Consider the following 108,727-nt stretch of genomic DNA (forward strand, 5'->3'; position numbering starts at 1 on the left):
ATTTTTAAGGTCAAGACAGGATGAAATCAAGGCGTGGACTATTTTTTTTAGTACGTATCACATTTCTGAAATCGTGATGATTCTCCCCTTTCATTTTCACATGGCCATGAGCATGTTGTGGTTCTAAGTCTATATATCTAAACGTGCACCCTTCTGCTAAAACATTCTTCTTCATTGAACGTGAAAATTACATTGCCGCCTTTCCTTTTTTAAATGACATTATTCTTGTTTGAATTTTGATGAATTTCGGCACATTTATAAGGAAGCGATTTTACGAAATAGACAGGAACGTCGTGCAGAGCTTTTTTAATTGATGTCGTGCCGGCTACGATAAGTGTGTACGGTGCCATACGCCATAAAGTTTGCATTACAGCAACTTTAACAATATCGTGCAGGTCGTGGTGTCGTGTTGTTTAGTCGTGTTTGGTGTGAACGTTGTATCTATGGTAGATGTAGACGTTCATTGCGTATTACGGAACATACACTGGGCGCGTATCAGGACAATTATTACCTCCTATACAATCACCCCCGGAAACCTACCCCAAAGAACAATACCCCCCCGAATATTACCCCCCGGTAAATTTTTACCCAAGGACATGTACCCCCTACCCCCTAAAAATTACCCCTTAGGACAATTACCCTCCCCAATAAGTTATCTCCCCTGTTTATTACAAGGGAAATCTACCCTGATATTAAGTTGGTTTTAAGGAAAGCCGAATTTTTTTATCGGGGGTAATTGTCCTTGCAGGGGAGGTGCGGAGGGGATGATTGTCCAAGGGGTATTTTTTATTTTATTTATTTTTTATTTTTTATTTTATTTATTTTATTATTATTATTATTATTATTATTATTATTATTTTTTTTTTTTTGGGGGGGGGGGGGGGGCGGGGGCGGTAATTGTTCCTCTGGTAATTGGCCGGGGGTGATTGCCCAGGGGGGAATCTTCCTAGAACCCTCTGGGCGTCGTTTTATCTGTATTATAATTAGTGTTAAAACAGCGGTATCAAATAGCCTGAATAGCCGATTACATGCTTAAAATTATCATAGTTCTAAATAAAATGAAAGTGAAAATAACAAGACAAGTCAGCAAATAGCTGGAAATTTTAAATTGATTGCGGATTCTCGTGTGTGCTTGCCCGCCCACTCCTCCCAGCGTGCTTTCCGGCTGAAAACAGTTCGCTCGTATGACGAACGCGGTTTAACCTTAGTTGGGGTAAATTTCATGAATGAATGAGCCGCGTATTGACATAGTCTGGCATCGCTCTGCGGGGTGTTTTATGACGATCACTGACCTTATTGTTACGTGCACGCACGCACCCTATCCCCACATCGATCTTTTTAAATACCGTATGTACATGAAGTTCACTGTCTAATTTGAGTTTAATCTCATAGCAGTTATGATTCAGAGAGATAAACTTAACAGCCTTCTTCCCACAAACGAACCTTAAATCAATCAACCAATCAAACAGTGATTCAACCGAGTATCCAACCAATATACCTTGCCAATTAATTAATCAATCAATCAATCAATCTACCAAATACCTAGCTTATCTTTCAATCAATCAATCAGGCGATCGCAATTGTGCACATTTCAAGATGTGATACTAATTAGTCAAGACGAAATCTGTTTATTTATATACTTTTTCGTAATCGGTCGCGCCTGTAACAGGACAACTACCCCTAGTAATTCCCCTCCCCTCCCTTAAGGACAATTACCCCCCCCCAAGGACAACCATCAACGAGAACAATTACCACCCGGAAAATTACCCCCCAGGTTCATTTTTTTCTGGGGGGGGGGAAATTTCCTCGGGGGTTATGTTCACGGTGGGGGTGGGGGGGGGGGGTGGGGAGTCATGCATATGCGTACCCTAAATAACACTGAGTGGGGGGGGGGGGGCAGGCAGTAGACGATTTTCTTCGTTGCCGTACTTTGCTAACATTTATACGTTATTATTTATATATGTGGTCTTCATTGTTTCATTACATATACCTTTAGGTGCTAAGAGTAAACTACGCTCTTTGTTCGGGTACCTACACAAAAAAGAAGGTTGATAATATTGTTCTAATCTGCGTCATAAGGAAAACAGTATTTTAATTTTTTGATGACATATACCTTCATCCCATTGTCCAAAGCACTTTCGTAAGATTAATTTGATACATCAATGGATGTTAACGTCGCAAGTGTTTAGTGTCTTTAACTTTTTAATCATACATGGTACAGGGGCGTATCAATGAATCATCCACCAGGCAGGGAGGGGGGGGGGGAGATTTTATTTGTTTTAATCTCGGAAAAGTGATTTATGTTCGTCGAATATGATTTTCTTTTTAGCTGCATAAAGCATAAAGGGGAAGTCCACCCTGGTCTTAAATGAGAGGAACGGGTCAGTGAAAATTTGAGCAATATTCGATTAAAGATAAAAAAAGTTATTAATTTTTAGAGTTGCGATCATTTAAACACAAATTGGCATCTCTGTGTAGTTTCTTGTGATGTTATCTCCCACTCGCTATGTAGAAACAGAAAATATAAATTGGCACATGTTGTCCGTCATCAATAACATGAAATTACTGTATAACCTATTGCCAGTAAGAAGTAATCTTTTGAAATGGGGAATATCCAATGACGAGGTATGCCCAACATGTAATATAAAAGAGGATATGAATCACGCATTTATAGAATGCAAACTAATTGAGCCCTTCATTAAACATATCAAAGAAATATTAAGAGATATATATACAAAGTAAGGATACTGACGCTCAATATCCAACACCTACTCAAAATAGATTGTGAAAGTCATTGTATATTATTCTTTACAATAGCATTTTGGACCATTTATAAATTGATTGTTAAACGAAATATAACTGGGATAGACAAGAGAAAAGTTGCTTCTAAACAAAATCTCCATAGAGAAATTATAAAAAGAATGGAAAGTAAATCAAACTTAAAGATGAACAGAAAGCTTTTACCAAAAGAACTGTTGGGTGTTATTTAAGAAAAGAAAAGAAAAAAGAAAAACAAAAGAAAGGGAATCAAAACTATCAGTATAATTTGTATGTTAATTAAGATTCAATTGCTTTGCAAAGCAAAACTTAATTTCAATTCTTTGTTATGACAATAATAATGTTTTTGCGATTATGTAAATTTGATTTGTAGTATTGTATCTTTGAATGTAACCATGTATATATAATCAATAAATCCTCTGATGAGGCAAAGGGAAAAAAAAAATCAATAACATGAAATTGAATGTTTATGATATTTCTGTACAGAGCGAATTGGAGGCGACCTCGCATGCAGTGTTGCCAAATTGTGTTTCTCTGATTACAACCTTAAAAATCCAACACGCTTATATTTTCATTTGGATATTGCTCAAACTTTCACAAATTTGTTTATCTCGTGTTTTAGATTAATTGTATTTATTTCTCATTTTTGGAAGTACTTATCCGCAAAGTTTCTAACGAGACATTAAGAGATTTGGCTCACTAACTTTTCAATTTAAACTACCATTAACGAAAAACGGTGAGAAGCTCTACCGGAAAAAATATCAACAACAAATCGGCGGAAGTAATTAGCTCAATCGAAGGTCAAACTTTCAGTCTCGTCGTCGAGACCGAAACACATCCTAACCAGACCAAACTAAAACTTAAATTTCTCCGAACAGCTTAAAAATGAGCCGATATTGAGACGCATTGGCAGTGTAACCGAGTTATGAAGCGTCCAACTTCAGCATGTTCAAACTTGAGCGGAATAGAAAACAATTAGCTTTGACTGTCCTGTATGCATTAATCCAAATACGCTCACGTATAGAAGAGATGGTTACGTATTAATTGCTATGACAGCTTTAGGATTCCCCGAAAACCGGATGGATACAATAAGATAAATGCGTATGAATTTCTAATTACAAATAATGGAATTGTTTTTAAAAAAAGAACTAAACATTAGCATTTACGTATCGGCGAGCCAAAGGCACGAAAAGCGGAACCGGCATATATTCTGAAATAATACGACTCCCCGAAAAAGAAAAAAAAAACTGAAAAAAACATTGTTTTTAGTTTTAGAAAGGATTATAATGAAACCCACCTTTTATTACTGCTGCATGCGTCAGATTGACAGCAAAGAAATATTTCGGAACCCAGATACAATTTCCTCCGCTACTCACTATTTTCCGATTACGTCACTAATAGCAATAGGTAAACCAAGTTCAACACCACACTCCTCATACTACTGTGATATTCTAAATTTCCCATTTTGTTAATTTCAAGCAATGGTAATAAGAAGTTTTGAAAGCCTCTTTTGAGCTAGAAGGGCCTTATTTCAAATAGACATAGAGAAGAAGAAGAAGAAGAAGAAGAAGAAGAAGAAGAAGAAGAAGAAGAAGAAGAAGAAGAAGAAGAAGAAGAAGAATGAGGAGGAGAAGAAGAAGGATGAAAAGCCAAACATAACCAACAATTAATATAATTAAATTGCGAAGCATAAACAAATAGGTTTGCACTTGTGATATAGGCTACTTTGTCACATACGGTGCGTGTAAAAAAAAAGTGTAACCAACTTTGGTAACTCCTAATTAAAAATTCATATCCGATATGACTTTGAAACCTATTTCATAATGAAGAATAACTCATTTTCTACCGAATGATAACCTATTGAAAATATTTCTGCCACGGGAGACCGAGTATCAGGGTCTTTCATATTAAGTGTTGTCAAAATCGCCTTGTACCAAGTTTGGGCTGATGGAACAAATATGGGTCGGGCCATATGCATGTGCTTCTTGGGTCTTAAATCCTTTTAGATGTTAAACTATGCCCCGTGATTCTGTAATTCATTGTTTAAAATTATACAATGTATCTAGACTTTTACATAACCATAGGATAAGCTAAGAAAAGCCTATACGAAGTTCTTGTCTCATGATATCAACGCTCTCTCTGTTCACATGCGGAAGGAGCATAATGTGGTTATTTCGAATAATGAACGAAAACTCAAATGTGACTAAGCCCATAAGTAAACAAACAGGAGACTTTCATAACAAAAAATAACATCCCAAATAAACTTTATTCATTTTGAATCACTCAATGAGAAGGGTGACCTTTAATAAACAAAGGATACGAATGAAGTGAAGATTGTAATCATCATAACGAAGATAATATCATAAATGTTGTTTGTAAAAAGCATTTCCTTGAGTTAGAGTTGATATTAACACCTTTTCTTTTTATCTGCCTAGTAGTCAATGTAAAAAAGTGAGCAATTGCTTTGAAACGAGATGCAAAACACCTAATGGCGTTTGACCCACATGCATTGCTTCAGCCCAAACCTGGTACAAGAGGATTTTGACAATAATTGTTGAAAAGCCCGCTGATCCGGTCATGCTTAGCAGCACAATAATGAACATAACATCATTAAACAGGATATTACTTATCCTTTTCATTATAATTATGATTCAAGGTCACATAGTTTATAACTTTTTGATTAGAAGCTTCCAAAGTTGAGTACTCTTTTTAAAAATCTTATACACACTTTATTTATATTGCGAAGTATTCATGATTTAACCCAACTATCCGGTCCTTGGAAAAATCTGTACCGGAACATGAGGATCCGTTATTTAATGAAATGTCACTTTATTAATTGTCACGCCGCTGCTTTTGTATTCCATTTCCCTTCTGTTAACCGACGTAACAAATATAATTAACACTGGTAAACAAGGGTATACACATGAAAAGGGAAATCCCGAAATAATGTATACGTTGTGGCTGTAAATTGTTTCTTTGAAACACGAAATGTCAGTGTTCAACCTCACTTCACTCAAGTCAATTAGTAATTTCTAGGTAACTATTAGGTATCGCCAATATCATTATACGATGATAAATGCTGTTATTTTAACGAGTTGCATAAACGTAACGATTTATAGCCGATGTCGTTGAACGGATGGGTGAGACGCCATTCAATTGTTTAACTCTTTGCAATGCTTTTATGCTATGCAAAGTATAATATTTGCCAATGTTTTCAGAATAGCCAGACTTTTCAATATGATCGAAGAAGTAGTCAAATTGTCTTTATCCCCCTTTCCATTTCTTACTATCTCTTTTTCCTTCTGTCAGTCTTTCTCCTTCTTTCTCTCTCTTTCTATCTATCTATTTATCTATCTGTCTATCTAGCTATCTAATAACTTAGTCCCCATTTCGCTTTCTCTCTCTTTATATATCTTGCTCTCTTTCTCTCAGCTCTCTATATATGTACGTCTCTCTTCCCAAAAGCAGGGGGGGGGGGGGTGGACATTTACCCTTTTCATCCCCCAGAGTTGATAGCTGGTATTAAAAGGCTTTGCATTGGGGAATAAAAATCAGTAATTTGTTTGGAGTTGATCGGAGTTATTGTCTGTCGATTCTGACCCGAACTACACTGACCGGGCTGAATCAATTATGAATTTAATTCACGTTTCGGATAACGCGTTACATCTCAGTCTGTGGGGACTCGTTAATGCACCTGTGAGCCGGACTTGTTCTCCTTTTGATAAGGAGTGACCAAACTTAATAGACATCAAAATTAAACTACGATATTAATTTCAAGTATTGCAGTAAGAAATAGATTGCTAAATCTAGGTCATCAGAATCCTACAAGACATGATATTTCAACCAATATAATTTTCAAGTATTTTATCCTCACAAGAAGTGGCGGAACGTTTATTTCTAAATCAGAGCATCACTAGAGAGAGAGAGAGAGAGTGAGTTAGAAAGAAGACAGACAGATCAAGAGAGAGAGAGAGAGAGAGAGAGAGAGAAAGATAGAAAGAGAGGGAGAGAGAGAGAGAGAGAGAGAGAGAGAGAGAGAGGGACCCTTTCGGTATAAAAGGGCGCGCACAGAAAATGGAAATATTTGCGGATACAACGATCCGTCATTTTTAAAAGCTCTTTCATATTATTCTCTTTCTACTACCGACAATATTAAATCGATCATGGATGGAGCTTTATCCGTCTGGATACCGTACGTAGATTATGTTTATGTTTTGGTATGAATGTTTGTCTTTGCGAACGAGCGTCGACACTCTGGTAATGTTCGGGCATACAAGGCACACTGTGAAAAGGTTGGGCAATATTTTCCAACACTTTGCCCAACGTTGTACCAATAGTCAACCCAACCATCTATTGAGCAATATTTTGCCCAGAGGTATTGGTAAACGTAAGAACCAAACTTCACACGTGCATAATTGTTTCGTATTTTGCCCAACAGCTGGTCAAGATTTTCCCAACAAGTGGGCTACCGTAGTCGGGCGGTTGAAGGGTAATATCTTTGCCCAAATTTTTGTCAAAATACGAAACAATTATGCACGTGTGAAGTATTGTATTTATGGTGTTTCCTACCTGAAAAATATTATCAAAACTATTATCAGATTGATAACAATGCTTATAAGTAATTTGTGTTTTGACGTTGTACTATATTACGTCCTTGAAATGTGTTAGGTCTCAAGTATATTGATGATCAAATGCCCACTATACTCCCTTCCATCATATCCAATGTGGACATAGCGGTAAAAATACATTTTAGACCAATTGCTTCATGGACTATGCTCAGAATGGTTAATGCGTAGTCGCTTGGCGACCGATTAGAGCGTTTATTTTACAAAAAAAAACAGATTTTGCCTGTGTTTTTGGAATCGGGACTTCTATATCTATTTGAACTGTGTATTATTGCGATTATGACTGTTTCCAAGCATCAAGAACGTATACAGAACTATAGCATGTCTAAAACAAACTTATATTCAAAATACGTCGCCTATTTCGTTTCTTCTAGTTATATGTGAAATATGTAACCTTTTCAAGAGCAGCTTTTATGTCGTCATGATAAAGTGCGGTTCTTCATTGAGACAAATCTGTAAAGCCTATTGATTTTTTTTAAAAACTAGTTTTATATTTGAGTTTTTTGCGGTATATTTTGCCGATATAACAAATGCCATTACCATTGAACAATCACTCTAAGTGAAATGCTGTCAAATAAAGTTAAGTACTACTATTATACCGGCAAACTCACTTTTTTTTTATTATTATTATTTTTTTACTACACACCAATATGAAAGTAGCTTAACATAACTGCTTCTTGATTAAAGGGATCCTGTAACTTTGTCTTAGATCCTTAAAAAAATCCTTGATTTAGCTCATGCTGCAATGATAATTATAAACTTTTAGGTCAGTCAGGAAACCCATGCATTTTACAAACCGATCGCCTGTCTGATTATCAAGATATTTATGATTAAAAATCGAAAACAAATTTTGCGTTTGTCAAACGGTTTTCATAACATTACAGTCTTTTGGAGAAAACGAGTAAGGTAAAACCGGTCACTTAAAGGTTTTTACTTTTTTGAGGCACGTCTTGATCATTTTGAAGCGCATATTTTTAGGGCTTCAATATAACACCATATCTCAGACACCGATAACACGAAGGGCCGTGCAGCTAAGATGTAACATTGTTAAACGATCTCTTTAAAGGGTGTGTTTAGTGCTGGTTTAAAATATAAACAAAACCTCTAAAAACTGTAAAAGTCGATTGAATGGAAAACCTTTCAAAAGGTCATGAAGAACAAAAATAGGTTTTCCCAAAGCTGATTTCAGTTGGCCGGATGAACAATTCCATAATGAGGATTATATCTACGCCAAAGATAGGCAAAGTGATTGCTGTCACGGTGATGGTGATATAAAGCTGGATTTAAGTACTGCTTTTGCTATTCGATAGATGGCTGCAAGAATGTACATGTCATTATCAAATATAATTTGTTTTCACCCAACCTTTAAAAGGCTTTAAAAAGATATACGTGATAGTATTAACTCACTAGGAGCGTGAGGGCTTGACGGAAATGTGACCTATAAACGTAGGCGCCGTTATTATTATTATTTGTATTATTTTCATTCTGAACCTCTCATTTTAAAGAATAACACATCAACGTATCTAACAAGTCATCGTCATTATAACTGTAATCCTTTCCAGTGAGCTTTGCCGCGATTTGATCACAAATATCAGTAATTGCATACATCATAATATTTAACCTCAACATATCATAAACGTAACTTTATGAAAAAAAAATGCAAAAGAAATTTGGATTCAACCTATGAATAATTAGTAACAGCAAGTAGCCTATGATAACACCGTAATATCAGCAAGGGTAACGTTATAAATGAAGGGCTTTTGGAGAGAGAAGTATTGTACTGAAGAGGCTACCTCAGGTAATAAAGTAATATTATTGGTATTACTTTTATTAACATTATTATTATTATTATTATTTTCATTACTATAACCATTTCATTATTGTTATTATAATCATAATAATTATTTGTTTAAGTAGTATTTGTATTAGTATTATGAGTAGAAGGCCTTTTAGAAGTAGTCGTAGTAGTATGACATAACCATTTATCATTTACAAAATTATGATGAAAGTAGAATCGTTAATTAAGGAATTAATGATTTTGCTCACCCACGCATTTTCACTGTTTTGCACCGATGGAACCCCGAAAGGCTAATTTTAGGGTGCTGCCTCAATGCTTGACTTGTTACGCAAACCTAAATCAGCTCTGGAGGGGTTTGTGTAAATTCCGAGTCCCATGGGAATATGGCGTATTTGGCTTCACCCTGTGACCCCATTTTGTTGTATTCCTCTACACAGTGCCTTCCATAATGTCAAGTATGTAGGGAAGGTGGGCGGGATATAGGCTCTGAAGTGGCGGTTTTATTTGTCTAAGCAAGCCATACTCATGAAATTCGTAAAACAAACAAGGCGAAGCCTGATCCTAAATAAATAACATTTTAATGACTTCCAGGAATAAAGCTACGAAGACAGCTAAAAGGACTACTTAAAGAATGAAGAATTAATATATATATATATATATATATATATATATATATATATATATATATACATATCATCTCCGTTTTTATTATAGATCATACAGTCTCATCATTGTTATTATTTTATTTTCATTAAATGGGCTATGAAATCACAGAGAGATGGCTAGTCCAGCTCTGTGATATTATATAGATGAACTATGTAAAAGCGAAACAAATGTTTAAAGCATTTTTTCGTTCTTTCCGCATTATGATGATCACAATCATCAATTATTATATTAGAAAAAGTAATGAAGGAAATATACATAGGCCTATGCAGAGGATGATAGAGATCATGCTACTGCCGTTGCTATTTCTACATCTGTTGATTAAAAAAAAATATCAATAATTACCCTAATTAATAGAGCAAAAGGACTTCGTATGGTAAATGATCGTTTTCGAATGAAGTCTGTTTCATTGTAGTAAAGAAAATCTCTGAAAAGACAGAAGTAAAATTCCAAATACACGCCTCTATTATCTACCAATATTTCTTGAAAGCTCATGGAAATTAAATGTATAGGCCTAAATACCAAACCTATAAAGCACTATAACTTACATACTAGTAGTGATTGTGCAGACGGGTACTTCATTGTAAGTACTTAATCTAAAAAGTGTATCAATTGAATTTGAATAGACAAATATTTATGTTAATTTAGTTGAATCTTTAGCGTTTCTAGAATAAACCCTTTCTTTTAGACGAACTTCCAGAAATGCATTTTTCAGATCAATTTAACCTATGACAAAGATTTTCTAGACAACTGCCCGTTTTAAGTGTTTTTAGCGGGATAGTTGTCCGGACACAATTTGCTATATGTAAAAGGAATCAATATTTTTTTTTTATCTTTTGAGGTAAAGGCTATAAATATACATGTAACAGTGTCAAGACAGGTATGTTACTCTGACTTACCTCCGTAGTACCATCGGCGGGGGAGATGCGCGTGATGAAAAGAGTCTCGAAATAGTAACATTCGCTATAGACTATTAAGAATGATTCGAATTTCTCCTACTATTTCCATGTAATTATGTAAAATATGACTCATATACAATTCAGGATGTGAAAAAGAATAATGAAGGCTCCATAAGTTGAAGAGAACTCTCATAAATCGCAGCGACTATATCCCCTTTTCGCCTTTAATAATTTAATTGTCATTGGTTAACAAATGAATAATAATGAATAAATTAATTATATCCCTCTTGCATTACCTTGAAATCATGTAAAATTTATCTTAGATGAAATTTCAAATTTTAGGGCAGGTAAACGAAGGATAAAATTGAAAAAATCACTCATTTTGAATCATAGGGACTATGCATGCTTTGGACCCCCTAACAATAGGTTAGCTGCCATACTACATGTAATAAGTTTTGTTTTTCTTCTTATTTTTTTTTTTAAAGCTTTTTTGCCTTTATTCAGATCTTCATAATTACATGTATACAAAATGATGAATAGGAACACAATTGTTCTTACAGTATAAACATACATGTAGTACATTGTCTCATACATTTTAAACACAGGCATATTCAAAAAATATTTTCCATGAGTATCCAAACTAATAAAGTACACATTCAAAACAAGTGTACAGAATATGCTCCAATTCCTTTAAAAAGGAAAAGGTGACGATAATACTTGGATACAACAATATACAAAGGAACAATTTTTACAACATAATAAGCAAATTAATTAATTCAATATAAATTAAACAATCTGAACAAAGATTTTCTTATATAAACAAAAAGTATAAGGTGAAGGTGCTGCTTCATAAACCATGATAACAAAATTTGTTATATTTACATATAATGGTATGGTGCATTTTTTATTTTAACTATATAAGGGTCTTGTATCAGTAGAGGTCTTCTATACCGTTATTTAAAAAAATAAAAATATAAAATATAAACACCAAAGCAAACACGATAGCAGGTAAGTGTCCGGATCGATGAGAAAGTGAGGGAGTGAACAGGAAACAGGAATTACAATATAATACAATCAGTTCCCCTGCCTTAAGGGGTAAAATTTTCCCATTTTTGATAATGTATTGGCAGTTTGTCCTTTAATTTTGCTTTTTCATGTTCAACTTTTTTTGAGTTCTCTACAGCCTTACATATTTCTTTAATAGATGGGAACTTTCCTTTTTTACGATTACTGTAAATCATATATTTGACCAAAATCAATACATGATTTAACAATATATTATCTTTCATATTTTTTTCTGAAACCAAGCAACACATCAATCCATTGCATATTAAGAAACTGAAACATCTTTAAACTGTTTCCAAGTATATATTGGGTGCCTTAATGTTGATTGTTTTGGGATTATAATTGCAAAGAAATATTAACTTTCCTCCTACCGTTCTGAATATATATTCGAAAAATTGTTTCCATTTCATGTCATTATTGCCACTAAGCAGTTTCTTAATCCACACTACACGCTGTGCATAGATCATGTACTTAAAATTCAACATTTTCAAACCCCCTTTGTCATAGTTCAAATATAAAATATTCCTTTTTATCTTATCCTGTCCATTCCATATAAAATTAAAACATATCTTTTTAACTTCCTTAAAAACACTTGGTGGTACCGAAATTATAGAAGACACATATAGTAATTTAGAGATTGCAAAAACTTTAACCAATTGAATTTTCCCAAAAAGTGTTAAATCCCGTTGCTTCCACCACCCTAACAATCTTTTTATTTTGCTCAATATTTCCTTATAATTCATTTCTTCTTTAACATTAATATCCAAAGAAAAGTATATTCCAAGAACTTTTACCAGAGAAACCATCTTACCTAATGTTATACCGGTCAAATTTTCATTACTGTGACCAGAAGAATCAGGCTTCATAATTTGTGTTTTGTCCCTATTAATTTTTAATCCAGATACCTGAGAGAAGGAATCTAATATTTTTTCTAAGATTTTCATGTCTTCTGTGTCTTTCAAAAAAATTGAACAGTCGTCCGCATACATTACTATCTTCGTCTGTATATTGCCTTTCAAAATACCTTTTAATTTTTGTTCATTGCGAATAACCATCTAATTGTAATTTGTCTATAAATGTTTTTTTCTGATTGGATGCCAACAGTTGTTTAAAATAATTTTCATTGATATCACTTTCTTCAAACCATTTTGCACGCGATCTAACTTTTAACCCGACTACTTTCTGATCATATAACACTTTGAGTTCCTTTCTCTTTGACTCTAAATTTTGTAAGGTATCATTATCTGGAGAAATAACCAATAAAAGTTCAAGCTTCTGAATATCTCTCTGACGTTATGTAGATCTGTACTAGAGTAAACGTGCTACGATTCGATTCGTGTACCGTAATATAATAATATATTGTTGTATATACAACAACGTTGTTTCACCACATCTAAACTACTGCAACTCAATTTTGGGAAATACTAATAAATCACATTTGAACAAATTCTATATTTTACAAAAAAAGTCTCAAGAAATATAACAGTCACAAATGCAAAGTCCAAGTATACCACTCTTTAAACAGATGCAAATCTTGCCTTCATACGATTTGATTACATTCAATACTCGAAATCGCATGTACTCTGTAAGATATAGTAAAGCTGAACTTAAAGAGAAAGCGTGAAGAGATCATCAAGAACCGGCGGAAGCTAAAAGGAACGAAGGTAATGATAGTGGAGGACCTGACCGCAAAGAAGCATGCAGGCTCTGCTGAATGAAGCGAGAGAAAACGCAAAAGTAAAAACTGCACGGAGCAAAGCCAAAGTTAGTGATCTGTCAAAAGGAAACACAAACTCAACAAAACTCAGTTAAATTCAGTTAAAGTAATTTCAGTTGTTCTTCATATCTATATGTGTCATAAACTCTCATGAATGCATTCACCCAAAATACATTTTATAAATATGCATGAAAATACATACGCACATCCTCAAGTACTTTGATTCGATATTTTTTAAATGAATAATCCCTTAACATATGTTGATCCCGATACATGGATTTTAGATTCGCATGGTGATTGCTCTTGTCTCACTCCCACAAAATTGAATTATAATATACAAAATAATAATATTAACCTTAATGCCCGTAGTCTTTCTAGAAACTTCACATTTTTGGGGATACACTTTCACAAAAATTCTCTGTTATTGCTATATCAGAAACTTGGATTTGTGGTACCCCTTTTGTTCCTCTTCGTTTAGATGATTGTAATTTTAAACATTCAGATAGAGTAATCGGTAGAAGACGTGGTGTTGCATTATTTGTAAAAGAAGATTTTATTTGCACTATTCGCAGTGATTGATTTGATTCTTTTGAAATATTATATTTGTGAATAGAAGACTGAACTCTGTTATTAGTGAGAATTTCTTACAGTTTTATAATGATGCACGTGGTACTTTATTGCATGGAAATGTTGTTATATCCTGTGATTTTAAAATAGATCTCCTCTAATGTAATAATGCTCAAATAATTAATTATGATGCCAGTAAATTTATAAATATAAATGCCTCGTTTGGGCTTTTAATCTAACTACAGTCAAAACTCATATTACAGGTAATCGTGTCACATTAATTTATGGTTTGGTTTGTATTTGATTTTATATATTGTATATATATGTTTTGATTGTTTATATATGAATAAACGAACGAACGAAAGAACAAAATATTTTCCATGTCAAGAATAGTTCAATTTTTTTGTATTAAAAACTCAAATATCCATTCAAAATGACAAAGTGAGACTTACTTTTTACCTTTAATTCAGTAAATGGTTTTGGTGTGAAGAAATGGAACTTATTACCCACCTCTATAAAAGTTAAGTTCAACTTGACCGTTTTAAAAAGCCTTGTCGCAAATACCTATTTGAAAATGTGTATCAATACCTTATTTCGTGTGTGTAAGCAGTAGTTAGGGTGAGTGTGTGTGTAAGCAGTAGTTAGGGTGAGTGTGTGTGTGTGTGTGCGTCCGGGTGTGGGTATGGTGATTGAATTATATTTAATTGAATTGTGTTTTGCGGGGACCCTATTTATAAGCATATATTTGCTTTGTATTTTGTATGATTCGTGTATTCTATTTTCTATGGTATGTTTTGCTTTTACATGCATACGATTTAATAAATCCAATTCAATTCTCCAATTCAAATTTCTCTATTCAATATGGTCGTGTGCTAAGTTTTGGGACTGGCCACTCATCGGCGGAGTCATCGCCAATCAATCTGATCATTTTCTAAGTCATGCAACTTTTAAGATGGCGCTGTACAACTGTAGTTTATACAATACATTCATTTCTCTCCGTCGAGAACTTTGAGTATTTTGTATATTTTGGCGATAGTGTAAACGGATATATATAACTTATATATCAACTTCTATCTCTCTCTGCTAAATCAACCGAAAAGTGAAATCAACCGATGTAGAATCAAGTGTAAAACGAATTACGTGTATTATGATTCATGAACAAGAGAGAGAGAGAGAGAGCAGCAACGGCGGACGATTGTTGCTAGAGTTAAGCACAATCGTTGCTTGCTAAAACTGATTTCCTCTGAAATTATAATGAGACATAAAGCAAGAGGAAACTGATCGACAAAAAAGATAATTTCTGAAACACATTTAGAAAACATTTGAATAGAATGAATAAAACATAAATGTGATCACGATGATCTTCAAGTTCCAAATAACCAAGCAAAACTCGGGAAAGATGCAAATGAGGGTATATTTGAAAACAATGATTTATTGCATATGCCGACGCGATGGCTCGATGATTCGAATTTGCCAAATCCTCGTGTAATAATAGGATTGTTGGGATAACAAGAGGTGTTCTGTGTTCGAATTTTTGGGCTACCGTGTGCAAACAAAACATCATTTCATCTTTATTATCGACACGAATGATTCGAATATCCATTCTCATTTTATCATCAAATTCAATATGGTAAATCAAGAACGCCAGGAAATCATCTAATTGAAAAACTGGGAAACGATAGTTATAATAATGTCCAAACTGTTTCTCTCAAAATGCAATGGTATGAATAATTCACTCATTGGTGTACAGCGCTAAATCATTTCTTTCAAATGAAGACGTGAGCAAAACACCTGAAAAAGTAGAACATTTAGATATCTTTTGATACTACAGCAGTTGCAGCAGAGTGTCTTTCAAAGTGGGAGGGGGGGGGGGGCACCAACAAAAAAGGGCACTTTCTGGAAAAAGGGGGCACTTACAAAAGGAAACCTGAAAGTGAAAATATATACTTTTTAGACAATTGGTAGTCCCTTATTTGTCATTAGATTGACTTACTTGACTTGACTTGACTTTTGCCGTCCACGCAGGCCAGGTGCCTCGTGATAGCTTCTGTATGGTGATGGTATGCCAAGTATTTCTGTCTGCAGCCAGTCTTGATGCATCTGTCAGCCTTGGTATGGATCTTGCTTTGCAGTCCTCTGAGATGCAGTCAGGTCATCTTTTGGGTGGACGGCCTCTGGGTCGATTTCCTGTGACTTTTCCTTCAACGGCAATTTTGGGGTATCTTGTGGGTTTCATTCTTAGGACGTGGCCAAAATATTAGAGTCTTTTAGTGGATACTTTGTCCATAACATCTTGATCGAGGTTCAGGGATTCTTTGATGTGTGTGTTACGGATCTTATCTAGTCTTATCACCCCCATTATGCGACGAAGGCATGCCATTTTAAATACTTGAAGTCTGTTGCTATCTTCTTTTTTTTAACTGTCATTAGATTATCAGGGATGATTTCACTGTTTGCTTCTCTCTTTATATGACCAAAAGAAATTTGCTTAAAGAGAAGGTTGAGTTCTGGGAAGGGGTGAAATATAAATTGTGAGCGTTATTATTGTTATTTGGCAAGTGTGGAAGAACATCAGATAAAAAATGTTCCCTGAAAAGCATGGCTCTTCAAATGCTGTCATTTTCTAAATATGATATGTAACAACGTAAAAATCGGGACGGATTTCTATGCCACATGTTCGTGCAGCCAGGGGCGTCGCCAAGGGGGGGGGGGGGGATGTGGGGGTGCGACACCCCCATCTGTCAGGATATTGTCGGTAAAATTGCGCTGCCGTCGGGAAAAAAAAAGGGGGGGAGGGAAAGAAAAGAAAAAAAGAAAAGAAAAAGAAAAGAAAGAAAGAAAAAGAAAGGAAAGAAAAGAAAAGAAAGGAAAGAAAAGAAAGGAAAGAAAAGAGAAGAAAGAAAGAGAGAAAAAAAAAGAGGGAGGAAAGGAAAGAATGAAAGGAAAAGAAAGAAAAGAAAGAAAAGGAAAAAAAAGAGAAAAAAGAGAAAAGGGAAACAAAAGAAACGGGGGATGAAAGTAAGAGCCTGAGATAAAAGGAGTGAGAATAAAAGAGAGAGAGAGAGAGAGAGAGAGAGAGAGGGGGGGGGGTTGGATGGAGTCGTCTCGTCGAGGGAGCAATAAAGACACGGGTAAACATATTGCTGTGTCGGGTCAGCTGTGTCGGTATTATTGCTCGATCCTCGTTTACCATATCATCAATGCAGAACTTTGAAGTCGGTGTCATGTATATTGTCGGTCGGCCGACAAGTTTTCCTTTCCCTACGAACTGTGACTTTTTTATCAGATGTGACGACTTCGAGAGTGACCACAATACTTGTATTTTCTCAAAGTTTCACTTTCCTATAATATGAGCTAAAGAAATCAGAGGTTTAAAATTTTTGGGGAAACTAAATTCAAACAAGCATTAGGAGTCAACAACGGTACGACGAATCGTCTTCCTTTCTCGTTGATGAAACGCCAAAAATTCCGCGCTTTGCGCGGGAGGGGAAAAATTCATTTAGAAGAGTCGCGAACGGTACAACGAATCGTCTGCTTTCTCTAATAATTTAAGGAAACGTCAAAGCCTATGCGCTTCACGCTAGAGGGGGAAACTGAATTCAGACAAGGATTAAGAGTCGAAAACGGTACAACGGATCGTTTGCTTTCTCTAATAATTTAAGGAAACGTCTAAGCTTTTCGCGCTTCGCGCAGGAAGGGGGAAACTGAATTCAGACAAGGATTAAGAGTCGAGAACAGTACACCCAATTGCTGCTTTCTCTAATAATTTAAGGAAACGTCAAGGTTTTCGCGCTTCGCGCGAGAGGGGGAAACTGAATTCAGATAAATAGGGCTTTAAGAGTCGAAAACGGTGCAATGAAGCGTCTTCTTTATATAATAATTTAATGAAACGTCAAAACTTCTGCGCTTTGCGTGGGGGGGGGGGGGGGAATCGAATTCAGACAAGGATTATGGGTCGAGCACGGTTAAACGAATCGTCTACTTTCTCTTATAATTTTATGAAATGTCAAAGCTTCCGTGCTTCGCGCTAAAGGGGTAAACTGAATTCAGAAATTAAGGTTTATTAAGAGTGGAAAACGGTACAACGAATCGTCTTTTTTCTCTAATAATTTAGTGAAACGTCAAAACTTCCGCGCGTCTGCTTTTTCTCATAATTTAATGAAACGCCAAGGCTTTCGCGCTTTGCGCGGGAAGGGGGGGGGGGGAAAACTTCATTCAGACAAGGATTAACAGTCGAGAACGGTACAGCAATTCGTCTTCTTTTAATAATAATTTAATGAAACGCCAAAGCTTTCGCGTTTTGCGCGGAGTGGGGGGGGGGGGCTTCATTCAGACAAGGATTAACAGTCGAGAACGGTACAATAAATCGTCTTCTTTTCTAATAATTTAAGGAAACGTCGAAGCCTCCGCGCTTCGCGCGGGTGGCCTATCACCCACACCTCCTAATAAGCACGCTTCGCGCGCTCTTTAAGTGATTCGCTTGCTCACTACCGCCCCTCCCTAAAATAAGATCCTAGTTCCGCGCCTGCATTAAAGGCACAGTGTTCTACTTCCTACTCTATATAGAAAACTTCCCCAATCGGTGCCTGTTGGTCTTCCATGATCCTCTTTTTTATGTTAAATGAGAGCCGAATTAATGAGATAGCCACCTGTCACAGTGACCTCGCTGGCTCGCTTGGTGGCCTCTACACCCCCCCCCCACTGAAAAAGGTCTAGCGACGCCCTTGCGTGTAGCCCGATATACATCTTTCTGTATACAGTGCTTGTAACTTTACCCAGACTAGGGCAAATTTCGTATCAATGTGATGATTCTAGAAGCTTGCAGTACACACCAATACTAATATGCTAGATGATCAACCTTTTCTGATCGATTCCACACTGTTTCTTTCACAATGCTATTGCATTACCAAAACTCAACTTTATCTTTAAACATCATACATTGTAGTCGGGTGTGATGGTCTGACATTTTTTTTGCGAGCGAGTGGTGCGAGCTAGACAATGTCTAAGATTTGTGAGGTCGCAGTGCGAAAAAATTACATCTTATAAAGAGGGAAAACAAATCGTAAAAAGACTGAAAAAATCTTAAATAAGAAACATAATTATATTTAATTTAAATGCGAGCGAGCATAGCGAGTATGTTTCAGGTGAAATTGAAGAAAAAATTTGCTGTTAGTTGTTTTACATTAGGGGCACATTTATGGTTAATGAAAAAGGATGCACATGTCCAGAGCTAAAAGGTCGGTTATTATATTAAAAGAAAAATAGCACGTGTCGAAGTAAAAATCGTAATTATCAGAGGTGAAAATGGGGCTATACTCGCACTTGATATGGGGCAGTCACCAGGAAAATCGCACTAATTAGAAAAGATAGGGGCGCGTGTCAAAATAAAAGGGGCACCTATCAAAGGCAAAAGGGGTAGGCTACCTGTTACAAAATTAAAGGGGCCCCTCTCAAATCTCAAATAGGGCAATCACTGGAGATAAAAAGAGGCACTTAAAACTGTCAAAATAAATGGGACCCCTCTCAGATTTGAAAAGACGCAATTATCCAAGGTGAAAAAGCACTTATCAGTGGTAAGGGGCAGTCTTGTACCTGAAAACGGGCACTTATTACAAAGGAAAATAGGCACTTGTCCAATGTAAAGGGGCACCTATGATATTTTAATAGATGTATCTATCAAAAATGTGAGAAAGGGCAGTTATGGGAAAGGGACGTGGCTCTTATTAAAAAAAAAAAAAGAAGTTATATAGCAAGGAAAAACGGCATTTATTAGAAAGACAAGGGGGCACGTGTTAAAAAAGAGTGGGCACTGATGAGAGGTGAGAAGAGGCATTCATCAAAGATAAAAAGGGGCACTTATCACAAGAGGAAGGGGCACTTATTACAAGATAAAATGGTTTTTGTAAGAGTAAAATGGGCATCTATCAGATTTGAACAGGAGCAATTATCACCGGTGAAGGGGGCACTTATCACAGGTGGTAAGAGACACTTAGAGAATATAGAACGGGCACCTATTAGAAAAAAATAATGGGCACTTTAATATCTGAATTGAAAGCGCGCAATTTTCCTATGTAAAAGGGGGCACTTTAGGGGTACTATAAAAAGTGTGGGGGCAATGTGCCCCCCTGCCCCCCCGCTCCACCGCCTCTTTACTACATCATCACATGTTGTCGTGAACTGCACATAATAAATGGATCCAATAGCAAAATTTATTTATATTTGTTTAGAAATATCGTTGGTCACGTACTGCACCCGAACGGTAGAGTGACATAACTGAAAGGCGTTTTCTGTTTTTGTTTTTGTTTATAATAATAATAATAATAATGATAATAAAATGGTTCTTTTGAAGCGATTGCCACCGAAGTCTATAAGCGCGTTAGTCAAAGCCAACTGAAGCCATAGAACTTGAATAAATCTTATTTAGTTATTAATTGGAAGCTAATGTATAAACCTATCTACAAAAACCTATTCTCTAAACATTCGTACATTACGTTTTCCATAGGATTGCCTTAATTCAAAAGACTGACTGAAAAGCCACTGTAATTGTTTCTTATTCCCTACGCAGTGTGTTAAGATGATAAATAAAAAGGGGCACTTATCTGAATTAAAAGGTGGCACCTTTCCTATGTAAAAGAAGCACTTTAGGGGGTACTTGAAAAAAGGTCGGGGGGGGGGGGGCATTGTGACATACGACCTGGCCTCGCCGCCTCTGTACTTCAGCAGCGCATGTTGTCGTAAACTGCATAACATAGAGCGAAATGGAGCAAAAGCTAAATTGTATTTCTTTAGAAATATCGTTGGACACGTACTGCACGCAAACGCTAGAGTGATTTAACTGAATGGCATTTTCTGTTTTTCGTTACTCCAAGCCAATCATTTGAACCTGAAGGGGTCAGTTACATTGTGACCCACGCCCCCGGCCTCGTCGCCTCTGTAGTACAGCAGCGCATGTTGTCGTGAGCTGAATATTAGGGACTTTTAGATTCTGCACGACGAGAACGTGGACTGTCCTTTTAAGGCAACGTGACGTCCTTTTAATAAGGCACTGGCAGTGACGTCACATTGCCTTAAAAGGGCAGTCCGCGTTCTCGTCGTGCAGAATCTAAAAGTCCCTTATATAGAGCGAAATGGAGCAATAGCCGATTTAAATATATTTGTTTAGAAATATCGTTGGTCACGTACTGAACGCGAACGGTAGAGTGACTTAACTGAAAGGCCTTTTCTGGTTTTCGTTAGACCAAGCCAAGCCCTAGAAATTGAAGAAGCCAGTTATCAATTGGAAGCTTAGTACGTACAGTATAAACCTATCGACAGAAAAAAAAAATCATCTAACATACGGACACTATGCGTTTTCCATAGCATCGTCTTAATTTATACAACTTATCTAACGAGCCCAACGATCGAACAGGAACAGTCAAATGATTCGGCTGATGATCGCCTCGCTCATCTGTGTTATTCTGATCAGCCCGAACCATACAGGTGAGTACATTTGTCCTGACATTATTATACAAGTCAGGTATGAGAAAAGTATTTTTAACAATTTATTAAAAGTATCGTGTAAAACGCGACAACATATGAAACCTCTGCCTCGAATTCATGCGATTAAGTGGTTTATTTATCTTTATTGGAAATTTACAGAGCTTGTTGGAAATTTCGCGCTGTAGTTTTGTATCCCGTCTGTATTACGTGAACAAAAAAAGAAGCGGGTAGCCTATTTCCTTTAGACGGCTTTCTTACTGAAACATTTTTTCGATTGAAAATCTTCTTTCCACTAGATAAGGATAATTTGTCTTACTATTAAACAGCAGGACATATCTTCAAACATGCAAAAGGCTATACCCGCGAAGCACCAATAATTAATGGGACAACGATTTCATCAAATAAGAGAGAAGAAATTTAAATAGGCAGTTTTTAAAGCTTTTAACTCCCGTTGTGCTTACAAAATGACATGCTTGTGACAAATATAGTAAGTCCGAGCGCATGTTAAGAACATAATAAAACGGGGCTAATCTATACACAAGAACATAATGATATGTCGCTATTTAAATGAGGTAATCTAAAGTTCTTTGGTGTAATTCATCCATTATAATTGTCGATAAATCCTATATTCCGTCTAAAAGGTCCATTTCGAACTTTTACTAACACATTAACATTCCAATAATACATGTATATTAAATTAAAGAAGATCGAGAACAATAAGGAGAAATAGAACAAAAACAACGACAAATAATAATGATATTAATTAGAAGAATAATTACAATAATACTAAAAATGATGATGAAAATGATAAGTATACTGATAATAATATTAAGCTTCTGACTATGCCCTTTTTAAAGGTTAATATTGTTTCGTATTTGTAATATCTATTTATTTGTTCGTTTATTAATTTGTTTTAATTGTTGTTTTACTTGTTCATCATTGTTTTTGCTTATTGTAGTACATCACTACATTTGTGCTTTTTCCAGTCGGAGTTTTTTGTCAATGCAAAATCCGATAAAGAACATGACTTTGTTTTGGAGGAGAACTTAGGTTCAAGAGACCTTCCTATACCATTTATACTTCATGTTGGGATGCTGTGTGAGCATGTGTATAATTTCAAAGTGAAATTTACTTGCCAAAGCACTGTTCTGAGTCATGTAAGTATTTTTAAAAAGATTGATACGTGAGTAAAGAGACCCTTATTCTACTAAAATTTGCTTGAGGGTCAAACATTGAAAAAAAAGGCATTTGTGTGAGTTCTAGTTTTTCCTTTTGTTATTGGTGATTTCAGACCCAGGCCAAGGTCTAATTCATATAAGTTACGATAGAACTTACCGACAAGGGTCAGCTTCCATTCCCTATTCAGACAACGTTTACTTTTCATACGCAGGAGGTTGATTATAACACATCTTGTATAATTTGGTCCATATACACAAGAAGTTTTTACCATTATTATTATTATTATTACTATTATGATTATTATTTCATCATGGTTATTGATATTATTACGATTGTTATTATCATTATTATTATCAGTGGCGGATCCAAGGGGGGGGGGGGGGGACGGAGGCCCGGCCCCCTAGAAAAAAAACGTGTAAACGTTAATTTTACCTTTTTTTATGGAGTTGCCCCCCCTAGCGCTCAAGGGGGGGGGGGGTGCGTTTTTTAAAAAATTTCGAAGCCCCCCGAACAAAACCCCCCCCCAAAACAGCGAATTATCGGCCGGCGCGATTTTCAAATTTTCGGGAGCAAAAAAAAATAAAAAAATAGTGCTCACTACTTCCCGCCCCCCCCCCCCACTCAGCGAAATATTGGCCGACGCGATTTTCAAATTTCAGCACACTAAATTTCAAATTTATTTTAATTTGGGCCCCCTAACAAATCCTGGATCCACGCCTGATTTTTATTATAATCATTATCTTCTTTATAATTGTTATTGTTATCATTGTTGTTATCATTCTCATTACTACTATGATTATTATCATTTTTATTATCATTATTATAACCATCGAAATGAATCACCATTTTCCCGAAAACGACCTGAAGTGACTATTTATATTATATAAATAATATATCATAAATCACATTCCAAGGAATTATGAAATCCGTAAAAGTGCTACAAATCATTTGAGAAGTTTTATATTTGAGATATTTACTACAGTGACCGCCATTTAGAAATCCTAGATGGCCACTGAGACCTATACATTATACCTCCTTGAGATGCAGTTTTAATGTCTATACCTAGCCAGGAAAACCATTTATACCTTGAAATCTTAGATCGCATATCTTATTATATTCGAATTTAAGTCACTGTTTAGAATTAAAAGTAGTTACGTGTATAAGTATATTTGAGGTTAGATATTCATATATGCACAAACAAGTATCATTTATTTTTACTTTATATACAAGATAATATCGAAACATGGCTGCCATTTTGCCATCCCAGATAGCCGTCAGCACCTGAAATTGGCCGCAAATCATTAAATATCCATCTCATTTATAGGGCTAATTTATTTTTAGGAAATTCATTCAAGTCAGTTAAAAAGTGTTCTGATGGTCAGGAATCCAAGAAAACCAAGATGTGCCCAAAGGGCACACCAGCTTCAAATTACTGTAGGTGAGTTATTTTCAAATTTCTGATGTTTTTTTTTGTCAAGTGAAAGTGTATTTGTAAGTGTTATCCAGACCTTTAATTGCCTGTAATGCTATCAACACAATTTAGCCAAAGTTGTTAAAGCCTTATTCTCAAAACAGGGCATAAATACCTGAAATGAAATATAACTCAAAACTGTTCTGTGAATTCATGTTTTTCTTGCATCAGTAGCCTAGATTCATTAATACAATTTTTTAAATCATTTACAACCTACGCGATAAAGTACTATTTAGGAGAATCGTATGTTCCTTATAAAATGTGCGAGATTTATTCTAATGAATTTCATCCAGTTTTCAACTTTTGTCACATTATCATGAAACCTCTGCAGTGATACGGACTAGAACATAATTTTGATTACTTTTCGTGCAATTTGAATTTTAAGGACCGGTTATGTGCTGCCATTCGGCTATGAGTCTTAGTTGTAGGGCGTGTACGGTTATATTGTGCGTGTGTGTAAGAGGTGTGTATAGGGGTGTGTCACGTGTATTTGTGTATGTGTGTTGATGCGTGACAGCTGGAGAGGTGTTCTGGCGTGGAATATGGACCTAACTAATGCCTAGGTCACATATAAACCGGGCCCCGTACGATTTTCCCTACCCGGCGGCTTGCCGTAGATTTAGAGACCGTACAGGAACCGTCCGATTTTCATTTCTACGGCATGTGTGGTCACATATTATGCGGCGCCCGGGAGGTGCCCGGAGAAAATTGGTTGAGTGAAATGCAAGGCGCCCGTAAGGGTGCCGGCAGGGAGCCGGCAAGGTGCCGGCAGGGTGCCGACCGGTAACCTTACGGGCTCCGTCCGATGAGCAGGTGTACCGATGGCTCCCGGAAGGTGCCCTGCCGGGGCCCGGCCGGGGTCCTCAAGGCGCTAGGCCGGGTGCCGTGCGGTGCACTGAACTACAGAGTGAGTCAGAAGAAATGTCCCACTTTTTAAAAGTTGTATTGTCTGAATCATGAATATTTAATCATGGGTTTCATGATATATATTGATAGAGTTATCCTCCCAGTACATTTAGGTACCATTTTCATTTGAATCCCTGCATGCATCACTCACTATCAGACACTGCCAGATCTCACTTGCGCCAAGTTACTTGGTGAGGAATAAAACAATGCATTGGACAAAGACAGTCAGACACGTGCACACACCCACACACGCACACACACAACACACACAACACACACAACACACACAACACACACGGTGACAATTATTTAATAATTGCCCCTTTTCTGATTGAGCATTGATTTTTTATCAAGATCGCTGAATGTTTAAGTGGCATAACCCTAAAGTAAAAATCTTTCCCTTTAAAACACATTCACTACCACGATCATGTCATCATTGTCATCATCTTAATCTTCATCATCATCTTCATTATCATCATCATCATCTAGCACAACATCCGCCAATACGCACCAAGAGGACAGCGGCCACCCGACTTTTCGTACGATAAGAAGAATTCCCGACAAAAAGTAACAGTTTTGGTGGGCCTTGTCGGGAATGGAATGCTCATTTGTGGGTGTGTGCCTGTGCATGTTCGTATATATATATATATATATATATATATGTGTGTGTGTGTGTGTGTGTGTGTGTGTGTGTGTGTGTGTGGTGTGTGGGTGTATGTGTGTTTGTGTGCGTGTGCGTGTATTTGTGTGTTTTTGTCTGTCTGGCTGATTGGATAATTTGTTCAAAACATTATTTTGTTTCTCACCTAGCAAATTGGCACAAGTGAGATCTGTCAGTCTTGTAAAGATTGTCTGATGTTCAGTCATGCATGCAGAGATTCAAATGAAAATGGTACCTAAATGTACTGGGAGGATAACTCTATCAAGACATATATCATAAAACTCATCATTAAATATTCATACTTCAAACAATACAACTTTTAAAAAGTGGGACATTTTTTCTGACTCTCTCTGTATGTGTCCTGTGGTATCCGCACCTCCTGTATTTAAATCTGCGTTGGACATTTCGAGATGCCGCCGTGAGGGACCCGCACGGGCAATATTCATTTTAAATGGCCCCCGGACGGCAGACGCCTGTTGTTGTGCATATCACCCGGGGCTCTTGAGGGGCCGTGAGGGCGCCGTAGCGTACACGTACGGAACCCTTGAGCACCGCAAGGCGCCCGTAAATATTTTTTATTAAAATTGAAGAAAACATTCGTAAGGGGCCCGTCCGGAGCCCGCACGGGACCCGTAAGGTGCCTCACGGGCCCTTTACGGGGTTCCTACGGGCTAACGGTCAGTCAAAAACGCCAGGAGAATTGGGAGCAGCCAACTCAGCACCACGGGGCCCGTAAGGCTTAGAAAACCGGCCGGACACCGGCCGGAAATTCCCAAAATGTCTGTTTTACTCGCCGTACGGGCCCCGGAGTGTATATGTGAAAGCCCCATAACTTTGTTAGTCCCGGCTCATTTTTCCTGATTGAGGTGTCATATGAAAGGGCAAAAATTGAACTTTCTAAAAATGTGATTTTGTCTTTGAAATTCAGATACCGCCCGCCAAATAACTTTTTTGTTTCCTCTCTTCAAATTGTTTTTAATCACACATGCGTGAAATATGCATCATTTGAGTTGCATCATATGAGAGAGGAGGATCTAAGCTTTACAAATCTTTGTCATTTATCAATTATAATTGTGATTATTAATCACAATTATAAAGTTATGATAAACATCTATAATTCTCGGTTTCGTTTTTTCTGGGACGCACTGTATATCAACAAGTCTAATGAGAATGGGAACTCATGGTCAGATTTTTTATGATTCTGAATTGGCCGCAAATCATTAAATATCCATCTCATTTATAAGGCTACTTTCTTTTTGAGAAAATTCATTCAAGTCAGTTAAAAAGTGTTCAGATGGTCAGGAATCCAAGAAAACCAAGATGTGTCCGAAGTGCACACCAGCTTCAAATGACTGTAAATGAGTTATTTTCAAATTAGAGATATATTTGTTGGTGTCAAGTGAAAGTGTATTGTAAGTGTTATCAAGACCTTTAATTACCTGTAAAGCTATCGACACAATTTAGCCAAACTTGTTAAGCCTTATTCTCAAAACAGAGCATAAATACCTGAAATGAAGTATATTTCAAAACTGGTTCTGTAAATTCACGTTTTCCTTGCATTAGTTGGATATATTTAATAAAGATATTGTAATCATTTACAACCCACGCGATAAAATACTATTTAGGGAATCGCATGCTCCTTAAAATGTTGCGAGATTTCATCAACCCAATTTTATCCACTTTTCACTTATTGTCACATTATCATGAAACCTCTGCAATGATACGGCCTAGAACATAATTTCGATTTCTTTTCGGGCAATTAGAATATTAAAGGACGGGTCTTATATGCTGTCAATCAGCTATTAGTCTAAGTTGTGGTTGGTCCTATACAGTGGCGTACGTATGATTTTTCAAGGGGGGGGGGGGGGGTAAGAGCACACTTTTTTTTTTTGGGTGGGGGGGGGGGGGTCTCGAAATTTGAAAATTTGACATTTTGTTCTGTTGGGGGGGGGGGGAGGTCACCTTTTTGGGGTCAGCCATCAGCCATTGGCATAACTCAAAGGGGGGGGGGGGGTTTAAAAAAACATACATAAAACATACACATGAAAAAATACTCAAGGGGGTTTAACCCCCCCCCCCCCCCCCCCCCCCCCTCTGCGTACGCGCCTGGTCCTACAATGTTCCATGTTGTATCTCGGATTGCTACAATATGACAAAATATACATTTACTTTTGATAAGTACATTTATTTGAAAAAAAACTCTCTTACTTTTAAGGAGATTAGGGGCATTTGGAATTCCAGGATTTCTAAAGGCCATAACACATTTTAGGTAAGGGTGGATATTTCCAGATTTATGGCTATTTTTATGTAAGCCTTCTGATGGCCATCTTAGACGACATTTTAACTATTTATACACTTTCTGGAGGTCTGATTTTCGTATACTTTTAGCATAAAATTTCAAACGTCAAACACTTCAGAAAGGTGTCGCAATTTTTTACGAGTTAGGCCATTTTTCCTTATAACTCGACTCGCATACATTTGTATGTGGGCGGAGTACATTGTTTGGTAGATTTTGTTTTGTATTGCAAGATAGTGCTATAGATACTCATTAAAGCCCGTCTGTACTAGATTGGCAGGGAGGAGGGGTTAGACCTCCCTGCAAGGTCACTGACAGGTGGTTACCTCATTAATTCAGCTCTCAATTAACATACTAAAAAGGGGATTATGGGGGACCAATAGACACCAACTAGGCACTGCTTGCTAAATAGAGGGCGCAAGTCGCTATAAGTAATGCAGTGAGGCTTTAAAGGTGAAGGACAAACGGCCGAAAATGGTACAAATCAATTAGGGCATTAGGGCACCACTGATTTAGTTATTTGTTGACTAACCTGTATAAGCAGTGAACTGTGAGATATGGCTTACAAATGCATTACAATAGTAATGACGTATCCACTGTCAGCCATCGGTAGTGCAGGATTTTTCTGATGGGGGGGGGGGGGGGGGGGGGGGAGGTGGAGTAGAGCTGAAACATATTGTTTTGGGTCCAATTAGAGCGCAGCGTCTTAAGGCGTGGTGTCCAGGGAAGACAGACCCCCGAAACTCCTGTATTTTGCTAGCGAAAACGCCGCTCCTCGCATAATTTTTGTGCACTATTTGAGAAAGCTTTGCCCCCACATTATGTGATATGCGCTGTTAAACTCACGTTCTGTTATGATGTAGAGATTATACTTGCCTGATATTTGATACCTGTAATCAGGGGCGGCGATTTGTTTTCATGCCGGGGGGGGGGGGCAAAAAGCGAGGGACGAGGGAGCATAGTGAGATGGGCGAATGTGACGGAAGTGAATACACCCTCACAGGTTTGTGAAGTTTTGTTGTATTAAAAAAAAAAAATAATAGCAAAACTATGTAGTATAAAAAAGTATAAACCTATCGAGAAAAAAAAAAATCTCTTAAAATTCGTGCACTACGTTCTTCATAGGATCGTTTTAATTGTAATAACTGACTTCAAAGAGCCACTTAATTGACCTTACGAAGTGTGTTAGGATGATAAATAAAAAGGGGCACTTATCTGAAGTAAAAATTGGCACCTTTCCTATGTAAAAAGAACCTCTTTCGGGTACTTGAAAAAGTTCGGGGGGGGGGGGGCATTGTGACATACGCCCCCGGCCTCCCCGCCTCTGTACTACAGCAGCGTATGTGGTCGTGAACTGAATATAATAGAGCGAAATGGAGCAATAGCGAAAGTTAGTCATGTACTGCACTCGAACGGTATAGTGATTTAACTGAAAGGCGTTGTCTGCACTCTAAAAAAAAACTGCTCAATTTGAGTCAAAATGTTACTCTTTTGGGTGGTCAAAAGGAAACCACCCGACTTTTGAGTAAACTTTACTCAGCATGTGTTGAGTAACAAATCTACCCATCAGTTGAGTAAAAATATTACTCAATAAAAGACTAAATCTCTACTCAGTTTGAATGAGTCAACCTTTACTCAATATTTACTCTTTGTTTAGCGGTTTCCTTTTTTACTCAGTACTGGGTAGAAACGTAATCAACTCATGTCGAGTAAGAAACTGCTCATGAGTTGAGCCAAATTTTACTCAATTAACGAGTACATGTTTTGACTCAAATTGTTTGAGCGATTTTTTTGCTCAAATATTGAGTATGTTTTCTGGGTAACGCTTAGTTGCTCAATCAATATTGAGTAAAAACATGTACTAAGTTAAGTACATGTTTTTACTCCATTAGGGGTGCAAACCGATGCAATAGCAGCACCTTTAGGGGTTCAATCCTCACTATGAACATGACTGACAATGAGAGCGGACAAAATATACAGTTCCTCAGGTAGACAAAGGAACATCCCTTCACAGCTATTATGTAAAAAGGTGAATATGCATGTGACACCTGTTCTACACATTTTTACATAATAGCAGTGAAGGGATGTTCCTTTGTCTACCTGAGGAACTGTATATTTTGTCCGCTCTTATTGTCAGTCATGTTCATAGTGCCTGCACCCTTTAAAAGGTGCAATCCTGCACCCATCATCGAGGAATACTGGTAAAATTTGCTCGTACACAAATACATATTAAACATGCATGATGTTTCTTGGTTAGTAATCATATAATCAATATATCTATTGCTAAAACGTGAATGTAATTGTAACATGATCAGACAAAATAATACATTGGTTAATGATTGCCAAAGGAAAATACAAAATCAAAAAATTGATGTGCATTGTCATAATTTGCTTAACAAATCATGATAAATGTATTTTTATGTGAACACGTGGAAAGTAATCATGAATATGCATGCAATATGCAAACTTTTATTTTGCACCCTCTTTTGGTCGATACTCGATAGGGTTCATTTTTGTGGGAAGGGTGCAAAATCTTATATTGCACCCTTTTTTTAACCCCTTTTCCTTCAATAGGGTTCATTTTTATGTAAAGGGTGCAAACTCTTATTTTGCACCCTTTTTTGCACCCTTTTTTCTAAGAGTGTATCTCAGTTCTTTCGCATCTTTCTGCACGCGCACATGCATGCACGAAACATGCACATGACGGACAATGAAAGAGTACAAAATATCCAGTTCCTTAGGTAGACAAAGGAACAAACAGCTGCTATCATGTAAAAATGTGTAGAACAGGTGTCACATGCATATTGACAGCTAGTTGCACTTTCCATCGATCCAACTTTCACTCGCACCCGAGGTAAATTCGGGTAAGAGATCAATGTTGATTTATTTATCACCTGCCGCAGCGTAATACCCAACCGTAGTTTACTCAAAATTGATACAAACGAAATTCGTACTCAATGTTGAGTCATTGATTTACTCTTTATCGAAGGTAACAAATTACTCGGGTGACGAGTACCACTAAAATCAAGGTCTTACTCCAGCTTGAGTACTGAATTGCTCATTTTGTTACTCAACTTGTTTTACTCGGCACAATTTACTCGCTGACATTAAAAGTGTGGTTTTTGTTAGTCTAAGCCAAAACCTAGAACGTGAAGACGTCAGTTATCATTTGGAAGTTAATCCATCGACAAAAAAATTATCTCAATAATCGTAAACAACGTTCGTCATAGGATCGTCTCAGTTCATACAACTGTCTTCAAAAAGCCACTTCAATTGATTCTTACCCCTTACCAAGTGTGTTAAGAAGATATGCTAAAAAGAAATCTTATCTAAAAAGCCCAACGATCGAACAGGAACAGTCAAAATGATTCGGCTGATGATCGCTACGCTGATGTGTGTTGTTCTCATCATCCCGGACGATGCAGGTGAGATTATTCGTCCTGACATTATTATAAAAGTCAGGTTTGAGAAAAGTTTTTTTTTAAACAATTTATTAAAAGTATCATGCAGAAATGGACAACGTAAGCTCTCCTTCGAATTCGGGCGAGTAAGTGGTTTATTTATCTTTATTGGCAATTGACAGAACTTGTTGGAAATTTCGCGCTGTAGTTTTGAATCCCGTCTGTATTACGTGAACAAAAAAAGAAGCGGGTAGCCTATTTCCTTTAGACGGCTTTCTTGCTGAAACATTTTTTCGATTGAAAATCTTCTTTCCACTAGACAAGAATAATTTATCACACTATCAAACAGCAGGACATATCTTCAAACATGCAAGAGGCTACCCGCGAGGCAACAATAATTAATGGGACAACGATTTCATCAATTAAGAGAGAAGAACTTTAAATAGGAAGTTTTTAAAGCTTTTAACTCCGGTTGTGCTTACAAAATGACATGCTTGTGACAAATAAAGTAGGTCCAAGCACATGCTAATCAGTTTTTCTACAAAAAACATGGATGTAATTGATATTACTATTTAATGGAGCATGGTTCAAAACTTCTTCATATCTGAACATTTTCATTTATTCTAAAGAACGCAAGAAAATAATAACAACGGAGCTAATCCATACACAGGAACATAATGATATGTCGCTATTCAAATGAGGTAATCTAAAGTTCTCTTGTGTAATTCATTCATTATAATTGTCGATAAATCCTATATTCCGTCTAAATGGTACATTTAGAACTTTTACTAACACATTAATATTTCAATAATACATGTACATTAAATTAAAGAAGAACGAGAAAAATAAGGATAAATAGAACAAAAACAAGGACGAATAATAATGGTACTAATTAGAAGAATAATTACAATAATACTGATAATGACGATAAAAATAATAAAGTATACTGATAATAATATTAAGCCTCTGACTATGCCCTCTCTTAAGGTTTATACCGTTTCGTATTTTTAATATCTATTATTTGTTCGTTTATTAATTTGTTTTAATTGTTGTTTTACTTGTTCATCGTTTTTTGGTTATTGTAGTACATCACTACATTTGTGCTTTTTCCAGTCGGAGTTTTTTTGTCAATGCAAAATCCGATAAAGAACTTGACTTTGTTTTTTAGGAGAACTTAGGTTCAAGAGACCTTCCTATACCATTTATACTTCATGTTGGGATGCTGTGTGAGCATGTGTATAATTTCAAAATGAAATTTGTTAACTAAAAAAGCACTGTTCTGAATCCTTGTTTTTTTTTAAAGAATGGAACGTGACTAAAGTGATAAGAGATTCTATTCTACTAAAATTTGCTTGAGGGCAAAAAATTGAAAAAGAAAGGCATTTGTGTGAGTTCTAGTTTTTCCTTTTGTTAATGGTGATTTCAGACCCGGGCCAAGGTCTAATCCGAAGGAATTACAATAGAACTTACAGACAAGGGTCAGCTTCCATTTCTTATTCAGACAACGTTTACTTTTCATACGCAGGAGGTTGATTACAACACATCTTGTATAATTTGGTCCATATACCCAAGTCTATTACCATTATTATTATTATTACTATTACTATTATTGTTATAATTATTTCATCATTGTTATTACTATTATTACAATTGCTATTATCATTATTATTATCAGTGGCGGATGAAGGGGGGAGGGGGGCCGGGGGCTGCCCCCCGGGAAAAAACCCCGTGTAATTTAACTTTAATTAAACCTTTTTTTTGGAGATGGCCCCCCCCTGGCGCTAAAGGGGGAGGGGGGGGGGTGCGATTTTTCAAATTTTCGAGGCCCCCCCCTCCAAAAAAAAGTACTCACTACCCCCTTCCCCACGGCGCGATTTTCAAATTTTCGGGAGCAAAAAAAATTAACAAAATTAGTGCTCACTATCCCCCCTCACCCCTCCCCCCACCCCCCCCCACTGAGCGAAACATTGGCCGGCGGGATTTTCGAATTTCAGCACACTAAATTTCAAATTTATTTTTAATTTGGGCCTCCCTAAGAAATCCTGGACCCGCGCCTGATTATTATTATTATCATCATCATTATTATCTTTATAATTGGTATTGTTATCATTATTGTTATCATTTTCATTACTACTATGATGATCATCATTTTTGTTATCATCATTATAACCATCGAAATAACTCACCATTTTCCCGAAAACGACCGGAAGTGACTATTTACATTATAGAAAATAATATATTTTAAATCACATTCCAAAGAATTATGAAATCAATGATATCCGTAAAAGTGCTACAAATTATTTGAGAAGTTTTATATTCGAGATATTTACTACAGTGGCAGCCATTTAGGAATCCTAGATGGCCACTGAGACCTATACATTATACATCCTTGGAATTTCTCAATTTTGTCTTTATTTTCTGAAAGAGCATCGAAAATAATGTCCCAATGTCGAAAACCAATTGAATAAGTATGGGCTATAACATGATCATCTGAATAAATAGATTTCCTATAGGAAATAGGTTATATTGTTCTGGTTCATAACATTAAAATGAAGAAAAAATTAAGAAATTCCCAAAACGATTTGTATAATGTCACAGCTTCGGTACTCTATACTATTCAAATTTGAGTCACTGTTTAGAATTAAAAATAATTACGTGTATTTGAGGGTAGATATTCATAAATGCACGATCAAGTATCATTTAGTATTACTTTACAAATACAAGATAATATAGAAAAATGGCTGCCATTTTGCCATCCAAGATAGCCGTCAGCACCTGCATTGGCCTGAAATAATTAAATATCCATCTCATTTGTAGGGCTACTTTATTTTGATGAAATTCATTCAAGTCAATTAAAAATTGTTCTGATGGTCAGGAATCCAAGAAAACCAAGATGTGTCCAAAGTGCACACCAGGTTAAAATTACTGTGAGTTATTTTCAAATTTGAGATGTTTTGTTGTTGTCAGGATGAGAGTTTATTTGTTATCAAGACCTTAAATAGCCTGTATAGCTATCAACACAAGAATAACTCAAAACTGTTCTGTGAATTCATGTTTTCCTTCCATCAGTAGCCTAGGCTCATTAATAAAAATATTTAAATCATTTACAACCCACTCGATAAAGTACTATTTACGGGAATCGCATGCTCCTTAAAATGAATTTCATCAACTTTTCACTTTTTTTTTTACATTATCATGAAACCTCTGCAGTGATACGGCCTAGAACATAATTTTGAATATTTTTCGTGCAATTTGCAGCTATAAGTCTTAGTTGTGGTTGGCCCTACAGTGGTCCATATTGTATCCCTTTCATTAAGATAAATGGTTAAATTTAGTCAAGTTGTGGGACCATTTACGTAAGCAGTGTTGACTTACAGCTACTTTAGAATAACAAATGCCATCACGAAAACTATATTAGCGACTATATAAGATACTTTCTCTTGCCATATGGCTGCCAAGTCTTTGTTTACAAATAGGCCTATACGGGGCGTCCCAGAAAAAACGAAACCGAAATTTTATCGATGTTTTATCATATCTTAATCACAATTATAATTAATAAATGACACATAATTTTAAAGCATCGGATCTTTCGTCTCCTTTGTGCATGGCTGATCGTCAACAAAACGGAGTTAAGACTTTTGTCAACTTTGTTTGTTGCTACGGCAGGCAGCCAGTGAAAATTAAATCGTTTAATAAAATTATGGAAATGCAAGCATTGCTTTAAGCAAATAGAACCTTTTAGTCCTGGCTCATTTTTCTTAATTGAGGTGTCATATTAAAGGGCAGAAATTGAACTTTCTAGAAATTTGATTTTCTCTTTGAAATTCAGATACCGCCCGCCAAATATTGTTTTGGTTTCCTCCCTTCAAATTGTTTTCAATCACTCATGCGTGAAGTATTCATCATATGAGTTACATCACATGAAAGAGGAGGATCTAAGCTTTACAAATGTGTGTCATTTATTAATTATAATTGTGACTAAGTTATGATAATACATCCATAATTCTCGGTTTATTTTTTTTCTTTCTGGGACGCACTGTATATCAAAAAGTCTAATGAGAATAGGAACTCATTGTCAGATCGCTATGATTCTTGTCTGCTAAAGGACAATTTATTACTATTCAATTTAGTGGATTTACTTCCACCTCCGCCCCAAACCGCGAACACCAAAGACTTGGTGTGGAGGGATCAAGATTCACTAATAATGTTAGATGGTACAGGCCATATTGGATGGTAAGGTGGCGTTCATCTGACCTGCCGTCTTGCAGATAAAATTATCGACACTTCTTATTTGTATAGATGCCGAAACCTGGTAGCCTATAGGATAGTACATATGGCTACAACGATACGTAGTGATACTTTTTCATGTACGATCGAACATCCTTATACTACTCAAATACACTATCAAATTGACAATAACATGTTCAATAATATAGATTCTAACCCAAATCTGGTCATATTAGAAATTTGGCAGCCATTTTGGACGCCATCTTGGATTGCCAGATTTCCTGACTGCCAAAACACATTTAGAGTCGGCTTAATGGATTTATCGACCCCTAAATCCTGTATATTACATCTTTAGAATGAATATTACCTGATTTAAGTCCCTAAAGTTAATTCATGGCAGCCATCTGGGATAGCAAGAATATAACAAAATATACATTTAGTGTTAATAAGTACATTTAGCCACTTACTTTTAAGGAGATTGGCGGCATTTGGAATTCCGGGATTTCTTAAGGCCATAACACATTTTATTAAAGTTAGGGTGGATATTTCCTGATTTATGGCTATTTTTATGTAAGCCTTCTGGTGGCCAGCTTAGACGACATTTAATAATTTATCCACTTTCTGGAGGTACGATTTTCTTATACTTTTGGCATAATATTTCTGACGTCAAACACTACCGAAATGTGTCGCAATTGTTTAAGGGTTGTGCCATTTTTCCATATAACTCGACTCGCATATGTGGGCGGAGGACATTGTTTGATAGATTTTGTGGTGTATTCCAAGATAGTGCGATAGCCTAGATACTCCGTAAAGTTGAAGGATGAATGGCGGAAAATAGAACCAATCAACCAGAACCAAAAGGGCACACCGGATTCGTTATTTGTTATATGTTGACTATACGCATTGACCTGTGAGATATGGCTTACAGATGCATTACAATAGTAATGAGGTCTCCACTGTCAGTCATGCGCGAGTGCAGGATTTTGTGATGAGGGGGGGGGGGGGGGGGGTAGAGCTGAAACATATGCGAAATGCGAGAGACGAGGGAGCATAGTGAAGAACAGTGGCGAAGGTGACGGAAGTGACTACACCCTCACAGGTTTTTGAAGTGTTGTTGTATTAAAAATTACATTCCTTAGCAAAACTATAAAAAACAAGCAATTTCCTTTTTCACACTTCCCTTTTACTTTGCAGGTATTAGTGTGCAGTCCAAGGGTTGTAAAGATTTAGTAGGGAAACACACAGTGCAGACTGTGCTGGCGTGATACCAACGAAATACAGATTTTATACACTATTTACTTGTACATTTTGAAGGATATTATGCGAAGGAGCGTAGCGACCGAGCGAGAAGATTTTTGAATTTGTATTAGTCTAAAAGCTGCACTCTTGCCCCCCCCCCCCCAGAGCGTGTTGCAGTCTTTGGTCAGTATTTGCTATACATTTTTTATTTGCACTTTTTCAAATTTCCCGGGGAGGGGGGAGGGGGGAGGATCTCCCCTTAACAAATTGAGAGGGGGTAGGGGTGGGGACGTGTCCCCCGTCCCCTGGAAACGCTGCCCCTGCCTGTTATATGGCGGAATCCTCATATACATTCATAGAGAGTTTGTCAACTTAGATACCATTGTTCTCATGTATATCGATGTTCAGTGCGGGTTTTCACAGTATTAAGTTGAACAGATTACATCCCGCCGTTACACGGTTACGGTATTATAAGGAATTATGTTCCAATCATTTGTCAATCAATTAAATAAAAAGGAACATCAATACGTTTGATTTAAAATTCCCTGCTACAGGTATGATATGATGGTATCAATACAATCCGTTTGTTCAGACTCCAAATTACAATGATTTTTTTAAATTAGTACGGATACGGTCAAACCCCTTTAATTTATCACTTTCTGCATCCGATTCCGTTGTGATGTTGACGTTGTCTTGCATACATTTATAAAAAAAAATATAACACGGTAATGATGATGGTGTTTGATATCTTGTTCAGCTACTATGACTAATGGCATTAAATCAAATGAGAACATGGATTTTGTGCAAAGAGAACTAAACATCACTTTTTCCTTCATCTCAAATCACATTAAACATTGGCATTAGGGGGAGTTACGAAGGTAAGAGCGGGTTATTAAATCAGTGATCTTAATAACCGAACCAAAATATGTGCGCTGATATCAGAAATATCAATCCCATTGAATATATTTACGCAGTTCGGACCACTTTGGTCATTTCGATCACAGGCTAGCCGTTTTGCTGCGATGCACTATTTGAAAGACGTCGACCAGGGGGTCGTTAGTCGGAACCGCCACAAGTTCATGGACATCCTTTGTCCATAGAGGGCGTACTTGGAAAGCAGTTTTGGTAAACTGAATGTACCTACCCTCTATTTTAAATAAAACTTGAATAAATAAATGAATAAATAAATAAATAATCCTGTTGAAACTTGTATAATAGAATTAACACGCGTTTCTATGGGATGTCCACGAACTTCGACTTATGACGGTTTCGAGTATTACGGTCTCCAGCAACCTAAACAATCGGCATGTCACAGCTTGCCGGAGGGGGCGCTTTTAACTGTAAATCCACCCCTATTATATTGGTGTTATTATTGTTTATTCGGCAAATACAACATAAAGAAAACGATGAATGAAAACAGCAGAGTTGAAGATTATCACATGTATGCAAGAAGAACAACAACTCATATAAAATCGACTTACGTAACTATAACCCAGTGGTCTTTTCCCACTTCTTCCTGAATGGGTTGAATTACAATTATGCTATGAAAATAAATATTAATTATTTCGTATTTATCTTGGTTTCAGAGGCATTCTTGGGACGGCGACGGCGACGGATAGCTGCTCCTCCACCTCCAGGTATGTTTATAGTGACGGATTCGGTGACAGCTATGCATCAGGTATCATTGTACAGTGGTTCATCAATGCCTATCAATCCAAAGGCGGAGGGTTCGAAGGCCATCCAGGCACTAACATCTTTTGGAAAGACACTAATCCATATTCGCTGCTCCCCACCCAAGTGTACATCTGTACCTAGCGATACCTGGGGTAATAGTAATTGGATCCTGGTTCTCGGAATAAATATCGTTGAGACTGATGGGGCCCTCCTTGGGTATACAAAATAATAATTATATTGTGATATCATGCAGTTTGTCTGCGAAGCCGGACTGCATGCCTGTACTTAAACACATATAAATACACAGAAAGCGCTTAGAAACCTTTGTATGACTCCACAAATATGCAATGTATTGCCATGAATGTGAAAGGGTTTTATTCATTATTCTCCTCCCGACATGCTTTGTTATGGGAGAACCATCCCTTCATTTTTTCCTGCAAAAGTCTCTCTCTCTCTCTTTCTGTCTCCACTGTAGTCTTACTTCTTTAAAACTACATGTATATCTTTTTCTTTCTATACTTCTCTTTTCGTTTATCTCCTCTTTAACCTTTAACCATAATACCCCGCACTTTCCAGCTTATGAACTAGCAGCGATGTTTCTTTGTCCTTCATTTGGAATATCCTCAGGCCTCTCTTTCTCCTTCTTCATATCGACGGTTTCTCATCTGTTTCGTTCACTTTTCCCTTTGGTGATTTTCAGTTCGCGTTTTATCTCATGCCAAAAATCTCATTCGTTTTGCACGAACTGCTTGTGTTTCCTATCCAGGTCCTTTCAAATTTCAATTGCGTATTCTCCGTCATCCAATCTAGGTCATCTGATTCTTCGTTTTTGGAAATCACTCATGTACTTGTGTGACTGTCCAGGGACAATGTTGTCCCTTTCTTGTCCGTTTTAGGAACTTCCTTTCTTCCCGCTTCGTATCTCCACTATCCTTGATGATACAGACTTCTAACAAATCCCTCTAGATAGTCCATAAGCCCGCTCCCCACTCAGTGTTATTTCGGGTACGCATATGCATGTTCCCACCTTTTGAAAACCAGGCGCGGATCCAGGATTTCTTAGGGGAGGGGGCCCAACTTTTTTTTTTTTGCTCCCGAAAATTTGAAAATCGCGCCGGCCGAAAAGTCGCTCAGTGGGGGGGGGGAGGTGGAGGTGGGTACAGAGCACAATTTTTTTTTTTTTTTTTTTTTTTTTTTTTTTGCTCCGAAAATTTGAAAAACGCGCCGGCCAAAAATTCGCTCAGTGGGGGGGGGGGGGGGGGGGGGGGGGGGGGGGGGGGGGGGGGGGGGGTAGTGAGCACATTTTTTTTTTTTGATCCTCAAAAAAATTTCAATTTGCACCCCCCCCTTGAGCGCCAGGGGGGGGGGGCCCAACCCCCAAAAAAGGTAAAAATCACGTGATTTTACATGATTTTTTTCTCAAGGGGGGGGGGGGGGCCCGGGCCCCCCGGGCCCCCCTGGATCCGCCACTGTTGAAAACACCCCTAAGTCCGGTGTGTAAAATCAATTTTGTGTATGTACGAGCCGGACTTTGGTGCGTGAAAAGTACCCCTTTACCGGACATTTTAGGAACGCGCATGCGGTCATTCTGATCCCGGGTGGGGGGGGGGGGGGGGGGGGGGGGGGGGGGGGGGGGGGTGGAGAGGGGGCCGGGCCGGGTCCATAAGACACGTTCTTTCATCTACGACGTATAACCTGCCCATCAAAGATGTCATCTTTATACTTTTATTTTAAATTCGCATCCAATCGACTCCGTCAAAAACCTCAAATATTCTTTAAAAATGACACCTAAAAACCGCTAATTGCCTTAACTTTCTCATACAAATTCTGTTCTGTCTCAAATTCGCAGTAAAGTCAATCGTATCATAGCACACGTCCTCGCCAAATGTCACGCTCCAATAGTCATGCACGATATAAATAGCGCTTCTATAAAGTTCTATTGTTTTTCTTTCTGTGGCCGTAGCTCCATTATGCCTGCGCAAACCCACACTCCTCTTCGGATTTAGATACTTCAAGTAATATCCCTTTCACTGACCAACTATGCGAAAATTGCCCTCCAAATTTGCAGTTTCCAAGAAAAATGCGAAAAACTTCAACTTTTATTTTCATTTATGTGTTCAAACTGTGTCCAGCTACTTGTCAGGTAAACTACAGTCCACCCCTGAGTAATACAAACAATGCGTGCCCTTCAGGAATGAGCATCACTCAGAATACACAATGTGATTTTACCTGCCCTACTGGATACAATCAGGTCGGGAGCTCAACTGTCTATTGCCAGTCCAACGGTCTTCTATCTGATCAAATTGGATGCGAGAGTAAGTAAAATTATAAAAGAAATGTCTTAATGATTACAGTATTTAAACTGACCCCAATTTGGTTACTGCAGTATAAACATATCTCAAGGAGTGCAGCCCTAAAGTAATGAGTATCTTTTGGGGGTAACTAAAAAGCAGAATGTCAAAATGCTTTCAAATGTAAATTTTAGCACCTTATCAATGGTATAAGTTTTTACCGGTTTTTACAGACTGTTTTGACTTTCGTACCTTCTCAGATCTGACCAGTTAGAAAAAATACACAAAGACACACATACAACGTAACCTGTACTTCTTGGTCATCAAAACTGCACAGAGAAAATGACGATATTGTAAAGACGTAGCCTAATGATCGAGGGTTGGTCATGTAAACTTGATTCCTACTTTCCCGTCTGAATATTTAAGAAATGAGGGGGGTTTAAATGTTATTTGATATTCCATTCTCTTTCTGTATATAGAAATGGCATTAGGTCCATTGCAACAGAAATTGTTTTTTTGAATCTCACTTGTCATTCGACTCGATTTCTATTCTCTCCAGTTCTTTGCGAGGTTAACTACACTTTGCCGGTGACTAATACCAACAACGCGTGCCCTGCAGGAACAAACATCACTGAGAATACACAATGTGATTTTACCTGTCCTACTGGATACAATCTGGTAGGGAGCTCAACTGTCTATTGCCAGACCAACGGTGAACTATCTGATCAAATTGGATGCGAGCGTAAGTAAAAGGAATTACTTATTGATAGAAGTGTATTCTGGAGTAAAATACATTTTCTTCATTTTTACTTCACTATTTTAACGCATTTGATACGAGATTGATGTTATCGGACTACAAAACATATTTTTACTCTCTCTCCTTCACTTCAGTCATTACATGTCCTGTTTCGAACTATACCTCGCCTCTCATTGGGTCATGTGAATCGAACTCTACTGTTGATTGGTCAACTGAATGTACGTTTGGATGCGCTGAGGGATATCTCCTTGAAGGAGATGATACTTCAAGTTGTGGCGTAAATGGACAACTAAACGGATCTCTTCCAACTTGTACAAGTAAGTTAGAGTACATTTCACTAGAGGTTTGTGCAATTAGTATGATCGAAATTCAAAGACATATAAAAAGTCTACCTGTATCAACAAGAGTAACCTGATCAAGATTAATACAAACATTGCATTACCAAAATATTCCTTATTCCATTTCGATTTTAAGATGATCATTGACACCTAAATAAAAGAGTGAACGAACAATAGGTTACACACTGTAAACGTTCTCCTCAATCATCCTTACTCGTCGAATGATGTACTGAATAATATTCAAATTTTAGAGTATGTCTCTAGTTACTTGCCAGGTAAACTACACCTCACCGGTGACTAATACCAACAATGCGTGCCCTGCAGGAGTGAACATCACCGAGGATACACAGTGTGATTTTACCTGTCCTACTGGATACAATCTGATCGGGAACTCAACTGTCTACTGCCAGATAGATTACTACAAACATAGAATATAACCAAAATATCCCTCAATCCATTTCAATTTTACGATCATCATTGACAACTAAATGATAAAGTAAACGGACAATACGTTACCCCTCTGTGAAAAGTTTTCTCTTTCATTTTTACTCGTCAAATAATGTACTGAATACAAATTCATGTTTGTAAGTATTTCTTTAGTTACTTGCCAGGTAAACTACACGTCGCTGGTAACGAATATCAACAATGCGTGCCCTGCAGGAATAAACATCACCGAGGATACACAGTGTGATTTTACCTGTCCTACTGGATACAATCTGATCGGGAACTCAACTGTCTACTGCCAGTCCAATGGTCAACTATCTGATCAAATTGGATGTGAGAGTAAGTAAAATAAAATACTTATTGATGAAGGTGTACTCTAATGTACAATGTAGTTACTACAGTAGTAAGGTTTCCCGAGGACAGCACCCCCAGAGGAACGAGTACTTTTTAGTTACCTTAATCGGGAAATGGTAGTACTCTGAATATAAAGATATGGACACCCGCATCTTTTAAGAAGTGTCTCTACGGACCGGTTCGATTCACCTAAGTTGTTTTTATCTGAACAAATGAAACAATTGTTATAAAGGAATACTTCGTTTTCATTGAAAACATATATTGACGATGTTGCAAAGACGTCCATGGTTATTTTCTTCTAGGTTCTCAAAAAATGAGGGGGGGGGGGCAGAAAAAAGGGAGAGAGGGCGAAAAAGGAATTAATATAATTTGGCCTAATCTGTACAGGTTGTTTGAAGAAAGTAATAGATAGTAGAACTAATTCTTAAGACTGATAGCGCTATTTGAGTAAATGTGTGACGTATATATTGCATTCGAACTCAAAATGTGTCATCTCTCTCTTTCTCTTCAGTCATTACATGTCCCGTATGGAACTATACTTGGCCTCTCATCGGGTCATGTGATTCGAACTCTACTGTTGATTGGTCAACTGAATGTACGTTTGGATGCGCTGAGGGATATCTCTTTGCAGGAGATGATACTACAAGTTGTGGCGTAAATGGACAACTAAACGGATCACTTCCAACTTGTACAAGTAAGTTAGAGAACAGTTAACCAAAGGATTGTCCAATAAGTATGATAACAATTTTGAGACAAATACAAATTGATCTGTATCACATGAGATCAACCTAAACTAGATTACTACAAACAGAGTATATGACCAAAATATTCCTTATTCCATTGCGATTTTATGATCATCATTGACAACTAAATGACAGAGTAAACGGACAATACGTTACCCCTCTGTGAAAAGTTTTCCCTTTCATTTGTACTCGTCAAATGATGTACTGAATACAAATTCATGTGTTTAAGTATTTCTTTAGTTACTTGCCAGGTAAACTACACGTCGCTGGTAACGAATACCAACAATGCGTGCCCTGCAGGAATAAACATCACCGAGGATACACAGTGTGATTTTGCCTGCCCTACTGGATACAATCTGATCGGGAGCTCAACTGTCTATTGCCAGTCCAATGGTCAACTATCTGATCGAATTGGATGTGAGAGTAAGTAAAGTCATAACAGAAATTACTTGTTGTTGAAAGCGTACTCTAATGTACAATGTAGCTAATGCAGTAGTAAGGTTTTCCAAAGACTGCATCCTCAAAGGAACGAGTAATTTTGTCACCTTAAATAATCGGAAAAGGATAATACTTTAAGCAGCGCCTCTACGGTCCGATTCGATTAACCTAAGTTGTTTTTATCTCGACAATTAAAACAATGTAGAAGGAGTACTTCGTTTTCACTGAAAACATATATTGACGATGTTGCAAAGACGTCCATGGCCAGTCTCGTCCAGATTCTCAGAAAATGTGGAGGGCAGACAAAAAAGGGGGAAGAGCACGAAGAAAAAAGGAATTAATTTCATGTGGTCTCATCTGTACAGGTTGTTTGAACAAAGTTTTGGATAGAACCACTATTCTTACGACTAATAGCATTATTTTAGTAAATTTGTCACGTTTAAAATGCATTATAACTATTAGCCCTCTCTCTTTTCCTTCAGTCATTACATGTCCCGTATGGAACTATACTTGGCCTCTCATTGGGTCATGTGATTCGAACTCCAATGTTGATTGGTCAACTGAATGTACGTTTGGATGCGCTGAGGGATATCTCTTTGCAGGAGATGATACTACAAGGTGTGGTGTAAATGGACAACTAAACGGATCTCTTCCAACTTGTACAAGTAAGTTAGAGAAAGTTTAACCAAAGGATTGTCCAATTAGTACTATGATAACAATTCTGAGACAAATACAAAATGCTCCTGTATTACATGAGATCAACCTAAACTTGATTACTTAAATCAGAGCATATTCCCCAAATATCCCTTATTCCATTTTGATTTTAAGATCATCATTGACACCCAAATTTAAGAATTAACGGAAAATAAGTAACACCACAGTAAAAGTTCTCCCTTTAAATTATACTTTTCATATGATTTAATGATTTTCATTCACGTATTTCAATATTTCTCCAGTTACTTGCCAGGTGAACTACATTTCGCCGGTGACTAATACCAACAATGCGTGCCCTGCAGGAGTGAACATCACCGAGGATACACAGTGTGATTTTACCTGCCCCACTGGATACAATCTGATCGGGAGCTCAACTGTCTATTGCCAGTCCAATGGTCAATTATCTGATCAAATTGGATGTGAGAGTAAGTAAAAGAAATTACTTATTGATGAAAGTGTACTCTAATGTAAAATATAGTTACTGCTGTAGTAAGGTTTCCCGGAGACTGCACCTCCAAAGGAACGAGTAATTTTTAATCACCCTAATCGGAAAAGGATAGTACTTTGAAGATAAAGATGTGGACACCTCATCTTTTAAGAAGCGCTTTTACAGACCAGTTCAATTTACCCAAGCTTTTTAAAAAATCTTATTAATGAAAGTGTACTCTAATATACGATGTAGTTACTGCAGTAGAAAAGTTTTCCGAAGACTGCATCCCCAAATTTGTCACGTATATATATTGCATTCGAACTCAAAATTTGGCCTCTCTCTCTTTCTCTTCAGTCATTACATGTCCTGTTTGGAACTATATTTGGCCTCTCATCGGGTCATGTGATTCGAACTCCAATGTTGATTGGTCAACTGAATGTACGTTTGAATGCGCTGAGGGATATCTCTTTGCAGGAGATGATACTACAAGTTGTGGCGTAAATGGACAACTAAACGGATCTCTTCCAACTTGTACAAGTAAGTTAGAGAAAGTTTAACTAAAGGATTGTCCAATTAGTATGATAACAATTCTAAGACAAATAAAAAATGCACCTGTATTACATGAGATCAAACTGAACTAGATTACTACAAACATAGAATATAACCAAAATATCCCTCAATCCATTTCAATTTTACGATCATCATTGACAACTAAATGATAAAGTAAACGGACAATACGTTACCCCTCTGTGAAAAGTTTTCTCTTTCATTTTTACTCGTCAAATAATGTACTGAATACAAATTCATGTTTGTAAGTATTTATTTAGTTACTTGCCAGGTAAACTACACGTCGCTGGTAACGAATATCAACAATGCGTGCCCTGCAGGAGTAAACATCACCGAGGATACACAGTGTGATTTTACCTGTCCTACTGGATATAATCTGGTTGGGAGCTCAACTGTCTATTGCCAGTCCAACGGTGAACTATCTGATCAAATTGGATGTGAGAGTAAGTAAAGTCATAACAGAAATTACTTGTTGTTGAAAGCGTACTCTAATGTACAATGTAGCTAATGCAGTAGTAAGGTTTTCCAAAGACTGCATCCTCAAAGGAACGAGTAATTTTGTCACCTTAAATAATCGGAAAAGGATAATACTTTAAGCAGCGCCTCTAAGGTCCGATTCGATTAACCTAAGTTGTTTTTATCTCGACAATTAAAACAATGTAGAAGGAGTACTTCGTTTTCACTAAAAACATATATTGACGATGTTGCAAAGACGTCCATGGCCAGTCTCGTCCAGATTCTCAGAAAATGTGGAGGGCAGACAAAAAAGGGGGAAGAGCACGAAGAAAAAAGGAATTAATTTCATGTGGTCTCATCTGTACAGGTTGTTTGAACAAAGTTTTGGATAGAACCACTATTCTTACGACTAATAGCATTATTTTAGTAAATTTGTCACGTTTAAAATGCATTATAACTATTAGCCCTCTCTCTTTTCCTTCAGTCATTACATGTCCCGTATGGAACTATACTTGGCCTCTCATTGGGTCATGTGATTCGAACTCCAATGTTGATTGGTCAACTGAATGTACGTTTGGATGCGCTGAGGGATATCTCTTTGCAGGAGATGATACTACAAGTTGTGGCGTAAATGGACAACTAAACGGATCTCTTCCAACTTGTACAAGTAAGTTAGAGAAAGTTTAACCAAAGGATTGTCCAATTAGTATGATAACAATTCTGAGACAAATAAAAAATGCACCTGTATTACATGAGATCAAACTGAACTAGATTACTACAAACATAGAATATATCCCTCAATCCATTTCAATTTTACGATCATCATTGACAACTAAATGATAAAGTAAACGGACAATACGTTACCCCTCTGTGAAAAGTTTTCTCTTTAATTTTTACTCGTCAAATAATGTACTGAATACAAATTCATGTTTGTAAGTATTTATTTAGTTACTTGCCAGGTAAAACACACGTCGCTGGTAACGAATATCAACAATGCGTGCCCTGCAGGAATAAACATCACCGAGGATACACAGTGTGATTTTACCTGTCCTACTGGATACAATCTGATCGGGAGCTCAACTGTCTATTGCCAGTCCAATGGTCAACTATCTGATCGAATTGGATGTGAGAGTAAGTAAACGAATTAGGCATAAAGCTTAGCAGTTAAATATCATGATTAGCCGAAAGGTTCAATATATGGGGCTGGGGCGACACAAATACATGTAGTACCATAGTGTTATCAAAGTTTTGCAGGCTAAAAGACAAACTATTATCTAGGCTCCAACGTCTTCGAGAAATGTAAAATACTCAACACCCGAGCAGCCTCGCATCCCTTGGATGGGGTGACTAAAATAGTATCCATACCAGAGTTGGGTAGCCCTAGATATATATATTCCCTAGTTTGCAGGAAGAGATGATGTTTATAACTTGAGCTCCAACATCTTCAAATTTTCGATACACTGCTTGTAGACCTGTGCCATCTCTTTTCCAGATAGGTCGAACAAAATGTATCCCGTTTTGCATTCGTTATCAGATAAATGCTTCACTCTTATTATCTATTATGTGCTATAGTCATTACATGCCAGGTATGGACCTACAATTCGCCTCTCACTGGATCATGTATATCAAGCTCTGTGGTCGATTGGCAAGAAGAGTGTGTCTTTGATTGTTCCGATGGATATGCCCTCGCTGGTGACAAAACAACAGTGTGTCAAGAGGATGGACAACTCGAAGGATCTCTTCCAACATGTCTAAGTAAGTCCCTAAATGTGCCCCTCTCTGAAAGTTATTTCTTTCCTCTTGTATTTCATTGAATTGATGGACCACCGCCTAAAATATTCCAAATGAACGCATGAATTCTTTCCGCCGCAGATTCCATAAATGATGTATATTTTTTCGTTTAAAAAGTTGATCTATTTCAATCACTGATGCAATGAAAATGCATTTCTTCCAAATGTTTTCTTTGTAATCATATATATCATTTGACCGCATTAATGAAAAATACCAATCTCTAAAGTTGCTTTATTATTGTAAGAAAAATGGAAATTATTTTGTCATTTTTATTTATCGACGGTTATTATGTTTCCATGTCGTTTTCATAGTTCTTTGTGAAGTTGACTACACTTCACCGGTGAATAATACAAACAATGCGTGCCCTGCAGGAGTGAACATCACTGAGAATACAAAATGTGATTTTACCTGTCCTACTGGATACAATCAGATCGGGAGCCCAACTGTCTATTGCCAGTCCAACAGTGAACTATCTGATCAAATTGGATGCGAGAGTAAGTAGATCGAATATCATTTGGCATGATCAGCCGAAATGCTCCCTCTATGGGGCTGGTTTCACTAAAATAGTATCAAAATGTTACCCGAATGGGGCAGCATTACGAAAATGGTTAGTAACTAATGTCTTAGAACAGGTGATGTTTTTAGAATAGGCCCCAATTTCTTTGAAAAGTGCAAAATAACCAATAACCGGGCACCATATTGCACTTTTGAAAGGTAAACAGGATGCCTTTTAAATGTTGATATCCTTTTAGGCAAGTATAGCTTTCATAAAATGAAAGGTCTTTTGATTGCTTGCTTCGATTCCCCCAATATATACAAATATTTGCAATGTTTAGCAAAAGAGGACAGCTTGCTTGGAGAGGTTTTGCCTTTATGTTCATTATTACGATGTACCAAGCGAATGGTCCATCCGATCATCAATTATAGAAGATCTTGTGCCATCTTTTTGCGAGATATGTTGAACAAAAACTAAACCGTTTTCCTCTCGTGATCAAATAAATGCTTGACTGTTATTAACGTTTGTGTGCTATCTTTAGTCATCAAATGCCAGGTATGGACCTACAATTCGCCTCTCACTGGGACATGTATATCAAGCTCTGTGGTCAATTGGCAAGATGAGTGTGTCTTTGATTGCTCCGATGGGTATGCCCTCGCTGGTGACAAAACAACATTGTGTCAATTGGATGGACAACTCGAAGGATCTCTTCCAACATGTCTTAGTAAGTTTATACACACTATTTCCCATAAAGTAGCAAACATGAGAAGAAGAAAAAAAATCAAGAGCGAGAGAAAGAGAAAGGAGAGAGAGGGAGAGAGAGAGAGAGAGAGAGAGAGCGAGAGAGAACAAGAGAGGGGAGGGGGGGGGGGCGGGGGCCTTTAAAGAAATTAAGACCCCTCCCCACATTTGCCCCGCCCTGGTTGTCAATGTTTTCTTGTATTTCATTGACTTGATGGACCATCGTTTCAAAACATTTCAAATGAACGCAAGAAAGCCTTTTCTTGCAGATTCCAAAATTGATATTTCTTTGTTTTGACATGGATCTTTTTCGATGACTGATGCGCTATAATTGCATTTCTTCTCAAAGTAACCTCCGTATTCATATACTTGATATGACCGCGTTTTTTTTTTTTTTACAAATACCTATCTATAAAGTTGCCATATTGTTGTAAGAAAAATGGAAATTATTTCGCCAATTTTATTTTTGATCGTTGTTATGTTTCCATTTCTTTTGTCATAGTTCTTTGTGAGGTTAACTACACTCCGCCGGTGAATAATCCAAACAATGCGTGCCCTGCAGGAACGAACATCACTGAGAATACACAATGTGATTTTACCTGCCCTACTGGATACAATCTGGTCGGAAGCTCAACTGTCTATTGCCAGACCAACGGTGAACTATCTGATCAAATTGGATGTGAGAGTAAGTAAACGAATTTAGCATACCGGTATAGCGTAGCAGTTCATTATCACGATGAGCCGAAAGGTTCAATATATGGGACTGGTGTGACACAAATACATGTAGTACCGCAATTTTTATCAAAGTTGGGCAGGCTACCAGACAAGCTTTTATCTAGTTTTCGGGAACATATGTTTTTTAAAAGGCTTTAACGTCCTCGGGAAATGCGAAATACTCAAACACCCTCGCATCCTTTGGATGGGGTGACTAAAATACCCAAACTGCGTAGCCTTAGATATATAATTTCCCTAGATTTCAGCAGGAGAAGATGTTTGTTAATTGAGCTCCAACGTCTTAAAAAACTGTACCATATTTTTGCCAGATATGTCCAACAAAAAGTTCACAGTTTTGCTCTCGTTATCAAACAAATGCTTCACTGTTATTATCTTTTGTGTGCGATCGTTAGTCATCAAATGCCAGGTATGGACCTACAAATCGCCTCTCACTGGATTATGTGTATCAAGCTCTGTGGTCAATTGGCAAGATGAGTGTGTCTTTGATTGCTCCGATGGGTATGCCCTCGCTGGTGACAAAACAACAGTGTGTCAATTGGATGGACAACTCGAAGGATCTCTTCCAACATGTCTTAGTAAGTTTATACACACTATTTCCCATAAAGTAGCAAACATGAGAAGAAGAAAAAAATCAAGAGCGAGAGAAAGAGAAAGGAGAGAGAGGGAGATAGAGAGAGAGAGAGAGAGAGAGAGAGCGAGAGAGAACAAGAGAGGGGAGGGGGGGGGCGGGGGTCTTTAAAGAAATTAAGACCCCTCCCCACATTTGCCCCGCCCTGGTTGTCAATGTTTTCTTGTATTTCATTGACTTGATGGACCATCGTTTCAAAACAATTCAAATGAACGCAAGAAAGCTTTTTCTTGCAGATTCCAAAATTGATATTTGTTTGTTTTGACATGGATCTTTTTCGATGACTGATGCACTGTAATTGCATTTCTTCTCAAAGTAACCTCCGTATTCATATACTTGATATGACCGCGTTTTTCTTTTTACAAATATCTATCTATAAAGTTGCCATATTGTTGTAAGAATAATGGAAATTATTTCGCCAATTTTATTTTTTGATCGTTGTTATGTTTCCATCTCTTTTGTCATAGTTCTTTGTGAGGTTAACTACACTCCGCCGTTGAATAATCCAAACAATGCGTGCCCTGCAGGAGTGAACATTACTGAGGATACACAGTGTGATTTTACCTGCCCTACTGGATACAATCTGGTCGGAAGCTCAACTGTCTATTGCCAGACCAACGGTGAACTATCTGATCAAAATGGATGTGAGAGTAAGTAAATCGAATAGCATATGGCGTAGCAGTTCTCAAGATCAGCCGAAATGCTCTCTATGAGGCTGGTTTTCACTAAAATAGTATCACAATGTCCCCGAATGGGGTAACATTAAAAACATGGTTAGTAGCTAATTTCCTTGAAAAGGTGATGTTTTTAGAATAGGCCCCAATGTTTTGAAATAAATTTAGACACTTGACCGGATGTGCTAAAGGTCGTGGACGTGGGTTAGATCTTAGGATTATCAAGCGCTATATCAACCCAAATTATAATTATCATTATTTTTAGTGGTAGTAGTATTACTATTATTATCATTACCATCATCGTTATCATTATTTCATTATTAGAAGTAGAACTAGGTCCAAGACTTGGCACTTTCTAGTTTACCTTATCCATACCTTTGTCCTAGTTCTTTGTGAAGTAAGCTACCTTCCACCGCTGGACAACACCAACAATGCGTGTCCTGCAGGAATTGACATCACTGAGAATACACAATGTGATTTTACCTGCCCTTTTGGATACAAGCTGGTCGGGAACTCAACTGTCTATTGCCAGTCCAATGGCCAACTTTCGGATAACATCGGCTGTAGCAGTACGTGAACATGTTTTATAAAAACCTATAGATACTAATGAAATATTGGAAGCCGTAGCCAAGCAAATATTGGTTGCTTATATGTTCATACGCATATCAAATGATAACTCAACAGTTAAAAGAACCGTTTGCCTCTTTACAATATTATCGGTAGTAGTATGCTCGGCAAAACATTATTTATACACCGGAGTAGGTAGTACTTATTATTATCATTTATTGTACTGAAGGTATCTCCTTTGATATTCTATTACATCATCACAGTATTGCAACGTATTAGTTTCAAATGTGTTTTCTGCTATCAAATTTGTTTCATTTTCAAAATGATATAGTCCTCATTCTAAAGTCTCCGTAGCATAACTTTGGAATGAAAATGAACGACCTTTAATATTGTAAAAACAATTGCACAATTTTATCCTACTGAAAACTATAACAATTGTAAAAGCATTAATTTTTTTTTCGGACAACACTTTTTTTCTTCTATTTCCAATCATATTCAGAGATAACTCTTTTCTTCGTCTCTTTTCTTATTCCCACACTTAAAACAGATATTAACAAATGCTCGACTTTGCCATGCAGTGCGGATGTAAATAGTTTCTGTGTCATCATGATGGATACATTCCAGTGCAACTGCTACGACGGCTTTGAAAACTCTTTAGAAAATTCACAATGCAATCGTAAGACTCCAATTCGTTGCTTAAGACAAAATATTTGTAAATCACAATGTTTCTTCAATTTCCCTTGTTACAACAAATATAAGCAATATGTGGATTCCCGATACAGGCTTTGCCATTTACAATAAGAGAGCTAATGTTAAAACCACACTTCATAAAGGAAGTGTTTGGCTAGTGGTATCCCTTGAATACACTTTTGTTATCAATGGTATTGGAGGTGGCACATTTTGTGATTTTTTTATTTTATTTTTTACATCTTTTCTCTTTAATCGTGTCGACATAGGGAAGAGAAGGGTTTAAAACTTTCATTGCGTGGCGATTTATTGAGTGTAAAAGAGGTTCTGATTCTGTTTTTGGACAATATTTGACTGAAAAGACAGTATTAGTTTGGGCCATCCCCATTCCCACCCCACCCCGATCAAAAATTATCTCTGATGATTTGGCAACGCCATTAGCAGCTAGGAGAACATGTTACGGTTGTGCTGAGACAGATTGTCCTTTTTTGGGGTCACATTCACCTAACTCTAATGGGTTAGAGGCGGAAGCACAGCCTGCCCGTCTCCATCACCGTTTGAAAACCATGTTGCTTACCTCAATTACGATGAACGGAACATGTACCCCTTTTGAATTTCTTTAAAATATTTTCGACCCTAAAGAAACATATGCAAATGATGTGACCACTTATCCCTTTTATCTGCAGGGCCGTAGCCAGAGTTTGATGTTTTTTTTTTTTTTTTTTTTTTTTTTTTTGGGGGGGGGGGGAGGGGGAGGGCACATACATGTAATCGATCGACGTCCTGGGGAGGGGTCTAAAAAAGTTCAACCGATCTTGGAAATGTTCTGGGGGGCACATGTCCCCCTCCCCCCCCCCCCCCGTGGCTACGTGCCTGCTTATCTGTGTGCCAAAACATTCTCTAAATGATGGTGCCCTTGTCGAAAATATTGGATCCCCACCTGACTATCCCACACGGTATATATTTCGTTGCAGCTGGAACACCAACAGTACCATGTCAAACCGACTCATGTATGAACGGAGGCACGTGTAATCAAGAGCCTACGACGTTTACGTGCACATGTCTCCCAGGCTTCACTGGCTTAAGGTGCCAAAACGGTAAAGATAATCCGTTACATTTATCCGATAAGGTTATGTTATGATATTATCACCTATACCACGTTGAGTTGTTATTATTATTGTTATCATAATTACCATTATCATTTGTAGCAGTAGTAGTAGAAGTAGGGGTAGTAGTAGTAGTAGTAGTAGTAGTAGTAGTATTATGACTAGTAGTAGTAGGAGTAGTAGTAGTAATAGTAGTAGTATTAGTAGTATTAGTATTAGTAGTAGTAGTGGTATTAATAGTAGTAGTGGTATTTGTATCATCATTATCATTATTATTATTATTATTATTATTATTATTACTATTATTATCATTATTATTATTATTATTATTATTATCATTACTGTTATTAATCTCAAATCGTTTTCATCATTTTGTGTAATCCGAAAATTGGCGTAGAAAGATTCTCAGTCATAAGGGTGTTTATCACACATCACGCACACAGATACGGACGCACACACTCACCTCACACCATACAAGAGCAACAAAGTACAGCATACTAAACATTTCCTCATCCGTCCTTTGCTCGTTTGCCTTATTCGGAATAGAATATCTCTAAAACATACTTAAACACTCCTTTTACTTTAAATCTTATCTCAGGTATGCTTACCGTACTACAACTGATACGACAAATATAACAATCAGTTATCGACAGCAATAGGAAAATGATCAGAAAAAAAATTATTATCCATATAAAAAGAGATTGAAAAAAAAGTAACTTTACTAGCGAATAACTAGATATGGAAGGGACACAGACGTCTGAGGAAGCATAGTATTAGGGGTTCGACGTTATGACATTAATCGTTAATCATTATTAAATACTATTCTATTAAGATTTATTTTTGTAGTTCTCTCATTTATAAATTTATTGTCATGTTCTGCTTTACTAACGACCTGGATTAGATTTGAGATGTAATGACGTCCTTTGTGAGGACACACAGGCTTGTTATCAAGGAGTATGTGTTTGTAGGGACGGCACATCCCCTGTGAATGGCATATGCTCAGGTTAGTGTCCACCGTGATTTCTAGTTTTTAGGTGAAAGTCCGATTTGCTTCATTCTTTACACACAAATTAATGCACATCACTGAAATACCCGATTAGATTTCGAAATATGATGATATATACATGTAGTTGACATGTTTGGACACAACTTTAATTCCAAATGTGTTCGTAGTCCTGTTATCATATCCGTATGTATTTGTGCAGTCCACATGACTTTAAGCAAGATTGAGTAATTTCATTTTCGTTTTTGATGATTTTGAAACCTTGCAATATACACCGATTATGATGTGCTACAAAAGAGACTTTTCCTTGGTGGTTCCAGACATTTCAATTTAGAATATAATATGGTCTCTCCGACTAGAACTCAATTTAAAAGTTCACCTTGACTGTATTTATATTAAGGTAAATTGTTCATAACTCGGTTGAGGTAAACAAACAAAAATGAAAACCGAAACGACATCTTTCCCCCTTTTTTTTAAAAGAGCAATGTTCGTCGAGTTGTTCGTTGGAACAAGAGAGGTGCATGCAGTCTTCATGTCAATGTAGGCCAGGGTTATACAGGAAAGAAGGAGGACAGGGCGTAGCTCAGTGTATCGCAGGTGAGTTACAACAACATTTGATCATTATTAAATATAATCAGCATCAGGATGACCACTGTTTTAAATAATTGCCTCTTGTTCTAGAGCGAATAAATCGTCCAGTAATAAGATGTACACATGTCACATTCATTATCATCATAATTGTAATGTCTCTCTTCCAGTATTGTATGCTCTACGAAACTAGCTTAAGTATACTTGTAATCAATCTCTTGCAGCACGGCGTCTGCTCAGAACTTCCTTCATTATACGTGCTATCAACGATGTTCCAGTAAACTTTAACGATGCATACAGTGATCCACAGAGCAAAGCCTACATCGCCGGAGCTGAAGCAATCAGATACGTGGTGAGTTTCATATATATACATCTGATATCATTTGCATTTCCCCACATGTTGTTTATCTGTCTGAAAGAGGGTGGGCCCAGTATACCGAAAGTCCACGAGGCCGACAAGACAAATAAATAAATAAAGAATATATACGGTAGAAAGAAAAATAAACAAAGAGAAGCCCAGGGGACCGGCAGTCCACTAAAACGACAAGTCTACGTGACCGACAAAATGAAGAAAATAAATAAGGGAAAACAAATATCGGTCTATTGGGCCGTCGGTCAAGTGAAACCCATTAAAAGTTCGTAAGAACGCCACTGTATCCGTTGTAAGGCCTATTTGTGAACACGCAGTCCTCAATAATATTAAAAATATATGTACCACGGGACGGCCTGCTAGACCGATATCCCTCTCATAGCAGGTGGAATATATTGCAGCAAATTGTAATCTTGGACAGGGGGGGGGGGGGGGCGTAAAGCACAATGAATATCGTTTTGACCTACGATTTTTGTTCTGCATGAAGCTCCATCAGCAATAATATCACCAGCTGTCTTTACTGTTCCAAGCACTTTGAATACAGTTACTGCCATTCTATTTAACTACGACTTGTATTTAACTTTTTTTTTTTTTATAGATGCCAAGGTTGCTCTCTGCAAGGGGTTTTAGGGGTGTCATCAATGCGGTACTTTTGGGATATTTCCAGGGTAGTCTAGGGGTGGACTTCACAGTCAGCGGAGATGAAACTTTCGTTGGCAATGCGACCACATTGATGAACGCCCTCTTGCAAGAGAGTATGGACAGCGATGGCCACCTAATAGCAGACAATACCACTCTTCTTATCAACATGGCATCTCTTAGTGTTACAGGTATTAGATCTCACAATATGCCATTGAGTCTTTATTTGAAAGATTTATATTATCTGAAAAATTAATGAAATGATTACACGTTCATCCAGAGACAACCTTTTAGATTCACCGGTTATATTATATTATATTTCAGTGCCAGAAAACAAATTACTTTAGTTGTGCCTAAGTCGTTCAAACATACCTAAAATACGTAATGCAGGATATGTAATTTGTGTTCTTACTACTGAAATGCAATTATTTTTAGACGCAAATGAATGATATTATTCTTAACGAGGCAAATAAGAAAGACATATGCATAAACAAACTGTTATCACATTCACTATAGCTTATATCAAAAGGATTTCATATGGAAGTTTGTTGAACGACTTGTATAATTGCATTTGTTTAAGCTATGGTCACAAATTAGAGCAGCGACCGACCGATCAGTAGCCTGCTCGGTCGCTGCTGGAATTAGGCATCGCCCAGCGATTAGGTCGGTGCCCGGGCGGCGACCGCCCAGGCACCGAGCGTATTTTGAGCTGCGAGTGAAAAGTGAGCAGGCGCCGCCCAAATTTTAACTCCGCGCTAAAACTTCAGCGGCGACCGAGCGATGTCCGTAAAACGAGCGTTGCCTGGGTGGCCGCCGCTCGGTGGCCGGGCAGCCGCCGGGCAGAATTGGTTAAAAACTCGCCGCTCGGCCGCCGAGCAGGCTACTTTTGGGTAATGTGACCATAGCATTACCGGGTAAAGATGCACACAAATCAGATATTTATTTGACACGGCATTCTACTCATACTTAAATAATTTTTATACCAAATCAGTTTTTATTTTGTTTAGATCATTAGGTATAGTCGATTGGTTCTTCGTGATTTATATTGTTGTCCTTGCCTGGACAACCTTTGAAACATATGAGAGGGATTTGTGTGTGCAATTGTCTTTATGATGCGTTTGAATTGAAGTTGGTTATGCTCCATTAGCCTACATGTGTGCAGGCACCCTTAACACGGTTATGTTGAATATCAACATAATAGAAATGAATGATGACAAAAATAGTAATAATAATAATATAACAATAATAATAATAATAACAATAACAAAAATAACAATGATGATAATATATTATGTCAATAACAATAATGATGATAGCATTCATGTCTGGCACATTGGCAATTACGGGGATCCATTATTATTATTTCTGCTCTTTAGCACGGCTGCCATCCATGGTTCCCATTTTCCTCACCTGGGTCTGGTGTGGCAGATAAATAACTTTCTCGTGTTATCGTTTTAGAAATCACCGATGTTGATGAATGTGCTGAAGGATCTCATGACTGCGCAGAGAATGCCCTGTGCATCAATACCGATCCTGGACTAGGCTTTGAGTGCCTCTGTAATGAGGGCTACGATGACCTCTACCCAGCCACACTCCCTGGACGCTACTGTATTTTCGGTACGGACAGATTAATCTATTGAATCGATCCCTTTATAAACACTGCATTTTACGTGCATTGCTTCTCTCCACCCAGGTGGTAATTGGATTCCCGGTGGGACAGAGTCATCGGGCTAGATTTAGGAGAAATGAAGGGGCCTGTGACGGCATACTGGAATGCTTGTGAGTGGAATGGAAGATGAGCAAAATCGGCTCAGAATCGTATCCGATTCACTGTCCAGAGTATAGAGGCCTCTGAGCAGTCACTCAATAGAAAAGATGCTATACAAGAACAAGAAAAATAAGAACAGCTTTAATGCCCAGAGTGTTTACTTTATATCCAATTTCTGAAAATAAATCCATTAAGTCAGTGTAAGAAGTAAAGAATAGAGCACTATTACTTTATAATTCCAAGTCGCATATTCGCCCCTTTAACCCTAAAAACGCCGGGCTATTTGAGGTCTTCGTACGGCCGGGGGGCGTAATATTTTTTCCCACTTGAGCTCGGGACCCCCGGTATGAACTTATTTGCATACAGCCAATCAGAGCTCATCTTGTCAATAACAAGCTTTACGTGTGCTAAAGACGCGCGTCGAAAACTGGGCTTCACACAGCGCCTTGCCCATTTCAGCGTGCATGGTGTGCGCGCATAGGCATAGGCTTGCAAATGTTTCATTTCAGCTCTTACATCTCTAGACCTACCTTTAGCAAATTTATCTACAAATATCAGCTTATCAAATTGCTGTGAAAAACTGTTATTTAGCACTAAGTTGCAATAACTTTATCAATCAAGGATAGGCCTTATCGTCACGGTCATCGAGCACATTTTCTTTTTGTTCGTCGAAAATTTAAAAATTTGCACCCCCCCTCCCCCCTGGATCCGCCACTGTGCAAGCCTATGCCTATGCCTATGCCTATGCACGCACACCATGCATGCTGATATAGGCAAGGCGCTGCAGCGCCTTCCCTATATCACCGCGCTGTGTGTACGTACGTACGTTTGTGAAGCCCGGAGCTTCGAACATTGCAGTTTTGAATTTCGCCGCGCATCTTTAGCACGCGTAAGGCTTGTTAATGACAAGATGAGCTCTAATTGGCTGTATGCAAATGAATTCATACTGGGGGTCCCGAGCTCAAGTGGGAAAAAAAATTACGCGGCCGGGGGTGGGGGCATTATGCCCCCCATAAGATCTCGGCCGTAAAGCGGCCGATCTCCGCGAAAATTTGCACGCATGTCAATTGAAGTATGATACTATGATAATTTCAATTTTTGAAAAATTCAGTCATTTGCATATATATATTCATTAAACCATTCTGAATAATAAATCGACAACAAAATCGGGAAGAGCCAGCTTATTCCTTATGTTATCCCCTGTTTTGATAATTTCTTATGTATTTTATTGTTTTTTTTAACTTATGTATTTTATTGTTTTTGTTGTTTTATTTCATTTCTAACTACAATTCAACTCTTTTGACTCCCAAAACAACCACCTAAACTTTAAACAAGACCCAATAACCCATGTTTGATCTGTTTTTAGGAAAAATGACTTTTCCTTATGTTTTGTACACAAAAAAAATATTTTAAAAGTTGCGCAAGACTCGAAAGAAAAAAGTCAGTGAGCGGCGGGGCGCCATCCATATGCGTTCCCGAACAATCAGAAAAATCGTGGAGGGGGGGGGGGGGCATGATGCCCCCCCGGCCTTATTAGGGTTAAGCGTCAAGAGCATGTTTAGTTTCCCTTTCTTCTCATTTCTTGCTCCTTTTCTGAACATTATGCCAACCCTAAATTATGCATGTTGGTTTCCACCAAAATATTCCATCTTGTCCATCAATGTAAATGTTTTATCTTTTCATAGCCTCTGATACACCGGACAATACAATCAACGAGGCGGGTGAGTTGGAACAAAATGTTTTTAATTCAATATTGCAATAGGAGGAAGTGATGAAGAACTAAATGATCTACGAATGCCAATCCTTTGCACAAGCATGTGCAATACTTGTGTATTTGTTCATTTTTTAAAACGGTTAATTGAAAATGAATCGTTTGCGGCCAGATAACCGAATTGCAGATTCTTTTACAATCAGAATAGATAAAAATGGATATATAAATGCAATAATGTTAGGACACATGTGTGTAGACAAACGACGCAATGACGCAGGGCATCGATATGCATACACGTACATTAAACATGTATAAGGACAGAGAAAGCGAAGTAACATTTGATGTCAATTTATGTTCAGAGCCCAACGGAACTTGGTAACTTTTGGAAACAGTGCATGAACAAATACTCAGGACTTGTCCTTGATTTGCAATACTTTTCATATTCTTGCAGATGATTCCTTAAACGTCGGCCTTATTGCTGGCCTTGTTCCTGGCCTGGGCTTTGCCTTGGTCCTCATCATTGCCTGCACTGCATATGCATGCATGAACTTTGTCCGTATTCAGCGGGAGAAGAATATGGCTCAATTTGTGATGAAAGGTCGACCTCCTTCCTTCCATCACTCTAGCGGAACCTCGAACGACCAGGTAGGAATGCTTCTTCCCTGTGGCTTTATAAGTGTGTTTAGTAACAATGAATAACTCTTGTTTTTATTGTTCCAGAAGAATCCCTGGCATATGGAATTGCTCGATGATTTAAGTAAATATATTTTGGACATGTTTCGTTTTAATCGACAGTTGTTTTGTTGTATACGCCGTGCTGTTGTCTGTAAACTTCAATCATAACTATGCAATATCTATCAGGCTCATATATTTGAAGATTTATCAAAACATGATTTAGATTTATAGAAATGATTTCAAATTTGCTTAAATGGCCTTTATATTTTGTGTTGAAATATGCGTGCCCCAGTTTCCCTCAAATTTTTAGAGTTTTTCGTACTCTTACCCATTTACATCAGATGTAATAGATATTTTAAATTTGTCTGAGCTAGTAAATCTACATAGTGAACCTGACCGATATTCAACATTTATTTTCTTCTGAATCAGTGCTTTTCCCGTTCATAAGTGTATAGACAAAATATAAGTGAGATGATATAATTAAAAAAACAGAGTGATCTGTGGCAATTTATTCGACCTAATGTTAGAAGGTTACGTAATCACACCAATATTAGCACACCAAAGGGAAGCATGAGACAGAACGACTTTCTTGACCATAGGATGAGTTGTAGCACAGTATATACGGTTAATTCCTTAATGAAATCATTTGGCATCGTTTAAATAAAAAATAAAACCGTATTTTCTCGTTGATTTAAAGCTGTCGTACCGCATTGAGAGCTCGCAATCAGATGTGTACTATCACGTCACTGGCTCTGACAACACACGTTTTACACTTGGGACTAGTCAACGAAGTGGAGATCGCCGAGTGCCGAGTAGCAAACGCTCAGTCTCAAGTGTCCGATACAGCACAGGGGTTAGCAACCACGATTATTTAACTTGAATTTTGAATATGCAGTATTAAAGGCCGGCTGTACTAGTTCAGTCAAAATAGATTAGACCACACAGCGAGGTCACTGACAGGTGGCTATCTGAATAACTCAGCTCTCAATTAACATAAAAGAAAGAGGATCATGGGGGACCAACAGGCACCGATCGGGGAAGTCTTCTATATAGAGGGAGCAAGTACCTACCAGTAGGACAGAGTGGCTTTAATGAACCATTTCAGTTCTAGTTACGCTATGCAGAAATAGATCTTTAACGACTACGACTATGTCAGTGACAAGGGCAGTGGAGCACTCATATACATTTTGAAAATTTTGTTCTTTTAGACCAGAAGCTATGATTTGATATATATATATTTGTTATAAATTCTTTGATATGGTTAGCTAAAGGACATCATGAATTATTTCGTTGACACATAACATTTATATTGATAGTTTTTCATCATAGTTTTCAACGAAATTATATCGTTACTGTAATACGTAAAAGCAATTGATCATGCAATTTTACAAGTAATCTAAAATAAATAGAATCATCTAATGCCAGATGAGTATACAAAACTGCGAGCAAGACTTTGATTAGACAACAATATCTTTTACCACGGCATACATGTACTTCAATACCTTCCTCACATTCTAACATTCAATTGTAACACAAAACAATCATTCAAGTGAAAATAATTTTTTTAATTTTTTTTTGTTTAAAGTTGCCTCCACGCATGGGAAGCTCGCAATCCAATCACTACAGCAAGAACCCAGGATCTGACATCAAACGTTCTATTAAGGGGTACGGCCAGCGAAGTGGAGATCAAGTGTCGAGTAGCAGACGTTCAGCCTCGAGTGGCTTTTACAACAACGGTCTCACGATCCATGAATGAACAGGGAACGTTTAGGTCTACCGTTAGAAGCTCTACTGAAAACTACACTGTGTTAACGCTACATGTATACAGTATAATGCCCTAAAATCAAAGTACTTGACTATTTCATTTCCCACACGAGTAGTGAGTTGTTCTGCCGATAAATCGATATGAAATGTATTATTTCACTTCATATTTAATCTTATCTAAACAATTAATGTTCAGATATCATAAACATCTTTGATGTGGTAAGTAACATATGGGACAAACAGTCTGGAATATCGTAATATCAATTAAATCGAATTAAGGGCCTGGAATAAATTCATAGATTGGAGAGCGAAGTTTTCAAAATATTAACCGGTTAATATAAAATAGGTTACCACGTAAATTGTTTTCCATTACGGTAACTTCTACTAAATCATTCAAGAAATATTTAAAAACTTTTTTATACATATGTAAATAAAAGCATTGTAGTAGGATATTTTATTGTTTTGAATATTCTGGACTCGGAGGTTTTGATGCTGTTGGTAATCTGCTCTGTAAGGGTGCGTTTAATCGACACTTTTTCCACCTAGAATCACGGTTTCTAAAGACGTTTAGTTTAAAACGCAATGCGTTAAAGCGATTTTTTCGTCGGTCGTAAAAATAAACGTGTTTAAAAACACAAACATGAAACGCTGAAAAAGATGCGTTTTGTATCATGATTCTGCAGAATCACGGTCGCTAAAATTCGATTGAACGGACGGAGTTTTCACTCATGATTGTATGACGAAGCCTGTTCCGGTTTGGGAAAAACCGCGCGCCCGCTTTGCATGCAATTTGCGTTCACTATACCATCATGGCCTGTTTCGTTATGTTATTCCTTGTTTCCCTTTTATCATTTTCTCTTTCTGTCTTTCCTTATGTTATTCTTTGTTTCTTCCTTCTATTCTGTTATTCTTTGTTTTTTTCCTTCTATCACCTTTTCTTATGTTATTCTCTGTTTTTATCATTCTATCATGTGCTCTTTCTGTATTTCCTTATGTTATTCTTTGTTTCTTCCTTCTATCACCTTTTCTTATGTAATTCTTTGTTTTAAGCATTCTATCAATTTCTCTTTCTGTCTTTCCTTATGTTATTCTTTGTTTCTTCCTTCTATCATCTTCTTTTATGTTATTCTTTGTTTTTATAATTCTATCACTTTCTTTTATGTTATTCTTTGTTTCTTCCTTCTATTACCTTCTCTTTTGTTATTCTTTGTTTCTTCCTTCTATTCTTATGTTATGCTTTGTTTTTTCCTTCTATCACCTTTTATGTAATTCTTTGTTTTAAGCATTCTATCACTCTCTTTCTGTCTTTCTGTCTTTCCTTATGTTATTCTTTGTTTCTTCCTTCTATCACCTTCTCATTCTTTGTCTTATTATTGCGATCTATGCTCAAAACAGCAGTCGACAGTCGGTCGTAAACAATTCCAGAAAGCGCGCGCCGAAGTTCCTGGATCAAACTGCGCAGTGTGATGCGCAGTGGCTGGGCTCGAAATGAGCTAGAATCAGCGTTGATGAAAAATCGCTTGAACGCTAACCGCAGTGACCTTGTTTTTTGTAACGGCGTTTTGGTTTGTGATTCATGTTTGTGATTCTAGCTTCGAAAATTTGATTGAACGCACCCTTAAGCGCTTTGATCAGCTTTGAATGTGATATAGCACTATGAAAGAACCTAAATACTGTCATATTTCTGTTATTCCTAATGTTTGAAATGTTAAATATGCAAAATCTTGGAATGAAATTCACCGTATTATTCGTACAAGTGCAACTATTTTAACATATATCTATATATATATTTAAAAAAAAACTATATATGTAAATTTGATGAGAAGTGGAAAGTAAGTGAACCTTAGTTTAGAACTTTAACTTATTTACTTACTATATATGTTTATATGTCGAGGATATTTTTCTATATCAAGTTTTGTATTCATATATATGAATTGTTGCATATAATACAATGGGGATTTAGTATTGGACTGTGATAAAGCTGTAATTAAGATGTATCTTAGTTCCATTCTGCTATGTCTTAGATTTCATGAACGTTTTGCGAATTCAAAACTTTGGAACATACTATTCTTGAATTTAATGTTTCTAGTTTAAATTCTTAGGAATCATTCTATGGAGCTAGAGTAAGGTCGTATGATCAACATTACAAATATAAACTAGGATCACAATTAATTTTGGTCATAAGTGTTTTCAGTGATTTAATTTGTTTCCAAGAACTGCATAATCTTGACACAGCAGATAAAGTATGTACAGTAATTGACTATACTCTTCTTCAACTGGTCCATGTTATTTGCAAGAATATTGAAATGTTATATCCTTTCTAATATATTATAGAATATGGTAAGTTTTTGCAATCTGTATCAAACTTGGTGATAAATGAACTCCATTTAGAGTGACATTATTTGGGAGTGCAGTAAAAAAAAAAAAATTAATATGATGTATAGAATACCATGATACTCATGTCGTATTATGGGTTCTAGGAAAGGCCATTCGTATGCTAAATATACTTCGTCGTTACTCGAAAGGCGTAGAAAGAGTACCATCCTAAAACGACCTAAAACGGTGTTGACTAAGTGGATAAGTAAGGTTATGATGTGATGATGGCATCCTTACAGATTATATATATAGTTAAAACTGAATTATTCATTATCATTTGGTTATGAGTCTACTAGGTGCACAGCAGATAGAGAAGGGACATTTTTACCTTTTCATGGGCCTTTGTTCTATCTGTATCACATGCGTGGAATTTGTTCACACAGAAACCTTTTTTATTTGTAGCAGGAAGGGGACTTGTCTTGATTTGTTTTTAAAAGGAAGATAGCTCCTCTCCTCAGCCCCGTCCCCCTCCTTTCCCGGCGCTACAATTCTTAGTTTGGTATCTCGTTTAACGTTACTGCTGTTATGGTTCACGCCCTGTTCTTATCCTTCGATCTGAATGAATTGGTCCTATTATGAAATTAGTGATGACATAATCTGTTGTTTTAGGAATGAGGTATATGACGAGATGTTCTTACATTTGTTTTATCGATTCTGTTTTACGTCATCAGGTATTATGTACATGTACAAAGGGTAAAAGGAGGTCGTTTTGATGGTAAATGTGAATCCAGGTACTACCCATAATTCAACTCAGTTGAGCCTAGTCGTGTCAATAACAATCGTATCTATTGTGGTCAAATATACAGCAAGCCTCTCACAAATTTGATAGCTCCAACCAAACTGGAACTAGATTTCGCCGACACCAACGAGCCAAACACAAATTGACCAGCAACTGAAAACCTAATTATGTATTACCTACCGGCCCGCAATTTTTTTCTTCCCAAACAGGTTTGAAAATTACTAATATTTCCGGTCTTCTGATTCGCTGATATGTTTTAAGTCATAATCAATGTCGGTGGGATTGGTCTGTTAAGATGCGGTGTGAGTAGTGCCGTATCAGCTCAACGTACCAAGGAAATTCACCTACCAAAATTCACATTTGATATTGGATATTTTGCAAGAATGAACAAGCACTTTCAGAATAAGTACCCATGAACATAATATTACACGGTGTGAAGGGTTCAAGACAAAATTGCAAACACCAAATCAGGAAAGATCACAAATATAGACCCCCTCCTGTATTGTAAATGTATCCACCTTCCCCTATTCTTTACTATTCTATCATCATTATTTTGCATTTGCTATTTCTATTTCGATTCTATTTTATTATTGATGTACTTCTTTTAAAATCGTTTTTGTTGTTGATCTGTGTTAATAACAAGCTGTTTTTCTTCACAGACCATTTTTTTTCCGACATGTTCAATGTTTTTATAACTTTCTTGTTATTGCTCATGATTTTTATGAATAAATCTTAAAATCTTAAAATCTTGAGACTTATAAATATTGTTCGAATCGAAGTACGTACGTGTGTGCAACTTATAAACTGTGTGCATAATCAGCTATAGACGCACGAGCCAGTCGTTTTGAGGAAATTAAGATTCACATAATTTTAAAGATACGATAAAAACAAGATAGCCAACATAGTGGGATTTGGGGTGTATATATTTGTCTTAGACTTTCATCTATCAATGAAAACTTTCAACTTCAATGCAATTATTATTGGTAATAATAATTATTGATTTTTCAGGGGGGGGGGGGGGGGGGGGGTAAGAGCACACTTTTTTTGGGGGGTCTCGAAATTTGAAAATTTGACATTTTGTTCTGTTGGGGGGGGGGGGGGGGGAGGTCACCTTTTTGGGGTCAGCCATCAGCCATTGGCATAACTCAAAGGGGGGGGGGGGATTTCAAAAAAACATACATAAAACATACACATAAAAAATACTCAAGGGGGTTTAACCCCCCCTCCCCCCCCCCCCCCCCTCTGCGTACGCGCCTGGTCCTACAATGTTCCATATTGTATCTCGGATTGCTACAATATGACAAAATTTACATTTACTTTTGATAAGTACATTTGTTTGAAAAAAAACTCTCTTACTTTTAAGGAAATTAGGGGCATTTGGAATTCCAGGATTTCTAAAGGCCATAACATATTTTAGGTAAGGGTGGATATTTCCAGATTTATGGCTATTTTTATGTAAGCCTTCTGATGGCCATCTTAGACGACATTTTAACTATTTATACACTTTCTGGAGGTCTGATTTTCGTATACTTTTAGCATAAAATTTCAAACGTCAAACACTTCAGAAAGGTGTCGCAATTTTTTACGAGTTAGGCCATTTTCCTTATAACTCGACTCGCATACATTTGTATGTGGGCGGAGTACATTGTTTGGTAGATTTTGTTTTGTATTGCAAGATAGTGCTATAGATACTCATTAAAGCCCGTCTGTACTAGATTGGCAGGGAGGAGGGGTTAGACCTCCCTGCAAGGTCACTGACAGGTGGTTACCTCATCAATTCAGCTCTCAATTAACATACTAAAAAGGGGATTATGGGGGACCAATAGACATCAACTAGGCACTGCTTGCTAAATAGAGGGCGCAAGTCGCTATAAGTAATGCAGTGAGGCTTTAAAGGTGAAGGACAAACGGCCGAAAATGGTACAAATCAATCAGTACCATTAGGGCACCACTGATTTAGTTATTTGTTGACTAACCTGTATAAGCAGTGAACTGTGAGATATGGCTTACAAATGCATTACAATAGTAATGACGTATCCACAAAAAAAAATTCTCTCAATAATCGTAAACAACGTTCGTCATAGGATCGTCTCAGTTCATACAACTGTCTTCAAAAAGCCACTTCAATTGATTCTTACCCCTTACCAAGTGTGTTAAGAAGATATGCTAACAAGAAATCTTATCTAAAAAGCCCAACGATCGAACAGGAACAGTCAAAATGATTCGGCTGATGATCGCTACGCTGATCTGTGTTGTTCTCATCATCCCAGACGATGCAGGTGAGATTATTTGTCCTGACATTATTATAAAAGTCAAGTTTGAGAAAAGTGTTTTTTAAACAATGTATTAAAAGTATCATGCAAAAACGGACAACGTAAGCTCTCCTTCGAATTCGGGCGAGTAAGTGGTTTATTTATCTTTATTGGCAATTGACAGAACTTGTTGGAAATTTCGCGTTGTAGTTTTGAATCCCGTCTGTATTACGTGAAAAAAAGAAGAAGCAGGTAGCTTATTTCCTTTAGACGGCTTTCTTGCTGAAACACTTTTTCGATTGAAAATCTTCTTTCCACTAGACAAGAATAATTTATCACACTATCAAACAGCAGGACATATCTTCAAACATGCAAGAGGCTACCCGCGAGGCAACAATAATTAATGGGACAACGATTTCATCAATTAAGAAAGAAGAACATTAAATAGGAAGTTTTGAAAACTTTTAACTCCGGTTGTGCTTACAAAATGACATGCTTGTGACAAATAAAGTAGGTCCGAGCACAGGTTAATCAGTTTTTCTACAAAAAACATGGATGTAATTGATATTACTATTTAGTGGAGCATGGTTCAAACCTCATCAATTCAGCTCTCAATTAACATAGTCAAAAGGGGATTATGGGGGACCAATAGACACCGACTAGACACTGCTTGCTAAATAGAGGGCGCAAGTCGCTATAAGTAATGCAGTAAGGCTTTTAAGTTGACGGACAAACGGCCGGAAATAGTACCAATCAATCAGTACCATTAGGACACACCTGATTTAGTTATTTGTTGACTAACCTGTATAAGCAGTGAACTGTGAGATATAGCTTACAAATGCATTACAATAGTAATGACGTATCCACTGTCAGCCATCAGGATTTTTCTGATGGGGGGGGGGGGGGGGGGGAGGTGGAGTAGAGCTGAAACATATTGTTCTGGGTCCACTTAGAGCGCAGCGTCTTAAGGCGTGGTGTCCAGGGAAGACAGACCCCCGAAACTCCTGTATTTTGCTAGCGAAAACGCCGCTCCTCGCATAATTTTTGTGCACTATTTGAGAAAGCTTTGCCCCCACATTATGTGATATGCGATGTTAAACTCACGTTCTGTTATGATGTAGAGATTATACTTGCCTGATATTTGATACCTGTAATCAGGGGCGGCGATTTGTTTTCATGCCGTAGGGGGGGGGGGGCGAAAAGCGAGGGACGAGGGAGCATAGTGAGATGGGCGAATGTGACGGAAGTGAATACACCCTCACAGGTTTGTGAAGTTTTGTTGTATTAAAAAAAAAAATAGCAAAACTATGTAGTATAAAAAAGTATAAACCTATCGAGAAAAAAAAAAATCTCTTAAAATTCGTGCACTACGTTCTTCATAGGATCGTTTTAATTGTAATAACTGACTTCAAAGAGCCACTTAATTGACCTTACGAAGTGTGTTAGGATGATAAATAAAAAGGGGCACTTATCTCAAGTAAAAATTGGCACCTTTCCTATGTAAAAAGAACCCCTTTCGGGTACTTGAAAAAGTTCGGGGGGGGGGGGGGGCATTGTGACATACGCCCCCGGCCTCCCCGCCTCTGTACTACAGCAGCGCATGTGGTCGTGAACTGAATGTAATAGAGCGAAATGGAGCAATAGCCAAAGTTAGTCATGTACTGCACTCGAACGGTATAGTGATTTAACTGAAAGGCGTTGTCTGGTTTTTGTTAGTCTAAGCCAAACCCTAGAACGTGAAGACGTCAGTTATCATTTGGAAGTTAATCCATCGACAAAAAAAATTCTCTCAATAATCGTAAACAACGTTCGTCATAGGATCGTCTCAGTTCATACAACTGTCTTCAAAAAGCCACTTCAATTGATTCTTACCCCTTACCAAGTGTGTTAAGAAGATATGCTAAAAAGAAATCTTATCTAAAAAGCCCAACGATCGAACAGGAACAGTCAAAATGATTCGGCTGATGATCGCTACGCTGATCTGTGTTGTTCTCATCATCCCAGACGATGCAGGTGAGATTATTTGTCCTGACATTATTATAAAAGTCAAGTTTGAGAAAAGTGTTTTTTAAACAATGTATTAAAAGTATCATGCAAAAACGGACAACGTAAGCTCTCCTTCGAATTCGGGCGAGTAAGTGGTTTATTTATCTTTATTGGCAATTGACAGAACTTGTTGGAAATTTCGCGTTGTAGTTTTGAATCCCGTCTGTATTACGTGAAAAAAAGAAGAAGCAGGTAGCTTATTTCCTTTAGACGGCTTTCTTGCTGAAACATTTTTTCGATTGAAAATCTTCTTTCCACTAGACAAGAATAATTTATCACACTATCAAACAGCAGGACATATCTTCAAACATGCAAGAGGCTACCCGCGAGGCAACAATAATTAATGGGACAACGATTTCATCAATTAAGAAAGAAGAACATTAAATAGGAAGTTTTGAAAACTTTTAACTCCGGTTGTGCTTACAAAATGACATGCTTGTGACAAATAAAGTAGGTCCGAGCACAGGTTAATCAGTTTTTCTACAAAAAACATGGATGTAATTGATATTACTATTTAGTGGAGCATGGTTCAAACCTTCTTTATATCTGAACATTTGCATTTATTCTAAAGAACGCAAGAACATAATAACAACGGAGCTAATCCATACACAGGAACATAATGATATGTCGCTATTTAAATGAGGTAATCTAAAGTTCTCTGGTGTAATTCATTCATTATAATTGTCGATAAAGCCTATATTCCGTCGAAATGGTACATTTAGAACTTTTAGAACTTTTACTAACACATTAATATTTCAATAATACATGTACATTAAATTAAAGAAGAACGAGAAAAATAAGGATAAATAGAACAACAACAAGGACAAATAATAATGGTACTAATTAGAAGAATAATTACAATAATACTGATAATGATGATGATAATAATAACAATACTGATAATAATATTAAGCCTCTGACTATGCCCTCTCTTAAGTTTTATATTGTTTCGTATTTTTAAAATCTATTATTTGTTCGTTTATTAATTTGTTTTAATTGTTGTTTTACTTGTTCATCATTGTTTTTGCTTATTGTAGTACATCACTACATTTGTGCCTTTTCCAGTCGGAGTTTTTTGTCAATGCACAATCTGATAAAGAACTTGACTTTATTATTGAGGAGTAGATTGGTTTATAAGACCTTGCTTTACCATTTATACTTCATGTTGGGATACAGTGTGAGCGTGTGTATAATTTCAAAGTAAAATTTGTTAACTAAAAAAGCACTGTTCTGAATCCTTATTTTTTTTTTAAAGAATGGAACGTGACTAAAGTGATAAGAGATTCTATTCTACTAAAATTTGCTTGAGGGCAAAAAATATTGAAAAAGAAAAGCATTTGTGTGAGTTCTAGTTTTTCCTTTTGTAAATGGTGATTTCAGACCCGGGCCAAGGTCTAATTCGAATGAATTCAATAGAACTTACAGACAAGGGTCAGCTTCCATTTCTTATTCAGACAACGTTTACTTTTCATACGCAGGAGGTTGATTACAACACATATTGTATAATTTGGTCCATATACCCAAGTCTATTACCATTATTATTATTATTATCACTATTACTATTATTGTTATAATTATTTCATCATTGTTATTACTATTATTACGATTGTTATTATCATTATTATTATCAGTGGCGGATGAAGGGGGGGGGGGGGGGAGGGGGGCCGGGGGCTGGCCCCCCCGGGAAAAAAACCCGTGTAATTTAACTTTTTTTAATTAAACCTTTTTTTTGGAGATGGCCCCCCTTGGCGCTAAAGGGGAGGGGTGCGATTTTTCAAATTTTCGAGGCCCCCCCCAAAAAAAGTACTCACTACCCCCTTCCCCACGGCCCGATTTTCAAATTTTCGGGAGCAAAAAAAAATAACAAAATTAGTGCTCACTACCCCCCCCCCCCCCCCCCCTCACCCCTCCCCCCACCCCCACTGAGCGAAACATTGGCCGGCGGGATTTTCGAATTTCAGCACACTAAATTTGAAATTTATTTTTAATTTGGGCCCCCCTAAGAAATCCTGGACCCGCGCCTGATTATTTTATTATCATTATCTTTATAATTGGTATTGTTATCATTATTGTTATCATTTTCATTACTACTATGATGATTATCATTTTTGTTGTCATTATAACCATCGAAATGACTCACCATTTTCCCGAAAACGACCGGAAGTGACTATTTACATTATAGAAAATAATATATTTTAAATCACATTCCAAAGAATTATGAAATCAATGATATCCGTAAAAGTGCTACAAATTATTTGAGAAGTTTTATATTCGAGATATTTACTACAGTGGCAGCCATTTAGGAATCCTAGATGGCCACTGAGACATATACATTATACATCCTTGGAATTTCTCAATTTTGTCTTTATTTTCTGAGAGAGCATCGAAAATAATGTCCCAATGTCGAGAACCAATTGAATAAGTATGGGCTATAACATGATCATCTGAATAGATTTCCTATAGGAAATAGGTTATATTGTTCTGGTTCATAACATTAAAATGAAGAAAAAATTAAGAAATTCCCAAAACGATTTGTATAATGTCACAGCTTCGGTACTCTATACTATTCAAATTTGAGTCACTGTTTAGAATTAAAAATAGTTACGTGTATTTGAGGGTAGATATTTATAAATGCACGATCAAGTATCACTTAGTATTACTTTACAAATACAAGATAATATAGAAAAATGGCTGCCATTTTGCCATCCAAGATAGCCGTCAGCACCTGCATTGGCCTGAAATAATTAAATATCCATCTCATTTGTAGGGCTACTTTATTTTGATGAAATTCATTCAAGTCAATTAAAAAGTGTTCTGATGGTCAGGAATCCAAGAAAACCAAGATGTGTCCAAAGTGCACACCAGGTTAAAATTACTGTAAGTGAGTTATTTTCAAATTTGAGATGTTTTGTTGTTGTCAGGATGAGAGTTTATTTGTTATCAAGACCTTAAATAGCCTGTATAGCTATCAACACAAGAATAACTCAAAACTGTTCTGTGAATTCATGTTTTCCTTCCATCAGTAGCCTAGGCTCATTAATAAAAATATTTAAATCATTTACAACCCACTCGATAAACTACTATTTACGGGAATCGCATGCTCCTTAAAATGAATTTCATCAACTTTTCACTTTTTTTTTTTACATTATCATGAAACCTCTGCAGTGATACGGCCATAATTTTGAATATTTTTCGTGCAATTTGCAGCTAAAAGTCTTAGTTGTGGTTGGCCCTACAATGGTCCATATTGTATCCCTTTCATTAAGATAAATGGTTAAATTTAGTCAAGTTGTGGGACCATTTACGTAAGCAGTGTTGACTTACAGCTACTTTAGAATAACAAATGCCATCACGAAAACTATATTAGCGACTATATAAGATACTTTCTCTTGCCATATGGCTGCCAAGTCTTTGTTTACAAATAGGCCTATACGGGGCGTCCCAGAAAAAACGAAACCGAAATTTTATCGATGTTTTATCATATCTTAATCACAATTATAATTAATAAATGACACATAATTTTAAAGCATCGGATCTTTCGTCTCCTTTGTGCATGGCTGATCGTCAACAAAACGGAGTTAAGTCTTTTGTCAACTTTGTTTGTTGCTACGGCAGGCTGCCAGATTTCCTGACTGCCAAAACACATTTAGAGTCGGCTTAATGGATTTATCGACCCCTAAATCCTGTATATTACATCTTTAGAATGAATATTACCTGATTTAAGGCCCTAAAGTTAATTCACGGCAGCCATCTGGGATAGCAAGAATATAACAAAATATACATTTAGTGTTAATAAGTACATTTATTTGTAAATAGCCACTTACTTTTAGGGAGATTGGCGGCATTTGGAATTCCGGGATTTCTTAAGGCCATAACACATTTTTATTAAAGTTAGGGTGGATATTTCCTGATTTATGGCTATTTTTATGTAAGCCTTCAGGTGACCAGCTTAGACGACATTTAATAATTTATCCACTTTCTGGAGGTACGATTTTCTTATACTTTTGGCATAATATTTCTGACGTCAAACACTACCGAAATGTGTCGCAATTGTTTAAGGGTTGTGCCATTTTTCCATATAACTCGACTCGCATATGTGGGCGGAGGACATTGTTTGATAGATTTTGTGGTGTATTCCAAGATAGTGCGATAGCCTAGATACTCCGTAAAGTTGAAGGATGAATGGCGGAAAATAGAACCAATCAACCAGAACCAGAAGGGCACACCGGATTCGTTATTTGTTATATGTTGACTATACGCATTGACCTGTGAGATATGGCTTACAGATGCATTACAATAGTAATGAGGTCTCCACTGTCAGTCATGCGCGAGTGCAGGATTTTTGTGATGAGGGGGGGGGGGGGGGGGGTGGGTAGAGCTGAAACATATGCAAAATGCGATAGACGAGGGAGCATAGTGACGAACAGTGGCGAAGGTGACGGAAGTGACTACACCCTCACAGGTTTTTGAAGTGTTGTTGTATTAAAAATTACATTCCTTAGCAAAACTTTAGTATAAAAAACAAGCAATTTACTTTTTCACACTTCCCTTTTACTTTGCCGGTATTAGTGTGCAGTCCAAGGGTTGTAAAGATTTAGTAGGGAAACACACAGTGCAGACTGTGCTGGCGTGATACCAACGAAATACAGATTTTATACACTATTTACTTGTACATTTTGAAGGATATTATGCGAAGGAGCGTAGCGACGGAGCGAGAAGATTTTTGAATTTGTTTTTAATAGTCTAAAAGCTGCACTCTTGCCCCCCCAGAGCGTGTTGCAGTCTTTGGTCAGTATTTGCTATACATTTTTATTTGCACTTTTTCAAAGGGGGGGGGGGGAGGATCTCCCCTAAACATATTGAGAGGGTTTGGGGTGGGGACGTGTCACCCGTCCCCTGGGATCGCTGCCCCTGCCTGTTATATGGCGGAATCCTCAAATACATTCATAGAGAGTTTGTCAACCTAGGTAGCATTGTTCTAATATGTATATCGATGTTCAGTGCGGGTTTTCACAGTATTAAGTTGAACAGATTACATCCCGCCGTTACACGGTTACGGTATTACAAGGAATTATGTTCCAACCATTTGTCCATAGTTAATCAATTAAATAAAAAAGAACATCAATACGTTTGATTTAAAATTCCCTGCTACAGGTATGACATGATGGTATCAATACAATCCGTTTGTTCAGACTCCAAATTACAATGATTTTTTTTAAATTAGTACGGATACGGTCAAACCCCTTTAATTTATCACTTTCTGCATCCGATTCCGTTGTGATGTTGACGTTGTCTTGCATACATTTATAAAAAAAAATATAACACGGTAATGATGATGGTGTTTGATATCTTGTTCAGCTACTATGACTAATGGCATTAAATCAAATGAGAACATGGATTTTGTGCAAAGAGAACTAAACAACATGTTTTCCTTCATCTCAAATCACATTGAACATTGGCATTAGGGGGAGTTACGAAGGTAAGAGCGGTGTCAACTTTGTTTGTTGCTACGGCAGGCATCCAGTGAAAATTAACTCGTTTAATAAAATTATGGAAATGCAAGCATTGCTTTAAGCAAATAGAACTTTTTAGTCCTGGCTCATTTTTTCTAATTGAGGTGTCATATTAAAGGGCAGAAATTGAACTTTCTAGAAATTCGATTTTCTCTTTGAAATTCAGATACCGCGCGCCAAATATTGTTTTGGTTTCCTCTCTTCAAATTATTTTTAATCACTCATGAGTGAAGTATTCATCATATGAGTAACATCGAATGAAAGAGGAGGATCTGAGCTTTACAAATATGTGTCATTTATTAATTATAATTGTGACTAAGTTATGATAAAACATCCATAATCCTCGGTTATTTTTTTTCTTTCTGGGACGCACTGTATATCAAAAAGTCTAATGAGAATAGGAACTCATTGTCAGATCTCTATGATTCTTGTCTGCTAATGGACAATTTATTACTATTCAATTTAGTGGATTTACTTCCACCTCCGCCCCCAACCGCGAACACCAAAGACTTGGTGTGGAGGGATCACGATTCACTAATAATGTTAGATGGTGCAGGCCATATTGGATGGTAAGGTGACGTTCATCTGACCTGCCGTCTTGCAGATAAAATTATCGACACTTCTTATTTGTATAGATGCCGAAACCTGGTAGCCTATAGGATAGTACATATGGCTACAACGATACGTACTGATACTTCTTCATATACGATCGAATATCCTTATACTACTCAAATACACTATCAAATTAACAATAACATGTTCAATAATATAGATTCTAACCCAAATCTGGTCATATTAGAAATTTGGCAGCCATTTTGGACGCCATCTTGGATTGCCAGATTTCCTGACTGCCAAAACACATTTAGAGTCTGCTTAATGGATTTATCGACCCCTAAATCCTGTATATTACATCTTTAGAATGAATATTACCTGATTTAAGGCCCTAAAGTTAATTCACGGCGGCCATCTAGGATAGCAAGAATATAACAAAATATACATTTAGTGTTGATAAGTACATTTATTTGTAAATAGCCACTTACTTTTAAGAAGATTGGCGGCATTTGGAATTCTGGGAGTTCTTAAGGCCATAACACATTTTAAGTTAGGGTGGATATTTCCTGATTAATGGCTATTTTTATGTAAGCCTTCTGGTGGCCAGCTTAGACGACATTTAATAATTTATCCACTTTCTGGAGGTACGATTTTCTTATACTTTTGGCATAATATTTCTGACGTCAAACACTACCGAAATGTGTCGCAATTGTTTAAGGGTTGAGCCATTTTCCATATAACTCGACTCGCATATGTGGGCGGAGGACATTGTTTGGTAGATTTTGTGGTGTATTCGAAGATAGTGCGATAGCCTAGATACTCCGTAAAGTTGAAGGACGAATGGCGGAAAATAGAACCAATCAATCAGAACCAGAAGGGCACACCGGATTCGTTATTTGTTATTTGTTGACTATACGCATTGACCTGTGAGATATGGCCCCGGCCCCCCACTCCGAGAACGGACGGACCCCATGCGTGTTGCCAAAATGTCCTTTCGTAACAAAAGAAAAAGGTCGACCCGTATTGACTTTACACACCGGACTTTTGCTGAAAAGGGGGGGGGGGGTCGGTTGGAACATGCATATGCGTACCCTAAATAACACTGAGTGGGGGCCGGGGATATGGCTTACAAATGCATTACAATAGTAATAAGGTCTCCACTGTCAGTCATGTGCGAGTGCAGGATTTTTGTGATGAGGGGGGGGGGGGGGGGGTAGAGCTGAAACATATGCAAAATGCGATAGACGAGGGAGCATAGTGACGAACAGTGGCGAAGGTGACGGAAGTGACTACACCCTCACAGGTTTTTGAAGTGTTGTTGTATTAAAAATTACATTCCTTAGCAAAACTTTAGTATAAAAAACAAGCAATTTACTTTTTCACACTTCCCTTTTACTTTGCAGGTATTAGTGTGCAGTCCAAGGGTTGTAAAGATTTAGTAGGGAAACACACAGTGCAGACTGTGCTGGCGTGATACCAACGAAATACAGATTTTATACACTATTTACTTGTACATTTTGAAGGATATTATGCGAAGGAGCGTAGCGACCGAGCGAGAAGATTTTTGAATTTGTTTTAGTCTAAAAGCTGCACTCTTGTCCCCCCCCAGAGCGTGTTGCAGTCTTTGGTCAGTATTTGCTATACATTTTTTATTTGCACTTTTTCAAATTTCCCGGGGAGGGGGGAGGGGGGAGGATCTCCCCTTAACAAATTGAGAGGGGGTAGGGGTGGGGACGTGTCCCCCGTCCCCTGGAAACGCTGCCCCTGCCTGTTATATGGCGGAATCCTCAAATACATTCATAGAGAGTTTGTCAACTTAGATACCATTGTTCTCATGTATATCGATGTTCAGTGCGGGTTTTCACAGTATTAAGTTGAACAGATTACATCCCGCCGTTACACGGTTACGGTATTATAAGGAATTATGTTCCAATCATTTGTCAATCAATTAAATAAAAAGGAACATCAATACGTTTGATTTAAAATTCCCTGCTACAGGTATGATATGATGGTATCAATACAATCCGTTTGTTCAGACTCCAAATTACAATGATTTTTTTAAATTAGTACGGATACGGTCAAACCCCTTTAATTTATCACTTTCTGCATCCGATTCCGTTGTGATGTTGACGTTGTCTTGCATACATTTATAAAAAAAAATATAACACGGTAATGATGATGGTGTTTGATATCTTGTTCAGCTACTATGACTAATGGCATTAAATCAAATGAGAACATGGATTTTGTGCAAAGAGAACTAAACATCACTTTTTCCTTCATCTCAAATCACATTAAACATTGGCATTAGGGGGAGTTACGAAGGTAAGAGCGGGTTATTAAATCAGTGATCTTAATAACCGAACCAAAATATGTGCGCTGATATCAGAAATATCAATCCCATTGAATATATTTACGCAGTTCGGACCACTTTGGTCATTTCGATCACAGGCTAGCCGTTTTGCTGCGATGCACTATTTGAAAGACGTCGACCAGGGGGTCGTTAGTCGGAACCGCCACAAGTTCATGGACATCCTTTGTCCATAGAGGGCGTACTTGGAAAGCAGTTTTGGTAAACTGAATGTACCTACCCTCTATTTTAAATAAAACTTGAATAAATAAATAAATAAATAATCCTGTTGAAACTTGTATAATATAATTAACACGCGTTTCTATGGGATGTCCACGAACTTCGACTTATGACGGTTTCGAGTATTACGGTCTCCAGCAACCTAAACAATCGGCATGTCACAGCTTGCCGGAGGGGGCGCTTTTAACTGTAAATCCACCCCTATTATATTGGTGTTATTATTGTTTATTCGGCAAATACAACATAAAGAAAACGATGAATGAAAACAGCAGAGTTGAAGATTATCACATGTATGCAAGAAGAACAACAACTCATATAAAATCGACTTACGTAACTATAACCCAGTGGTCTCATTCGTTTTGCACGAACTGCTTGTGTTTCCTATCCAGGTCCTTTCAAATTTCAATTGCGTATTCTCCGTCATCCAATCTAGGTCATCTGATTCTTCGTTTTTGGAAATCACTCATGTACTTGTGTGACTGTCCAGGGACAATGTTGTCCCTTTCTTGTCCGTTTTAGGAACTTCCTTTCTTCCCGCTTCGTATCTCCACTATCCTTGATGATACAGACTTCTAACAAATCCCTCTAGATAGTCCATAAGCCCGCTCCCCCACTCAGTGTTATTTCGGGTACGCATATGCATGTTCCCACCTTTTGAAAACCAGGCGCGGATCCAGGATTTCTTAGGGGAGGGGGCCCAACTTTTTTTTTTTTTGCTCCCGAAAATTTGAAAATCGCGCCGGCCGAAAAGTCGCTCAGTGGGGGGGGGGGGGGGGAGGTGGAGGTGGGTACAGAGCACAATTTTTTTTTTTTTTTTTTTGCTCCGAAAATTTGAAAAACGCGCCGGCCAAAAATTCGCTCAGTGGGGGGGGGGGGGGGGGGGGGGGGGGGGGGGGGGGGGGGGGGGGTAGTGAGCACATTTTTTTTTTTTGATCCTCAAAAAAATTTCAATTTGCACCCCCCCCTTGAGCGCCAGGGGGGGGGGGCCCAACCCCCAAAAAAGGTAAAAATCACGTGATTTTACATGATTTTTTTCTCAAGGGGGGGGGGGGGGGGGGGGGGCCCGGGCCCCCCGGGCCCCCCCTGGATCCGCCACTGTTGAAAACACCCCTAAGTCCGGTGTGTAAAATCAATTTTGTGTATGTACGAGCCGGACTTTGGTGCGTGAAAAGTACCCCTTTACCGGACATTTTAGGAACGCGCATGCGGTCATTCTGATCCCGGGTGGGGGGGGGGGGGAGGGGGGGGGGTGGAGAGGGGGCCGGGCCGGGTCCATAATACACGTTCTTTCATCTACGACGTATAACCTGCCCATCAAAGATGTCATCTTTATACTTTTATTTTAAATTCGCATCCAATCGACTCCGTCAAAAACCTCAAATATTCTTTAAAAATGACACCTAAAAACCGCTAATTGCCTTAACTTTCTCATACAAATTCTGTTCTGTCTCAAATTCGCAGTAAAGTCAATCGTATCATAGCACACGTCCTCGCCAAATGTCACGCTCCAATAGTCATGCACGATATAAATAGCGCTTCTATAAAGTTCTATTGTTTTTCTTTCTGTGGCCGTAGCTCCATTATGCCTGCGCAAACCCACACTCCTCTTCGGATTTAGATACTTCAAGTAATATCCCTTTCACTGACCAACTATGCGAAAATTGCCCTCCAAATTTGCAGTTTCCAAGAAAAATGCGAAAAACTTCAACTTTTATTTTCATTTATGTGTTCAAACTGTGTCCAGCTACTTGTCAGGTAAACTACAGTCCACCCCTGAGTAATACAAACAATGCGTGCCCTTCAGGAATGAGCATCACTCAGAATACACAATGTGATTTTACCTGCCCTACTGGATACAATCAGGTCGGGAGCTCAACTGTCTATTGCCAGTCCAACGGTCTTCTATCTGATCAAATTGGATGCGAGAGTAAGTAAAATTATAAAAGAAATGTCTTAATGATTACAGTATTTAAACTGACCCCAATTTGGTTACTGCAGTATAAACATATCTCAAGGAGTGCAGCCCTAAAGTAATGAGTATCTTTTGGGGGTAACTAAAAAGCAGAATGTCAAAATGCTTTCAAATGTAAATTTTAGCACCTTATCAATGGTATAAGTTTTTACCGGTTTTTACAGACTGTTTTGACTTTCGTACCTTCTCAGATCTGACCAGTTAGAAAAAATACACAAAGACACACATACAACGTAACCTGTACTTCTTGGTCATCAAAACTGCACAGAGAAAATGACGATATTGTAAAGACGTAGCCTAATGATCGAGGGTTGGTCAGGTAAACTTGATTCCTACTTTCCCGTCTGAATATTTAAGAAATGAGGGGGGTTTAAATGTTATTTGATATTCCATTCTCTTTCTGTATATAGAAATGGCATTAGGTCCATTGCAACAGAAATTGTTTTTTTGAATCTCACTTGTCATTCGACTCGATTTCTATTCTCTCCAGTTCTTTGCGAGGTTAACTACACTTTGCCGGTGACTAATACCAACAACGCGTGCCCTGCAGGAACAAACATCACTGAGAATACACAATGTGATTTTACCTGTCCTACTGGATACAATCTGGTAGGGAGCTCAACTGTCTATTGCCAGACCAACGGTGAACTATCTGATCAAATTGGATGCGAGCGTAAGTAAAAGGAATTACTTATTGATAGAAGTGTATTCTGGAGTAAAATACATTTTCTTCATTTTTACTTCACTATTTTAACGCATTTGATACGAGATTGATGTTATCGGACTACAAAACATATTTTTACTCTCTCTCCTTCACTTCAGTCATTACATGTCCTGTTTCGAACTATACCTCGCCTCTCATTGGGTCATGTGAATCGAACTCTACTGTTGATTGGTCAACTGAATGTACGTTTGGATGCGCTGAGGGATATCTCCTTGAAGGAGATGATACTTCAAGTTGTGGCGTAAATGGACAACTAAACGGATCTCTTCCAACTTGAACAAGTAAGTTAGAGTACATTTCACTAGAGGTTTGTGCAATTAGTATGATCGAAATTCAAAGACATATAAAAAGTCTACCTGTATCAACAAGAGTAACCTGATCAAGATTAATACAAACATTGCATTACCAAAATATTCCTTATTCCATTTCGATTTTAAGATGATCATTGACACCTAAATAAAAGAGTGAACGAACAATAGGTTACACACTGTAAACGTTCTCCTCAATCATCCTTACTCGTCGAATGATGTACTGAATAATATTCAAATTTTAGAGTATGTCTCTAGTTACTTGCCAGGTAAACTACACCTCACCGGTGACTAATACCAACAATGCGTGCCCTGCAGGAGTGAACATCACCGAGGATACACAGTGTGATTTTACCTGTCCTACTGGATACAATCTGATCGGGAACTCAACTGTCTACTGCCAGATAGATTACTACAAACATAGAATATAACCAAAATATCCCTCAATCCATTTCAATTTTACGATCATCATTGACAACTAAATGATAAAGTAAACGGACAATACGTTACCCCTCTGTGAAAAGTTTTCTCTTTCATTTTTACTCGTCAAATAATGTACTGAATACAAATTCATGTTTGTAAGTATTTCTTTAGTTACTTGCCAGGTAAACTACACGTCGCTGGTAACGAATATCAACAATGCGTGCCCTGCAGGAATAAACATCACCGAGGATACACAGTGTGATTTTACCTGTCCTACTGGATACAATCTGATCGGGAACTCAACTGTCTACTGCCAGTCCAATGGTCAACTATCTGATCAAATTGGATGTGAGAGTAAGTAAAATAAAATACTTATTGATGAAGGTGTACTCTAATGTACAATGTAGTTACTACAGTAGTAAGGTTTCCCGAAGACAGCACCCCCAGAGGAACGAGTACTTTTTAGTTACCTTAATCGGGAAATGGTAGTACTCTGAATATAAAGATATGGACACCCGCATCTTTTAAGAAGTGTCTCTACGGACCGGTTCGATTCACCTAAGTTGTTTTTATCTGAACAAATGAAACAATTGTTATAAAGGAATACTTCGTTTTCATTGAAAACATATATTGACGATGTTGCAAAGACGTCCATGGTTATTTTCTTCTAGGTTCTCAAAAAATGAGGGGGGGGGGGGCAGAAAAAAGGGGGAGAGGGCGAAAAAGGAATTAATATAATTTGGCCTAATCTGTACAGGTTGTTTGAAGAAAGTAATAGATAGTAGAACTAATTCTTAAGACCGATAGCGCTATTTGAGTAAATGTGTGACGTATATATTGCATTCGAACTCAAAATGTGTCATCTCTCTCTTTCTCTTCAGTCATTACATGTCCCGTATGGAACTATACTTGGCCTCTCATCGGGTCATGTGATTCGAACTCTACTGTTGATTGGTCAACTGAATGTACGTTTGGATGCGCTGAGGGATATCTCTTTGCAGGAGATGATACTACAAGTTGTGGCGTAAATGGACAACTAAACGGATCACTTCCAACTTGTACAAGTAAGTTAGAGAACAGTTAATCAAAGGATTGTCCAATAAGTATGATAACAATTTTGAGACAAATACAAATTGATCTGTATCACATGAGATCAACCTAAACTAGATTACTACAAACAGAGTATATGACCAAAATATTCCTTATTCCATTGCGATTTTATGATTATCATTGACAACTAAATGACAGAGTAAACGGACAATACGTTACCCCTCTGTGAAAAGTTTTCCCTTTCATTTGTACTCGTCAAATGATGTACTGAATACAAATTCATGTGTTTAAGTATTTCTTTAGTTACTTGCCAGGTAAACTACACGTCGCTGGTAACGAATACCAACAATGCGTGCCCTGCAGGAATAAACATCACCGAGGATACACAGTGTGATTTTGCCTGCCCTACTGGATACAATCTGATCGGGAGCTCAACTGTCTATTGCCAGTCCAATGGTCAACTATCTGATCGAATTGGATGTGAGAGTAAGTAAAGTCATAACAGAAATTACTTGTTGTTGAAAGCGTACTCTAATGTACAATGTAGCTAATGCAGTAGTAAGGTTTTCCAAAGACTGCATCCTCAAAGGAACGAGTAATTTTGTCACCTTAAATAATCGGAAAAGGATAATACTTTAAGCAGCGCCTCTACGGTCCGATTCGATTAACCTAAGTTGTTTTTATCTCGACAATTAAAACAATGTAGAAGGAGTACTTCGTTTTCACTGAAAACATATATTGACGATGTTGTAAAGACGTCCATGGCCAGTCTCGTCCAGATTCTCAGAAAATGTGGAGGGCAGACAAAAAAGGGGGAAGAGCACGAAGAAAAAAGGAATTAATTTCATGTGGTCTCATCTGTACAGGTTGTTTGAACAAAGTTTTGGATAGAACCACTATTCTTACGACTAATAGCATTATTTTAGTAAATTTGTCACGTTTAAAATGCATTATAACTATTAGCCCTCTCTCTTTTCCTTCAGTCATTACATGTCCCGTATGGAACTATACTTGGCCTCTCATTGGGTCATGTGATTCGAACTCCAATGTTGATTGGTCAACTGAATGTACGTTTGGATGCGCTGAGGGATATCTCTTTGCAGAAGATGATACTACAAGGTGTGGTGTAAATGGACAACTAAACGGATCTCTTCCAACTTGTACAAGTAAGTTAGAGAAAGTTTAACCAAAGGATTGTCCAATTAGTACTATGATAACAATTCTGAGACAAATACAAAATGCACCTGTATTACATGAGATCAACCTAAACTTGATTACTTAAATCAGAGCATATTCCCCAAATATCCCTTATTCCATTTTGATTTTAAGATCATCATTGACACCCAAATTTAAGAATTAACGGAAAATAAGTAACACCACAGTAAAAGTTCTCCCTTTAAATTATACTTTTCATATGATTTAATGATTTTCATTCACGTATTTCAATATTTCTCCAGTTACTTGCCAGGTGAACTACGTTTCGCCGGTGACTAATACCAACAATGCGTGCCCTGCAGGAGTGAACATCACCGAGGATACACAGTGTGATTTTACCTGCCCCACTGGATACAATCTGATCGGGAGCTCAACTGTCTATTGCCAGTCCAATGGTCAATTATCTGATCAAATTGGATGTGAGAGTAAGTAAAAGAAATTACTTATTGATGAAAGTGTACTCTAATGTAAAATATAGTTACTGCTGTAGTAAGGTTTCCCGGAGACTGCACCTCCAAAGGAACGAGTAATTTTTAATCACCCTAATCGGAAAAGGATAGTACTTTGAAGATAAAGATGTGGACACCTCATCTTTTAAGAAGCGCTTTTACAGACCAGTTCAATTTACCCAAGCTTTTTAAAAAATCTTATTAATGAAAGTGTACTCTAATATACGATGTAGTTACTGCAGTAGAAAAGTTTTCCGAAGACTGCATCCCCAAATTTGTCACGTATATATATTGCATTCGAACTCAAAATTTGGCCTCTCTCTCTTTCTCTTCAGTCATTACATGTCCTGTTTGGAACTATATTTGGCCTCTCATCGGGTCATGTGATTCGAACTCCAATGTTGATTGGTCAACTGAATGTACGTTTGAATGCGCTGAGGGATATCTCTTTGCAGGAGATGATACTACAAGTTGTGGCGTAAATGGACAACTAAACGGATCTCTTCCAACTTGTACAAGTAAGTTAGAGAAAGTTTAACTAAAGGATTGTCCAATTAGTATGATAACAATTCTAAGACAAATAAAAAATGCACCTGTATTACATGAGATCAAACTGAACTAGATTACTACAAACATAGAATATAACCAAAATATCCCTCAATCCATTTCAATTTTACGATCATCATTGACAACTAAATGATAAAGTAAACGGACAATACGTTACCCCTCTGTGAAAAGTTTTCTCTTTAATTTTTACTCGTCAAATAATGTACTGAATACAAATTCATGTTTGTAAGTATTTATTTAGTTACTTGCCAGGTAAACTACACGTCGCTGGTAACGAATATCAACAATGCGTGCCCTGCAGGAATAAACATCACCGAGGATACACAGTGTGATTTTACCTGTCCTACTGGATATAATCTGGTTGGGAGCTCAACTGTCTATTGCCAGTCCAACGGTGAACTATCTGATCAAATTGGATGTGAGAGTAAGTAAAGTCATAACAGAAATTACTTGTTGTTGAAAGCGTACTCTAATGTACAATGTAGCTAATGCAGTAGTAAGGTTTTCCAAAGACTGCATCCTCAAAGGAACGAGTAATTTTGTCACCTTAAATAATCGGAAAAGGATAATACTTTAAGCAGCGCCTCTAAGGTCCGATTCGATTAACCTAAGTTGTTTTTATCTCGACAATTAAAACAATGTAGAAGGAGTACTTCGTTTTCACTGAAAACATATATTGACGATGTTGCAAAGACGTCCATGGCCAGTCTCGTCCAGATTCTCAGAAAATGTGGAGGGCAGACAAAAAAGGGGGAAGAGCACGAAGAAAAAAGGAATTAATTTCATGTGGTCTCATCTGTACAGGTTGTTTGAACAAAGTTTTGGATAGAACCACTATTCTTACGACTAATAGCATTATTTTAGTAAATTTGTCACGTTTAAAATGCATTATAACTATTAGCCCTCTCTCTTTTCCTTCAGTCATTACATGTCCCGTATGGAACTATACTTGGCCTCTCATTGGGTCATGTGATTCGAACTCCAATGTTGATTGGTCAACTGAATGTACGTTTGGATGCGCTGAGGGATATCTCTTTGCAGGAGATGATACTACAAGTTGTGGCGTAAATGGACAACTAAACGGATCTCTTCCAACTTGTACAAGTAAGTTAGAGAAAGTTTAACCAAAGGATTGTCCAATTAGTATGATAACAATTCTGAGACAAATAAAAAATGCACCTGTATTACATGAGATCAAACTGAACTAGATTACTACAAACATAGAATATATCCCTCAATCCATTTCAATTTTACGATCATCATTGACAACTAAATGATAAAGTAAACGGACAATACGTTACCCCTCTGTGAAAAGTTTTCTCTTTAATTTTTACTCGTCAAATAATGTACTGAATACAAATTCATGTTTGTAAGTATTTATTTAGTTACTTGCCAGGTAAACTACACGTCGCTGGTAACGAATATCAACAATGCGTGCCCTGCAGGAATAAACATCACCGAGGATACACAGTGTGATTTTACCTGTCCTACTGGATACAATCTGATCGGGAGCTCAACTGTCTATTGCCAGTCCAATGGTCAACTATCTGATCGAATTGGATGTGAGAGTAAGTAAACGAATTAGGCATAAAGCTTAGCAGTTAAATATCATGATTAGCCGAAAGGTTCAATATATGGGGCTGGGGCGACACAAATACATGTAGTACCATAGTGTTATCAAAGTTTTGCAGGCTAAAAGACAAACTATTATCTAGGCTCCAACGTCTTCGAGAAATGTAAAATACTCAACACCCGAGCAGCCTCGCATCCCTTGGATGGGGTGACTAAAATAGTATCCATACCAGAGTTGGGTAGCCCTAGATATATATATTCCCTAGTTTGCAGGAAGAGATGATGTTTATAACTTGAGCTCCAACATCTTCAAATTTTCGATACACTGCTTGTAGACCTGTGCCATCTCTTTTCCAGATAGGTCGAACAAAATGTATCCCGTTTTGCATTCGTTATCAGATAAATGCTTCACTCTTATTATCTATTATGTGCTATAGTCATTACATGCCAGGTATGGACCTACAATTCGCCTCTCACTGGATCATGTATATCAAGCTCTGTGGTCGATTGGCAAGAAGAGTGTGTCTTTGATTGTTCCGATGGATATGCCCTCGCTGGTGACAAAACAACAGTGTGTCAAGAGGATGGACAACTCGAAGGATCTCTTCCAACATGTCTAAGTAAGTCCCTAAATGTGCCCCTCTCTGAAAGTTATTTCTTTCCTCTTGTATTTCATTGAATTGATGGACCACCGCCTAAAATATTCCAAATGAACGCATGAATTCTTTCCGCCGCAGATTCCATAAATGATGTATATTTTTTCGTTTAAAAAGTTGATCTATTTCAATCACTGATGCAATGAAAATGCATTTCTTCCAAATGTTTTCTTTGTAATCATATATATCATTTGACCGCATTAATGAAAAATACCAATCTCTAAAGTTGCTTTATTATTGTAAGAAAAATGGAAATTATTTTGTCATTTTTATTTATCGACGGTTATTATGTTTCCATGTCGTTTTCATAGTTCTTTGTGAAGTTGACTACACTTCACCGGTGAATAATACAAACAATGCGTGCCCTGCAGGAGTGAACATCACTGAGAATACAAAATGTGATTTTACCTGTCCTACTGGATACAATCAGATCGGGAGCCCAACTGTCTATTGCCAGTCCAACAGTGAACTATCTGATCAAATTGGATGCGAGAGTAAGTAGATCGAATATCATTTGGCATGATCAGCCGAAATGCTCCCTCTATGGGGCTGGTTTCACTAAAATAGTATCAAAATGTTACCCGAATGGGGCAGCATTACGAAAATGGTTAGTAACTAATGTCTTAGAACAGGTGATGTTTTTAGAATAGGCCCCAATTTCTTTGAAAAGTGCAAAATAACCAATAACCGAGCACCATATTGCACTTTTGAAAGGTAAACAGGATGCCTTTTAAATGTTGATATCCTTTTAGGCAAGTATAGCTTTCATAAAATGAAAGGTCTTTTGATTGCTTGCTTCGATTCCCCCAATATATACAAATATTTGCAATGTTTAGCAAAAGAGGACAGCTTGCTTGGAGAGGTTTTGCCTTTATGTTCATTATTACGATGTACCAAGCGAATGGTCCATCCGATCATCAATTATAGAAGATCTTGTGCCATCTTTTTGCGAGATATGTTGAACAAAAACTAAACCGTTTTCCTCTCGTGATCAAATAAATGCTTGACTGTTATTAACGTTTGTGTGCTATCTTTAGTCATCAAATGCCAGGTATGGACCTACAATTCGCCTCTCACTGGGACATGTATATCAAGCTCTGTGGTCAATTGGCAAGATGAGTGTGTCTTTGATTGCTCCGATGGGTATGCCCTCGCTGGTGACAAAACAACATTGTGTCAATTGGATGGACAACTCGAAGGATCTCTTCCAACATGTCTTAGTAAGTTTATACACACTATTTCCCATAAAGTAGCAAACATGAGAAGAAGAAAAAAAATCAAGAGCGAGAGAAAGAGAAAGGAGAGAGAGGAGAGAGAGAGAGAGAGAGAGAGAGCGAGAGAGAACAAGAGAGGGGAGGGGGGGGGGGGGCGGGGGCCTTTAAAGAAATTAAGACCCCTCCCCACATTTGCCCCGCCCTGGTTGTCAATGTTTTCTTGTATTTCATTGACTTGATGGACCATCGTTTCAAAACATTTCAAATGAACGCAAGAAAGCCTTTTCTTGCAGATTCCAAAATTGATATTTCTTTGTTTTGACATGGATCTTTTTCGATGACTGATGCGCTATAATTGCATTTCTTCTCAAAGTAACCTCCGTATTCATATACTTGATATGACCGCGTTTTTTTTTTTTTTACAAATACCTATCTATAAAGTTGCCATATTGTTGTAAGAAAAATGGAAATTATTTCGCCAATTTTATTTTTGATCGTTGTTATGTTTCCATTTCTTTTGTCATAGTTCTTTGTGAGGTTAACTACACTCCGCCGGTGAATAATCCAAACAATGCGTGCCCTGCAGGAACGAACATCACTGAGAATACACAATGTGATTTTACCTGCCCTACTGGATACAATCTGGTCGGAAGCTCAACTGTCTATTGCCAGACCAACGGTGAACTATCTGATCAAATTGGATGTGAGAGTAAGTAAACGAATTTAGCATACCGGTATAGCGTAGCAGTTCATTATCACGATGAGCCGAAAGGTTCAATATATGGGACTGGTGTGACACAAATACATGTAGTACCGCAATTTTTATCAAAGTTGGGCAGGCTACCAGACAAGCTTTTATCTAGTTTTCGGGAACATATGTTTTTTAAAAGGCTTTAACGTCCTCGGGAAATGCGAAATACTCAAACACCCTCGCATCCTTTGGATGGGGTGACTAAAATACCCAAACTGCGTAGCCTTAGATATATAATTTCCCTAGATTTCAGCAGGAGAAGATGTTTGTTAATTGAGCTCCAACGTCTTAAAAAACTGTACCATATTTTTGCCAGATATGTCCAACAAAAAGTTCACAGTTTTGCTCTCGTTATCAAACAAATGCTTCACTGTTATTATCTTTTGTGTGCGATCGTTAGTCATCAAATGCCAGGTATGGACCTACAAATCGCCTCTCACTGGATTATGTGTATCAAGCTCTGTGGTCAATTGGCAAGATGAGTGTGTCTTTGATTGCTCCGATGGGTATGCCCTCGCTGGTGACAAAACAACAGTGTGTCAATTGGATGGACAACTCGAAGGATCTCTTCCAACATGTCTTAGTAAGTTTATACACACTATTTCCCATAAAGTAGCAAACATGAGAAGAAGAAAAAAATCAAGAGCGAGAGAAAGAGAAAGGAGAGAGAGGGAGATAGAGAGAGAGAGAGAGAGAGAGCGAGAGAGAACAAGAGAGGGGAGGGGGGGGGGCGGGGGTCTTTAAAGAAATTAAGACCCCTCCCCACATTTGCCCCGCCCTGGTTGTCAATGTTTTCTTGTATTTCATTGACTTGATGGACCATCGTTTCAAAACAATTCAAATGAACGCAAGAAAGCTTTTTCTTGCAGATTCCAAAATTGATATTTGTTTGTTTTGACATGGATCTTTTTCGATGACTGATGCACTGTAATTGCATTTCTTCTCAAAGTAACCTCCGTATTCATATACTTGATATGACCGCGTTTTTCTTTTTACAAATATCTATCTATAAAGTTGCCATATTGTTGTAAGAATAATGGAAATTATTTCGCCAATTTTATTTTTTGATCGTTGTTATGTTTCCATCTCTTTTGTCATAGTTCTTTGTGAGGTTAACTACACTCCGCCGTTGAATAATCCAAACAATGCGTGCCCTGCAGGAGTGAACATTACTGAGGATACACAGTGTGATTTTACCTGCCCTACTGGATACAATCTGGTCGGAAGCTCAACTGTCTATTGCCAGACCAACGGTGAACTATCTGATCAAAATGGATGTGAGAGTAAGTAAATCGAATAGCATATGGCGTAGCAGTTCTCAAGATCAGCCGAAATGCTCTCTATGAGGCTGGTTTTCACTAAAATAGTATCACAATGTCCCCGAATGGGGTAACATTAAAAACATGGTTAGTAGCTAATTTCCTTGAAAAGGTGATGTTTTTAGAATAGGCCCCAATGTTTTGAAATAAATTTAGACACTTGACCGGATGTGCTAAAGGTCGTGGACGTGGGTTAGATCTTAGGATTATCAAGCGCTATATCAACCCAAATTATAATTATCATTATTTTTAGTGGTAGTAGTATTACTATTATTATCATTACCATCATCGTTATCATTATTTCATTATTAGAAGTAGAACTAGGTCCAAGACTTGGCACTTTCTAGTTTACCTTATCCATACCTTTGTCCTAGTTCTTTGTGAAGTAAGCTACCTTCCACCGCTGGACAACACCAACAATGCGTGTCCTGCAGGAATTGACATCACTGAGAATACACAATGTGATTTTACCTGCCCTATTGGATACAAGCTGGTCGGGAACTCAACTGTCTATTGCCAGTCCAATGGCCAACTTTCGGATAACATCGGCTGTAGCAGTACGTGAACATGTTTTATAAAAACCTATAGATACTAATGAAATATTGGAAGCCGTAGCCAAGCAAATATTGGTTGCTTATATGTTCATACGCATATCAAATGATAACTCAACAGTTAAAAGAACCGTTTGCCTCTTTACAATATTATCGGTAGTAGTATGCTCGGCAAAACATTATTTATACACCGGAGTAGGTAGTACTTATTATTATCATTTATTGTACTGAAGGTATCTCCTTTGATATTCTATTACATCATCACAGTATTGCAACGTATTAGTTTCAAATGTGTTTTCTGCTATCAAATTTGTTTCATTTTCAAAATGATATAGTCCTCATTCTAAAGTCTCCGTAGCATAACTTTGGAATGAAAATGAACGACCTTTAATATTGTAAAAACAATTGCACAATTTTATCCTACTGAAAACTATAACAATTGTAAAAGCATTAATTTTTTTTCGGACAACACTTTTTTCTTCTATTTCCAATCATATTCAGAGATAACTCTTTTCTTCGTCTCTTTTCTTATTCCCACACTTAAAACAGATATTAACAAATGCTCGACTTTGCCATGCAGTGCGGATGTAAATAGTTTCTGTGTCATCATGATGGATACATTCCAGTGCAACTGCTACGACGGCTTTGAAAACTCTTTAGAAAATTCACAATGCAATCGTAAGACTCCAATTCGTTGCTTAAGACAAAATATTTGTAAATCACAATGTTTCTTCAATTTCCCTTGTTACAACAAATATAAGCAATATGTGGATTCCCGATACAGGCTTTGCCATTTACAATAAGAGAGCTAATGTTAAAACCACACTTCATAAAGGAAGTGTTTGGCTAGTGGTATCCCTTGAATACACTTTTGTTATCAATGGTATTGGAGGTGGCACATTTTGTGATTTTTTTTTTTTTTTTACATCTTTTCTCTTTAATCGTGTCGACATAGGGAAGAGAAGGGTTTAAAACTTTCATTGCGTGGCGATTTATTGAGTGTAAAAGAGGTTCTGATTCTGTTTTTGGACAATATTTGACTGAAAAGACAGTATTAGTTTGGGCCATCCCCATTCCCACCCCACCCCGATCAAAAATTATCTCTGATGATTTGGCAACGCCATTAGCAGCTAGGAGAACATGTTACGGTTGTGCTGAGACAGATTGTCCTTTTTTTGGGTCACATTCACCTAACTCTAATGGGTTAGAGGCGGAAGCACAGCCTGCCCGTCTCCATCACCGTTTGAAAACCATGTTGCTTACCTCAATTACGATGAACGGAACATGTACCCCTTTGAATTTCTTTAAAATATTTTCGACCCTAAAGAAACATATGCAAATGATGTGACCACTTATCCCTTTTATCTGCAGGGCCGTAGCCAGAGTTTGATGTTTTTTTTTTTTTTTTTTTTTTTTTTTGGGGGGGGGGGGGGGAGGGGGAGGGCACATACATGTAATCGATCGACGTCCTGGGGAGGGGTCTAAAAAAGTTCAACCGATCTTGGAAATGTTCTGGGGGGCACATGTCCCCCTCCCCCCCCCCCCCCCCCCCCCGTGGCTACGTGCCTGCTTATCTGTGTGCCAAAACATTCTCTAAATGATGGTGCCCTTGTCGAAAATATTGGATCCCCACCTGACTATCCCACACGGTATATATTTCGTTGCAGCTGGAACACCAACAGTACCATGTCAAACCGACTCATGTATGAACGGAGGCACGTGTAATCAAGAGCCTACGACGTTTACGTGCACATGTCTCCCAGGCTTCACTGGCTTAAGGTGCCAAAACGGTAAAGATAATCCGTTACATTTATCCGATAAGGTTATGTTATGATATTATCACCTATACCACGTTGAGTTGTTATTATTATTGTTATCATAATTACCATTATCATTTGTAGCAGTAGTAGTAGAAGTAGGGGTAGTAGTAGTAGTAGTAGTAGTAGTAGTATTATGACTAGTAGTAGTAGGAGTACTAGTAGTAATAGTAGTAGTATTAGTAGTATTAGTATTAGTAGTAGTAGTGGTATTAATAGTAGTAGTGGTATTTGTATCATCATTATCATTATTATTATTATTATTATTATTATTATTACTATTATTATCATTATTATTATTATTATTATTATTATCATTACTGTTATTAATCTCAAATCGTTTTCATCATTTTGTGTAATCCGAAAATTGGCGTAGAAAGATTCTCAGTCATAAGGGTGTTTATCACACATCACGCACACAGATACGGACGCACACACTCACCTCACACCATACAAGAGCAACAAAGTACAGCATACTAAACATTTCCTCATCCGTCCTTTGCTCGTTTGCCTTATTCGGAATAGAATATCTCTAAAACATACTTAAACACTCCTTTTACTTTAAATCTTATCTCAGGTATGCTTACCGTACTACAACTGATACGACAAATATAACAATCAGTTATCGACAGCAATAGGAAAATGATCAGAAAAAAATTTATTATCCATATAAAAAGAGATTGAAAAAAAAGTAACTTTACTGGCGAATAACTAGATATGGAAGGGACACAGACGTCTGAGGAAGCATAGTATTAGGGGTTCGACGTTATGACATTAATCGTTAATCATTATTAAATACTATTCTATTAAGATTTATTTTTGTAGTTCTCTCATTTATAAATTTATTGTCATGTTCTGCTTTACTAACGACCTGGATTAGATTTGAGATGTAATGACGTCCTTTGTGAGGACACACAGGCTTGTTATCAAGGAGTATGTGTTTGTAGGGACGGCACATCCCCTGTGAATGGCATATGCTCAGGTTAGTGTCCACCGTGATTTCTAGTTTTTAGGTGAAAGTCCGATTTGCTTCATTCTTTACACACAAATTAATGCACATCACTGAAATACCCGATTAGATTTCGAAATATGATGATATATACATGTAGTTGACATGTTTGGACACAACTTTAATTCCAAATGTGTTCGTAGTCCTGTTATCATATCCGTATGTATTTGTGCAGTCCACATGACTTTAAGCAAGATTGAGTAATTTCATTTTCGTTTTTGATGATTTTGAAACCTTGCAATATACACCGATTATGATGTGCTACAAAAGAGACTTTTCCTTGGTGGTTCCAGACATTTCAATTTAGAATATAATATGGTCTCTCCGACTAGAACCCAATTTAAAAGTTCACCTTGACTGTATTTATATTAAGGTAAATTGTTCATAACTCGGTTGAGGTAAACAAACAAAAATGAAAACCGAAACGACATCTTTCCCCCCTTTTTTTTAAAAGAGCAATGTTCGTCGAGTTGTTCGTTGGAACAAGAGAGGTGCATGCAGTCTTCATGTCAATGTAGGCCAGGGTTATACAGGAAAGAAGGAGGACAGGGCGTAGCTCAGTGTATCGCAGGTGAGTTACAACAACATTTGATCATTATTAAATATAATCAGCATCAGGATGACCACTGTTTTAAATAATTGCCTCTTGTTCTAGAGCGAATAAATCGTCCAGTAATAAGATGTACACATGTCACATTCATTATCATCATAATTGTAATGTCTCTCTTCCAGTATTGTATGCTCTACGAAACTAGCTTAAGTATACTTGTAATCAATCTCTTGCAGCACGGCGTCTGCTCAGAACTTCCTTCATTATACGTGCTATCAACGATGTTCCAGTAAACTTTAACGATGCATACAGTGATCCACAGAGCAAAGCCTACATCGCCGGAGCTGAAGCAATCAGATACGTGGTGAGTTTCATATATATACATCTGATATCATTTGCATTTCCCCACATGTTGTTTATCTGTCTGAAAGAGGGTGGGCCCAGTATACCGAAAGTCCACGAGGCCGACAAGACAAATAAATAAATAAAGAATATATACGGTAGAAAGAAAAATAAACAAAGAGAAGCCCAGGGGACCGGCAGTCCACTAAAACGACAAGTCTACGTGACCGACAAAATGAAGAAAATAAATAAGGGAAAACAAATATCGGTCTATTGGGCCGTCGGTCAAGTGAAACCATTAAAAGTTCGTAAGAACGCCACTGTATCCGTTGTAAGGCCTATTTGTGAACACGCAGTCCTCAATAATATTAAAAATATATGTACCACGGGACGGCCTGCTAGACCGATATCCCTCTCATAGCAGGTGGAATATATTGCAGCAAATTGTAATCTTGGACAGGGGGGGGGGGGGGCGTAAAGCACAATGAATATCGTTTTGACCTACGATTTTTGTTCTGCATGAAGCTCCATCAGCAATAATATCACCAGCTGTCTTTACTGTTCCAAGCACTTTGAATACAGTTACTGCCATTCTATTTAACTACGACTTGTATTTAACTTTTTTTTTTTTTTTATAGATGCCAAGGTTGCTCTCTGCAAGGGGTTTTAGGGGTGTCATCAATGCGGTACTCTTGGGATATTTCCAGGGTAGTCTAGGGGTGGACTTCACAGTCAGCGGAGATGAAACTTTCGTTGGCAATGCGACCACATTGATGAACGCCCTCTTGCAAGAGAGTATGGACAGCGATGGCCACCTAATAGCAGACAATACCACTCTTCTTATCAACATGGCATCTCTTAGTGTTACAGGTATTAGATCTCACAATCTGCCATTGAGTCTTTATTTGAAAGATTTATATTATCTGACAAATTAATGAAATGATTACACGTTCATCCAGAGACGACCTTTTAGATTCACCTGTTATATTATATTTCAGTGCAAGAGGGCAATTTACTTAGTTGTGCCTATAAAGTCGTTCAAATAACCTAAAATACGTAATGCAGGATATGTAATTTGTGTTCTTACTGCTGAAATGCAACTATTTGTAACCGCAAATGAATGATATTATTCTTAACGAAGCAAATAAGAAAGACATATGCATAAACAAACTGTTATCACATACACTATAGCTTATAGCAAAAGGATTACATATGGAAGTTTCTTGAACGACTTGTATAATTGCATTTGTTTACCGGGTGAAGATGCACACAAATCAGACGATTTTTATTTGATACGACATTCTAATCATACTTGAATAATTTTATACCAAATCAGTTTTCGTTTTGTTTAGATTATTATTGATGCTTCGTGATTTATATTGTTGTCCTTGCCTGGAAAACCTTTAAAGGATATGAGAGGGATTTGTGTGTGCAATTGTCTTTATGATGCGTTTAAATTGAATTTGGTTATGCTCAATTAAATATATGCAAGCACCCTTAGCACGGTTATGTTGAATATCCACATAATAGATACGAATGATGACGATACCAATGCTAATGATAAAAATAATAATAATGATATTAACAATAATAATAATAATTAAAACGAAAATAATAATAATAATAATAATAATAATAATAATAATAATAACAATAATATAATAATAGTGATAATGTTAATAATAATAATAATAATAATAATAATAATAATAATAATAATAATAATAATAATAATAATAATAACAACGATAATATATTAAGTCAACACCAATGATGATAGCATTCATGACTGGCACATATATTGCCAATTATGGGGATCGATTATTATCCCTACTTTTTAGCACGGCTGCCATTACAAGCATTTTAAGGAATACATTCACCCAATGGTTTCCATTTTCCTCACCTGGGTCTGGTGTGGCAGATAAATAACTCTTTCGTTTTCTCGTTTTTAGAAATTACCGATGTGGATGAATGTGCTGATGGATCTCATGACTGCGCAGATAATGCTCTGTGTATTAACACCGATCCAGGACTAGGCTTTGAGTGCCTCTGTAATGAGGGCTACGATGACCTCTACCCAGCCACACTCCCTGGACGCTACTGTATACTCGGTACGGATATATTAATCTATTGAATCCCTTAAACACTGCATTTTACGTGCATTGCTTGTCTCCACCCAGGTGGTACATGGATTTCCGGTGGGACAGATTCATTGTGGCTAGATTTAGGAGAAATGAAGTGGGCCTGTGACGGCATACTGGAATGCTTGTGAGGGGAATGGAAGATGAGCAAAATCGGCGCAGAATCGTATCCGATTCACAGTCCAGAGTATAGAGGCATTTGAGTAGTCAATATTAGAAAAGATGCTATACAACAACAAGAACAGCCTTAATCCCCAGCGTGTTAATTTTATATAAATTACATTTCTGTTCAGGATTTGAAATAACATTAGAATAGAGCACTACTGTTTCATAATTTCAAGTCGTATATTCGCCCCTTTAAGCATCAAGAGCATGTTCAGTTTCCATTTCTTCTCATTTCTTGCTCCCTTTCTGAGCATTTTGCAAACCCTTAATTATGCATGTTGGTTTCCACCAAAATATTCCATTTTGTCCATTAATTTAAATGTTTTACCTTTTCATAGCCTCTGATACAGCGGACAATACCATCAACGAGGCGGGTGAGTTCGAACAAAATGTTTTTAATTCAATATTGCAATAGGAGAAAGTGATGAAGAACTAAATGATCTACGAATGCTAATCCTTTGCTCAAGCATGTGCAATATTTGTGTATTTCTTCATTTTTTTAAAACGGTTAATTGAAAATAAATCGTATGCGGCCAGATGACCGAATTGCAGATTCTTTAACAATCAGAATAAATAAAAATGGATACATGTGTGTAGACAAACGACGCAACGACGCAGGGCACCGATATACATACACGTACATTAAACATGTATACGGACAGAGAAAGCAAAGTAACATTTGATGTAAATTTATGTTCAGAACTCAACAGTACTTGGTAACTTTTGGGAACAGTGCATTACCAAATACACTGGACTTGTCCATGATTTCCAATACTTGTCGTATTCTTACAGATGATTCCTTAAACGTCGGGCTTATTGCTGGCCTTGTTCCTGGCCTGGGCTTTGCCTTGGTCCTCATCATTGCCTGCGCTGCATGTGCATGCATGAACTTTGTCCGCATTCAGAGGGAGAAGCATATAGCTCAATTTGTGATGAGAGGTCGACCTTCTTCCTCCCATCACTCTAGCGGAACCTCGAACGACCAGGTAGGAATGCTTTCTTGTGGCTTTATAAGTGTGTCTAGTAACAATGAATAACTCTTTAAAAAAAATTGTTTTAGAAGAATCCCTGGCATATGGAATTGCCCGATGATTTAAGTAAATATATTTTGGACATGTTTCGTTTTAATCGACAGTTGTTTGGTTGTATACGCCGTGCTGTTGTCTGTAAACTTATATCATAATTATGCAATATCTATCAGGTTCATATATTTGAAGATTTATCAAAATTGATTTAAATTCATAGCAATGATTTCACATTAAATGGCCTTTATATTTTTTGTTGAAATATGCATGCCCAAGTTTCCCTCAAATTGTTAGAGTTTTTCGTTCTCTCACCCATTTACATCAAATGTAATATATGTGGCCTAGTAAAGTGAAATTTAGAAATGTTAAACTTGTCTGAGCTAGTACCGTTGCATAGTGTACCTGACCGACATTCAACATTTATTTTCTTCCGTCTGTATCAGTGATTTTCCCGTTCATAAGTGTATAGAAAAATATAAGTGAGAGGATATAATGATACAAATCTGTCAAGCCACTACGAATACGTTCGATCTGGTAGTACTTTTATGTTAATGATATGCAAATTTCAGAGTGACCTGTAGCAATTTATTCGACCTAATGTTAGAAGGTTACGTAATCACAGCCATATTAGCAAACCAAAATGAGGCAGAACGACTTTCTTGACCATGGGATACAAATATCTTGTAAGTTGTAGCACATTATATACGATTAATTCCTTAATGAAATCATTTGGCATCGTTTAATTTAAAAAAAGAAATATTTTCTCGTTGATTTAAAGCTTTCGTACCGCATTGAGAGCTCGCAATCAGATGTGTACTATCACATCACTGGCTCTAACAACACACGTACTACACTTGGGACTAGTCAACGAAGTGGAGATCGCCGAGTGCCGAGTAGCAAACGCTCAGGCTCAAGTGTCCGATACAGCACAGGGGTTAGCAACCACAATTCTTTAACTTGAATTTTGAGTCTGCAGTCTTTAAGGCCGGCTGAATAGTTCAGCCAGAAGAGATTAGACCACACAGCGAGGTCAGACAGGTGGCTATCTCAATAACCCAGCTCTCAATTAACAAAATAAAAGAGGAGCACGGGGGACCAACAGGCACCGATCTGGGAAGTTTTCTATATAGAGGGAGCAAGTAGCTACCAGTAGGACAGTGTGGCTTTAATGAACAATTTCAGTTCTAGTTACGCTAAGCTGAAATAGATCTTTAACGACTACGTCAACGTCAAGTATTGTCCTCGTATAGGTCATACACCTAAATAAATAGGACAATGGGGCACTCATATACATTTTGATAATCTTGTTCTTTTTAGAACATAATTCTTTAAATTATATATACATATATTAAAAACTCTTTACTATGGTTAGCAACAGGACTTTAAGACTGATTTCGTTGACAAATACCATTTTGATTGCTAGTCTTTTATCATAACCTTCAACGAAATTATATCGTTATTGTAATACGTAAAAGCAAATGATCATGCAATTTTGAAAGTATTCTAAAATAGATTAAATCATCTCATGACAGATGAGTGTACAAAACGAGCAAGACTTTGATTAGACTGCACTATGTTTTACCACAGCATACATGTACTTCAATACCTTCCTCAGATTATAACATTCAATTGTAACACAAAACAATAATTCAAGTGAAAATAAAAAACTTCTTATTTTTTTAAATTTAAAGTTGCCTCCACGCATGGGAAGCTCACAATCCAATCACTACAACAAGTACCCAGGCTCTGACATCAAACGTTCTATTAAGGGGTACGGTCAGCGAAGTGGAGATCAAGTGTCAAGTAGCAGACGTTCAGCCTCGAGTGGCTTTTACAACAGCGGTCTCACGATCCATGAATGAACAGGGAACTTTTAGGTGTACTGTTAGAAGCTCTACTGAAAAATACACTGTGTTAATGCTACATGTATATAATGCCCTAAAATTAAAGTACTTGGCTATTTCATTTCCCATACGAGTATTGTGTTGTTCTGCCGATAAATCGATATTAAATGTATTATTTCACTTCATATTTAATCTTATCTAAACAATCAATGATCAGATATCCTAAAATCTTTGATGTAGTAAGTAACGTATGGAAGAAACAGTCTGGGATATCGTAATATCGATTAAATCGAATCAAGGGCCTGGAATAAATTCACAGATTGCCATGGAGAGCGAAGTTTTCAAAACATTAACCTGGTAATATAAAATAGGTTACCACGTAAATTGTTTTCCTATACGGTAACTCCTACTAAATCATTCAAGAAATATTATAAACTTGTTTATACATATGTAAATATTAGCATTGTAGTAGGATGTGTTATTGTTTTGAATATTCTGGACTCGGAGGTTTTGATGATGTTGGTAATCTGCTCTGTAAAGCGCTTTGATCAGCTTTGAATCTGATATAGCGCTATGAAAGAACCTAAATACTGTCACATTTCTGTTATTCCTAATGTTTGAAATGTTGAATGTTAAACATGCAAAACCTTGGAATGAAATTCACTCTATTATTCGTACAAGTGCATAAACAAATATCAATATATTAAAAAAAAAACTATATATGTATATAAAACCCTCGTCGATGTATCGTATATTTGAAGACATAGAAAGTAAGTGAACCTTAATTTAGAACTTTAACTAATTACCTTACTATATATGTTTATATGTCAAGGATATTTTTCTTTATCAAAGTTTTGTATTGATATATATGAATGGTTGCATATTATACAATGGGGATTTACTATTGGACTGTGATAAAGCTGTAATTAAGATGTATCTTAGTTCCGTTCTGTTATGTCTTAGATTTCATGAACGTTTTGCGAATTCAAAACTTTGAAACATACTATTCTTGAATTTAATGTTTCTAGTTTAAATTCTTAGGAATCATTCTATGGAGCTAGAGTAAGGTCGTATGATCAACATTACAAATATAAACTAGGATCACAATTAATTTTGGTCATAAGTGTTTTCAGAGATTTAATTTAGTTTCCAAGAACTGCATAATCTTGACACAGCAGATAAAGTATGTACAGTAATTGACTATACTCTTCTTCAACTGGTCCATGTTATTTGCAAGAATATTGAAATGATATATCCTTTCTAATATATTATAGAATATGGTAAGTTTTTACAATCTGTATCAAACTTGGTGATAAATGAACTCCATTTAGAGTGAAATTATTTGGGAGTGCAGTAAAAAAAAAAAAAATTAATATGATGTATAGAATACCATGATACTCATGTCGTATTATGGGTTCTAGGAAAGGCCATTCGTATGCTAAATATACTTCGTCGTTACTCGCAAGGCGTAGAAAGAGTACCATCCTAAAACGACCTAAAACGGTGTTGACTAAGTGGATAAGTAAGGTTATGATGTGATGATGGCATCCTTACAGATTATATATAGTTAAAACTGAATTATTCATTATCATTTGGTTATGAGTCTACTAGGTGCACAGCAGATAGAGAAGGGACATTTTTACCTTTTCATGGGCCTTTGTTCTATCTGTATCACATGCGTGGAATTTGTTCACACAGAAACGTTTTTTTTGTAGCAGGAAGGGGACTTGTCTTGATTTGTTTTTAAAAGGAAGATAGCTCCTCTCCTCAGCCCCGTCCCCCTCCTTTCCCGGCGCTACAATTCTTAGTTTGGTATCTCGTTTAACGTTACTGCTGTTATGGTTCACGCCCTGTTCTTATCCTTCGATCTGAATGAATTGGTCCTATTATGAAATTAGTGATGACATAATCTGTTGTTTTAGGAATGAGGTATATGACGAGATGTTCTTACATTTGTTTTATCGATTCTGTTTTACGTCATCAGGTATTATGTACATGTACAAAGGGTAAAAGGAGGTCGTTTTGATGGTAAATGTGAATCCAGGTACTACCCATAATTCAACTCAGTTGAGCCTAGTCGTGTCAATAACAATCGTATCTATTGTGGTCAAATATACAGCAAGCCTCTCACAAATTTGATAGCTCCAACCAAACTGGAACTAGATTTCGCCGACACCAACGAGCCAAACACAAATTGACCAGCAACTGAAAACCTAATTATGTATTACCTACCGGCCCGCAATTTTTTTCTTCCCAAACAGGTTTGAAAATTACTAATATTTCCGGTCTTCTGATTCGCTGATATGTTTTAAGTCATAATCAATGTCGGTGGGATTGGTCTGTTAAGGTGCGGTGTGAGTAGTGCCGTATCAGCTCAACGTACCAAGGAAATTCACCTACCAAAATTCACATTTGATATTGGATATTTTGCAAGAATGAACAAGCACTTTCAGAATAAGTACCCATGAACATAATATTACACGGTGTGAAGGGTTCAAGACAAAATTGCAAACACCAAATCAGGAAAGATCACAAATATAGACCCCCTCCTGTATTGTAAATGTATCCACCTTCCCCTATTCTTTACTATTCTATCATCATTATTTTGCATTTGCTATTTCTATTTCGATTCTATTTTATTATTGATGTACTTCTTTTAAAATCGTTTTTGTTGTTGATCTGTGTTAATAACAAGCTGTTTTTCTTCACAGACCATTTTTTTCCGACATGTTCAATGTTTTTATAACTTTCTTGTTATTGCTCATGATTTTTATGAATAAATCTTAAAATCTTAAAATCTTGAGACTTATAAATATTGTTCGAATCGAAGTACGTACGTGTGTGCAACTTATAAACTGTGTGCATAATCAGCTATAGACGCACGAGCCAGTCGTTTTGAGGAAATTAAGATTCACATAATTTTAAAGATACGATAAAAACAAGATAGCCAACATAGTGGGATTTGGGGTGTATATATTTGTCTTAGACTTTCATCTATCAATGAAAACTTTCAACTTCAATGCAATTATTATTGGTAATAATAATTATTGATTTTTCAGGGGGGGGGGGGGGGTAAGAGCACACTTTTTTGGGGGGTCTCGAAATTTGAAAATTTGACATTTTGTTCTGTTGGGGGGGGGGGGAGGTCACCTTTTTGGGGTCAGCCATCAGCCATTGGCATAACTCAAAGGGGGGGGGGGGTTTCAAAAAAACATACATAAAACATACACATAAAAAATACTCAAGGGGGTTTAACCCCCCCCCCTCCCCCCCCCCCCCTCTGCGTACGCGCCTGGTCCTACAATGTTCCATATTGTATCTCGGATTGCTACAATATGACAAAATATACATTTACTTTTGATAAGTACATTTGTTTGAAAAAAAACTCTCTTACTTTTAAGGAAATTAGGGGCATTCGGAATTCCAGGATTTCTAAAGGCCATAACATATTTTAGGTAAGGGTGGATATTTCCAGATTTATGGCTATTTTTATGTAAGCCTTCTGATGGCCATCTTAGACGACATTTTAACTATTTATACACTTTCTGGAGGTCTGATTTTCGTATACTTTTAGCATAAAATTTCAAACGTCAAACACTTCAGAAAGGTGTCGCAATTTTTTACGAGTTAGGCCATTTTCCTTATAACTCGACTCGCATACATTTGTATGTGGGCGGAGTACATTGTTTGGTAGATTTTGTTTTGTATTGCAAGATAGTGCTATAGATACTCATTAAAGCCCGTCTGTACTAGATTGGCAGGGAGGAGAGTTAGACCTCCCTGCAAGGTCACTGACAGGTGGTTACCTCATCAATTCAGCTCTCAATTAACATACTAAAAAGGGGATTATGGGGGACCAATAGACATCAACTAGGCACTGCTTGCTAAATAGAGGGCGCAAGTCGCTATAAGTAATGCAGTGAGGCTTTAAAGGTGAAGGACAAACGGCCGAAAATGGTACAAATCAATCAGTACCATTAGGGCACCACTGATTTAGTTATTTGTTGACTAACCTGTATAAGCAGTGAACTGTGAGATATGGCTTACAAATGCATTACAATAGTAATGACGTATCCACAAAAAAAAATTCTCTCAATAATCGTAAACAACGTTCGTCATAGGATCGTCTCAGTTCATACAACTGTCTTCAAAAAGCCACTTCAATTGATTCTTACCCCTTACCAAGTGTGTTAAGAAGATATGCTAACAAGAAATCTTATCTAAAAAGCCAACGATCGAACAGGAACAGTCAAAATGATTCGGCTGATGATCGCTACGCTGATCTGTGTTGTTCTCATCATCCCAGACGATGCAGGTGAGATTATTTGTCCTGACATTATTATAAAAGTCAAGTTTGAGAAAAGTGTTTTTTAGACAATGTATTAAAAGTATCATGCAAAAACGGACAACGTAAGCTCTCCTTCGAATTCGGGCGAGTAAGTGGTATTTATCTTTATTGGCAATTGACAGAACTTGTTGGAAATTTCGCGTTGTAGTTTTGAATCCCGTCTGTATTACGTGAAAAAAAGAAGAAGCAGGTAGCTTATTTCCTTTAGACGGCTTTCTTGCTGAAACACTTTTTCGATTGAAAATCTTCTTTCCACTAGACAAGAATTTATCACACTATCAAACAGCTGGACATATCTTCAAACATGCAAGAGGCTACCCGCGAGGCAACAATAATTAATGGGACAACGATTTCATCAATTAAGAAAGAAGAACATTAAATAGGAAGTTTTGAAAACTTTTAACTCCGGTTGTGCTTACAAAATGACATGCTTGTGACAAATAAAGTAGGTCCGAGCACAGGTTAATCAGTTTTTCTACAAAAAACATGGATGTAATTGATATTACTATTTAGTGGAGCATGGTTCAAACCTCATCAATTCAGCTCTCAATTAACATAGTCAAAAGGGATTATGGGGGACCAATAGACACCGACTAGACACTGCTTGCTAAATAGAGGGCGCAAGTCGCTATAAGTAATGCAGTAAGGCTTTTAAGTTGACGGACAAACGGCCGGAAATAGTACCAATCAATCAGTACCATTAGGACACACCTGATTTAGTTATTTGTTGACTAACCTGTATAAGCAGTGAACTGTGAGATATAGCTTACAAATGCATTACAATAGTAATGACGTATCCACTGTCAGCCATCAGGATTTTTCTGATGGGGGGGGGGGGGAGGTGGAGTAGAGCTGAAACATATTGTTCTGGGTCCACTTAGAGCGCAGCGTCTTAAGGCGTGGTGTCCAGGGAAGACAGACCCCCGAAACTCCTGTATTTTGCTAGCGAAAACGCCGCTCCTCGCATAATTTTTGTGCACTATTTGAGAAAGCTTTGCCCCCACATTATGTGATATGCGATGTTAAACTCACGTTCTGTTATGATGTAGAGATTATACTTGCCTGATATTTGATACCTGTAATCAGGGGCGGCGATTTGTTTTCATGCCGTAGGGGGGGGGGGCGAAAAGCGAGGGACGAGGGAGCATAGTGAGATGGGCGAATGTGACGGAAGTGAATACACCCTCACAGGTTTGTGAAGTTTTGTTGTATTAAAAAAAAAAATAGCAAAACTATGTAGTATAAAAAGTATAAACCTATCGAGAAAAAAAAAAATCTCTTAAAATTCGTGCACTACGTTCTTCATAGGATCGTTTTAATTGTAATAACTGACTTCAAAGAGCCACTTAATTGACCTTACGAAGTGTGTTAGGATGATAAATAAAAAGGGGCACTTATCTCAAGTAAAAATTGGCACCTTCCTATGTAAAAAGAACCCCTTTCGGGTACTTGAAAAAGTTCGGGGGGGGGGGGCATTGTGACATACGCCCCCGGCCTCCCCGCCTCTGTACTACAGCAGCGCATGTGGTCGTGAACTGAATGTAATAGAGCGAAATGGAGCAATAGCCAAAGTTAGTCATGTACTGCACTCGAACGGTATAGTGATTTAACTGAAAGGCGTTGTCTGGTTTTTGTTAGTCTAAGCCAAACCCTAGAACGTGAAGACGTCAGTTATCATTTGGAAGTTAATCCATCGACAAAAAAAATTCTCTCAATAATCGTAAACAACGTTCGTCATAGGATCGTCTCAGTTCATACAACTGTCTTCAAAAAGCCACTTCAATTGATTCTTACCCCTTACCAAGTGTGTTAAGAAGATATGCTAAAAAGAAATCTTATCTAAAAAGCCGAACGATCGAACAGGAACAGTCAAAATGATTCGGCTGATGATCGCTACGCTGATCTGTGTTGTTCTCATCATCCCAGACGATGCAGGTGAGATTATTTGTCCTGACATTATTATAAAAGTCAAGTTTGAGAAAAGTGTTTTTTAAACAATGTATTAAAGTATCATGCAAAAACGGACAACGTAAGCTCTCCTTCGAATTCGGGCGAGTAAGTGGTTTATTTATCTTTATTGGCAATTGACAGAACTTGTTGGAAATTTCGCGTTGTAGTTTTGAATCCCGTCTGTATTACGTGAAAAAGAAGAAGCAGGTAGCTTATTTCCTTTAGACGGCTTTCTTGCTGAAACATTTTTTCGATTGAAAATCTTCTTTCCACTAGACAAGAATAATTTATCACACTATCAAACAGCAGGACATATCTTCAAACATGCAAGAGGCTACCCGCGAGGCAACAATAATTAATGGGACAACGATTTCATCAATTAAGAAAGAAGAACATTAAATAGGAAGTTTTGAAAACTTTTAACTCCGGTTGTGCTTACAAAATGACATGCTTGTGACAAATAAAGTAGGTCCGAGCACAGGTTAATCAGTTTTTCTACAAAAAACATGGATGTAATTGATATTACTATTTAGTGGAGCATGGTTCAAACCTTCTTTATATCTGAACATTTGCATTTATTCTAAAGAACGCAAGAACATAATAACAACGGAGCTAATCCATACACAGGAACATAATGATATGTCGCTATTTAAATGAGGTAATCTAAAGTTCTCTGGTGTAATTCATTCATTATATTGTCGATAAAGCCTATTCCGTCGAAATGGTACATTTAGAACTTTTAGAACTTTTACTAACACATTAATATTTCAATAATACATGTACATTAAATTAAAGAAGAACGAGAAAAATAAGGATAAATAGAACAACAACAAGGACAAATAATAATGGTACTAATTAGAAGAATAATTACAATAATACTGATAATGATGATGATAATAATAACAATACTGATAATAATATTAAGCCTCTGACTATGCCCTCTCTTAAGTTTTATATTGTTTCGTATTTTTAAAATCTATTATTTGTTCGTTTATTAATTTGTTTTAATTGTTGTTTTACTTGTTCATCATGTTTTTGCTTATTGTAGTACATCATTACATTTGTGCCTTTCCAGTCGGAGTTTTTTGTCAATGCACAATCTGATAAAGCACTTGACTTTATTATTGAGGAGTAGATTGGTTTATAAGACCTTGCTTTACCATTTATACTTCATGTTGGGATACAGTGTGAGCGTGTGTATAATTTCAAAGTAAAATTTGTTAACTAAAAAAGCACTGTTCTGAATCCTTATTTTTTTTTTTAAAGAATGGAAACGTGACTAAAGTGATAAGAGATTCTATTCTACTAAAATTTGCTTGAGGGCAAAAAATATTGAAAAAGAAAAGCATTTGTGTGAGTTCTAGTTTTTCCTTTTGTAAATGGTGATTTCAGACCCGGGCAAGGTCTAATTCGAATGAATTCAATAGAACTTACAGACAAGGTCAGCTTCCATTTCTTATTCAGACAACGTTTACTTTCATACGCAGGAGGTTGATTACAACACATATTTGATTTTATTTTATTTCTGCATTTTTTCCAAATAAAATATAACTGAATAACAAATAACATAATACATGTAAGGTATAATACAACATAAACAAAACAATAATTTCTTCATGTCAAAATGTTTTTTTACATAATATATGTACATAATTATAATAACGAAACTTATTATTTCCATAACATATTATCATAAATTTAAAGTATTATCCTAACTATTCTGGTGGAAAAGTGCAGGAGACCGCAATCATAAGCAAAGCTTGACAAGGATGGCGGCCTCAAAAAAAACAAAAAAAAACAAGAAAAAAACAAAAAAAAATCTTAAGGTAAAACTTAAAATGAAAAAGTGTTCAAGCGATCTTTGTGTATGAGTTGGTGAGTGTGTTGTGCAAGTTGTATATATATATATATATTGTGTGTGTGCGTGTGTGCATGTGTGGGTGTGTGTGTGTGTGTGTGTGCACGTGCACGCGAGCGTGCGTGTTTGTATGTGTTTGTAACAAATAGTGGAAGTGTACGTAGCTCTGTGTGGTATAGTCGAGTAGAAACAAATACAGCCTTTACAATAAAGGAAATTAAGAAATACGAAATAGAAAACAAAATTTGCAAAACTGAGTTGCAATGTGACCGAAATTTGACAATTGCCCTGCATGTTGAAATCAGTTATGTAGATACTTCGATATAAGAGTTTTTTTGAGAGATGCTTTAAAAGAATAGAGAGATGAACAATGCCTTATTGAATTTGGTAAGGAGTTCCAAACATCTGGTCCATGATGTCTTACTGATTTTTGTGCTAAAAGTATTTTAGGATTTTCTAAGTGATAATTGTTGAACAACGTGTGGGGTATGTGTGAATGTTTGAGTTTAAACTGTAAATATTGTGAAATAGGGATGGTAATTGATTATGAGAATATTATACATAAAAATGCATGTCTGAAAAATGTGGATATCTTGTATTTTAATGTTTTAAACGCTGAAATAAAGGTCCGTGTGTGATATATAATGTGAGTTAGTGATCATGCGAATCGCTTCTTTTGAAGCAAAAATAAGGAATTAATTGTTAAGCTACAATTACCCCAT

The 108,727-nt window shown here is 37.2% G+C and overlaps 3 protein-coding genes across 3 annotated transcripts; all 3 read left to right on the forward strand.

The window, feature by feature from the left end:
• The first annotated feature begins 21,491 nt into the window (after positions 1–21,491).
• LOC115920669 (sushi, von Willebrand factor type A, EGF and pentraxin domain-containing protein 1-like) lies at positions 21,492–62,670 on the forward strand. The gene is made up of 28 exons (XM_030977037.1): positions 21,492–21,591; positions 38,558–38,608; positions 40,778–40,960; positions 41,496–41,678; positions 41,828–42,010; positions 42,632–42,814; positions 43,341–43,523; positions 43,813–43,995; positions 44,493–44,675; positions 44,967–45,149; positions 45,509–45,691; positions 45,982–46,164; positions 49,006–49,188; positions 49,708–49,890; positions 50,333–50,515; positions 51,036–51,218; positions 51,629–51,811; positions 52,357–52,485; positions 53,471–53,593; positions 54,504–54,605; positions 55,086–55,202; positions 55,418–55,545; positions 56,162–56,393; positions 57,661–57,819; positions 59,656–59,691; positions 60,133–60,326; positions 61,054–61,209; positions 61,942–62,670. The coding sequence occupies exons 1-28, from the start codon at positions 21,531–21,533 to the stop codon at positions 62,110–62,112; spliced, it is 4,404 nt and encodes a 1,467-aa protein (XP_030832897.1). The 5' UTR covers positions 21,492–21,530; the 3' UTR covers positions 62,113–62,670.
• A 4,783-nt stretch (positions 62,671–67,453) lies between these two features.
• LOC115920670 (E-selectin-like) lies at positions 67,454–81,158 on the forward strand. Its single transcript, XM_030977038.1, has 4 exons — positions 67,454–67,514; positions 79,930–80,112; positions 80,648–80,830; positions 80,980–81,158. Exons 1-4 carry the CDS (start codon positions 67,454–67,456, stop codon positions 81,156–81,158), a joined length of 606 nt encoding a protein of 201 aa, XP_030832898.1.
• A 603-nt stretch (positions 81,159–81,761) lies between these two features.
• LOC100893468 (sushi, von Willebrand factor type A, EGF and pentraxin domain-containing protein 1-like) lies at positions 81,762–100,577 on the forward strand. The gene is made up of 23 exons (XM_030977039.1): positions 81,762–81,966; positions 84,662–84,844; positions 85,135–85,317; positions 85,815–85,997; positions 86,279–86,461; positions 86,903–87,085; positions 87,433–87,615; positions 88,159–88,341; positions 88,862–89,044; positions 89,487–89,669; positions 90,187–90,369; positions 90,780–90,962; positions 91,506–91,634; positions 92,624–92,746; positions 93,654–93,755; positions 94,237–94,353; positions 94,569–94,696; positions 95,313–95,544; positions 96,627–96,785; positions 97,319–97,354; positions 97,773–97,966; positions 98,784–98,939; positions 99,697–100,577. Exons 1-23 carry the CDS (start codon positions 81,762–81,764, stop codon positions 99,865–99,867), a joined length of 3,765 nt encoding a protein of 1,254 aa, XP_030832899.1. The 3' UTR covers positions 99,868–100,577.
• Positions 100,578–108,727: the final 8,150 nt, after the last annotated feature.

The sequence above is a fragment of the Strongylocentrotus purpuratus genome, unplaced genomic scaffold, assembly GCF_000002235.5.
Source record: "Strongylocentrotus purpuratus isolate Spur 01 unplaced genomic scaffold, Spur_5.0 spur5_scaffold_9, whole genome shotgun sequence".
Classification (NCBI taxonomy): Eukaryota; Metazoa; Echinodermata; class Echinoidea; order Camarodonta; family Strongylocentrotidae; genus Strongylocentrotus; species Strongylocentrotus purpuratus.

Excerpts from the sequence above, each read along its gene's own strand:
- LOC115920670 (XM_030977038.1), top strand. The coding sequence starts at position 67,454 with ATGATTCGGCTGATGATCGCTACGCTGATCTGTGTTGTTCTCATCATC. Across the intron at positions 67,515-79,929 it reads CATCATCCCAGACGATGCAG|CTACTTGTCAGGTAAACTAC; the intron begins GTGAGATTATTT and ends AACTGTGTCCAG. Across the intron at positions 80,113-80,647 it reads TGATCAAATTGGATGCGAGA|TTCTTTGCGAGGTTAACTAC; the intron begins GTAAGTAAAATT and ends TATTCTCTCCAG.
- LOC115920669 (XM_030977037.1), top strand. The coding sequence starts at position 21,531 with ATGATTCGGCTGATGATCGCCTCGCTCATCTGTGTTATTCTGATCAGC. Across the intron at positions 44,676-44,966 it reads ATCTCTTCCAACTTGTACAA|TTACTTGCCAGGTGAACTAC; the intron begins GTAAGTTAGAGA and ends ATATTTCTCCAG. Across the intron at positions 57,820-59,655 it reads TGGACGCTACTGTATTTTCG|CCTCTGATACACCGGACAAT; the intron begins GTACGGACAGAT and ends ATCTTTTCATAG.
- LOC100893468 (XM_030977039.1), top strand. The coding sequence starts at position 81,762 with ATGTTTGTAAGTATTTCTTTAGTTACTTGCCAGGTAAACTACACGTCG. Across the intron at positions 92,747-93,653 it reads TGGCTTAAGGTGCCAAAACG|ATTTGAGATGTAATGACGTC; the intron begins GTAAAGATAATC and ends GACCTGGATTAG. Across the intron at positions 94,697-95,312 it reads CTGAAGCAATCAGATACGTG|ATGCCAAGGTTGCTCTCTGC; the intron begins GTGAGTTTCATA and ends TTTTTTTTATAG.